This window comes from Chanodichthys erythropterus, chromosome 11 (genome assembly GCF_024489055.1).
Source record: "Chanodichthys erythropterus isolate Z2021 chromosome 11, ASM2448905v1, whole genome shotgun sequence".
NCBI lineage: Eukaryota > Metazoa > Chordata > Actinopteri > Cypriniformes > Xenocyprididae > Chanodichthys > Chanodichthys erythropterus.
The window spans coordinates 51,082,869-51,207,888 of record NC_090231.1 but is presented as its reverse complement, the minus strand read 5'-3'; the positions used below and the strand labels follow the sequence as shown (position 1 = coordinate 51,207,888).

At 37.7% G+C, this 125,020-nt stretch overlaps 7 protein-coding genes across 7 annotated transcripts; 6 read left to right on the top strand and 1 right to left on the bottom strand.

Annotated features, from left to right (window-relative positions):
* Positions 1 to 18,168: 18,168 nt before the first annotated feature.
* On the bottom strand, positions 18,169 to 58,878 carry dhx15 (DEAH (Asp-Glu-Ala-His) box helicase 15). Its single transcript, XM_067399997.1, has 14 exons — positions 58,715 to 58,878; positions 53,542 to 53,884; positions 51,351 to 51,544; positions 51,080 to 51,239; positions 49,745 to 49,963; positions 42,071 to 42,238; positions 28,899 to 28,985; positions 28,474 to 28,623; positions 28,118 to 28,226; positions 24,769 to 24,960; positions 22,135 to 22,257; positions 20,532 to 20,722; positions 19,480 to 19,649; positions 18,169 to 19,362 (listed from the first exon to the last, which is right to left on the bottom strand). Exons 1-14 carry the CDS (start codon positions 58,780 to 58,782, stop codon positions 19,245 to 19,247), a joined length of 2,292 nt encoding a protein of 763 aa, XP_067256098.1. The 5' UTR covers positions 58,783 to 58,878; the 3' UTR covers positions 18,169 to 19,244.
* A 2,223-nt stretch (positions 58,879 to 61,101) lies between these two features.
* Positions 61,102 to 66,648, top strand: LOC137030870 (extracellular superoxide dismutase [Cu-Zn]-like). Its single transcript, XM_067401368.1, has 2 exons — positions 61,102 to 61,216; positions 65,829 to 66,648. The coding sequence occupies exon 2, from the start codon at positions 65,838 to 65,840 to the stop codon at positions 66,504 to 66,506; it is 669 nt and encodes a 222-aa protein (XP_067257469.1). The 5' UTR covers positions 61,102 to 61,216; positions 65,829 to 65,837; the 3' UTR covers positions 66,507 to 66,648.
* Positions 66,649 to 74,518: 7,870 nt separating this feature from the next.
* On the top strand, positions 74,519 to 77,523 carry LOC137030868 (extracellular superoxide dismutase [Cu-Zn]-like). The gene is made up of 2 exons (XM_067401367.1): positions 74,519 to 74,600; positions 76,845 to 77,523. Exons 1-2 carry the CDS (start codon positions 74,598 to 74,600, stop codon positions 77,520 to 77,522), a joined length of 681 nt encoding a protein of 226 aa, XP_067257468.1. The 5' UTR covers positions 74,519 to 74,597; the 3' UTR covers position 77,523.
* Positions 77,524 to 85,047: 7,524 nt separating this feature from the next.
* On the top strand, positions 85,048 to 87,411 carry LOC137030867 (extracellular superoxide dismutase [Cu-Zn]-like). The gene is made up of 2 exons (XM_067401366.1): positions 85,048 to 85,139; positions 86,648 to 87,411. The coding sequence occupies exon 2, from the start codon at positions 86,663 to 86,665 to the stop codon at positions 87,323 to 87,325; it is 663 nt and encodes a 220-aa protein (XP_067257467.1). The 5' UTR covers positions 85,048 to 85,139; positions 86,648 to 86,662; the 3' UTR covers positions 87,326 to 87,411.
* Positions 87,412 to 94,273: 6,862 nt separating this feature from the next.
* On the top strand, positions 94,274 to 96,634 carry LOC137030866 (extracellular superoxide dismutase [Cu-Zn]-like). Its single transcript, XM_067401365.1, has 2 exons — positions 94,274 to 94,365; positions 95,871 to 96,634. Exon 2 carries the CDS (start codon positions 95,886 to 95,888, stop codon positions 96,546 to 96,548), a length of 663 nt encoding a protein of 220 aa, XP_067257466.1. The 5' UTR covers positions 94,274 to 94,365; positions 95,871 to 95,885; the 3' UTR covers positions 96,549 to 96,634.
* A 6,724-nt stretch (positions 96,635 to 103,358) lies between these two features.
* Positions 103,359 to 105,646, top strand: LOC137030865 (extracellular superoxide dismutase [Cu-Zn]-like). Its single transcript, XM_067401364.1, has 2 exons — positions 103,359 to 103,445; positions 104,953 to 105,646. The coding sequence occupies exon 2, from the start codon at positions 104,968 to 104,970 to the stop codon at positions 105,628 to 105,630; it is 663 nt and encodes a 220-aa protein (XP_067257465.1). The 5' UTR covers positions 103,359 to 103,445; positions 104,953 to 104,967; the 3' UTR covers positions 105,631 to 105,646.
* A 3,817-nt stretch (positions 105,647 to 109,463) lies between these two features.
* LOC137030864 (extracellular superoxide dismutase [Cu-Zn]-like) lies at positions 109,464 to 113,781 on the top strand. The gene is made up of 2 exons (XM_067401363.1): positions 109,464 to 109,542; positions 113,043 to 113,781. The coding sequence occupies exon 2, from the start codon at positions 113,058 to 113,060 to the stop codon at positions 113,694 to 113,696; it is 639 nt and encodes a 212-aa protein (XP_067257464.1). The 5' UTR covers positions 109,464 to 109,542; positions 113,043 to 113,057; the 3' UTR covers positions 113,697 to 113,781.
* The last annotated feature ends 11,239 nt before the right edge of the window (positions 113,782 to 125,020 follow it).

Sequence of the window (125,020 nt, the reverse complement as noted above, 5' to 3'; positions counted from 1 at the left end):
CACATAAGACTTTTTAAGAAAGACATAAGCTAATTGAATACTCACACAAGATGAGATCTAAACAAATATTCAGAAGGTTTGGCATTGTTTCCACTTCATGAAAGACATTGTCAAGCCATGTGAAGAACACTTGTTTGATCAGTGGAGACAAACCGCATGTAGTTTTTAAGAGCACAGAAAGCCTGACAGCTGTTTGCGTCTGGAATTTTTCTAAGGCATACGTGAAACGTACGATTAAAATTTCAGCACCTTGGACAGCTGCCTCAAGAGGCGCTCCAGCAGCAGCGCTAGCCTTGAAAACGCTTCCCCATGCTTTACTCACTAACAAAACTTGAGCTACCCCAGAGAATACAGCACACTTCATAAATGAACCTGTCATCCCTCCTATGGACTGTGAGGTGGATGTGTACGCTGCAAGCAAAGGAAGCTTAAAAGTCCAACTTAAAACTAGTGAATCTCTCTCTGAGAGAAATTCCCAGCATTTCTCTCTCTCTCTCTCTCTCTCCCAGCTCAGGCCCTGCATGCCACGCACAGCTGACTGAATAATGTAGAGGCTTTACCCACCGCTCAGGCATGAGTGGATAATCTGGCCACAAGGACAGAGTGTGTCAACACTGCACTTATTTTTATTTATTTATTTCTCTAGTCCATCCGAGACAAGAGGAAAAAGGCAGCAGAAGGCAAAAGTACACTCTCTCAAGTTTTTCTTTCTTTGGCTCATCCACCTCTTTTCAGGAAAAAGCATTTTTTGGGAAGCTTTCAGGATCCCAGTGGTGGACAGACTTGCACACGGACAGTGAAGGAGCTCAGTGCATTAGCCGCATAATCGGCTCTGGAAGTTCTGGAAATGAGGAGCATCTCTGGCTTTTAATTACCTTGCTAAATTTAGGGCTGAACACCAATTAAACGAGGAATCCTTTGGGGGTTATTGATGGTACAATCATATGGCACGTTAAAATTCTAAGTTTTTATTATTTGCACACTGGTAATGTGATTCAGAGCACTGCCTATTAGTAGTTCAAGATACATTTGCATAAACGCAATATTTTGTCTACAAGAGAGAAAATTAAGAGTGTTGTTGAGCAAAATACACAATTATTATCCACATATTTACAACTTTTTTTCCATTTCACAGTACAGAAAGGACAAAATAGGGTGGTTAATTCTCATATTACGTCACACCTGTATTGGAACACTAACCTTTTCCATTGCCCACCAGTTATTTTTAACAGGTTTGTACTAATTACTTATGTAGCATACACCTTATTGATGAGCCATACTATATAGGCCTACAGGTAAGCAGACTATGAACAAAATTACTTAACGAGGCCTAATGTATTAAGACATAGATATTATATGTGACCTGTGCTGTCAAAATGAGTCAGAATGCGCATGGGCTAATTTCAAGCTACAGGCAAAACAAGTGAAAACCTTAAAACCAAAAAAAAAAAATTCACAAAAATGAGCTCATTAAGCCCTCGTCTAATGATCCAAATTTAATCATTTTAAAGCGTAGCATTCCAACTTGTGAACATTCAAAGCGAATTTTTGATGGTAAGAGTCCGAACCAATGAAATGTGATTTTCAAACTCATGCTGATGTAAACAAATCGATCTTACGCTAACTGACAGATCTGAAGCATGCGCACAAAGACGCCTCAGACAGCGCGCAATCCATATATACACATAAACAGAATTACAGTACTTCAAAATATTGAAGTAAAATATTGAAAAAAACATGATTTTTCCTATAGATATTTGGTTTTGACGAGGTGTGTGCACCAAATTAGGTGTTATTAACAGGGATCTTAAGGTATAGTTGTGATTTTGTTTGGAACCTTCAGAAAACTTTCACTCGATATTTCTCAAAATTGACTTTGCTGACATTTAATAGAGATTGTGCAAATAACAATAACTTATTTTTGAAAATGTGCTCATTGCAACTAATTTTGCCAGCATGGGTCACATATTATATCACATACATCTTACCGATGACTTATATTTGCAGGCATACAGAAGAGACCAAAATATAAATGCACAGTGCTAAATTTTCCCATGGAAAACCATTATAAAGAAAATGCTTAATGCAATGATGCATTCAGACAGTGGAGTATTGGAGGACTAAATTCAGCATACACCTTATAAATAAAGCATACTATGTACAGGCAAGTGGATGAACCCAGCGTTCTGGGCTCATCTGCCCACTTGTATTTAGTATTCATCATAAGTAAGGTACAGTACTGTGAAAAAAAAAAAGTCTTAGGCACGTCGGTATTTTCACCCCCCCAAAAAAAGGTTTTAAGCCAGTTATTTATATCTTTTGCTGTAGTGTGTCAATAGGAAATATCCGTTCACATTCATTTTGCCATTAATTATTAATTAATTCATATTAAATAATAAACATTAATAATCCAGTGAGATTTTTGAATACACAATAAGACTGATAACAGCCGGTGCTCCACATGAAGATCAGAGCTCACCATCATCAAATCCGTCTGTGATTACATGAAGAAATGAAACTGAGAAACTAAATCCAGAAGAACTGTGGCCGTGTCTCCAAGAGATTAAGAAATCTGCCTCCAAAGCTACCTGAAAAATGATGCCCAAGTGTACCTGGACAAGAGCTGTTTTAAATGCAAAGGGTGGTCACACAAAATATTGTTTTGATTTAGTTAATATAAGTTAACTGATAAATAAAATCTATTTATAACAGTATTTTAAAAAAAAAAAAATAACAGTATTTTTTTTTTTTAAAAACCTGCCTTTGCAGGCAGGTTTCTTCAAGCATCTTAGAGACACAGCAACAGTTCTCCTGGATTTAGTTTGTCTCAGTTTCATCTGTTTCTTCATGTAATCACAGACGGATTCGATGATGGTGAGATCAGATCACTGTGTGGAGCACTGGCTATTGTCAGACTCCTTGTGTATTCAACACAAGGATTATTACCAATCTCACTGGATTATTACAATTAATGGCAAAATGAATGTTTGGAAATGTGAACGGATATTTCCTATTGACACACAACAGCAAAAGATATAAATAACTGGCTTAAAACCTTTTTTGGGGGGTGAAAATACTGACGTGCCTAAGACTTTTTTACAGTACTGTATATAGCAAATTTAATCTTTTAATATCACTGTCTGTTAAAGGTGCTCTAAGCGATCCTGGGTGGAGTAACTTCCTGTTGACGTTTGAAGTGTTGTCAAACAAAACAGAGGCTAGCTAGACCCTCCCTCCTCCCCCTCCCCTCCATGTTTCCTGAAGCAGTCATGAATGCGCATTTAAAATGGAAGTAGCTTGCGTATTGGCTGGAGCATGTGTATTATGTTTTGTGGTCCAGGCTGCACCCGTTTGTTTTTGTTGCCATTTTTGGAGCTTGTGGCGACTACAGAGACTGTGTTTTTTTACAGTGTGTTCAGGGGACAGGCAGCTAGCGGATAGTGAGGAGATGTTTGCTGTATGTGACAAAAAATGTTTTGGCCTAAAAACGCGTGACATCGCTTAGTGCACCTTTAAAGTACATTAATTTAAAAAGCCCCTATTATGCCATTTTAAATGTTCCTAATTTTGTTTTGGAGGTCTCCTATAATACGTTTACATGCATCCAAGGTAAAAAAAAAAATAAAATAAAAAAATTTCATAATATACATTGCACATCACCTCTTGATAATGGATTCAGTCAAAACCCCTCCTTCCGAGAGCCTACTCTGCTCTAATTAGTCAGACAACCCAGTCTGATGTGACTAGTCGACCACTTAGAGCGCATGTTGGAAATAAAACAGCCATTACCATATCTGAATTTCAGGGTAGTACTGAGTAGACATTGTTCGCGGGCAGCCAATGAAGATCATAGACTGGCAATGTGCAAATTTGTTACAAATCTAGGTATGTTACGGAAGTGAGACTGGAATTGCTGAAAATTCATTTCAGCAGTTCAGAATCGATCCTTTCTCTTAGGAGAAAATAGTTTTATTTGTCGCGCACTTTGATCTATAAAACTTACCTTTGACATTCAAAAACAGCTATACTACACACTGCATGAAAGGCTATAATTGAAAAAGCATAATAAGGGCATTTTAAAGGGTTAGTTCACACAAAAATGAAAATTCTGTCATTTATTACTCACCCTCATGCCGTTCTACACCCATAAGACCTTCGTTAATCTTCGGAACACAAATTAAGATATTTTAGTTGAAATCCAATGACTCCGTGAGGCCTGCATAGGGAGCAATGACATTTCCTCTCTCAAGATCCATTAATGTACTAAAAACATATCTAAATCAGTTCATGTGAGTACAGCGGTTCAATATTAATTAATATTATAAAGCGACAAGAATATTTTTGGTGCGTAAAAAAAACAAAATAATGACTTGTATAGTGATGGCCGATTTCAAAACACTGCTTCAGGAAGCTTCGGAAGAGTTATGAATCAGCGTGTCGAATCATGATTTGGATTACGTTTCAAACCTCCAAACTGCTGAAATCACGTGACTTTAGTGCTCCGAAACGCTGATTCGACACACTGATTCATTATGCTCCGAAGCTTCATGAAACAGTGTTTTGAAATCGGCCATCACTATATAAGTCATTATTTTGGTTTTTGGCACACCAAAAATATTCTCGTCGCTTTATAATATTAATATTGAGCCATTGTACTCACATGAACTGATTTAGATATGTTTTTTGTGAGTAATAAATGACAGAATTTTCATTTTTGGGTGAATTAACCCTTTAAGTGTTTTTATGTTAAGCATTTTAGAATGTACTGCAACAGTCACATGACTGAAAACTATGAATAAGCACAAAAAAAAGAAGCTTTTGAGAAAAAAATAAATAAACTAGCTCTTAACTTCATGATATTCAGGTGAGCAGCTTATTTCCCTAGTGCTTAAATACACAAACTTCAAATGAATGCCTTCACCCATCCACTACATTCCAGTATAAGTTGTCTTAAGTAAGGCCCGTGTGCTATGAAATTGCACAATCCAATACTCCTGTATGTCAGGTGCCTTTTCCAACCAACAGACTCATACATCATTTAAACTTTGTCCAGCACATGTCTCAACTGATATGTGTCAAATACAATTTCATTTCAAATATCTCTAGAGCACTGATGTCAAAGTGAATCTGACACACAGATCCATAGCTTACATCTCTGTAGATTTGTACCAAAATCACATTTCGGTTTGATTTGCTTCAAAACAGGACGGTGAAGCTCTTTGCTGCTATGGATTTTCCTATTCTGTCAATTGTGTTCATTATTAATATCAAGGACATGGGGGGATGGGGGGGTGATCTCCAAGTAACCTCATTGAGGCATCCGTGTTGTGAATTGACGTTTACTTGAAAGTGAACTGAATCAGTCTGATTCATAAAACAAGAGGTGGTCTTGTACACAGCTGTGGCCACACTTTGCTCATAGCTGCTGCTTATGATGAGAACTATATTAAAAAGTTGGGTTCAAACCCAAAAATTGAAATTATTGTCATTAATTACTCACCCTCATGTTGTTCCAAACCCATAAGACTTTTGTTCATCTTCGAAACACGAATGAAAATATATTTATTTGAAATCAGAGAGATTTCTGTGCCTCCATTGAAAGTCATTTGCACGAAAACTTTGACACACGTACAGAGAGCACATCAAATATGGTAAATCAAAGATGAAATATGCTTGCTTGACATGCAACAACACACCTGATTGGTTCTTGTGTCAAACAAGAACGTTTGAGCGTCTGTTTACCATATATTATGTTCTCTTTATTTGTGTTTGATCAGTGAACAAATGTCTGTTGGAACAACATGCAGGTGAGTAACTGATGTCAAAATGATAATTTTTGGGTAAGCTAAACTTAAAAGGACTAACGTAATTCATATCGACAGCACTGGTAGCATAATGTTGATTACCACAAAAATAAAAATAATAATTTCGACTAGTCCATTCTTTTCTATAAAAACCAAAAAACAAATATTCTGGGTTACAGTGAGACCTTTACAATGGATGCGAATTGGGATAATCCAGTAACCTTAAAATACTGTTTTCACAATAAAGCCATAAGATTTACACACTAGGCTAATGTGTATATAGCTTAATAACTTTTTGTCTGAAGTTATATCCAATTTACAACTTCACAACAACAACAAGTTTTTGGAAGGTCTAACGTGTGCAATTAAAGAAAAAGTACATTAAATGTACCAAGAATATCATTTTACTTATTACATAAAGAACGTTTCAATAGTATTTTCAAACAACTTTAAGTAAAAGTATCGCATCTTCACCTGCCACCAAAAAATATTTGTTATCAGATTATGAAGGCCTGGGAGGTAACCATAACAACAACAGTACGCCGCTCGAGCGCTTTGCTTTAGGACTTATCTCTTATTATAAATTATGTTTACGGTCAGCATAAGCGTTACAGCACCAAAAAATAAAAGTATTGTCATTATTAACCACCTTATTATAGATATACATAACTGAAAAAAAAAAAAAAAACTTTAAAAAAAAAAGTATTGAAAAGGAGCAACACGAACCATACTGAGCCCCAAGAATTACCTTAAGATAGGCTACTAACTGCCTACACAACTCCACTGAAAGTCACCGTACAATTCGCACACAGAATGCGATAAAAGGCTTATAAATAGAATCGCAGGGCAGACGAGAGGAGGTATCCCGAGGTGTGACGCTCTTACCTGCTCAAATGAATTCTCCCAGGTGAAGTTGAGCAGACAGGAGGAGACGAGCTCGTCGTCCGAAAGCCCATAAGCGTCCATCGTCCCGTGCTCCCGCTCAAATATTTCTTCGCCGAAAACGTTTATTTCTTCCCCACGGTGAGTCTCAGCCGGTTCGGTTCTCCGTCGTCCTTGGGTTTAACGAACGGCAGCTGTGGAGGCAGCTCAGCTCCGTCACGTGCACACTGTCGCTTCCAAAAACCAGGATCTCTCCACTATCACAGGGATGTTTCATTCCTGTTTGCAAATCCTTTTATTAGTATCTTAATTGTGAAACATATGACTAACGGAGTTGCCTGACTCAGATGAGGTTATATAAAATGAAACTGCATAGAATAGTATGTCTCATTACAGTTAATTAACCTTAATCACCTAATGAGGCCTGAGCTGTTCCAAGCATCAGGATGGATAGCAAACTCTCTTGGAAATATTTGTAGATTTCTCTAAATGAGAAATTAATTGCCACTCTGCACCACTTATAATGGTGGACAGTCAAACCAGCTTCATTCTGCAGGGGATATACACACCAACAGTCCACATTTCAATGATTATTTTTTTTTAATATAGACTGTTGGTCCACTACAAGTCAGTTTAAAACCTAAGAAAATGAAACTCACCCTCATGTCGCTCCAAACCTGTATAACCTTCTTTTTATATGCATTACCTCCATTTATATCAAAGTTTAAGTAGAATCCAGCTAAAGAATATCCTGATACTATCCAAATAGGTAACATGTTAATGCCAGGTATTAAAGCTACACCAAAAAGGGCAAAAAAGGCATGGGATGGGCAGTTTTTATGATACATGATTTTCAAATACGTATTTAAAATACAAAATAGTATTTTGTAATTTGTATTTGATATGGTTGATGAAAATGGCTTTGCATTTTTGTAATTTTAAAATACTTTGTAAGAAATCTACATGATGACATCATAACAATGCGACCTCTGATTGGTGCCTACTCAGTAGTTTGCCCAGATTTGTTGAGTTCAGGACAGATGTTAAGTTTTGGTGTTCGTTTTAGTAGCTTAGGCTAAATAGTTTGCCAATTTACATAATGTTCTTGAAAATATTATACCGAGCAGCAACCCCCTATATTTATGATTAACAATCAAATGATTAATTAGTTTGAAACTAGTTGCTATGAATACAGGTGCCATCAGTTGTCTTCATATGAATGACTTGTTTGTCATTGACTCATTGTTGCTGATGCAAAGTAGGCCCTTTGTTACCAAACACCAAGCAACTAAATTAGGATACAATTATGAGTCATTCGCAAACTGTTAAACGTTAAACTGTTGGTTACTTTAAAAGTAACCATCATCTGGGAGATCACAGAGGTATGTGAATATTTGATCTGTTAAAGCCACAATATGTAAATTTTCATCACAAGAGGTCACTTATTCAGTCGCTTATCCTTGACTTTGGGATGACATCATGGGATGTGTTGTCTTTACGTCTACAGCCAGTGGAAAAGAATCGGGATGGGACTCGGTCAGAAATCATGTTTATGGATGAGAGTATAAAAGGATTAGTTCACTTTCAAATAAAAATTTCCTGATAATTTCCTCACCCCCATGTCATCCAAGATGTCCATGTCCTTCTTTCTTCAGTCGAAAAGAAATAAAGGTTTTTGATGAAAACATTACAGGATTATTCTCCTTATAGTGGACGTCAACAGACTCCAAATGGTTGAAGGTCAAAATTACAGTTTCAGTGCAGCTTCAATGGGCTTTAAACGATACCAGACAAGGAATAAGGGTCTTATCTAGTGAAACGATCGGCCATTTTCTTAAAAAAATGCAAATGTATATGATTTGCAAGTGCTTCGCTATTCCGCCTTCCGTATTCTTCAAAAAGCGCTGTATGTCCTACGCCTTCCCTATTCAACTTACGGAACTACTATGTTTTTTTCCGTAAGTTGAATAGGGAAGCCGTAGGACAAACAGTGTAAGCTTTTTGAAGAATACGGATGACGGGGGTGAGTAAATTATCAGGAAAATGTTATTTGAAAGTGGACTAATCCTTTAATGTAGTATGAAGCAGAGCAGGGCCGAGTGATGTTGGAGTTGAACGAGACCGCTGGAGTGATTGCTAATGAGAGACATGTCTCAACACATGTCTCGAGAGCAGCGGAACTTTTATTATTCCACAGTTGTCGCTTCCGTTTTTTTCCGGTCTTGCGTATGTGAGGTAACGTAGCGCTGATTATCATATTAGATACATTCGAGTAGACAGTTGTTATAATGCTACTCTGCGTTTGCTCGGCGGCTTCTATAAGACACTTGTTGCACAGTACAGTAAGCTAGATTGATATTAGTCATGGTAAAACATGTTACTCGCAGTAAATCAAGAAAACGAGGTTTAAACAAGAAGCTTTATAACATGCTTAGTTTTCTGTCGATGAATGAATCCAAACAGTTCCTCATCTGTCTGATAAAACATATATTACATATAATATATTTTATTAGACCGATGAGGAATATAATGCATCTTTGGTGTTTGTGTGGTTTCTACAAAATAAAACCAGAAACCGAGGGTAACTCTGGTATAATGTCATTGATAGGTGACGCACGGGCACAGCCCGTGTCCTGGTTAAAATGGCTTATTTCTCTGGATTTAAACATTCTTGGAAACATTTGGGATAATGTAAGTACACAAGTCAACAAAATATATTGTTCTAGTGGTTTTTGGATATTTTAATCCAAAAATCCTGCTGTACATATTGTGCCTTTAACTGGTTTGCATATGTCAGATTTATTGCATGACTCGGGCAGAGAAAAACTATCAAACATTGTTTACTTGCTCAACTGAGTCAGTGTAATGGTGAAGGAATAGATGAAATAGGTCAATTGATGGAAGGTTTGTGAAGAAATGTCATGCTCCCTTGTAAAAGTATTTTTTTAGTATTTTTAAAATACAAAAATAAAGTAGTATTTGGTATTTTATTTTAAAATACATTTTGATGTATTTTTGCCCAACCCTGAAAAAGGCCATAATTTATGCATTATAATCCAAGTCTTCTGAAGCCAAATAATAGCTTTAAATGAGAAACAGGCTAAGTGTAAGTCATTAGTCTTTAAAAAACTTGTGCCTGTAGATGTGTTTCGTAGGGTTTGACATCAATGACGACTTTGAATTAACAGGATAATAAAATTGACATTGTTTTCTTAATTATTTACACTCATATATTAAAATCCTCTGCGGGAATGTTTCCTTTTTGAATTTCCTGATAACAACTCTAGCCTGCTCTACATATCAAAGAGCATAGATACATTGATCAAATGTTGTAACAGATGTATTTTTTATCTTACAGGCACAGTGCATGGTAAGTGCTTTTGAAAGTTTAGATGGCTATCTATTGACTTTAATTTTAGTGATTATTAGAGAGCCCTTTCATGCAATATTTCCTTTTGCTTTGTGAACAAATGTAGATATACTGAGACGGAATAAATCTACAGCCAACAGATATTATTCAGTTATCAAAAAGCCTCTTTTAAATCTGTAACTCTGGTATCAGAAGTGATGCAAGCCAAAACACAGTAGACTGGTCATCATCCTTACTGTGCTGTCACAATGTCTGATAATTTTCCTTTAGTGTAGATAGTGTTAAAGACTGCGTTTTCATAATATATATACACTCATCGACGTCTTATTAGGTACACCTTGCTAGTACCGGGTTGGACCCATTTTTGCCTTCATAACTGCCGTAATTATTCATGGCATAGATTCAGCAAGGTCCTGAAATCATTCCTCATCGATTTTGGTCCATATTTATGTGATAGTATCACACAGTTGCTGCAGATTTGTCGGCTGCACATCCATGATGTGAATCTCCTATTCCCACACATCTCTAAAGTACTCTATTGGATTGAGATCTGGTGACGGTGGAGGCCATTTGAGTGTAATGAACTCATTGTCATGTTCAAGAAACCAGTTTGAGCTTTGTGACATAGCACGTTATATTGCTGGAAGTAGCCATTAGAAGATGGTACACTGTGGTCATAAAGGGATGGACATGGTCCATAACAATACTCAGGTAGGCTTTGTCATTTAAACAATGATCAATTGGTACTAAGGGGCCCAAAGTGTGCCATTAAAATATGCTCCACACCATTACAGCACATACTGAACACTGAATGTAGCAACAGGAATTGAGACTCATCAGACCAAGCAATGTTTGTCCAATTTTGGTGAGCCCGTGCGAATTGTAGCCTGTTTCCAGTTCTTATCTGACAGGAGTGGCACTCGGTGTGTCTTCTGCTGTTGTAGTCCATCTGCTTCAAGGTTCGACGTGTTGTGCATTCAGAGATGCTCTTCTGCAGACAACGATTGTAACAAGTGGTTATTTGAGTTACTGTTGCCTTTCTATCAGCTCAATATGTTCTCTTTTTTAGACCATTCTCTGTAATTCCCATAGAGATGGTGGTGCATGAAAATCCCAGTAGATCAGCAGTTTCTGAAATTCTCAGACCAGTAGTGCTGTTCAATTCTTGAACGAAGCCAGTTCTCAGGAAGTAACCTGTTGAGCCGGTTCACTAATCGAACTGAATCGAACTTTAGTTCTGGGTTAAAGACGCACAAGCCGAAGCAGTATGTCAAACCCAAAAAGAACCGAATGAACGAACTGTCTAAGTTTACAGAGGATTACCGAGGAGACTGATGAGTGAGTTGATGATACTATGCAAGCTTGAGGCACGTACTGGAAATATGCATATTATGACTACTGTTAATAAATAACATTTTATTAAAACCTGCAAAAACCTTTCTGTCTAGAGATGTTTACATAAATTTTACTATAGCTTATTGTGCATGCAGATCATATTTTAAGTTGTTAAGCTAAATCAAGGAGTTTATAAGACAGGTTTTTTCTTTCTATCTACTTTAGACATATAGAACATATACGCATTTGTGCATCAATGTCTGTAATATGTGCTATAGGTGTGAATTTTTCCAAGATGTAGGCTACTCAATATTGGTCAGTTATATCCGAGATGTCAAAGGATCCGCGAATGAATCTGTGACCACAAACAAGATTAACTTAAGTGAATGAAAGGCAATAATATGCGTTCACACAAACTTTTTATTTGAATGTTTCATTGATATAACATGGCACTGAGTTGTAGTGACAAAAGAAATCCGTAGTGACAGCACTGCTTGATGACGTAATAAACCGATGAATCGGATTTTGAACCGGTTCATTGAAACGAAAGAACTAGTTTTAGGAAATGAATCAGACTTTACATAACTACAGACCAACAACTGTGTCATGTTGAACTTTAGCAGATCGTCGTGAGCATGCCTAAATGCATTGAGTTGCTCCCATGTGAGTGGTTGATTAGATATTTGATGGATAGTCTGAGACAGAGATGATGAACATTAATGGAATAATGAGTCCTTGAACTCAATATCAAAAGTAGCAGTTGGTATCTGGTGTGGCCAGTAGCTGCTTTAAGTTCTACAGTGAATCTCATCCTCATGGACTGCAGCAGATTTACCAGTTCTTGCTGTGAGATGTTACCCCACCACTCTTCCACTAAGCCACTTCCAAGTTCTCAAACACGTCTGGGGGACGTATGGTTACATGGCTTGGCACTGCAAGGACAATCAACTATCCTTCCTGTAGCACTTCCTTGCAGCAGGACTATGCTTACACAGGGGATCAGGGACCCTGGCCTTCTTTCTCCTGGTGTTTCTCGTTCAGTAGAAAGGTCTCTTTAGTGTCTTAAGTTATTGTAAATGTGACCTTAATTGACTACTGCCTGTAAATTGTTAGTGTCTTAAGGACTTTTCCACAAGTGCATGTGTAAATATTTGTTTCATTGAACAAGTATAAACCCTTTCCAATAAAGATCTGTAAAGCTTATTTGGATTTTACAAAATTATCTTTAAAATATAGTATCCTGAAAAAGGGATGTTTCTTTTTTGCTGTGTTGATATATAGTTTGAGGCCCAACACACCTTTGTTTGTCACTGAGAAAGTTTATAAAGCAAACAGAAATCATTGCATATGCTCCAGAATCTTAAGCTCTTATTTCTCACATTTTCAGCAATGCAGATGGTAGCAAATCTCCCTGAACTGTCTTTTAACTGAGGTGAGATTAATTTCTCAAAGATTCACCATTTGCAGTTTATTTCAAACAAGCAGGTTACTCTTCCTCTGCCTGTAGGACTAATATATCAACGGCAACCTTGCGTACGTCGCGCAGGAACCTATCACAGGTAGGCTGCTGAGCTCCTGTCAGAGATGGCATGATTGAATTGTTCCATCGCTCTGTCACCAGAGGGGCCATTACTTCAAATTAGCATACAAATTCAAACCAGGACAGATGGATTTGTCACATTCCAGTCGACATCTTCCTCCGAGATTGGCTTCGCTAACACTGTGCGATGAAGATAAGACACCTGTCTCTGCTTCATTCAGGACAACAGGTGGAGGACAACATGAAAAGGGAGGTAGGGAAATGCTGAGTTGCCCACAAAAACACAATTCCAGCTGAAGGAAACATCGTCAGAGTGCTGCAGGTGGTCATGTAGGCCTGTGCATCAGCTTGATATTTGGTCATAGCAATGTTGGGTACACTTGCAAGACAATGCAGCAGCACAATGTCTACATACTGATGTTGTTACTCCCAAATTTTGATTCCAAGCAACATTTAATACTCTCAGGCCTGAATAACACACAATTTTAAGGTAGGCAATGTTGGTCCTGGAGAGGTGCTGTCCTGCAGAGTATAACTCCTGTAGCTTTAGTAATCCTGAAGACATTGATTAGCTTGTTCAGGTGTGTTTGATTAGGGTTGGAGCTAATATTTGCAGGACAACAGCTCTCCAGGACCGACATTGCCTACTACTGTTCTAGGCTCAGTAAACCATATCTTTACAGACCTCGAAAGTTACCACAAAACTGACCCTTCTTTGAAAACCTCCAGACTGTCTTGGATTTTCTTTCAACATGTACAGTCATGTAAAACCATGATTTTATCTTGTCTATAGGACCATGATATTGCCAAGCAAGGCATGTTCCTGGGTCAACATATTTTGTTGATCCTGGAACAACATTCCTGTCTGAAAACAGTCCTAACCCAATGCCTACCCCAAAACCTAACCCTACCATAACTTATCCCTAAAATCAGAGGGAAATTATAGGTGGATAACACAAACTGTAACCTCAAATCTGATTGGTTGTTTGGAAAGTTGTTCCAGGATCAACAAAGATGTTGATCCAGCATGTTGAACTAAGTGAAATCACATTCACTGTAAAACCAGATGTGTCATTCCACATCATGAATTAGTCATTGGTGGAAGGATCTTAGTAATCATAGATCTCTTTTCTTTTTTTTTTTTAAATTTGCAAATACAACCTTAAAGGGTTTTCATACTGTCAATATGATATGTGTGAACAGACAGCAAATAAAACAATTCAACCAAAACAATAGATTCTATAGAGCGTTGCAGTGATGTATTTCCGTAGGCCAACCCAGAAGTTAGCATCACCCTGGTTCCCTTGAAAAACACAATAGGATTTTTTCCATTGGCTTTTGGATTATTGCAGAAAATAAGCTCTGTGACCAATTAAAGTAAAATATCCTCAGCTTGTTAAAGGGATGGCTCACCCAAAAAAAAATTTAAATTCTGTCATCATTTACTAACCCTTAAGTTGTTCCAAACCTGTATGAATTTCTTTCTTCTGCTAAACACAAAAGAAGATATTTTGAAGAATGTTGGAAACCATACAGTTGATGGACCCCAATGATATTCTTCAAAATATCCTCTTCAGCAGAAGAAATAAATTCAGTCTGGAACAACTTAAGGCTGAAGTAAATGATGAAAGAATTTTCATTTTTGGGTGAACTTTAACTACAGACCTTATTTCAAGCATTTCACCAAAAAAAAAAAAAAAAAAAAAAAATACTGGAAAGGAACTGGAAGTGCTAAAATGTTAACTAGTTTCAAGGTTTTTTGACTGCAATATATCTGTAAGAAATTGTAGAAATGAATCCGTATTAGAATTAGTTAATTCACATCAAAAGGCTTATCAATTGATCCTGGCGAGAATAATTATGACATTGATATATTAAAATATGCTGCCATCAAGAAAGGGTTAAATGAAACCTTGTACGACAAAACAGTTGTATTGTAACAAGATGAGAAAGCCAAAATTGTTGGTTTTGCTTCCAGCTCATGCAAGTGACCAGTCTAATAAGAGACTACTTAGAAAAATAATGATTTTCTTGGGTAATTATGCTGGGAAGGATCAATTGGAAACACTCAGTATGACAAAACCCCTTTCCCCTCTAGATCAATGGCACATAATTTCTAGATCAGCTCAAACTAATGTGTTTTCTATTGGCTTCAGCGAACCACAGTAATCTCTGGCACAATTTCACGGTTACATGTGTGCTCGTGAGTAGAAAGCCATCTATTTAAAAACTTGGGGCTGAACAATTTTTTTTTCCCAACAGTCAGAAAAGATCAAAATAAACATGCTAATCTCTACCATTTGCATATTACACACGTGGTAGCCTTGATGTGAAATTCCTTTCCCCCTCTCTTCCCATCTACACAACACAAGTACCCCTCCTCTCTGGTGATATTCCTTTGAAACTTCAATTGAGGGCAAATGCTAACTTAAGGTTGCTTTTGAAGTTTTCGCATCTCCCTCACGTGTCACCTTGCAAATGACTCATCCCCTATCCTCGCACATAACCGCGGTGTATAATGCCATAGGTGAAAAATGGATTTGGTCTTCATCTACGACTAATGGATTAATATGGAAATAGAACAAAAAGACCCCCTGGGTGCCGTGTTCTCTCTTATCGAAAGTGCAGCAAAACACAACAATGAAACTTTAAAGTCTCAAGGCCAAGGGGAAAGGCATTGCCATGGATTAATAAGACACTGCCTACTCGGGGAAAAAAAGGTGAAACAAATACCTTTGCTCTTCCAAAAGACAGTGAAAATGAGATATTAAGCTATTTCCCCCATTATCAGGATCATTCTTTCCTCTTTCAGGAGTGTTTGAGCTTCAAGTGATGCTTTAATTTTATGATAGCACTAATAAAATACAACGAAAATGTAGTGACAAAGGAACAACAATGAGACTTTTACCACAGGCAAGTTCAGTGGACCTTAGCTGACCTGGGCCTAAAGGAAGCCACTGTTTTCAAGGACCCGCTCTTCTAAGATGCCCAGCTCAGCTGTACAATTTCTGTTGGTTTCACGCTTCAGCAAGCTCAGCAGGCTGACAGTTGAAGAACTAGCCTACAGAGTTGGAGAAGTTATTTACAATCCCTGTAAAAAATATTTAGGTATTTGAAGTTGTGGTGTTTTATTGTTTTACAACACCGAACCACAGAACATTTAGTTTTTTTGACATTGACCAACTAAAAATCTGACATTTAGTATCGTTACGGCCAGTGTTACCAAGTCCGCAGTTTTGGGCTACTTTTTCCACTGTTGCCGCTTGTTGTTTTTCATGTCCGTGGGTTGAAACAAACCCAAATAACATGATATTTAGCCCCTGGAATGCTAATTTTACCAGGGGAACCCCACCAAAATTACAGATTTTACACCCTGGAAAGCGGTTTTTACCGGGAGACCCCCTGAAATGCCATTGGGCTAGTTTTGAGTGGCAATTGGGCGGGTTTTGTTGTGAAAACCTGGCAACCTTGGTTACCGCATGCTTGGAACCTCAACTTAGATGGTACTATTTAAGCAAGCCGTACCGAACTGTACCATGCAGTGGAAAAGCACCATAAGCAGTTTATGCAATGAGCTACTGGTTTCCATTCAATTCATCAAGTGCAAATTTGAATTAGCCTCACCTCAAATGATGTTGAATTGTAAGTTAAGAATGTTCTGAACTGACTTGACAAACATTGCTTTTTATTTTTTAAATTAGTCACATGATTTTCTTAGCAATCTTAATTCTACTCAAATTTGAGTAGAACTTTGAATTACATTCTGCATCCTTTTTACTACCTAATTTCCAATTCCAACTGATTTGGAATTTAAAAGGCATTCTCAATTCTGTTTTGAATGGAGCAACTCCACTTAGTTGATGCACCTTTTGAAGTGCTTCACAGGCCTTTAGTCTGTCTGGAAGGGTCTCAATCAGCCACTGCAATGCTTGTGGACAGAGTGGACAGCCTTTTTTGAGTCCACCCATAAATTCTCAATTCGATTGAGATCTCGGCTTGGCCACTTCAGGACTTCTGGTATAGCTTCAGCTTCATGCTTGGGTCATTGTCCTGGAAAATAAATAATCTCTTGAGTCGCAGGTGTCTCAGACTGCATCAGGTTTTCCTCCAGGATTTCTTTACCAGTGTTTGGCTGCACTGATTTCAGAGAACTTCCCCACAGCATCACCATGCTTCATGGTCGGGATGGTGTGCTTCTGACGATGCACAGCAATTGGCTAACACCAAACATGGCATTTAGTTTGATAGCCAAAAGCTCAATTTCGCTCTCATCAGACCAGAGTCGACTCTTCCATCTGGCTTCAGAGTCTTCCTCATGCCTTCTGGCAAACTGCAGCCGAGATGTCATATGACATTTTCAACAGTGGCTTCTCTCTGTCACTCTTCCATAAAGCTGTGACTGGTGAAGAACACAGATGACAGTTGTTGTTTCCAGTCTCTCCAATTTCATCCACTGAAGCTTGTAACTCCTTCATTGGTCATCAGTCTCTTAGAGGCATCTCTCTACAGTGTCCTTCTTGCATGGCCACTTGAGGACATCCTTCTCTAGGTACATTGACAATCATACTCTTTCCATTTATTAATTATTGATTTTACTGAACTCCAAGGGCAAGGGCTAATCAATGACTTGTATCCATCACCTTGTAGCCTTGTGCTCTTCAATATTCTTTTTTCTTTCAGGTTCTGCAACAAAACTGATAACCAGAAGTTGGACTTTCCATATTGAAATCTATTTATTTTAGAATCAGTTGAAAACCTTTGATGCACAAATTACATGCATTTTACATGAACTAAAATTAATTAGTACCACCAGTGATTTAGATATTAAATGGACTATTTAGATAATTATAACCATTTAGATCACTTTGTAGACATTTTAGATCTATATACTATTACAGTATATAATATTTAAAAGTAGCTTTGATTTTTATATTTTCGTTTTAGTTTAAATCCAAGTAATTGTATGTGCTTTTGTCATTTTTTAGTTTTCTTAAATACTTCTATTTATAATTATTTTATTTAATATTTTAATTTGATCTATTTCAGTTATTGAAAAATGGTTAATAGTTTAATAACTCTGGTATCCACTTTTTCCAGTAACAATACACAAGTGTGATGCTTTCCAAACTGAATTAAATTAAGTGACCAGAGAAATTGAATAAATGATTGAATAAATGATATTGAACTCAAATAAGCCACACAATATTCAAAGTTTTTCAAAAGATATATTTTGTGCTCCAAACAGTATTCCAGGTCTATAATTTTATTTATATTTTAGAAATTACAATGCATCATATGCCTAATTGCTGAGAAAATGTAAGAAAAGAAAAGGCTTAACTCAAAAGACAATAATTCAGATATTTTAGACATGCTGTACATTTATGTTTCTTCAATAGCTATCAAATGACTTCACTAGTCCCACTGGAATCCAGTTTTTCTCCATTAACAGAGAAACAAGCGCCCAGATACTGGATTGTTGTGCGCGCATTGGACAGTGCAACTAAACAGAAGAAAACTCCTGGAAACCCAAATTGGATGAATATGGTTAAAAAATTAATGCAGTAAAACATGCAATTAGTCCTCACAGATGAGCACATTAACATGACTGCTCTAATCTCAGCCCTAACAAAAATGACCACTGATGTACTTCATTATTTATTAAAACAATTTATAGAAATAATAGCTGAAGAGAACTCGCATTCAATAAATCTCTACCGAAACCATTAAGAAACATTATGGTCTATACTGCTTTATTTTGATCCTAAATGCAAAGCTGTGAATGCATTTGTGCAATTTAGGTCCTCCTCATAAGCTAGCGCAGTGACTATTTGTATTGAGTCTTTTATTTGAAGTCAACAAAAAGAATAGTACACATGAACTTGATTGAGCATGACTGATATCAAGGTTTTTTATTATTGAAGTAAAAGCTCCTTTACAGAATAAACAGGGACTTTTCTACTCAATAACATAGCAGGAAGTTCTCAATGTCAATAAGGAATGTCAACATCCACATGAATGCTCATGCAAAAAAAGTTGATGGTGGTATCCCTGTTAAGCGTTTGCTCCCAATCAATCCTTAGTGCCTATATTGACCAATTTAACAATATGTTTTTATCAGGTGCCAAAATGCACGGTGGAGCTGGGAGCAAAGAGTTATAAAAAATAATTATATCTTGACAACAAATCAAAAACAGAAAACAAAACAGACAGAAATCTAATGTTGAATGACAATGTGTGACGATGTACAATCTCAGAAGCATTGCACAGCGCATACTGAATTCAAAATGTATAGTCCTTATACCGTTGGGTAGGTTCAGTATTGAGAGTACTCCTTGGTTTGAAGTTTAGCAACAATGCGCTCCAGTTGCCTCTTAGCCTCGCACTGAGGGAAGTTGCCCATTTCGTAGTACTGTGGAGCGATTTTCACCAGCCTACAGGATGAGATGGTACAAAGAATGTTTACTCACTTTTTCCTTTCTTTGTTGCAAAACATTTACTCTTTGCCAACAATGCACAAACAAATTCTACATTTGCATGTTTTAGCTTACCATTCAGGTTTTATATCAGTGCAGGTGCGGATGTAGTTCTTGGTGGTCAGCACAAACTCATTGTAGAGAACCCACTCGGGCTTGTGGTCCAGTACGGTGGAAGGGTGCAACTGGACCACCTGGTTGTCCTTCACCGTGAGATAGTGGCCGGTGCGCTCCAGGTGAGCAACCTGATAACACCAGAGACGCAAATTAACAAATAAATCAACCACTAGCAAACCAAACACGCACACACCGACGTTTCTTCAGGCACCTACACGGGCAGCGTGAGGATGTCGAGATTAACCTGAGCAATCAGTCTCAATAAACGGCCGACTCAAACAGAGACGTCGCCAATAGAGCGCCCGGTAATTCGTACACCAAGACGGAAATTTGTCTCACCAGTAAAGGTTAATGTTGACAAATATTTCAATATTAATGGAGTAATTCAACTAGTCAGGTCACTTGTTTCAGGTACCCCCTCCTGGAGAGCGACTCGATAAAAACGTCATTTATTTGCGCTACGTGGGACGAAAATTGCCTTGATTTCTTGTAAGTGTTTGAATGGTCACACTTTGATAGAAAGCCTTGCATTACATTAGCAAGCCTCAGTGATTCTGCATTCCCAACAGACACTGTATCTTCTAATTCAGACAGATTAAAAGGAGAAATCAAGCTCTACTTTAAAAGTAGCTGTACTTTAGTTTAAGATAAAAAAAAAATAAAGTGGACTAATAATTAACTAAAGCCTTAAGCTATAAGGTCATTCAAGGCTGCTCTATTATAAATAATCATGGCCAAAGGGCATTATTGTCTTGACGCCTCTTAAGCTGTGACTATATTCAGAATAGCGATTTGTTGATTTGGCTGTCCGTCATTTTGACACTGAGGGTGATCTATTGTAACTTTTTAACTAATTCCTCCACCCCAGTTGGTGGCGAGGGTGCTCCAGTGTTGCAACAGAGCGTGGGTTCAGACTCCAGAAAGACTTCTCTTGGCAGTTTTAAGTTATATATTGCAATGCTATTTTTTTATATATATATATATATATATTAATTTATAGACAAACACACCTGCATGAAGAACCCGGTGACTAGAGCGCGGCGGATGTTGATGTAGTAGTCACGGCTGGTGAACTCTGTGCTGCGTCGTGGCAGGTTGAAGCGGTCCATGATGCGTGAGAGCTGCTGCCGCACATTATCAGCCGACATCAGCGAGCGGTAGTTCACGAAGTTATCATAGCACCACTGCACTGACTCGTGGTCTTGGAATAGAATGGTTACACATGAAAACCAGGTTAAGAGCAACATACAAGCAGATCTGAACTTAGACCACCACTGCAAAGTCATATAGAAACTTCTAAATAGCTAATTATGCAGCTTTAATAACAATAGTCACAGATTTCAAAGATTTCAAGATTTAAGGTGAAGTGTGTAACTTCTGCAGCACTCACATCACCAAATGGACCATTTTAAACAATTTTTTTCCTAAACATTTCTCCACATCTGCTACTAGCAGGCCAAAAAATGTCCCACCCCAAACTCAAGCCACTGCTTCAGCCAATGTTGTCAAGAGGTTCAAATAAACAGTGCCTCAGAACCACATGCTTTATGCTTTAGAGAGAAAAAATAAAATAAAAATACAAATACAAATGGCTTTGACATCAAAAATTTACACACTTCACCTCTATGTAAAAAAAACACAAAAAGTAAATTAACTGAAAAATGAATATTTACATATATATTATTTTAAATATATTTTTATATTTAAATATTTCATTTATACGTCAAGTTATGGTATAAAGCTTACAAAAACCATTAATTTTTTTTCAGCTTTTCATCAGTTTTATTGATGTAACACACACACACACACTCACACACACACACACATATATATATTAATTTTTATATTATATATCTCATGACTTTATCCTTACCTTTAACTTTCAGTGTACTGAAAAACAGTGGTGATTTTGCAAACCTAAATGACCAGCATTGCAATTTTGCAACATTTTTCCAAGTTATACTACAATGCAAATTCTGCCAAAATAACCACCAGTAATAATAACCAATGGCTTCCTAAAGACATGTTAAGGGGTGAAAAAAGTGCATCAAGAATATTAATGGTTTGGTCTCTGATGGTCGTTTCTGCCAATTTCAGAATTCATGTAATCTGGTGCTAATTTAAAGGGTTTATGCAATTTATACAATAAAAACTTGTCAGCTTCATATGTACACAAACATACTCTCATGATTGTCAAGTTTCAAATAAGTGCTGAGCACTAGATAACACATGAGATGCAAGAAACCCCATGAGAGTTGAGAAAATATGAAAGCTGAAGTGAGAATAAACTGCACATAATTTGCTGTCTTTCAGAACAGTGTTAGTGCCGCGTTGCCTCGCAGGCACCGATTTTGATGAAACAAATTACGATTTTCGGCCACCTACAAAAACAACCTGAAATTAGTTGTAATAGATTTAGGCAATTAGGCTAATTAAAAATGGGGGGAGGGAATTATCTCACATGAGCACAAGATGCAACTGTGTGTGTGTGTGTGTGTGTGTGTGTGTGTGTGTGTGTGTGTGTGTGTGTGTGTGTGTGTGTGTGTGTGTGTGTGTGTGTGTGTGTGTGTGTGTGTGTGTGTGTGTGTGTGTGTGTGTGTGATGTATACGTACTTTGTTTAAAGGCATGGTAGACGTTGAGCAAAGTCAGGTGGTCCCCGTCGATGTGGGCAAACCTCATTTTGGACTCGTCAGCTGCCTTCTTGGCTTCGGTGGGACGCACAAAGCACTGTGGGACTAAACAAGGTTGGTATGGGCCCCAACATAGCCGCCCATAGGGATGAGTCAAGCGTTCACCCAGACAGGACACAAGGCCTAGTTCTGAGGCTAGAGCACGGCACAGGGTACGCTACACCAAATAGCAGGACGGGGTAGGGGGAGAGCTGCTGCTTTCGGCTTTTCATTTGCCTTTCTGGAATAGAGAAATTGTGGCGGTGGAAATTAAGCTAAACCTGTGATCTGATATTCCTCTGGGGGGACGAGGTTACTCGACACAGTCGATCTTGACTGATGTTACTTGTGTTCATTTAAAATACATGCTGCTAACCCAAAAAAATAAATAAATAAATAAGGATTTATTTGAATTGCATATAACATTTCAATTCAAATGGATTACACAGTTTTGATCGAAAAAGCTTAATGGTTTAATTTATCTATACACTGTTACAAATTATTATGCAAGTGACATCAGTAGGATTTCAGAACAATAATCATTCAGATTTTAGTTTTTCTAAAAGTGTTTGTTTATTTATCCATGTCTTTTTAGGTAACTGGTATCAATCTCAGACAAAACAGTTTCCCAGGTCTACTTAGGTAAATGGAAACCATACTTAGGAGTTCTTCCACATTATTAAGCAAGTTACAGTTCTCACGCAATATGGGGAGGAAGAAAGATCTTTCTGAAGATCAAAAGCATGAAATGGTGCAATGCTGTGCAAAAGGCATGAAAACAACTAGTACACTATGATGTGTCACTTGCATAATAATTTGTTACAAATTATTATGCAAGTGACATCAGTAGGATTTCAGAACAATAATCATTCAGATTTTAGTTTTTCTAAAAGTGTTTGTTTATTTATCCATGTCTTTTTAGGTAACTGGTATCAATCTCAGACAAAACAGTTTCCCAGGTCTACTTAGGTAAATGGAAACCATACTTAGGAGTTGTTCCACATTATTAAGCAAGTTACAGTTCTCACGCAATATGGGGAGGAAGAAAGATCTTTCTGAAGATCAAAAGCATGAAATGGTGCAATGCTGTGCAAAAGGCATGAAAACAACTAGTACACTATGATGTGTCACTTGCATAATAATTTGGAACACAGTGTATATGTGAATATGCGTCACATTTAAACCCATAACGATAATCAGTATATTGATTTATTGCACATATATGGACATGACTTCGATAATTTTGTCATCTTATCTGCCCTCCATGCCGGAAGCGAAAAAAGAGCTTGTCCAGCTCAGTCATATACAGCAGACATTGACGGGTGAAAACAAGGCATTACTTGAGAATGTCTTTTGCAACATCTCGATCATGATGCGGCATTATAAAACACACGACGCTCAAGGTAAAATAAGTTTAAAAAACACACCCCTAGAAAAATAGATTTAACAGCAGATATGGCCTCTGGGCATCTGTACCTTTATTTATAATGTGCACCCTTACTTTACAGATTTTACCCTGACCTTCTTTTCACTGTAGATTTAAGGGACTCGTGCATTTGCAAGTGTTTTTTTCTTCTCTACTTGTTAATTTGCACTTTATCAAAGGTTTATTTACTCAATTTAAGAAATGTAAATTTTTGACACTTCAATTCCAGTATCTAGATATTCCTAAGAGTTAAATACATTATCATTTGAAAGTGCGCAGGCCTACTTGCATTATTATGCTGTTAAATAATATCATTTATCGCAATTATTTCTGGGACAATATATATCGTCCAACAAAAAGTAGTTATAACAGGCCAAGTCACATTAAATGTACGTTTATTTTAATTTAATTCAAATTAAATTATGATCAATATTTAATTTTCATTTTATTAAATTTGTTAGAACTAATCCAAATGAATGGAAATTTGATATGCAATTCAAATACATAAATATAAATTTCAGGTGACTTTTTTGGTGTTAATTATTTTAATTATTTTTTAAATATTTTAAAATATTTCAATATATTTTTATATTTTTAATCAGGAAACTGTGAGGTTCAATTTTCTATGATCTCAGGTTATATTGGACCTGATCTGAAGCCCAGCATTGTTTGAAGGGTTACTCAGGTCAGTTCACATTTGACAAACAAAGCCTGAACCTAGTAAGCGAGCTCTTAAGCGGCTGTATCATATGTCCTACTCTCCCCCACCCCTCTGCATCACAGACATTTAATAGCTCAAGCGCCATTCTGATTTGGCAGTCTTACAGTGTGACACATTAAGAGACTGGACAGTTTGGGAGTCCTTCCTTTGAGAGTCGTTCTATATAATGGCTTCAGCCAAGCAGCTAAACGCATAAGCAGACTGTTTATTCAACCATTACGATTAACTTGGTTGGCAACTTGAAATTGTGGATATGTAGACAATAAAACAGAAGACTAACATCTTGTTTGTTGTTTTGTCCTGAGCATATTCAGACAGACATCTAACTGAAATTGAGTGAGCTACAAAGAATTAATCTTTCATAGCCATTCTTCTCTAATAATTTTTAGATCATATGCAGGGGTCATGTGTGTACATGAGCATATACTACCTGATAACATTGCGGTGATGGAGAGGATCTCATTGGAGCAGTTGAATTCACAGCTGGCGATGACCATCTTGGCCAGCTGGGGGTCGAGAGGGAACTCAGCCATCATGGAGCCCAGCTCCGTCAGGTCACCGTCGTCATTTAGTGCTGCGAGATAGTTCAACAGCTCCAGGGCTCGCATCAGGGTCTCCGGAGCTGGCAGAAAAATATTATATTACAATACAATAACAAATTGTGAGATTGTTGTGAATAAAACTGTCTAAGGAAATTTGTCATGGGTAGTTGCCAGATTGTTGGAGGTGTTCTGAGTTGGTGTGTGATAAAAAAAAAAAAAAACAAAAAAAAATAATTAGACAATATTTTGTAAACTGAACCTTAGTCAGGGTAGCGTCATATTTAATTTTTGACATGATGAAAACAAGGCTGTAAGGGATTGAAATTAGGGTTTGGCGACATCTACCAAAACATTGCTATGGCCGATGACATTATTGGGATGTTACTTGTGCATCTTGTTGTTGGTGCGCTTTAATTAAATGACTACTAAAAGCCATGGCGCTGTCTAGAGCCACGTTATGACGAATACTGCAAGTTCAATGTCCATTGGAATGAATTAAAAACGCTCACTCTGCTCCAAGCCAGTGGACACGCACCGTTAATATGGCTAGCGTCTGGAGAAAGGGAGAACACGCACGGAGCTGAAAGGGCTTGAATGAAGCATGTTTGGCTTTAAATAAAACTACTAAAGCAGATTCAAAAAGCAGATTTATTCAGCTCCGAGACACATAATGGTTCTTGCAGTGAAAGCCTGGATCCTCAAGGTATGCTTTTGTTTGGATTTTGCAAAGTGAGTGACAATGTCAGGTTGCACATTGTTAAAACAATTGCAATATTATCATTGACTATACATTTCAAACATTTTAAACCAAAGCATTAGCAAAAGTAATAAGGGATACTTGCATTAGCTACCTTGGTTACTTATTATAAAAAAAATAATAAAATAAAATAAAAACCCCAAAACAACAACAACAACAACTACTGAAAACATTGCGTCTATGGTCCTCTGGACAACAACTAACTTTTAATTCAAGACAAAGGGGGCTAATTTTTCATCTGACATGCAAGCAGTTCCAAACAGCAGCGCCACTAATTCAATTATAGGGAGGAACCTCTACTTAATGCATCAACACTGGTCACACACCAACAAATTCAATTACTGACCTTTGGCTCTAGAGAGTTTGGCTCTAATGACCAGTTGCATGTTAACTGAAAATTAGCATTGCCTAAGGTTTGGAGGAGTTTGCTGAATAGGATGAAAGACTATGGCTGTCTTTATCAATGAGTCAGGAAAACTTCATTTAAAAAAAAAAAAAAAAAAAACCCACGGTCAGTTTGTTACGGGTGTGCCTCATACGTCCTGAAAAGTGAAGCTGCAGGCTCTTTGATTGCCCCCTGGTGGCTGGATGCAGTACAGGTCATAAACCCCACACTCTCTATGTGAACAAATGGCGCTTGAGTCAAAATAAAAAAACGTTAGCCATGATGGGAAAAAGCAGGTGATCGTTATCTGGCAGTTACTAATTATATTTATGGGAGCCTACTCTAATTATAGAGCACTGTCTACAGCAATCAATCACCTGTAACGTTAGTTCAACTTTAAAATGGCAGGACCATTTCTGACATTTTAGAGTTGTTTCTAGTGGCATATTGAGTTTATCTACTGAATTTGCCGTTTCAAAAATATTATTGCTCTAGTAATAGTATTTTATTATTTTACAGGTAGAATTTTAAATTGTGTCTAATTTATATATTTAAAATACATCAGTTACGATATGTTGTTTTGACCTATCCCAATGTATTGTAGTTATCACTTGTAATTTACTTGAAAACGAACAATGTACATTAATAAATATTCAAATAAATATAAGTTCCTCTTTGCCAGATGTAATTAAACCATCGTTTAAGCCAAATGAAAAAAGGAAGGAAAAAAAATATAACAACAGATGATGCAGACGTCTGGGTGGAAGTTTGATACCACGACTCCGCCTCCGGGGTCCACTGACGATTCCTTCAGCACATGCCCAGGCTCCAAACTGTCAGCGTTAACATGTCAACGGCCATTGTCGTACAGCATACGTTTTACACTCAGTTCATTACAATTGAAGGAAGCGGCATCGCGGTGTCCATCTTTTTTTTTACAGTCTATGGTTTGTTATTATGAACAAGTATTGATCTTGTATATCAGACATACTTGTTTCTATTTCTTTAGAAAGGATGTAGCATTACTCATGCTTAGGAAAGTAATCCGTTTTGGGCAATAATTAAGTACAAATGCCATGCAGTGAGCCCACCTGGAAAAAGTAATTTACACACTGCAGACACCACATCATAAATGAACTATAGCAGGGAATGTGCCAATGTGTTAACTGAAGGCAAATCAATGAGAGAGAAAGCTAAATGTACATTAAAATAAGGAAAGTATAAGCGAGCATTTGGCAAATGTCACTAGGCAAATGGCTTCCATCGGCTTTGTCCGATGCTACAAATTCCTAATGTTTTCATTTGGCTTCTTGTGTGCATCTAATCCCATGCTTACTGAATACAGGTAAACAAATACATAAGCTATGGTACCCTGGGAACTTTAACTAAAAGACCTATATTAGTTTCAGCATATTTGTTAGCATCAACAACATTTTTTAAACAGTTTTCAACATTTTAATAAAAATAATAAATAAATAATAATAATAATATATATATAAAATAGTGTGCGTGCATGTGAGAGAGAGAGAGTTTTATTATTACCTTGTATTGTTATATTGGTTTATATAAATTAACAGTCACTAACTACATTTTCATTTATATTTTAATTAATTTTTAATCTATTCTGCTGCTAGGTTTATAGTGGTGGGGGAAGGGGGAAACAAAGAAAAAAAAATTGCACTTTTAAGATATTTCAGAACAAATGCATAAATAACGATACTGAATATTGTCTTTTATATTACCCAGCTATACATTTAGTAATGCAGTATGTTAAGTAGAAAGCTTCAATAAGAGAGAGCATTTTTAGATTGACTTCAGAGATCTTTAAGGTCATGAACCTTTCAGAAAAGATGATGAGCCAATCACAAGGAAATGTTCCAGTCTATACTATTCAGCAATTACAAACCTGACCATCATGCAGTTTTAATGAATGTTCACATCAGTCTTCATATAGTATAAAAGCAATTACACGATCAAAGCAAAGCCTGACACAGAAATATCAGTCCATGTGTGGAAAAGTGTGCTGCCCCATTACACAGAACCATTTTATAGTATCAGACTTTTATATGAACAAACACAAAACTTTATTCTATACCTGGTGGGTCCATGAAGTCAAAGTGCACTAGGTCATCAATACCAAGCTTTTTGAGCTGTAGCACAACAGAGCCCAAATTCGACCTGAGAATCTCAGGGTACGTGTTATCCTGAGGAGAAATGAAAATAAAGAAAAAAAATATTAGCTGATGTTCTCTATTAAGACCCTCAAGTTGCTGCTCCTGCGGAAATATTCAAACTCATTTAGTTGATATGGACATTTTCCATGTTGTGTGTACAAAAAGGAGGCTAGAAGTCCATCTGCTGTTTGATAAACAAATGACCCAACCAACATTACTGACATATAATCAAATCGCTTCCCAGATGCCTACAGCAGTAATGATCCATTTCACAAACCTGCATCTCAGTCTTGTAGGCCTTCTCGGTGTAGAGCCGGAAGCACTTTCCCGGGCGCGTACGTCCAGCACGGCCGGCTCTCTGCTGGGCTGAAGCCTTGCTAATAGCCGTTACGAGCAGCGACTCGACTCGAATACGAGGGTTATACACCTGTGCGACGAGAAGGAAAGAGCTGTGTGAATAATAAATGCACACCATTGCACCACAGCAATATGCCAAAGCGAAGCCATCCTTCATCTCTGACTGGACTACATGTATGACAGCAGCAGCTGGGCTAGGGAAATGTCAGCAGAATAAATAACTAGCTATTCCATCTCGAGTCGCTGTCAGAGCCCCGCCACTGGGTTTATCTGGGGATTTCAGAGGCAAGAGAAACAGATGATGGGGTGAGATTAGACAAGTGAGGCAAAGAAGAGAAGACTAACCTTTTGCTTGGCAAAGCCAGGATCAATTACAAACACCACGCCATCGATGGTCAGGGATGTCTCAGCGATGTTTGTAGAAACCACAACCTATGAGAGCCGAAACAATACGGTTAAGATTGAGATCAAACTCTCGACAAAGAAATAAAACACCACACAAAAGCGAAAATCCAAGTCCAGCTGCTTTTTGACTTGAGTTGTACCAGACACTCTAAAATGACTTGAATGACTATACATAACATTTAAAATCAGCAAGTAGATTTTGAATGAGTGGTGCTTGCTTGAGCTGTACTCTCAGCCATAACTGAACTTGGGTGGTTGCCAAGGAGTGTTGCTATGCAGATACAATGGTGTTTTGAGTGGTTTAAGTAGGTTTCAATAAAAATGCAAAGATGTTCTAAATGGGTTTTAGAACATTGTTCTGTGGTTGCTACTGTGTTCTGTGTATTTAAGTACATCGCTATAAAAATGAAGAACGTTGCTATGGTGTTGCTACGGTGTACTGAGTGGTTCTTCAAACATCTTTCCGATTTTATTGAAATGCATTTAAAGGGATAGTACACCCAAAAAATGAAAATTGTCATCATTTATTCACCAAACCTGTATGAATGTCTTTCTTCTGCTGAACACAAAGATATTTTGATGAATAGACAACTTGAGGGTGAATAAATTACAGAATTTTCATTTTTGGGTGAATTATCCTTTTAAGGGATTTTTTAGAACATTGCTATGGTGTTCTGGGTGTATTTTTAAATACCCAAAGTCTGTACAATATTTCTGCTCTCTATACATGGTTTAGGTCCATTTTTTCCCCATAACACTTTAAAATGTCTTAAGAGTAATATGCCTTTACTCGAGTAACACAATGAGAAATTATTCATGTCAGTTGCACAAGCGGTGCGGGACAAGTTATGTGGCCAAGTTGAATACTTGGGGTATCAGGTTTATTTAAATCTCTAACCACTCTCTACATCAGCAGGGTAGCTTTTTTTTTTTTAGCACATTCCATTGGTGATTAGACTGTTCTGCACTGCTCTGGGCAAACAAACAAAAAATCGAATTAAAGAAAAAAAGTTCTGTGGTAACTGGAGAGGGGTGGAAAAAAGGCAAAAAAAAAAAAAAAAAAAAAAAAAAAAATCAGTGGGAATTAAATCCTTAAAGACACTTCAGTGAGCTGTCGCAAGCTGGAAGACTAATACAACCCAACAGGGGAGTAAGGCAACAGTTGCTGCAATCAAGTCAAATCGGGAGTGTGCTGGCTGAGCCGGACTGCTTTCCGCCGAGCAGCCCGTCCAGACACATTACTACTGCTCTTTTTGGCGGCAAGATACATGTCTGTGCGCAGCACGCAGCCATCTTCCCCTCCCTGGAGAAGCCCACCTCTAAGAAACTGTATTATTAATGCCACGTCTCACTCCTTCGCTCTCTCTGTCCCTTTACAGTACAGGTGGCCTTCATCATGTGTGGTATAGTGACATATTAAATCATCTTTGAGCTAGAGACTGCAGACAGTCTTTGATATGCTGAGATGACAATGTCCAAGACGACAGCTAAAGCTTCAGAAGAGCTTCATAACATTGCATACGTAAGGGTGGCTTACTGGCACAAGTCAAAAAAAACAAATGGGAGTGTCATGCATCACAGAACGAGAAACACCAATCTGAGTCAAGTGACCGGTAGGGCGAAGTCTCTATCATTTTATAAGGTTTTGCTTTGTGTTCAATTCAAATCTATGTAAGTGGCCCAGAAAAATCTGAGCAGGCCCCCAGAGCTGTAGATGGATGTTGTTGGTGGATGACAAAGAGGCGTACATTCATAGAAAACAACAGTTTTGAAAGTTGCTCACATGCAAGTCATGTATTAAATGACTGGAGAAGTTTGGTGTACATCACCAGAGAGAAGTCTATCGTTTCACCTGAAGATCAACCATTTTATTAAATTACAAGATCAAAAATAAATTTAAGAAAATGAAACCTGCATAGATGAATCATACATAATAATAGAGATCGACCCATGTATCGATTTCCCGATATTTAAGCATTTTACCATAATCGGATATTGGTTTTGTAATATGGGATTTACGGATAAACGCCACCATCTTGTGGCCGTTTTGAGAATTGCGCGCAGGATCAACATTTCAGCGCATCTGAGGGGAGACAAGACAACGGCGTGCACAAGTAAAGTATAATTACCTGCTTTGCTTTAATTAGTAAACTTTATTTAACATAACCGCCATTAATGCACAAATTAGATGTGTTGCATAAATGCCTGAAATGTAGCTAGTTTATGCAGCTTGTCTCTAAGACATAGAGACAAGCTCACGGAGTCATGTAAGATAATCCGTCATGTCCTGTCCAAATAAAGATGTAACTTTGCATGAATAAAATACATGAATGAGCACATGTTGGAAATAAAAGCGCTGAATTTAATTCTCTCTGTTGTCTATGCTCAGCTCAGTCTCGTGAAGTCATCTGCATTTTGCTGTTCACTCAGCGGGTTGATGCTCAGGAAATGCTCCACGGCCACCGCATGTAACTTTTAACAAGATTCACTTGTTTAAAACACCATAATTATATAAACATTTACAATATATCCATTAATTCGCTAACAAACATCCAAGTAAACAACTTATTTAATTATCTCTGCGAGCAATCGCGGTTTGAGTAGCATATAGTTCTGTGTAAATGCATAGATAAACAGGGCTTTGTCAGCAGATATTTCATAATCTAGAATGACAAAAACATTAATAATTCTGTTATAACATACCAGTTGAGAAATGCAATAAAACACAATGTTTTGTTTATATTCCAATATTCCAGAATATATTATTCAGTTATTTAACATTATCCAGCAAATTATTCTTCACTCTCTAGCCTATTAAACAGCTTATAAATCTATTAAAACTGTAGTTTAAAATTAAGTATTACATTTCTGCAAAGTCGATATAACTCCTGTCTTTATTTTCTCCATTTGAAAACAGACATTCTACATTTATTTTGCCTATTGTTTACAGTAGTGTTGCTGCTGATGCTTTTTATAAATAAAATTATTTTTATAATATGAAGATTAAAATTAAAATTTATTGGTGTATAAATAAGATTTGTTTTGTTTTCTATGCAAGGAGGGAGTGATTGATATAAATAAAATGGTTTGGTTCAGTGGTGCTGTAATCGTGTCAAAAACATAAGTATAACAGTAAATAAATATAGGTTCTGCATATCGGTTATTGGGCACACACACAAATTGGTACTAAAAAAAAAAATCATTATCGGCCGATCACTATATAATAAAAATAAATAAATGAATAGGGTGAATTTACATTTCATGTCAGCTAAGTCTTATATTGACTAAGTCTGATATTCTGGTCCCTAAATATGGCTCAGGTACCCACTTTCAAATAAAATCTAGGGAATTTTTTGCACCTTTTTATCAAAAAGAATTCAGATGTCTTGCAGCAATACACTCATAGTTCTGCCTACAGCAGAAACAAGTTTAATTCATTATGTTAGGGATTTATTTAAAAATCATTACCCTAAGTGGGAGAGTTCTTGCTTTTGCACTCTACTAAAAAAAATGTTTTGCTATGTAAATTTGCTAAATATAAATTGAGTTTCATAAAACTTTTATTCTGGCCTCCATTATTAACAGAAAACAAATAATGGAGACAAACCTTATATTTCATGTAATTCAGCCTCCTCAAATGCCTTTCAGGGACTTAAATCCTACATTTATAAATGGATTTCTCTCTAGCCACAAAATGCTTGGCTTGATTGCAGCAGAGGGTTTTTTTCTTTTCTTTTTTTAAACTCTATTCATGGAGCCTTTGACCTGATGTAATTCAGCTGCTGAAAAGAATCGTCTACCTATATATTCTATATATTCATAGAAAGGCTAGGAGAATTTGCTGAAAAAAAGGCCATCTGGAGTCTGAAGACTGGGGGCTACGACCCAATGCCCACAGAGCGTGCTCCTAACAGACCACTGAATGACAGCGGGGTCCGGAGCACTCCAGACATATGATAAAAAGAAATGAGGGCTCCTAACCAGTCTGCATCCTTTCAGAAAATAGGGCCACCTGGGAAAGACCTTTGAGATGAAATATATTCCAGTGGTAGCCATGAAAATTATCGAAAGGTGAGCACCACTGGAATGAATTTCACAGCAAAAACACTAAATGCATTACAAGTACTTAGTCATACTCATTGAACCATGAGGTGTTGAGAAATTGCATCTTTTAGGAGGCAATGATCCATGCGCAAGTGGTCTGGAAAAAAGTTGGCGGGCTGACCGAACAAGGCTAATACCATCAACATTTCACTTGAATAAGAGCAATTTCAATTCTCTCGAATGAGCCTCTCATTCAATGTTCATTTTTGGTAAAATACCTTATGGTAGACACTTGCACTACATACCCTACTGGTCAAAAGATTGAATTATTATTTTTTGTATTTTTTTTTACATTTTGGAAGAATTCTCTTTTGCACACCAAGGCTACATTTATGTGATCAAAATTACAGTAAAATAGTATTTAATATTGTGAAATATTAAAAATTTAAAACAACTGTATTTTAAAAATGATGTATTTTAAAAATGATGCATTTTAAAATGTAATTTATTCCTGTAATGGCAAAATCATTAGTCCACTCTGCTCAAGAAATATTATAAATGCTATAAAATTTTGCTGATGCTTTTTTCAGGAATCTGATGAATAGAAAAATTTAACAGCCTTTATTTGAATTAGTAAAGACATTTTATAATGTTACAAAAGTTTTCTGTCACTTTGAATCAGTTTATTGCACACTTTCTAAATAAAAGGTATTTTTTTTAATACCTTATCGCAAACTTTTAAATGGTTGTGTATCTCAGTTTCCACAAAAATATTAAGCCGTTTTGATCTTTGATGATAAATGTTTCTTGATCATGTGACACTGAAGACTGGAGTAATACACATTTTCACATGAGTAAATTACTTTTAGTATTTTTTTTTTTTTTTTATTAAAACAAAATTGTCATATTAGACAATATTACTGCATTTCTGATTAACTAAATACAGCCCAGGTGAACATTTATTTCAGAAGCATTAAAGAAATCGAAACTTTTGACTGGTAGTGTAACTTCATGGTAGTGCTGCAAACAAAACCTTTTTACAAGTGCATTTTTTGCATTACTGGTGGGCGATAATCTTATATTCAAACGTTTGTGCCATTAAATCGGATGTGCTACTATTCAGGCAATCAGCTATAAGCATGTCGACAGTTTTACTTTGAGAAATTCTCTTTTAACTGTTGCTCCGCCATGACAGAAGCTGACCAGACAGAGTTGCTCGCATTTCATATTGAAAAATAAGGGAGACCCTGCCTTCAATCACTCTGAATTAAAAGTGACTATGGAAACCATGGCGATTGCAAACAGACCGAGACGGCTCCTGTCTGTCTGCTGCTATATTGAACTAAACAGACATTTCGTCAGCAATAGCACAATTCCATTGTGCCTCAGGGTTTTTAAGCAGCATGAGGGGAAGAAGCTCCAAACATCATCATCATCATTATTATTACTGGGCTGTATCGACAACCTTTAAAACCAATGGACATAGAACAGACATGCTTATGACTTTGCTTATAGAGAAGAGTGACATCAAATGTTTTGGCTACAAGCTAAGGTATGCATGAACATGGTCTCTATCAGGTTAGAAGTGTCTAAATACTTCACATTCTGCAGCATCTGGAGGAAGACCACTTTCTATCCAGTTACAGTTATTAATAGGGATGCACTGATGTATCGGCCGATTTTTGCTCAATTTACAACCATCGGCATATCAGCTGTAGCAGGAAAAAAGGCAGATGTAACAAACCAATGGTTTCTTAATTAACTGCGTGAAGGAACTGAGCTTTATAATGACTGCTGTGAAGTGCTGCCGTCTGTGCTTTTGTTAATCAAATAACAAAAGATCGCACACTATTCTTGACTAAACTTCTGAAACTTTCATAAGTGTAGCGGACCCCATCGGAATGAAGACTAAAACTTTACTGATGTTTTATTAAGTTTATTGTGTCCATTTTCACTCCAAAAAATTCACTACAAAAGCTAAACAATACAAAGCCCAAGTGCACATTATTATCTCTCTCTCTCTCTCTCTCTCTCATTATCATTAACATACAGGGAGTTACTCAAAACACTTATTACAACTAACAGTAAACGAATACATACCGATCTTATGCCTTTTCAGGAGTGCTTAATAAACTGACAAACTTTAAAGCTGCAAAATATCTCTGAAGAACTGTTTGCTCTCCATTACCCTTATAGCTCTGTAGATGAGAAAACCCATCAAAATAAAAGTCCAGCCTTAGTAAAGGAGAAAGTGCAGATGTCATACATATCTAACCTTACAAAAAGTATTAAAATGTATACAAAAACAAATTAGAAGATTAACCACAATAAAGTCTGTTACAATAAAGGATTAATATGCATATAATTTATACAGTGAAGAATTTTCAGTGTTATTTTACATTTCTTTATTTCTGTACCTGGGTTACTGTAGCAACTGCCTAGCAACCATCCAGAACACCCTAGCAACCGCCTAGCAACACCGTAGTGACCACCCCAGGTACCTTAGCAACACCCTAGCAACCACCCAGGTTACCATAGCAACCGCCTAGCAACCACCCAGAACACCGTTTATTTCATATGTATCTTTGTTTTGTCTTTATATAGGCCTGCTAAATGTTAAATGGATCCAATCCATGTTCATTAAAAATTATTTGATGATACAGCAATAAATCTGTTATTTTAATGCAGGCCGTTTTGAACTTTGCTTATTTAAGAAACATGATCAAAATACTATCTATTTTGATGACAAAATTTCAAATAAGAGAGGAAGTAACAAATATCAGTATCGGCCAATAATTGTTTGTTAAAATCTGTATCAGCCTCAAAAATAATCATATCGTTGCATCCCTAGTTATTAACAAGCAAAACTTGCCACCAAAAGCAGGTATTCATTAAGGATAGTTTTAAGTGGTTAACACATACACGGCAGCCTCACCATCTCTTTAATTCTTCCATAACCCTCCATTCCTGTAGTCAGCACAAGGGAGATCTTGCCACATCCCAATTAACTCGAGGATCAAGAATGTTGCTGCCAAAATTTGCCATAGTCCTCAATTTCCATACATGTGACTGCTGAGAGTCACATGAAGTTAAATCCCATCTAATAAATTCATGAATCAGCAGTGCAATAGGGCTGTTGGAATTGTCCTGAAGGAAGAGGTGACTGCAAGGTGCAGATCTAAATATCCACACTCGCGCCCCGTATCTGCCAAAGGTTGCTTATATGCATTGTATTTAATATATGCCAGAGGGTGTGAAGAGTTGACATTTTTACAAGGTAATCTGAGCCTATCCGTATGTACTGCTGCCACCGAAGGACAGAAAAGCAAGATGCCAGAAAAATAAATAAATCGAAGACACTGTACAGATACTGCACACTCAAAAAAAAAAACAAAAAAAGATTTTTGCTGCTTGTTCAAATTACTTTGTTAAAATGACCTAATGCAACTAACCTTGAACATTCTGTTACAACTTAAATTTGCACTTGTGCTTAGGCTCTAAAGGGCTACATGATAACCATGATGTTGTATGTTGCTTCACTCAAGGAGCCATAACTGTGCTAATGCCAGTATTGAGACCATAATAAGCTATAAATAATAATAAACATGGTTCTCTTTAGCATGTTAGTTATTAACCAACACAGGAACTTTATTTTATTTTTAATTTAAGTTCCAGGTAATAGCTAAACAACATCTTATTTTAATTTAGTTTAACTTGATGTACTAATGACAAAAGGAAATTGTGATATTAATGATTAATTGACAATCGATTGATTGTCGTTTATTTAATCAATAAAACATTTCAGTGGGCGATTAAGCAAGGTCATCATTAGAGTGCATATTTTTGAGGTGCATATGGCTCATGGACAAAACACACATGCAGCAGACATGACGAAAACTGTAGTTAGGTATTCTAAATGTATTAATACCTTCAATAATGGATTAGGTAGACTAGCCTTTTATCTTGAAACAAACCAAGGGTCCAAAAACCCTCCAAACAAGTGATTTTACTCAAGAACTACTTATGTAAATGCCACAATAACAGTACATAGAATAAACAACAAGTAATACGATCCTGGTGGATGAGTGATTTTCCAGCGCCGTTTCAGCTGTGCGCTCCAATCTATGGCGTGTAGTAAATCAAGATTCGTCATCTTAGCAACCAAACCAATCCAAGCATGCTCCAGTGGTAAAACGGTGTCTGACTGGTCTCTACACAATGACCCTTATTTACTAAATGAACGTACGACAGAAAATTGTGTGTATGCTCATTTCCATGCCAAACTTGGCATTTATCAACATGGACGCGAGCGGTGGCTACAATCAAATCTCACGTCAGGTTTCAGTTCATGTACGCAAGTTTGAGTTAACGTGAACTTACGAGCAGCAAAGCAAATCTGGTGGAGAGTTATGAGAGCATTCTGTTCATTTAGAATATTTTTCTGAACCACCGACGCTTTTGAACCGATCATTATCCGTTAAACGACAAAATTAGAACGTCAAATTAAAATTTAATTAGAATAGATGGGTGTCTGTGACCCATCGGAAATCCCACAAATGTTTTTTTTTTTTTTTTTCTTCCCTGGGGTTTAGGTTTACATGCGCAAATAGCAATACAACACCCCACAAACAAGTTCACAGAAACTGAGAGGGCAGAAAGCACAACACATTTGTTCTATTTCTTTATTTTATTAAATCCAACCAATCATGCAGGTGCCTCGCACATACATACACACACAACATCAGGGGCTGTATTCATAAAACATTTTATCTTACCACTAAGAGTTCTCCTAAATAGCAGTAAAAGTTCTTAGCTAAGACTTTTCTCTTAAAACCTATTCACGAAGCTGCTGAGACAAACTTTTACTAAGGAATAGACTGAAGTCTTAAGCTAAGAGTAAGGGCGGGGTTGACCTCATTGCTATGGAGTAAACACACAGTGATTGGCTGATGGGGAGGAGTCAGTGATTTAATCACAGAAATATTGTAGAATGAGGTGTCATTTTTCCATATTAAAATAAAGGTTTTAAAATACAAATGTTGCCCTATTCAAATAAATGTTTTTTTAATAAAAATTTTCCCACAGTCAAAATAAAATGTTGACATTTTTGCCATAAAGGTTTTAAAATGTAGGCTAAGTGTCACTAATTAAACTATACAGTTAATTGTCCAACTCTTGGTTGTCTGCATCTCAAGAGAATGCAGAATTCAACCGACAAATTATGTTTTATAAACAAAGTTTGGGAGAAACACATTCAAACGGTCTTTCTAATCATCATGAGGAGGAGGAATACACACAGACGATATATACTCTATTAAATTATTTGTAAGTGTGAACCCATGAAAACCACTGCCACAGGTAATCAGACAATATTTATTTATTTGTTAAAGATTAATTTTTGGCATCTCATCATAGATTCAAATCTATAAATCATTTTTTATTGCATTGCATTTTATTGCATTTATGAAGCAAAGGTTCAGCACCTAAGGCTCTGTCGCTATTGTCTCAATAGTGTTCAGTGTCTTTGGGTGGATTAGGACTGTTTGTGATTTGGTCTTAGTGACTTAGGAGTCCTCTTGACTACTCCTAACGTTTCACAGATTTAGGAGCTAGTTTTAGCGCTAAAATGCTTTGTGAAATACTCTTAGAGCAAAAATTTAGGAGTCCTAAAATTAGGACTGACACGCCCATTATTTTTAAGAGTTTCTCCTAAATCTGCAATTTAGGAGCTACTTTTAGCTTTAAGATGTTTTGTGAATACGGCCCCAGTTCTACATTGCTAATTTTACATTTCAGCAAGGTCAAACTAAAATGAAGTCAAAACAAAAGTTACAAATACGGAAACATACATTTATAATGTTTGTAAACGATTCATTTTATTTGCCGGTATTTCATATTCATATAAATTAATTGTTTGAAATTAAGGTTAATGGGTCTTTTGGAATAAGATCAATTTCTCTTTCATGAGATTACTTCTTCATGAACATCCTATAGAGACGGAGCGATACGCGTCAATCTGAAAACCACGCCCACCGGGGGGGGAAACAATCCAACAGTCCCCCCTGACTTTATATAGTGTGAGGCGTAAAACTATAGCGTAAAAAAATAGAACAATGTCTAAAAGCTGCTATGTGACATGGTGTACAGCAAACAAGCTAAAAAACCCAGAACTACGTTTTTATAAGCTGTCGACACCAAAAAACAAATGTTTAAGGACACAAACGTAGATACAGGCAGTGAAACAGAGCGCAACGGGTCATATTACTATAAGAACTAGACATTGTTCTGTTTTTTTGTTATAAGCCAGAATGACAAGGAGGCAGCCTCACGCTATACAAAATCAATGAAGACTGCTGGATTGTTTTCCCCTCCGGTGTGGGCGTGGCCTAAATGCGCTCTGTCTCTATAGCTTGGAGGCCAAGCAGCATGTGATGATTTACGCATTGTCTCGTGTGTTTGGGCTAAATCGAGAGCACCTACTATAGTTTACTAACATTTCGAAGTTAGTACAAAAACATGCCGCAAAAGCATCATATGTATACTGTTTATATGCGCGTTGGCGGCATTTTTTCATACCAATACCTGGTATAGTTAGGTCTCTAACTGAAACAAATATGCTGCCTGTATTCTGCTACGAGAGACCTTTTCAATGATATATGACAAGTCTATGGTTATGTACGAAGATTTTACGGATCACAATTTCATTTAAAAGCAGTTATTTTTCATGCTATGAAAATAGAGCACTTCTAATGTCAGCAAATTCAAAAGCACTTGGTGATGTCATAATACCTATATTCAACATGAAGCCAAGCTTCTAACCTTTAAAATGACATTTTTTTGCTTGGTAAAGCAAATGCTTGCAAAAAAGTTGTTTTTGCGGCTGACCTTATTGCATATGCATTTGAAGGAGTTTCCCTTTCAGGCGCAATTTATGGGAGGAGAGTATTTAAATTAATCGCGCAATGTGGTTTAGTAATGTTTGCTCCATTATTTAACACCCAAAAAAAGCACGTCTTAACCCATTTTGCGACACGGCTGCAATTGTTGCTGCTAGGAGGAGACACCGCAGAGAACAGAGAGTGCGTGGTAGAAGGGAGAAAATATTTTCCACTCGTATTCACTTCTTTGGAATGCTAGAGGAAGATGTTATCCGTATATTACATGTCACAAGTTGTCTCAACCGCACCTGATGAGCATCAGCTCTGCTTATTTGCGACAACGTTAATTTGCACTGCTCTTGGTAGATTGCATTGGTCATTACGTAAATTATTTGATCACGTCTGTGTTCTTTAATTTCTGCGTCAGCAGATCACGCACAAAACTTGCCAGTCCCATCGGCGCATTTGTGGAGTTGCGCTCATGCTAATTTGCCCCGTTTAGTAAATCTTGCCCTATGTCATTAAAATAAAAGATAAAATAACATAGCAACAAAATCAAAATGTCATGAAAATCATTGGGGGTTTTTTTGTTGTTTTTTTATATAACCTTTTCTGAACAAGCATTTCTCTGTTCGCATAACAGGGGTTGCAGCATATTCACATCAGCCCCAACGAATCCATGTTCACTTTCATTTTTCTTCTGAACAGTGCAAGCAAACAGCGGCGGATGTTTGAACTTCTGAAGCAGCTTATGCCCTGGCTTACGAGTAATCAAACCTCGGAGAAACCCAGAGCCTCTTTAAACATGGAAGTGGTCAGGGGAGAGATGAAATGACAATGCCCTAGCGGAGAGGAATGGACGAGGCAGATACTTGATATCTGAAGCAGGCGGATGCTGATGCTCTTTGGTACATCAAAACACAAACCAGGCATGTAGCCAAGACTTCGTTATTGCAACTAATACAGCCATCAAGTTGAAGGAACAAGAACGAGGAATTTTGCGGATCATTGAACGTTTGCATTCGTTCATTAGGACATCAGTAATCTTTGCCGGCAATAATGACAAGCGGAGCGGTTTCTGTATGGGAAGCTGGGGCGATGACTCATTTATCAACTCCTCATCAGATGTTCAGCTAAATGTTTGCAAACTCATTGCTGATGATCAGCTGTGATATTCTGTCAGATCTTTGGCCAGTCACGCAGGCGTCCAGGTGCGTCAGGGTTGTTTGAGAGAAGTAGTGAAATGAGAACAGAGAAAACAAAAGTACGATTGCGTCTGCACAACCTCCTGCTAAGTGTAAAGGATGACAGACGATGAAACATTTTACAGTGGATGAGCTCTGATAAAACATCTACAGTGAATCTCATTCTTTCAAAACCAACATGCCAAAAAATGGCAAATGACCATATTCAAGTCAGGAGACAGATGGGAAGCAGAACAGGATGGAGTGAAAGCAAACGGTCCAAAACAGACTCAAGGAGAGGGAAGAAAAAAAAAAAAAAAAAAGATTACTGCTCTAACACTTTTCAAACGATAGAAGGATGAGTAAATTTCCTTTCCAAAATTAGAGAAAAGAATCATATGCTGACAAAAGTAGCATATGTTATGAGTCATTGCTATACCAAAGCTAAAGATGGAAGAGGAGAAAAAAGAAAACTCATTTCCACCATTCCCTGCTCCTCATTCTTCCCTCTACAGACAAACTTGAGTCTTTCTCTCATCCTCTTCTTTCTTTAAATGGATTTAAGAGGCTACTATGGCTGTGCCAATACGAATATCAATGTTTTGATTGTTTGATATAATATTCCACTGACAAAGGTGAAAGGGATAGTTGACCCAAAAATAAAAACCATTTACCCTCATGTTGTTCCAAATCCATTAGACTTTCATTCACTACTATTATAATTAATATTTAATGCACGGAAGATTTGATTAAATGGACATTCAATGCATGGACAAAAATTTAGAGAATCAAAGACGAATGAAAGTCTTATGTTTGTTGGGTCATTTTTCATTTTTGGATAAACAATCCCCTTCACTTTTGTCTGTGGAATATTCATTTCAAAATCACTCTCTCACTCGCTCTTAAAAAAAACAATACATTAGAGGGACTAAAAGCGATACCTTTCATGAAAATGCTATGTTGCAATCTTGTTACATGTATCGTGATGTGTGGCGGTGATGTTTACCTTCCTGCCAATGGCACCGCTGGGTTTGCGGGGTGGAGGTGGCTCAAAGATCCTCTGCTGTTGCTGTGGTGGCAGCGTGGAGTAGAGCGGGATGATTTTGATGTCGCCAACCTCAGGGCCGAGATCATCAATCTCACGTTTGATCCGTTTGCAGGCTTCGTCGATTTCCTAGAATGTAAACAGACTGATGTTAGAGGCCACAGACTGAGAATCAGGTCCAAAATGACCACTTTCTAAGTGCCAAAAGACATTTTTGGTGTTTAAATTCAATCAAAGTGCTCAACATATTAAGAACTGCAACATAACTGCAAATGTCAGCCATTTCAAATTTGTTTAATTACTAACTAGGCTCACGGGAAAAATGTGCCTCTACATCAAAAAAAACAATTGGTGTAGGATTTCCTTTCCACAATTGTTAGTAATTTGCTAGCAAATAGTAACAAATAATTACAATGAAGCAGCAAGTAACTAGGGATGTTCCAATCCAAGCTTTTTGTGCCCCGGATCCTATTGGAGTCATTGAATATTGAGTATGTATTCCAGAAAATGGCTAGTTTATAACGGCTAGTTTTTTTCCTTCAATCTGACCTAAGAAACCAAACTAGAACGCTGTAACAAAACCACAATGTTCCCATAGGATTTTGTGACTGGAGTCCAATGTCATTTTGGACTCCACTGACTTCCAATGTATGGAAAATATCTTATTTTATGTTACACATAAGAAAGTCATACAGGTTTGGAAAGAATATGAATGACTATGATTGAGTAAATGACGACAACTGACACTTTTGGTGAACTATCCTTTCAAAAACAGGGAGAATAGGGTGTTTTGACAAACAGTAATATTATTTTCATATGCTTTTACAACATTATGCATTCCAGATCAGTGAGTTGTGTAATCTACCCTCTATTTGTCCAACTTCAAATCATATCAACTGATTTTGGATCAGCTACCCAATAATCTCCACCTTAGCCACTTTTACAAACATCATTAACTGCTAGATCAATTCCTCGATGCTGGAAACACCAGCATCACTGAGGCTTGGGTGGTTTAGTTGCGGTACACTTGACATGCCAGTTGTGTCAACGGAGTGAGAAAAAAAAAAAGCTGGAGTGCATGGCGTGCATGGTGCTTGGGTAAGATCCCTATGGCTGCACTTATCAACAGCGGCAGACACAAGGGCATGCGCACTCTCACACGCAAGCTTTATTATTCCAGATGGCAATGTAGTAGGGCTAATGTGAGATGAGAAAGCAGCAATGATGCATAACCAGGAGCAAATCACAACAGATCAGTTAAGTAATGCTGAACGTCACAAACATTGTGGGCTTGAGATCTAGAAATACATGACAGTCGCCATAGCAAATTAGATAGCACTGATCCAACCAGCTCAAATGTACATATTGAAGCACAAACCATTAACAAGCTACACATTTTACAAGAATGTGTTAAAATAAAGTTAATCCAGACCACTGTTACCATTACTAAATGCGTTCTTTCGCAAGTCAGAGAAAATATTCACTATATTCACAAATGAAGAATGCTCTGTATTTACTACAAAGCTTTGTCTTTATGCATGAGCACATTACGCTCATCACAAGTGGAATGGTCCTACTGATACGAAGTCACAGCTTATGCAGTACTGCCATCCTCAGGTAAAGGTAAGTATTGCGACTTAAACAGGAAAGAGATCAATGATAAACAGTCAAGCAATGATCTCTACAAAAACTTCAGGCTGTTATAATAAAGCATTTATCGATGCATTGCGACATCTAAAGGCCCTAAACATCTCAGAGACATTTTACTTTAAACTCTTTCATTGCGTATCCAAGCAGCCATAGCTGATCATTTATCCATAAAAGCATTAAAGCTCGTAAGCGTGCTGATATCCCAGACACGGTAGTCCGTGCATGCTCTACACTGCTCCCTGGGGTACAATATGCGCAGAAAATGGCGCCGGTGGCCATGTGCATCTTAATCAAAGCTCTGCCACAACGGAGCAGGACAAGGCAAATCTGAATGGATTGATCAAATTAGCCAAAGTATTAATAGTCCATCAGCCCTTGGGAAGCGGCAGCTGTCAGGAGGACTGCTATATGTGCTGCCAAGGCACCAGGGAGAGAGGGACACGCGGCTGTGCCAATGCAGAAGAGCCTGCACCTGGAGCAGGGCGCCAAATCCAGATCCCTCGCTTCTCGCAGCGGGCACGATACAATGCTGGAGGAAAATATTTTAAATGGCCCCTTTAATCTACATGCTGCAGATGCAAATTAGCTGGCACAGATCTAAAGGAAAACACTAATCTTAATCAGTGGTAATTTAGACCTGATTTGAACGAGCAAAGTTGAACAAATAACTGCACCGTATCTGCGAGGGTTTTTTCGTTTTGAAAGATTGTGTGGTTTAAAACTAATTGCTGTTTGCAAGTTTGCAAAAAAGCCTGAAGAGTTAAGTCATTCATTTCTTCAGCAGAGTTTCGTTGCATTAACAGGACCAAGGAAAAGATAAATAACCTTTTTATCCCCTAAAACGGAGTGGGCAAACTAGTGTAAATTGCTCAACTAAAATGAGGCGCCTTAACTGATGAAAGCAGCACTTCTCAAAGTCCGGACTCCGGTCTGGATCCGGACCCGGAGGGAATTCAATCTGGACCCACCTCCATTTCGTATTTCAACAGCAGTAATTGTGTGTAAGGGATTAAAAGTCTGGATTTCCTACTTTGATAAAAGCATGTCAACATCATTTGTTTAGTGTTTTATGTCTTTTTGGAGATGGTCCGAAGGTGAGATATTTAAAGTTTTCCTCCATAATTCAGTTGCCATGACATCCAGTGAGTGTATACTTTTTACGTAACTGGGTGAGAGTCGTGCGACACTTCACCACAGTAAGCGTTTGAATGGGTGTGGAGCAGTGGTTCTCAACATGCGGCCCGTCACGAATGTAAATGCAGCCCGCGATATACCGACCACAATAATAATAAAAAATTATAACATACAATTTATTTGTTTAAAAATTTAAATTAAAGTGAATTAAATAAATATAAATTAGCTATAATGCTTTATTTGTCATATAAAATAATTTTGGTGAGCATTTATTATTTTCAGACATCAGGCAATGTAGGCTAATGATGCAATCACTCAGTTAACGAAACAAACAAGTGCGCGCTTAGGAAGAATTCAAACAGTAGCCATTAATTTTGTAAATTTAAACCTCAAAATGGTCAAATTTGTTATTAAAGAAGAAAAACTAAATGTGGAACATAAAATGAAGGAACACATGCAAACAAGAAGAGTCGCGGCATCAGCAGTAAATGCAAGAATAATGGAAGAATCAGTTTGCTGTTAATGAGCGATGGGCAGCCTTCCTGTTTGCTCTGTAGTAAAGTACTTGACAAGCAAAACCTACAATTTCAAAAGACTGAACTATGAATTCGATGTGTTTGTTTGAGGTAATTTAAATCAGTAAAAATAACCGCATTCAGCGCACCCGCGGCTGGAATGAGTCCAACTCTGCGCGCGCTCGCGGATCCGAAGCTGCGCAAGGGATTGCGACATGACAGAATGCTTGATATTGTCAGAGATTGTAATTAGCCTACAGTGCGCTCAGTGTTGTTTGTAAAAAGAGCTGAGTAACATTTGCTTAAAGCGTTTATGTGATTGTTTGGTGACTATTGCGATGCTGTTGAAGAGAGTCATAAAGTCATACACAATTAAATAGCAACTTAAAGTGATTGTATATACAGTTTGTGTGTTCATTGAGCATTACTGATAATTATTGTAAAGCCAATGTCAGTAAGTTATTTTTTATTTGTTATTTATTGTGTGCAACATCTAGGTATAATAGTATTATCTGCTAATACCATAACATTAAATCTGATTGGTTTGCATTGGTGATGTCATATGTAAATGATATGCGGCCCGTGAGACTTGCACTTGAACCATTGTGCGGCCCATTGGGAAAAAGGTTGAGAACCACTGATCCAAAAAGTAACAAACTGAGCTACTATGTGACTAGCATAAACATTCTTGGCCTAGATTTTAGCATATTCAATCATTCTTTAAATGGGTGAAATATAATAGCCAACTCCACTACTGTGATCATTAGTCTCGTCATATGCTAAAGATGGGAAATGCTTAAGCACAGCACCCTTTCAACTGCCCTAGTCCATTTGCAGTCAGTTAACCTAATTAAAAACACATTAACAAGCCACCAAAGTGAATGCCTGCAACGCTAGATCTGAAATTCTTTTTTGTTCTTCTCTTAGGGGTAAAAAGAAGTTTGAAATACCTTTGCAGCTATATGCTGCTAGCGAACATCCTGACACCACCAACATGCTGGGAGTGGCATTTAGATGTATGTATGAATACAAGTTGTGTGCTTTACTCTCAGTAACAAAAACATAAAAATGGTGGTGAGAAAACAGCAGTTAATAATAAGAAAGCATCTGATTATGGGTCATTGACAAATAAAGCTTCAAAAAAAGGTGTTTTTTAAAAATCTTTTCAAAAATGGTGTAATGCACATTTGAGTCATGGACAATGTTTACATAAGTTTTAGTTGTTAAATAACATTTCAAAGTGTTTAATTTCTTGACCATGTCAGGTGGTACAACCAAATAGTTGTATGTATATATACACACTGTAGTTCTTTGTCAAGCTGTTTTGAACCCTAAAAATTTTGTTTCGGCCCAATTTTGTTCGAAATTAAGTCACACTAGTTTGCTCTTTGACTTCATTTGAAGCATATCGGGTCTTTAGTGCGAGTTAAAGTGACAAGTTGTGTCATTTCTTTTATGTAAACCCTAATTAGGAATGCCTTATGTAGGTTGACTTCCTGTATTAAAATGTTGGCCATTTCAACATTGCTCTGTTGGTTTGAGTATCCTGACACAGCAACTGCTTGCTGAACCAATGGAGTGAGTTTGGGGCAGGACTGCACAATATTGGAAAAAATATGATATTTTGCTTTTCTGCGATATGAAAATTTCACCAGATGATCTGAAAAGCTATATTTGTAAAGAATGAATCATTTGCACAAAGTAACAAGACAAATTACAAGCAAAGATAAACTCGACAGAACAAAGATACAAATGAATAAGCAGTGCTTTATGTTTTTCAGGTAAATCAAACGTAAAATAACACTGCATAGTCTTCACTGTACAAATTAAAATATAACAATACAATTCATCTTTGTTAAAGCTACAAAAGTGATTTTTTTTTTCTTTCACTTTTGTTGTTTGATTAACATTGGTGACAAAGCGGCAGGTATATTAGACTGTTATCACTTTAAGACGAATGTAAGGATCCAATATAATGATACATATCAGTTTCTCTCAATTTAGAGTTTACAACACATAACTGATTGGGTTTACAAAGATACTCGCTAAGATGGACATTTTTACTTAATTTTGCGTGCACGTGTCCGTTCAAGTTCAAAAATAACTTTGTTAAACTTTACAATTCACCCACGAATCATATGCGTTCCAAATTGGGGGACAGCTGGCAAATACGGATCACGATCAACTACGATCCCTATTCTGGACACCGCACATCCTGCGACGTGACTATCGCAGAGGCGTATATGGTGATAACGATGCTAAACAATATATCGTGCAGCCCTAGTAGATTTGTAAGTGTTTAGAACAATATTTTAATATGTAACATTTGAAACCACAAGCTATGCAGAAAATGCACCCTTAAACATCACAAGTGGAAACACAGAATTGGTCTGTTCATGATGAAGATCGGTCGCTTGTATTCGCTGACATTCTGGACTTGATAATGATTAGTTCACTGCAAAGAGAACAATCCTGCGCATCAATAAATCTCCACTCAATTAACATCCAATGGTGGTGGAGACACTCCAACTGCAACTTACTTCATTCATTCTGCAACGAGCCAGCGATCAATCTCACACCTCCAAATGAAAACGGATGTACACGACCAGACCCACTGGAGAAACTAATGACGGGAGTCGGCCGTTAATAAATAGGGTGTCAAATTATCTGATTAGGTGGATGGTGCGGAGATGTGACTTTTCTTTGAAAAAGGAAGTGAGAGACAAATGAAGGAAGTACAATGTTCAGTTATTTGACAAGTCAGACTCAACATGGCATAAAAGATCATTTGCCTGGCATGTTTTGCAAATGCAGTTTTGAATCTTCTGAATTACTTTAATTGCATAATTTCTGTCTTCTCATTATCTTTATGTAAAGCATCTAAAGAATTTAAGTTATTTTGTCTTTAATCTTTGCAAAAAGAGAGAAAAGGAAGAGAATAAATAAGCAAGGAACACTGGTGAGTCTCCATCTGTGACCGTATTTATCATTTGGGTGGGTCCCTGACCCTCCACTGCGCTCAGGTGAGCACTGGTTGGTGGAGACGTAAAATAATAAATGGCTTAATTTCAGGGCTGAATCTAGGTCATTCTCTGCCATCTCTCACAGGCTTTTGCCTTTGCGCCAAGGCCAGCTGTGTTCATGGCCATTATCAATCTAAGCATTGATCTCTTCTGCACTATTTAACTTTTCTGTGCGAGGCAGCTTGAAAAATGTCAAAAATGACAAATGTGGCTCATAATGAGCTTCTTGAATGTGAAGTCAAAGCTACACACACAACCAAAACAACAGGAAGCACCCACAGTAGGGTTTTATTGTTTTCTTTTACAATATTTGTATTTTAATACTTCATAAATGCAATGTGACTAAATCACTCTAGAGCCACAGATAGTCACGTCATGACAACGCCGATTATCTGATAGCACTACAAACTCAAACTTTACTAGTGCCTATCCAGAGCTGTGATATCAAATGCAGCAGACAATCAAATATAATTAAATGTTTTTGTTTTGCAAGCAATAGAATTAATTTAGGCAAAATAAATGACTATCACTATCTGAGAGTTATATGGTTGATCGTTGTTCAAAATTAGTTACTAGTAGCAGTATTGTAGCATTCATTAATATTTTTAATAAACCTTAATTTCTATACTGGGGGGGGGGGGGGGGGTCAGGGGTATGGGAAGGTCTATACATGTTCAATACTGACTGCTGTGTGTGTGCACTTGGATGGGTGAAATACTTGGCTACACATCATGTCACTTCCACTTTCACTTTAATTTTAGTGTTTGAGGGTTTTTTTAATAATTTTTATTAGTTTTATTACATATTTTTTTATTTAGTAATTTTAGCACTTGAACAAACATTCAGTTAGTTCCCAAGGCAGCCTTTCTAATGTTCTTAAAGTTTTTTCTCTTATTACATTTTTCATCTATTTTATTTAATTTTATTTAATTTTATTAAATTTCAGCTTTATATTAATTGATTAAATATTTTTATATTTTGTATAAAAATATTTTTAATATTTTTTACTTAGTAACACTTAACAGCAGCTAGGCTGACTATATATTATAATATCTAATATAATATAATAAATATATAAGTAACATACTTGGACTTTAGACAGAGTTCAAAAGTAAAATTAAAGAACTTTTTCCAGCATTTTCCAAGTACAGTCAGTGCTTGGAGTACAGGGAAGCAGTTTATAAATAAACTAAGGAAAAAATATCAAGCATTTTTGAGGACGATACTCAATTCAAGCACATTTCAAACCTTGAAAACATAACGGTTAAATTCAAGCATTTTCCACAAATCCTCCAGGACATCACAAACATTACCTCCTGTCCAGTGAGGAAGAGGAGTACATCTCCCTCATCTTCCTCACACATATGGATCTGGATGACTGTGCGAATGGCCGCTTCCAAGTAGTCTCTCTCCGGCTCGGGCGTGTAGAAGATCTCCACGGGATGCGTCCGGCCGGGAATGGTAAGCAAGGGGCAGTTGTCGAAATAAACCTGGAACTTTCCAGCGTCCAGAGTGGCACTCATTACAATGACCTGGGGAATAATAAACAGACTGAATTGGCTTTTGAACAGACAACTATTTCACACAGCACTTGGTAAAATCTGCTACTCTATGCCTGTGTCTACAGCAAGCACATCTCGTTCTCTCTGGGGACATTGTGCTTTTTTTTCTTTTTTTTCCTCCATTAGAATCATAGAGCCATTGTGAGGTCCACCCGGCACCTTTCCACATCATGACACGTTATAATTGCTCTTAAAGCATATTAAACTTTAAAGCCGGATGGGGACGCAGGGCCGAGGGATCACTTGGAGTCACCTAGACCTTATTTAACAGTCTCTGAACACATGTATAACCTTTGATTTGTTCCTGACAACAAGTAGTCATTACCCATCTGCTTTATGAGAATCGGTCCAGCACATTTCAGCCATAAAACTCGCTGTGCTTCTGCTATCCTTGGGCTGATGGCTTTCAAATGGGCTGACCCAGCAGCAGTCGCTTTACCTCCACTAAAGCGACTGGCTGTGCATTTCTGAGTGGAATGACCACGTTTGTCTTCAAACAAACGGCCACACAGCTGTCAGGTGTGAGAGAAGCTTCATCAGGCAACAGTCCGATGAAGAATATACGGAGAGACAGACACGCTCACAAAATGATTTGCATTTGCTATGAGGACAATTTCTCCTGGTTCAGCTTGATTCAGCTTAATAACTGAAGCTTTTCTTTCTCTGACTTTGAATGCATGTTTATGTAACTGATTATTTAAATAGAAACCATCAGGTCTATGGAAGTCTATCAATGACAAATGTATGAATATAGGTTTAGGTTCAAAGTACATACCTAGTTATTGTAATTACTATAACGACTACATTGAATGTACATACGGAACAGGACTGTAATAAAAAGTCCAACTAACCCTAAACCAAACCCTAAACCCAATGTTCATTAATATTACTCAGTACCTGTTTCTATAATTACACTAACAAGGGCACCTTAAAATAAAGTATAAACGATCATTAAGATGCATTTAGAAAATTGATGAGGTGAATTTCCATTTTATGTTGACTTTAATATTCTTCCCAACATATCCCCCACCTCATATGAAATAAATAACCACAAGGTGGTGCAAATACATGGTCAGCATGACAAACCTTAAGGTCGGACCTCTGACGGACCACTTCTTTGAGGACACCCATCAGAATATCTGTGGCTAATGTGCGCTCGTGAGCCTCATCGAGAATAATGACACCGTATCGCTCCAGTAAGGGGTCGTTCATAGCCTCACGGAGTAACATACCATCTGTCATATATCTGTAGACAGAAGACACGTTTTAAAATCACTCTTCATCATCTTAGGCATTACCAAAAGACCAAATGTCTTGTCAAAAATTACCCAACTAATCTTTGTTTTCTATAACTTACTTTAGTATGGTCTTTGCAGAGCTACAGTCCTCAAATCTGATTGAGTACCCAACCTCCTGCCCCAGCATGACGTCCATTTCATCCGCCACTCTCTGAGCAACACTCATGGCTGCCACCCTACGTGGCTGCGTACAAGCCACACCGCGCTTCGGGCCAGGGAGGGACCTCACCATGTCCACACACCACTGAGGGATCTGAAAAAGAGGATGCGACCAAATCATTATTACACTCTATTGTGTTTCTCAGGTCTTTCCTTAAACCAAATGAATGAGTACATTTGTTAATGTAGTCCCAGTTTCAGATTCCCTCTCGGCAAGGTTGTGAAAAAGGGTACGGCAGCTTTGGTTACCTGTGCATGCTAGGAGTATCACTAATATGACTTATAAAAAACAACATTAAACAATAATTAATACTACTGTCATTTAAAATATTAAGTTAAATTAAATCAAGAAAGAAATATTACTATTGTACTGTAGGCTACAAATCTGTTAAATAATAAACGAAAATAGTAATGTAATAATTACTAATATAATTATTTTTTTAAATATTGTATCTAAATTGCAGAAACTAACCAAATAAAGAAATTTTGTACTGTAAAATAAATTTCATAAAATAAATTCAAAACATTTATTCAAATAATAAATTAAGTCAATAAAGAAATACTACTAGTGTACGGTAAATTAAAAATCCTAGTTACTACAACTAAAACAATAATACATAAAATAATTATTGTAATATAATATTATAGTAATAAATATTCGATTTTACAGAACAGCAGCAAGATTACAAAACTAATATTTATGGATATCCTAATTTCTTTGCTTTCATACATTAAACTATTGAGTTTCTGCTTTGACAGAAAAGTGAAGGGAGACCTTAGGGATAGTTCACCCAAAGTGAAAATTCTGTCATCACTCAAGTTGTTCCAAACCTCTTTGGTTTTCTTTCTTCTGCTGAACAAAAAATAAACATTTTGAAGAATATTTGTAACCAAACAGTTGATGGACCCCATTGACTTCCATAGTATTTTTTTTCCTACTATGGAAGTCAATGGGGTCCATCACTTGTTTAATTACCAACATTCTTCAAAATTGTGTTCAGCAGAAGAAAATCTCATACAGGTTTGGAACAATTTGAGGGTAGTGCTGGGCAGTATGAGCAAAAATCTGTATCACGTTTTTTTTTTAAGATTCTGGCAGTTTCATGGTATGTCACTTTTTTTTTTTTTTGCGCATATTTTACTGTCAGGAGTACAGGGAATATATTATATAAACATTGTAAGGACAAATAAAAATGTTTTTAAAATGTAATCAAATCAGTTCATAAAGCTAACAATTTCATATAAAATGTAATCAAATTAATTTAATTAAATTAATAATATTAATAAGTAGGCTACATAAGTAGGCTGCAATTTAAATGAAGACCTTTGAGTTTGTGTTTTAATAAACAGTGTTATTATTATTAGGCTATTATCTCTATTAAATCGAAGTACACTTGAGTGTACAATAGTATTTTTGTGTTATTTCAAGTTATACTGAACCTTTATTTTGACAAGATTGTGAAGACGTTTGACTTCCTGTGTATATAATGACAAATGTCAATAGTTTTATCAAATTAAGAGGTGAAATGTTCATAAAATGACTAAGAGCAGCTCTGCAAATGAAATTCATGTATAATGAGTGAGACAGCAGACAATGAAATCATCACGAGTGTCATGCAAGCTTCAGTAGCCTATGTGTAGTAGTAGATGAAAATGCGGTGCTCATTCATACAGACTTCAGATTTCAATAGCAGCCATTTTTAGCTTTAATATCCACAGAGACTAGTCCGTATCGATATCCAATTCATTGTACAGCCCGTTTCAAAATTCATATCGGTCTCGAAATTGAAACCGGTATACCATATGAAACCGATATACCGCCCAGCACTACTTGAGGGTGAGTAAACGATAACAATTTTTGGGTGAACTATACCTTTAACGCTTCTCTCTTTTGTTGACAACAGATTTATGAATGATTACAAATTTGGAAGATTGTCAGTGCACACTGAGTTTTCAAATGAAAGTTATAATTGACAAACACAGCGTTACACAAATCTTACACAAATTACGTGTGTCATTCTTGGAAAATATGGAAATTTCAATAGCTTGTGAAAAGATGTAAGGCATTAGGAAAACTTTGTGCTGTCTAACCTGTGTTGTCTTTCCAGAGCCTGTTTCTCCAACAAGCACAAAGCTCTGATGACGATTGAGGATATCATTAAAACGTTCTTTGTACTCCCAAACGGGCAACTGCAGCCTCTTCTTGAGGATCTCGTAGTAACGCGGTGTGTGAGGCAGGTTAGTGAAGGGGTTGATCTGCTGATTCATGGCTGTCTGCTTCAGAGGAAGCATCCCACCGGCTGGCAAGCTGGAGCTGAGGGGCACGCTGGATCCCTTGCTGTCTCTCTCTCGGTCTCTATCGCGGTCTCGGTCTCTGTCGCGGTCACGATCGCGATCCTTCGACCGGTCGTCCCGATCTCTGTCCCGGTCCTTACTGATGGGAAGACACAAGCAATAGTAACACAAGTAAGCAGGGATTTTGGTTTAATACCGATGTTTTAGTTTCCTGGAAAACCAAAACTTAATGCTCAAACGCATAAGACAATAATGATAATGTGTTTAAGCATACAATAGCATGACTTTGTTAACTAACTCTTACATAATATATCTTTTTAAAAAAGACTTCATTGTTATAGAGCTGTTGGGTTTCAATTGCACTTTTTAGAAAACCTTACCATTGGTAAATATCAATTATTAATCTGTGCAACCAATTCACTCATTTAATAACTTTAAGACAGGCTAGCAACTCATGTCAGCAGTGCATTGTGTTTTATGCCCTTATTTATATTGTTTTATTGGTTTATGACTTGGAAATTGAGGCAGCTTGTCTGTCAGTGGTTGTTCAGCACATAAATCATACTTAGTGGCCAGAAAAAAAAAGTCCAGATATCTACAAGTGAGTGGAAGTCATGTCACTTCTGTTGGCTGTTATCAGTCACTTTGAAATGTGTTAAATGTTGTGAAGTACAGACAAGAATGGTCAACTTTGATGTCATGCTGACTTTAATGTTTGGAGATTTTTAAAGAACATACCACCATATGTATCTGCTAGCGATGAGCAGATGCTTTCTTTATGCTGACACTGCTGTCATTTTTGTTGTGTATTTATTTTGTTACTGTGAAGAAAACATGCAGTACATTTCGTTACTACATATTCTGTCGAACACCAGATTCAATGCGTTTCCCAAGTTTTGGATTTTAACATGGCCTATTTTGCAAACAACTGACTCTTGTTGATCTCCATAGTGGGTTCTTTAAAAATAGGTCAAAATGAGCCAAAATGAGTCCACACTTCAGTTCTGTATGCTGCGGGAGCGGAATAATACTATCGTCTTGTGAGTTGGGTTTGCTAATGCTATTGATGCACCTCGTGCATCAGTTTATGTTCTGAGATAATGCTGACATCTACCAGTTGTTTTTTGTTTTTTTTTTACAGTCCGTGGTTTAAACCGAACACAAAGCCACGAACCTTGGATGTAAATAAAAAAATATCGATACTGTATCAAGTCTCAAAAACACTATTGCCAAACATAATATCGCGATATTCACGTGTATCGATATTTTCTTACACCCCTACTCAATATGGATTCATATAAGAGCCAATCATACAGCAGAAATATACGACAACAGCCAACCAGCGTGCAGCCTTAAACGTTCACGTCAAAGAACAAAGTCAATTTCCTACGGCACTTTGCAAAGAAAACTCGACACAAGGATGACAAAAATGAGTGGAAGCATGAAAAAATGAAGCATGAAATTAACCTCGAGTTATCCAAAAATTATGAAACTGTCGACAAAAAAAGTTAGGTAGCATGAATTCAGTTATATATATTATATTCAGTTATGGAAGCGGTTTGGTTATTTGAAGAGCAACCAGGCAATTTTCGCACCCGCTCGTTTTGTGTGCGTCAGAACTGTTTACTCCCGCTGACATTCCCACGTGCATGTTGCAATGTCACAAGGCAGCGCTGTTGTGCGTTCTACACTTCCACAGTCTCGCGCAACAGAGCTGCTTCAAAGTGATTCTCAAATAATGAAAAGCACAGATTTATGCCAAGCAATTGCTAATGAACTCAGGTTGATGAATTATGACAATGTCTACTTTACGGCCTTTATATAAAATGTTTTAGACAGTTTTAAGAATGTGATAGATCAGCTTGCAATTTTATAGTCCCGGCTTGTTTATAATTAAGTTACACGCTGTTAGTAAGTTGTCTTAATTTAAGGCCAAATGCGTAATCTGTTTTTGTTAATAAACTATACTTTAAAATGAAATTAATAAACCCTCAATTTTTTGTGGCTTTATCGCGATAAAATCGCACGCGATATGTCAAAGGCAGCGATTATTTAATGTGTGGCTTGTCAGAGCTGTACGGCTCTGTGATCAGTAGTAAATGCTTCATCTGAAAGCAAGAGGGAACTCTTGCACAGAAAATCAAAATATGCCCTGCAGCAGAAGAAGATAACAAGCATTATATCTGTAGCTAAAACAGAAGATGTTTAAACATGACTAATTAACACACGACTGCCTTATTCTGTGTAAGAAGCCACATCATCTCACAGAAGGATGCTCAACTGTCTATGAAGTGAGTTTGGAGTAAAAACATGTTATTAAATGTCTTTTGTTAGACAAGATGTTAATAAATGCTTCATGTCTGAAAAGAAGTCTGACGCATGTTGCTTTTTCAAATGTACATTAGTGTTTGCTCGATATACCGGTACTAGAAAGGTATCGCGATACCCTGCTTTTAAAAACGGTACGGTTCTTCATTTTATTAGTACCGGTACTTTGAGTGCCAGCTGTATTTCCTAATGTGCGACAGCAGGGGGCAGTGTGCGTGCAGCGTGCTGCTTCAAAGGCACATTGAGTGCGCGTTTATTCCTGTCAACTGCGCAACGGCTTTAATGGTGACGAAACGAGAGATATGGTTGCAAATACAGGTGCTTTTGCAAATTGTTGAGAAAGCAGATGCAAAGCAATATATGGCATTATTTTGCTTACATTGTCGACAGTCAGGGCAAGCCCACGGACACCACAAAGCCTGTCTGCAAAAGATGTTACAAAATAACGCAAGCGAAGGGAGCATCCAACTTGGCAAAGCATCTTGCCGACAAACATCCCGATTTGTACAAAGAATTTAAAGAGCGACAGGTTAGTTAATGTGATACCAGCGTTGTTTATGCTCTCAAAAATTAAATGAGTGTTATTTATATTACTCATGCAAGCAGACATCTGTAAAGAGGTGTATTATTGAGTCTAATAAGTGATCTGGTAGCTAAAATAAAATTTATTTAAAAAAAACATGTGAAGGGAATATACAGTTATATTAAACCAATGTATGCTTTAATAACATTGCTCTAATTACATTATATTATTGCTCTAATTCCAATCACACAATTCGTTATTTACGTGCAGTTAGTGAAGGAGGGATAGACGGAATTGCGCTGAATGACACACAACAGAAGCGCTCTCTCGTGTTCTCCTCGGGCCTGAATAGTCAAATACACATGCACATGTATGTCTAAATGTCCATCGTGTGGAGTATCTCACGTGAATACAGTCGGTTATGGCTTAAGTGGACGTAAACAGGTGGGTAATAACTGGATATGCGTCAGTTACGTCCATGCATTCAGCAGCCCAATTAATTAGGCCTGTCCATCATTAATGTTAACCAAACAAAGTAATTTAATCATATAAAATAATTTAATGATATAAAATGTAATTTACCAAAATCAAAATTGTGGCCAGTAAAAATGCTGAGTGGCTAGTTACTTTGGTAAAAAACCACTAGCCACAGTGGCTGGTGAGCGAAAAAAGTTAATGTCAAGCCCTGCTTACATGTATAAAAAAAATAATAATAATAAAAAAAAATAATTAAAAAAAAAGCATAATAGCACATAATTTACAATTTTCTTGAGCATGAAAATAATAAACTTTAAAAATTATATTAAATCTAACTCTGTAACTTCATGGCAATGAAGCTCAAATCCAGAATTTTCAGCTGCACACTGGTGAAGAATCGCTGCCTTTGCGATTTCATAATCGCACTAAGAATCGCGTTTAAGCGATAATCACGTTCAAATTCAATGTTTCTTTTCGTATCGTGCGATATATCGTACAGCCCCATTTGGGATACTCTTTTAAAGCTGGCAGCATTAACAGTTTATCGAAATATATATTGTTATGGATCGATATGGGAAAAATTATCGAGATTACATTTTTGTCATATCACCCAGCCCTGACTTGAGGGTGAGTAAATGATAAAAGAATTTTCATTTTTTAAATTCATTGATTCACTACGTTCAATCATCGGTTCAACAAGTTGACGACCAAACCGCTTTGGTTCCGACTCAAAAGAACGATTCGTTTTAAGATTCGGACAACGCTACGCTACTCACATTCAACTACGAGCAATCATATATATATATATATATATATATATATATATATATATATATATATATAATGTATATGTGTGTAAAAAAAATAAATAAATATATATATATATTAATATATAAAAAAGCAATTAAAATACTTATTTAAAAGCAAAATAATTAAAAACACAAAATGCCAGTGAAAACTAACGTTACACATGATCCAAAGTAAAACAGTAGGCCGCGCTTTAACCGTGTGCAACCAAAAATCCGGCTCATTAATATAAGACCTGAAAAATTACACTGTCACATCCCCAACATTTATTTACTTATTACTTTCATTTATAGAAATGTAACGTTACTCGTTCTAGTTAGATTCTTTGCAGACAGTTTCAGAGCCTAGTGAGCCACATTCTGACACCGGCAAAGTCAGGATTACACAACATATTTACACTAGTGTTTATGTAGCGGCCTTCTTTAAAACACATCTATGTTCCACAAAAGATTTCCTGTCTGCTTCTTTACACACAGCGAGCCAGAATTAGAAAGTACCGAATCAAGAAAGCAAGTGAAATGTAAATATTGTGTGCTGTATGTCAAGCCGCTGTTGTGCACGCGAGCAGACCCATGCAGCCTAGTAAGCGCACGTGCTAGCGGCACTAGTCACAAAGACCCGCGCGCTTCTGTGCAAACAACGCTTTTCCTGAGAGTTATAATAACCTCTGCGGATATCAGCTGTGTATTTTATTCATATTATTCAATAGCGACTATGTCAGAGTCCGTGCGCTATTAAAGCCACACCAGCACGAGTGTGTGAACATGCTAGTGCTACCTAGCCTCTCTTTCCCTCCTCAGCGGACAGATAAAGCCCTCCTCAAGCTCAACATACCCGTCAGAAGATCTCTTCTTGCTCGACGAATAATCATCGCCTAAATCCAACCGATGCCGTTTTGACATCTTGTAATAGAAAGATTAATAAGGTAACAGAGGAAAGAGTTTGTCGGTTACTCCAACGCAGCCGCTGCTCTCCCACTCACTCATACACGGCTAAACGACAAGATGGCTACCGGAAGCACTTACCTCATCATTATTATTTCAAGTGTACTGAGGATAAACACACCATCCAACTCTGTTTATGCATATTATTCATCGCTGTTCTCAGCGAATTTTGGAAAAATATTAAAAGAGAAGTATGCTAAATAATGGACTTTGTTTATTATCTACATGCAGAGGATATCATATTATATCTAGCGCCAAATAAAGACGACCGCCTCCTCGCAGAGCTGCAGTTCCTGCTTTCACCGCACGGGGCTCAACAGAGTTTGTGCCCTTGGATTTTTTTTCACTCACCTCCAATACAAAAACATTACAAAAGCTAATTATTTTATTTTCATACAATAATAGGTCTACATGAAACAATTTATGTGTATATACAGAATTCTCTATTGAATATTTTTAGCAAACGTGAAAGAAAACGTTGATAGCTTTAGTGAAAACGAAGTGACTATGCTTTAGAGTAGCAGATTGTACCGAACGTTGATGGACTGAATGTAGGCTGTTTGCAGACACTTTATTGACATAATTCATAATTACTTGTCTTTGAAATATGGTTTGACAAGCAATTATGTGAAACTAAAATGTACTTGTAAAATATAATGTAATTTCTATTTAACATTGTGTCATGTATATTTCAATATTTGTAATACTGCTAACCTATTTTTGTTTTGTTTAGTTTTTTTCTGTGTTTTGCCTGATGAAACCTACTATGTGTTAAGTTTTATTACTCATCTTTTTAGCATATTTCTAAAATGTTTAGTCAAAAGTTAATTTTCTATCCAATATATAATTCGTAAATCCCCAAAACCTTTGGGTTAGTTCACCCAAAAATGAAAATAATGTCATTAATTACTTCATTCATCTTCGGAACACAAATCATGATATTTTAGTTGAAATCCGATTGCTCCATGAGGCCTGCATAGGGAGCAAAGACATTTCCTTTCTCAAGATCCATTAATGGACTAAAAACATATTTAAATCAGTTCATGTGAGTACAGTGGTTCAATATTAATATTATAAAGCGACGAGAATATTTTTGGTGCTCCAACAAAAAAAAATAACAACTTATATAGTGATGGCCGATTTCAAAACACTGCTTCAGGAAGCTCCGGAGAATTATGAATCAGCGTGTCGAATCAGCGGTTCGGAGCTCCAAAGTCACGTGATTTCAGTAGTTTGGAGGTTTGACACGCGATTCGAATCATGATTCGATACGTTGATTCATAACGCTCTGAAGCTTCCTGAAGCAGTGTTTAGAAATTGGCCATCTCTATATAAGTCGTTATTTTGTTTTTTTGGTGCACCAAAAATATTCTCATCGCTTTATAATATCAATATTGAACCACTGTACTCACATGAACTGATTTAAATATGTTTTAGTATATTAATGGATCTTGAGAGAGGAAATGTCATTGCTGGCTATGGAGGCCTCACTGATCCATCAGATTTCAACAAAAATATCTTAATTTATGTTCCGAAGATTAATGAAGGTCTTACGGGTGTGGAACGCCATGAGGGTGAGTAATTAATGACATTATTTTCATTTTGGGGTGAACTAACCCTTTAAATCAAGTCTTTGAATGTACTGAGCTCTTGTACATCTCAGACAGCTCCTTTACAGACTATGATAATTTACCGCAGTGAATCAGCTAGTGCAGAAGACAATCATTGCCACCGACACAGGTAATTACACAGCCTAGGCATGGCTAACAAGCTACATAATAGCAACTGGATCATTGGTCGTGGTTGGGAATTGATGGTGATGGGAAAAACAAAGTTAACGTTAACAAGACTTTGCACTGCTCTCTGTATAAATCTGAAATACAGGGCATTTTCAAAGACAATTAAATAACAGTACACTGCATGTGAAATAGGCTTGTCAGGCTTGGGACAGAGTCTGTAGAAATGGTTTCTTGAAACAGAAGAACTGTCAGATATTCACTTATGAGTGTTACCACATGTGAGATGAATATTTTCTAAGAAGTGGTGTCAAGCATGAACTTCAAGTGGAATTGGATTTGCAGAGCATATAAAATCAGTTTCATGTGCGCTATAACCAACAACAAATTTAATATGTCTCATTTATAGTAAATCATTTAGACTCCACCCTATTTTTATCTACTCTTTAAAATTGCAGCACTGTAACTAACCAAACATAACAAGGAGAGTTAACATGGTTAGAAGAGCAGCCAATCAATAATACAAAGTTTGATTGCAAGAGAACATTCTCTCAGCCCCAGTTCACACGGACTGCACACGGATTAAGCTTTGCAGTAATCTTGTGACTGCAATATTCAGTCTGCACACAGTCTAAGGACAACATTTCAGTTAAACGGTAATGTACCTTTGCTGTTTTTGGCTTGTTTTGAATTTGTTTTTGTTTTTTCATTGGTGCAAATATCAACTTGATGTTGACTAATCAACAATGGCTTTTTTTTGGAATGGTATGAAGTCCACAAACAGCATTTTGCTGTCAAGATTTAGTACAACTATTAAAAAAGTTAGAGTTTAACATAAATATTTTGTGAGTACCCATTTACTTTCCCAAGAATTAGGCCTACACAGCATGCTTTTAAAATGAGCAAATATTATGAAAATAATACTTTAAAAGAATATGCTTATGTGCAAGAATATAGTGTTTCCTCACTTAATTGCATGTTTATTGCAATTAAATAAAAATTCATTATAGTTTAAATGTATATTACATGCAGTTAGCTGAAACTATCCTTTGTTTGACCAATTTAAGTACATCTTTATATGTAATTTTATAATTACTTGTATTGTTTTTGTAATATGGTTAAAGTATACTGCTAAATTTACTGTGCATTTATGATAAACTAAAATTTACTTAAAAATCATTTCTATTGAAACTTGTATGTCATGTATTTCAAAATATACATGTAAAATGTATTAACTGTATTTAATATTGAATAACATACGACATATCAAATTATAATGAAGTACTAGCTAAAAAAGTTTAAAAAAAAATTACATTATTATAAAGTGCACTTTTTAAAAGTGACTTCACTTGTGTGTTAATAAACATATGAAAGCATACTGTACATACACTTAAGTGACTTTTTATTTCATCATTGTTATAATATCTGCAAGTAGACCTACAGTTTTTTTTTATTGTCCTTTCAAGATTAGAAGTACAGTCATGCTCAAAAGTTTACATACCCCTTGCAGAATCTGCAAAATGTTATTTATTTTAACAAAATAAGAGGGCTCATGCAAAATGTGTTATTTTTTTATTTAGCACTGTGCTGAATAAGATATTTTGCATAAAAAATGTTTACGTATAGTCAAAAATTGCTGAATTTATAAAAATGACCTGTTCAAAAATGTACATACCCTTGATTCTTAATAGTGTGGTTATGATCCACGACTGTTTTTATGTTTTGTGATGGTTGGTCATGAGTCTCTTGTTTGTCCTGAACAGTTAAACTGCCCAGGAGGTTGGGCAGTTTAACTGTTCAGGACAAACAAGAGACTCATGAACAACCATCACAAATCATAAAAACAGTTGTGGATCATCTAGGTAACCACACACAGTATTAAGAATCAAGGGTATGTACATTTTTGAACAGGTCATTTTTTATAAATTCAGCAATTTTTTTACTATATGTAAACATCTTTTATTCAATTCAAATTCAATTCAAATTTATTTGTATAGCGCTTTTCACGATACATATCATTTCAAAGCAGCTTTACAGAAAATGGATGTCAACATTACAATTTAAAGAATGTAGTTAGCAAATAATATACTTTAGGTAATTACAATCACTGTTAGCAGTTTAACTGAAGGTAGAAGTAATGTGCTCCTGGAAAATGAATTACATTAACAATAAATTAGGATATAGAGATTGTGCAATGTGAATGTTGATCTAGATGATTGCGTCTCCTGAAGTCCTCGCAGGAGCTGGCGCCGTCTCTTCACGGGTGATGGTCATCTGAGGTCTTCTTAAGAGGCTGGATACAAACTGAAGCTGATGTACTCTCTAGTCACCTCAGGGCGGGTGTCCCGCGCTAAAACAGAAAAGCAAAAGGAGAACAATTAGCGTAGCTGCTGTTCATAACTTTAAGCAAAGATAGTCATGTGCAGTTGATCTGGTATGAGATGCGTTATGTGAACGCTTGGCTAAAGAGATGCGTCTTTAATCTAGATTTAAACTGGGTGAGCGAGTCTGAGCCCCGAACATTATCAGGAAGGCTATTCCAGATTTTAGGAGCCAAATGTGAAAACGCTCTCCCTCCTTTAGTGGACTTAGATATCCTAGGTACAACCAGAAGTCCAGAGTTTTGTGATCTTAAAGAGCGTGAAGGATTGTAGGGCGATAGAAGATTGGTTAAGTATACAGGAGCTAAACCATTTAGAGCCTTATAGGTCATTAGCAATACTTTATAATCGATACGGAACTTAATGGGTAACCAGTGTAGAGATGATAAGATTGGTGTTATATGATCATATTTTCTTGACCTGGTAAGAACTCTAGCAGCTGCATTTTGTACTAATTGTAGCTTGTTTATTGAGGAAGCAGGACAACCAGCTAATAATGCATTACAGTAATCTAGTCGAGACGTCATGAAAGCCTGAACTAACTTTTCTGCATCAGATATAGATAACATATTCAGTTTTTTTGCAATGTTTCTGAGGTGAAAGAAGGCTGTTTAAGTAAAATATATCTTGATGTTCAAATTCAAACGTTGCTGTCTAATATCACACCCAGGTCTTTAACTGTCGAGGATGGAGTAACAGTACATCCTTCTAAATGCAGATTGTAGTCTGAGAGATTCTGTGTACAGGTTTTTGGCCCAATAAGTAATACTTCAGTCTTATCTGAATTTAATAGAAGAAAATTACTAGTCATCCAATGTTTTACTTCTTTAACACACTCTGTCAGTTTGGACAATTTAGAGATTTCATCTGGTTTTGTTGAAATATATAACTGAGTATCATCGGCATAGCAGTGGAAACTAATCCCATGTTTTCTTATAATATTGCCGAGTGGCAGCATGTAGATTGAAAATAGCAGAGGTCCTAACACAGATCCTTGCGGCACTCCATAGTTTACTATCGTTATCTTAGATTTTTCCTCGTTTATATAAACAAAATTGTGACGGTCTGATAGGTATATGACTTAAACCACCGCAATGCCTGTCCCTGAATACCAGTGTAATTTTGTAGTCGATCTAGGAGTATTTTATGATCTATAGTGTCAAACGCAGCACTGAGATCAAGTAACACTAGTATTGAGACACAGCCTTGGTCAGAAGCTAGAAGCAAGTCGTATGTACATTTTTGAACGAGGTCATTTTCTGTTATGATGAGAAATCCTGACTGAAATTTTTTACTAGATGTAAACATCTTTTATGCAAAATATCTTATTCAGGACAGTGCTAAATAAAAAATAACACATTTTACATGATCTTATTTTGTTAAAATAATTAACATTTTGCAGATTCTGCAAGGGGTATGTAAACTTTTGAGCATGACTGTACATTCAATACAATTAACCACCCTTTTTTAAAAGGGTACATGACAATTCAAAAATAAATACAATTTCTTGCATGCAGTTACACGGTTTTCCCTTGCAAACTATGCTGCATTCACACAGTGTCGACGGTTGACGGACGGTGTGTCTGAAGCTTGGTCCTGATGCAACCGTCATAGTGACAACAGCCAATTACATTACTTTCCAGTGTTGCATGAATGCAGTTGGCTAGCATCTGCTATCCGCTTGTTGTCGGATAAGTTGTGACGTAAGGAACGCCGTTTCCGGGTCCAAGCCTCGACTCATTTCACTTGAGAATGCCATCGACAGCCGTTTATGAGCGCTATTTATTCATATTAAACATCAATCATTTTGAAAAGTTAAACATTTTAAATACTTACAGTCTACACAACAGTCTCCGTGCTCACAGCGTTACAAACATTAATATTTTAACGATTTACAAAAGATGAATCATTGTCTTGCCATCTGGAATTTTGATATGGAGATAAAGGTTATGATTATAATTTTTTGTAGTATTACACCACATCGTGTGTGTATATTAGCACCATTTGTTGTTTTCGTGTGGTATGAGATAGAGCGTTAGGACCCGGAAGGTCTGCCGCGTGACGTCAGACTTAACAACCGTATAGGGTATGCTTAAGGTGATCTGATTGGCTAACGCCTGTGTTGGTGCTTGAAAACTTGAAGATAGCATCGGAGCTGCGCAGACCGATCGGCCTATGACATTAAAGTACCGTGAGAGTGATTCAAAAGCATAACGCTGCATTCACAAGGGGTGTTGGCGTTAATGCTTCTCATTTACTTTTAATGGGTGACATCATGCGTGAATTATGGGTTCCGTCGCATCGCTTCACTCGCGTTGAAGATTTCTCAATTTTTCAAATGCCAACGCAGGCATCAACCAATCAGATCGCCTTCTGCAAATTCCCTAGCGCAGACGCTAGCCAATTGCGTTCATGCAACACCGGAAAGTAATGTGATTGGCTGTTATCACTATAACGGCCGCGTCAGCTCAAGCTTCAGACATGACCTCCGTCAAGTGTTGATGCTGACGCCCTGTGTGAATGCAGCGTAAGGAGCCGTATGCTCTCTGAACACTCTGACTGTACTTTGATGTTCGTCGATCGGTCTGCACAGCGCTGATGCATCTCGAACAAGCCTAATTTTTAACTTCTGCCACAAGCAATGCCAGTGACGTGATGCAATGGAACCCACAATTCAGCAACGCATAACGTCAACCATTCAAAGCAAATGAGAAGTGTTAAGGCCGATGCCTTCTGTGAATGAATCGTAATCTAGTTGTGCTAGTTTACCCAATGCAACTTCCACTCTAAAAGCTCCATGGAACAAAGCTTTGAACTTTATTTTGTCAAAAATACTACATTCTTAAACAAAATAACATGATTTCACTAAATCCATTCTTGATTGTAGGCTTTAAAGATGAACATGGAGAAAATCATCCTACAATTCCCTCTAATATTGCTGGTGCTGTATATACAAGGAGGACAGTTCTCTGACAATCCAGTTCTTTTGATTGCTGAAGCTCCACAGCCGGAAGTCGTGGAGTTCGACAACACAATCTATGCCACTTGTGAAGTAACTCCCAGCCCCAATTTGCCACGTAACCAGCCAAAGATCTTTGGGCAAATCCTCTTCAAGCAGGTCTTCCCCAATGGAGATTTAGAAGTGAAAATCAACCTCCGTGGTTTGCCTGCCAACAATAGTCAAGAGCGTGCCATGCACATCCATCAGTATGGAGACCTCAGTCAAGGCTGCATCACTGTTGGTCCTCATTATAATCCAAACGGCGTTGACCACCCTGGTCATCCTGGAGACCTGGGCAACTTTGCTTCCAAACAAGGAGTTATAAGGCAGTTCCTGACGCTTCCAGACGCCAAGCTCTTTGGGCCTTATTCCATTCTGGGACGTGCGGTGGTGGTTCATGAGAAGGAGGATGATCTGGGAATGGGGTCAGATGAGGAGAGTAAACGCAGTGGGAATGCTGGAAAGAGAATTGCTGGCTGTGTGATTGGCATTACTACTCCAAGTCTGTGGCAGATGACTGAACCCGGGCAAGATGTGGAGAAGGGAACTGAAAGTCAAAGATGAGAGAGTTGGATGTGGTAGAAGGGCAGATACACTATGCTGCAGAAGAAAGGATTTGTTGTGTCTTAGAATGATACTTGACACTTACATTTAGGAACTAGATTAGAGATGATTTACCTTGTATATTCTTTTTCTGTGTCCTACAATATAAAGTAATATTTAAAAATACCCTGAAATTGCCTACATTTGTTGCCATTACAAACACTATGCTTTAACACTAGAAGTCCCAGAGATTTGTAACCCTCCTTTAGCCAAGTGGATGCTAACTGGCTAGTCTTTTGGCTATCATTAGCATCAATTCATGTGTAAATATGGTCATTACCTGAGCAATCTGCAGGGGGGTTGGGGGTGTGTGTGTGTGAATGGTTGCTGGTGGCTTGTTTGTATGTGTGGGGGAGGGAGGGCTGCTAAAAGCGGAGAACTTGATTGACCATGGGCCGGTTTCAGAAAGGAGGTTAAGTGAAAACTCTGAGTATGTTAACCCTGAAATGAGGGAGTGCAAGTGATGTTTAAAAAGTTAACTCACTCATTCACACTGCAAAAATGCTTTTCATACTAAGTATTTTTTTATCCTATTTCAAGTAAATAATAAAAAAAAAATCTTAAATCAAGATGGATTTTCTATATGAGAAAATTAGATATGATATTTAGTCTTGTCTCCTGGGGGGATCTAAATTAAGTACATTTTACTTAAGTAAAATGATCAATATCTGCCAGCGTGGTAATAGAAATAATCTTAATGCAAACGGAAAGTGTTGGAGTGTCTACCCAGGTGAAAAAAAGTGCAGTAAAATACACTTTATTTTAGTACACTTTTACACTAATGTACAGTGCTCTATTTCCATGCACTTATTTTGTACTTAATATACTAAAAGCTCTTCTTTAGTACTTCTTAAGATAATCTTAAGAACATCTAAGTGTACTCAACTGTGCTATTTTGAGACACCATGAATTTGAACTAAAATGTGCTTTTAACATACTATCTCTGTATAGAAAAATGTATTTAGTTACCACTTGTAGTACACTTGAACCCATCTTTCAAACACTTTTAAAAATGGACTTATGATGTATTTCAAATATAAGATTAATATATAATGAATATATACAAAATGTATTTATAATATATTGCCAGGCAGTGCCAGGATTGTGAGTGATTGCTGGAATGTACTCACTCACTTTTTAATATTATTTGTAAATATGTGTATAAATGGTTGGTTTCTTTATTTTATTTTGTACTATTTTTATCAATAGATCTCAGCAACAAAGGAAAACATGTGTGTTGATTTCTCCCTAAGATGGCAAAGTGAAACACAAGTTTCCTTGAAGTGGCTCAGCATGGCCCCACATTGTTTACATAACAAAAGCAACTGTTCACAGCTGATTAGGGATATTAGCCTAAAGACTTCCAGCCCATCGGCTGTCCTGCGGGTTTTATAGGTAGAAAAGCCAAATGGCTGCTCTCTGGGACTTCTAGTGTTAAATGTCTCTCTCAATGCTTTTGAATGGCTTCCTGGCATCCAATAATTCAAGTTTTATTTATTTTTTTTGACACCACATATGCCAGCAGGGCCTTAGCTGGGGTATCCGGGACCCCGGTGCAGGTCGTTGCTGTGGGTCCCCTTGAAATTGAGGGGGGGCCCTAAGGCTGGAATCATCACCAATTTTTGTCTTCATTTGTCTTCACTTTTTTTCTGTCATCATGAAATGACGTATGACTGTTGTTACCAATCAAAATGCGTATTCATTTAATTGCAATGTATGGACTTTTTACATCATTTCTCCTATTTCCATTTAGCAAAACTAATTTTTTTATTAACGGCTACACTGACCCCATCCCTAAACCTACCCTTAGTGATTTATAGTGTATATACACTTTATGAGCACATGCATTCCCTGGGATCCCACGATCGCATTATCACATGATTGCATATTGTTATTGCAATGCTCTGCCAATTGAGCTACGCGAAACCCGAAATATGACGCAGATAAAATGGAACAATGCATTAAAATTAAAGTGTCCTGTTGTCGAGAGGGGCGCCACTCTAGTAAACGCTCCTATGGGTTGTATTTCAGGGAAGTGACAAACGACCTATATGGTCGTATTGGTTGGAGAACATGTTGTACCAGTTGTTTTTCTGTGTATATTACATGATGAATCGGCTACATTTCACAACCAAACACACGTGAGAATTTATACAGGAAATAATGTAAGATCACGTGTGAGAAAATGGTTTTAACAGGACTGAAAGCCATGCTTGCTGATGTTCTGCTGCAGATGTATGACTCCTCCCCCTAAACTTTCCATTGCCCTGTATATTGTATCTGCGCTCTTACTGGCTGTAGGTCACCGCCAATGTCATTTCCAGTCAAAACACACTTCACACTGTCTCTGAGGCCCTGAGGTCCCAAATGGCACACCTGGGGCCTGTACCATGAAGCCGGATTAGCTGGCTAGCCAGGTAAGTTTCAGATTAGTTTGCGCCAATCCTGGGTTTTAGGTACCATGAAAGTGACTTGACTTTTAGTGATGTTCATCGACATGGTAACTTATGCTCCACAGCTCACCTGCTCCAGGGCAGGTTATGTTCTGGGTTAGAGATCTCAAACTGAAATTGAACCAATCAGATGTAAGATAAGTGATACTGACACAACCAACACAATAAAGTCACTCCCCCAGTTTCTCTTCCTCCAAATTAAAGGTCATTATATAGTAAAAAAAAATATTTAACGATGAAATTGTGTGATTTTAATGATAATTACTTTTTTCTTTATGATAATTTTATGATTTATATATGATTTGTATAATTATATGATCTATATTTTTATTAAAGGTGCCCTAGATTATGTTTTTAAAAGATGTAATATAAGTCTAAGGTGTCCCCTGAATGTGTCTGTGAAGTTTCAGCTCAAAATACCCCATAGATTTTTTTTTTTATAAATTTTTTTAACTGCCTATTTTGGGGCATCATTATAAACACACCGATTTATGCTGTGGCCCCTTTAAATCTTGTGCTCCCCCCGCCCCGGAGCTTGCGCTTGCCTTAAACAGTGCCTTAACAAAGTTTACACAGCTAATATAACCCTCAAAATGGATCTTTACAAAGTGTTCGTCATGCATGCGGCATGCATGCATCGGATTATGTGAGTATAGTATACTGTTATATTGTTTACATTGATTCTGAATGAGTTTGAGGCTATGCAGCATGGCTAAAGCTAACATTACACACTGTTGGAGAGATTTATAAAGAATGAAGTTGTGTTTATGCATTATACAGACTGCAAATGTTTAAAAATGAAAATAGCGACGTGAATACAGTAATAAATGATGGTAACTTTAACCACATTTAACAGTACATTAGCAACATGCTAACGAAACATTTAGAAAGACAATTTACAAATATCACTAAAAATATCATGATATCATGGATCATGTCAGTTATTATTGCTCCATCTGCCATTTTTCGCTGTTGTTGTTCTTGCTTGCTTACCTAGTTTGTTGATTCAGCTGTGCACATCCAGACGTTCTGCCCTTGTCTAATGCCTTTCATAATGATAATGTTGGGAACTTGGGCTGGCATATGCAAATATTGGGGGCGTACACCCTGACTGTTACGTAACAGTCAGTATTATGTTGAGATTCGTTTTCCGGAGGTCTTTTAAACAAATGAGATTTATATAAGAAGGAGGAAACAATGGAGTTTGAGACTCACTGTATGTCATTTCCATGTACTGAACTCTTGTTATTTAACTATGCCAAGATAAATTCAATTTTTCATTCAAGGGCACCTTTACTCCATTACGCAAGTTTAGTTTAACAGGTGTTATTAAGCATTTAGTTTCAGTGAATATAATATAGATCATATGTAATATAAATAAGGTGTAAATATACTCTTTAAATATGACTACATGTGACTGTATGTTTGAGTCTCTATCGTTATATATTATCAACTATATAAACTAACTTCACAACTTTAATTTGCACTGATAGAGAAAGATAATTTCTTTTATTTGTCCTCTTTCACAGACAAGTATTTTCCATTAGTGTAAATGTTTTTAAATTCTTCATGTTCAGCAAAAGAGTTTTAAATCGCGCTGGCTCTCTCGCGAGAAGTGAATCATAAGGCTTGTTTGAGATGAGCAAATTCTGCGCAGAACCGATCACCGGTGATCACCGCGAGATGCATGCCGGTTAGAAATGTGTCCGAGGGTGGTCCGCCTTGCTCTGATGTCATGCTGACGTGTGTCAAAAACCTCTCGCGAGGGCGAGGCGGACGTGTCAGTAGGCTTGTTTGAGATGCGCCTAGCCTCGCCTGAAGTTCAGCCGAGAGTAGGCGGCTGCAGTGAGGGGAGGAGTGAAAAAAGTGCAGGCAAGACGGACAATTCTCCGTTCTCGTAGTGCATCAGACACCTGCGAGATCAAAGGCGGATATAGCGGGATTCACACTCGTGCGCTGTGTTGCTGATAAACTGGATGTAATTTACGTTCTGTTGCTTTTATATGAAAATAAACATAATGAACAATACACCCAAAGTACTTGTTATTTATTTCCATTCGAAGGATGTGTGTATCAATCATTTTTATTTTAATTACAGACATGTTTTTATATATTTTTATAAATATGATAACAATCACATAACCCATAGAGAGATCGCACTGTCAGAGACTTTCGGAATATTCACACATAATTTATACGCGTAAAATCATGGTGTTAGTGTTTCAAAATCAAACATTTTAAAAGAGATCAATACATCACGGTTGTTTAAACCAATAAGCTTTAAGCTGTGTCGTCAGCAAGTCGTTTCCCATCGTGCTTTTGGTCAGCGCAGTCGGTGGAGAGGAACTGCGCTCGACTGCAGAATCCGACACGTCCGCCTCGCCCTCGCGAGAGGTTTTTGACACACGTCAGCATGACATCAGAGCAAGGCGGACCACCCTCGGACACATTTCTAACCGGCATGCATCTCGCGGTGATCACCGGTGATCGGTTCTGCGCAGAATTTGCTCATCTCAAACAAGCCTGGATTCTGCAGTCGAGCGCAGTTGCTCTCCACCGACTGCGCTGACCAAAAGCACGATGGGAAACGACTTGCTGACGACACAGCTTAAAGCTTATTGGTTTAAACAACCGTGATGTATTGATCTCTTTTAAAATGTTTGATTTTGAAACACTAATACCATGATTTTATGCGTATAACTTATGTGTGAATATTCCAAAAGTCTCTGACAGTGCGATCTCTCTGGGGGTTATGTGATTGTTATCATATTTATAAAAATATATAAAAACATGTCTATTAAAATAAAAATGATTGATACACACATCCTTCGAATGGAAATAAATATCAAGTACTTTGGGTGTCTTGTTCATTATGTTTATTTTCATATAAAAGCAACAGAATGTAAATTACATCCAGTTTATCAGCAACACAGCGCACAAGTGTGAATCCCGCGATATCCGCCTTAATCTCACAGGTGTCTGATGCACTACGAGAAAGGAGAATTGTCCGTCTTGCCTGCACTTTTTTCACTCCTCCCCTCACTGCAGCCGCCTACTCTCGGCTGAACTTCAGGCGAGGCCAGGCGCATCTCAAACAAGCCTATTGTTTATCTCTGTTGCAAGGCATGTGATTGCCTGTTTGTCACTGATGTCACGGATTCACGCGCACGCGCTCCACAAACTCAGGATCAAAGCCTGAGTTGACAGAGAAAGTTGATGATCGGTACAGGCCCCTGGAGTGCTTCTCAATTCTTATTTGTGCATCCTCGTTTCCTTTCCTTGTTTCCTTTCTTTGTGTCTTAGCTCCACCCCTTCAGGATGCGAGGGAAGGACTGAAGGAAAAGACGCGAGGAAGGAGGAATTTAATCAAGTGAAATTATATATTATCGCTCCCTTTAGCGTCACTTCAAAGCGTCATCGGCTGGGCTCAAGGGATCTACCTATATGTTGTTAAAGTTTGGTTATTTAAAAAATATAATTAATAAAGCATGATGCCCCGTTGAAATGTGTGAGATGCAAAGTTTATTTAAACTGCATACATTAAAGCATACATTTAAATTCTTGTGACAGATATGAAGGGGGAGGAGAATTTATGCGTGCGTCATGTTTCTCAACGAGAAAGACTTCCGCAAAGGATGCACATCTGTATCCTCACTCATGACTCCTCGGAAGCTTCCTCACTCCTCGCCTCCTCATGGTGCAACAGAGTACCTCAGGGATGACGCATTTTTGTAGGCAAAACCCGGAAGCGAGTTAGCATTTTAGGACTTCTGGTTCCATCACCGTAAAGTCTATGGGTTTTTGTTAAATCGCCTGAAATAAGGTCTGTGATTAACAAAGCCTCTAAATATTTTCACGTTTTGAAAATAAAACACACCAGTTATAACCCGCTTATGATTTTTTAAACTTTTACTGCGTCTTAAAAACGTCGGTTGCTAACAAATTGCTAAAAGGGATTACGTCCTTTGACGGGGACATTAGACGTCAACATGACAAATAGGACATTTGGACATCATTTCTCATGAAAAAGTGGATAAGTTTTCATACACAGTGCAGATCATAATCATGTTTTTAAATAAAGTTGTTTTCTAAATACAGTTTGAGGACGCTTGGTGGAGGTGACGTTGATCCGCGACCATGGTGTGCTATAGTCCATTTATAGCCTACTGTTAGCTTTTTATATCTGGCGACTTTATTTAGGCTTCAAAATGTATAAATGTTGTGTTAACTTGTAAAGATTATCTTGATAGACAAAATGTGTAAGTGTCATAACCCTTTGTTAAACACAGAGCTTATTTTCTGCGATTTTCCAAAAGTTTATGGGAAAAATGCATAGGCTTTCAATCGAGGAAACCCGTGCGCCACTAACTTCCGGGTTGGCCTAACCTAACACATCATCCCTGAGGTACTCTATAAGAGAATTGAGATGTCCTTCAAGATGGCTTAGCTCGATTGATTTCCAAGTCATAGGATGGAGGACGGAGGAGCGAGGAAACGAGGGGGGATGTTGAGAAGCACCAATCACGTGCACTTGTGGTCTTGTGGACTTAAAATGGCTGCCACATGCACATCCGTTAAGTCCACAAGACCATAGGGTGTCCCATTTGTCATTTTGGGTTTCAGAAGGGTGCTCGCGAGCCCTTGCAAAGTCTGCAAGCTCCACAGAAGACTTCTACCTGACAGTCAAAGCAGCATTATGTCACAAAAGTGTAGACTCTGATGAAAATGGCAAGGAGTTAAGGTTCCATTTGGGGATAAAATTGTGCAGTATGTACCAAGCATAAATGAGAAAAAATATAATTCTTGTGCTGGAAACAAAACAAAAAAAAAATCTTTTTCAACACTTTGTGTGTGTGTGTGTGTCCTCCTGGGGAGTCCCAGGAGGCTACACAGATTATACTTTTATGTAGACATGTAATACCAAAGCTTAAAATAAACAGATTATTGAGGGCTTGAGTCTCTAGTTTAGTCAAATCATGGGCCATAATAAATCATAAATGTGCCATTAAAATTAAAGTGTTAAGGTGCAGTCTAGACTGTTACAAAAGCGGTCTCTGTTTCCATTCTGCAAAAGTATTTTGAGAAGATAATATGAAACAGGGCTAAATATCAGATTGCATAACTGTTACCACCTGATCAACATTATTCCTGCAAATATACTACAATGCTTTCTTGCTTAAGCATGTCAAACTGCATAGAAGCAATAAAAAAGAGATTCTAACACATGCTTTAAATGGAATTGCATTTACAGAGCATCAGATGTATACACTAACTATGAATTAATTTGTCACATTGAGTCACCAAATGAAGAGGAGAGGGATCTGAGTCTAGATTACACAGGAAAACAAATGGAACTAAATGAAATGCAGGTGAACTTAATTAGTGACTAATAGGCACACACTAGGAAACAAGGAAAGTTAACGTGGTTAATTAGTTCCACATGAGTTCCCAGAAGAGCAGCCAATCAATTATAAAACGTTTAATTGCAAGGGAACATTCTTTTAAACCCAGTTCAGGACTGCACACAGATTCAGCTTTGCAGTAATCTTGTGATTGCAATTGTCACACGGACACGGTTTAAAGAAAACATTTCAGTTATATGGTAATGTATTTTTGTTTGTTTTGGCATGTTTTTATTTTTTATTTTTATTATTATTGATGCAAAAATTGATTTGATGTTCATTAATCAGCAATGGCTTTTGGAATAGTCCTTTTTGAGTAGCAAACAATAGTAGATAAGAAGTCCAAGAACAACATTTTGCTGTCATGATTTACTACTAAAGTTAAATATTAAACTAAAGTTAAAGTTATATATAATATACCTACAGTGGGTACGGGAAGTATTCAGACCCCCTTAAATTTTTCACAGAAAAAACACAGAATTGTTGACATCTTTGCAGATTTATTAAAAAGGAAAAACTGAAATATCACATGGTCCTAAGCATTCAGACCCTTTGCTGTGACACCCATATATTTAACTTCGGTGCTGTCCATTTCTTCTTGATCATCCTTGAGATGGTTCTACACCTTCATTTGAGTCCAGCTGTGTTTGCTTCTACTGATTGGACTTGATAAGGAAAGCCACACACCTGTCTATATAAGACTTTACAGCTTACAGTGCATGTCAGAGCAAATGAGAAACAAGAGGTCAAAGGAACTGCCTGAAGAGCTCAGAGACAGAATTGTGGCAAGGCACAGATCTGGCCAAGGTTACAAAAAAAATTCCTGCTGCACTTAAGGTTCCTAAGAGCACAGTGGCTTCCATAATCCTTAAATGGAAGATGTTTGGGATGACCAGAACCCTTCCTAGAGCTGACTGTCTGGCCAAACTGAGCTATCGAGGGAGAAGAGCCTTGGTGAGAGAGGTAAAGAAGAACCCAAAGATCACTGTGGCTGAGCTCCAGAGATGCAGTCGGGAGATGGGAGAAAGTTTATAGAAAGTCAACCATCACTGCAGCCCTCCACCAGTCGGGGCTTTATGGCAGAGTGGCCCGACGGAAGCCTCTCCTCAGTGCAAGACATATGAAAGCCCGCATGGAGTTTGCCAAGATGGTGAGAAATAAGATTCTCTGGTCTAATGAGACCAAGATAGAACTTTTTGGCCTTAATTCTAAGCGGTATGTGTGGAGAAAACCAGGCACTGCTCATCACCTGTCAAATACAGTGAAGCATGGTGGTGGCAGCATCATGCTGTGGGGGTGTTTTTCAGCTGCAGGGACCGAACGACTGGTTGCAATCGAGGGAAAGATGAATGCGGCCAAGTACAGGGATATCCTGGATGAAAACCTTCTCCAGAGTGCTCAGGACCTCAGACTGGGCCAAAGGTTTACGTTCCAACAAGACAATGACCCTAAGCACACAGCTAAAATAACGGAGTGTCCTCACAACTCTGTGACTGTTCTTGAATGGCCCAGCCAGAGCCCTGACTTAAACCCAATTGAGCATCTCTGGAGAGACCTAAAAATGGCTGTCCACCAGCGTTTACCATCCAACCTGACAGAACTGGAGAGGATCTGCAAGGAGGAATGGCAGAGGATCCCCAAATCCAGGTGTGAAAAACTTGTTGCATCTTTCCCAAAAAGACTCATGGCTGTATTAGATCAAAAGGGTTCTTCTACTAAATACTGAGCAAAGGGTCTGAATACTTAGGACCATGTGATATTTCATTTTTAATAAATCTGCAAAAATGTCAACAATTCTGTCAATATGGGGTGCTGTGTGTACATTGAGGGGGGGGGGGGATTAAATGATTTTAGCAAATGGCTGCAATATAACAAAGAGTGAGAAATTTAAGGGGGTCTTAATGTTATAATATCTGCAGCCTACTACATCGCAGTCTTTCAAGATTTGAAATACATTAGGTAACGCTTTAGAATGGGGGAACAAATTCACTATTGACTTGCCTCAAGCTCCTAATTTACTGCTTAATAATAGTTTGTAAGGTAGTTGTATTGTTATTGGAAAGGATTAAGGGATGTAGAATAGTCATGCAGAAGTTCCTTTAGAAACATTAATGTGCTTTAAAAGTACGAATAAGCAGCCAATATGCAAGCTAATAAGCAACTACATAAAAGTGAGAATTGATCCCCATACTCATACCCATATTGATCCCCAAGTGTTACTGTACACAAGTGCGCATTCAATACTACTTTTTCACAAGGGTACATGGCAAATTTTAAAATAGCTTCCTTTTTCTTTTTCTTTGCAAACTAATCTGGTTGTACTATTTTTATCTAATGCAATTTCCACTCCCAAAGCTCCCTGAAACAAAGCCTTGAACTTTTATTCTATCAAATACTACAATCTTAAAATAACATGATTTCTCTGAATCCATTGTTGATTGTAGGCTTTAAAGATGAACATGGAGAAAATCATCCTACAACTCCCTCTAATATTGCTGGTGCTGCATATACAAGGAGGACAGTTCTCTGACAATCCAGTTCTTTTGATTGCTGAAGCTCCACAGCCGGAAGTCGTGGACTTCAACAACACAATCTATGCCACTTGTGAAGTAACTCCCGTGCACAACTTGCCACCTAGCCAGCCAGAGATCTTTGGGCAAGTCCTCTTCAAGCAGCTCTTCCCCAATGGAACTTTAGAAGTGAAAATCAACCTCCGCGGTTTGCCTGCCAACGATAGTCAAGTGCGTGCCATGCACATCCATGAGTATGGAGACCTCAGTCAAGGCTGCGTCACTGTTGGATCTCATTATAATCCGCATCATGTTGACCACCCTGGTCATCCTGGAGATCTGGGCAACTTTGCTTCCAAACAAGGAGTTATAAGGCAGTTCCTGAAGCTCCCAGAGGCCAAGCTCTTTGGGGCTCACTCCATACTGGGACGTTCGGTGGTGGTTCATGAGAAGGAGGATGATCTGGGAATGGGGTCAGATGAGGAGAGTAAACGCAGTGGGAATGCTGGAAAGAGAATTGCTGTCTGTGTGATAGGCATTACTACTCCAAGTCTGTGGCAGAAAACCAAACCCGGGCAAGATGTGGAGGAGGGAACCGGGAGTCAAAGATGAGAATCGGATGTGGTGGAAGGGCAAATACAAATTGGATAATTTACCTTGTGTATATTCTCTGGTGTCCTACAATAAAGTAATATTTGAAATGACCCTGAAATTGCCTAGATTTATTGCCACTACAAACACTGATTCAAATGTCTTTCAATGCTTTTCAATGATTTCCTGGCATCCAGGAATTCATATCTTTGTTTTGGTCATTTCAGAGACATTTTGGCCATGCCAGCAGGGCCTCAGATTGGTTATTTGGGGCCCCAGTGGAGGTTGCCTTGGGCCCCCTTAATCACATTCTGGGGTGGGGGTTATGGGTCCCCCTAGGTTCAAATCATGGGGTGCCCCTAAAATTGTCACCACCTTTCAACCCTGCATGCCAGCATCTAATAGTAAATACACTTAAATAAAGGTACTAAAAGGGGATATTAACCGCAGTGACAGAACAATTTGCTTCCCTAAAGAACCACTTAAGTATGAACAATTTTAATCTAAAGAACCTTTTTCCACTTAATCCGAGTTCAGACTGCACTATTTTCAAAATAATCAGGTCACTGTTCTTTTCAGACTGCATGACTATCTTGGCCAGCATTCAGTCGCTGCTGTGTTCACCCTGCACAATGGATCGGCGTCAGAAGGTTTCACACTGCATGACTTTACAATGGGAAGAATCGCCGACAACTCTGTCTGGCACGCAAACAATGTTTCACAACCAAACACACACAAGATGTGACAAGGAAACAACGCAATATCATGCATGCAAGACCGGAGTTCTCACATGAGACTGGGATTATTAAAAATGGTAGCCCTCAAGAAACTTGCAATACAAATTGCCTGTGCGCTGATTTGCAGCGAGAAAAAGAAAAAAAAAAAGAATATGGAGGAGGAAATGGTTGGGGAAACATGAGGAACGAGAGTGGTCTATAACTCCTCCCCGATTCTCTCAGATCGCGTCTTTGCTCATTCATACTGCGTTATTGTCACTCGTGTGAACGAGCACCAAATTGTTCCGTTTATTCAAAGTGAATCACATTTGAGGGCCTAAACGTGCTCAAACTCATGAAACTTTGCACATGTGGCAGAAGTGGTGAAAATGTATCTGTTACGGGTTGCAGAATTAGGCGTGGCAAAATGGCTCAATAGCGCCACCTAAGGAAGTGACCCTTGCGCTACATTTCATAGATTTTGAAATTTGGTACACACATTAACAGCAACAATACCTACAAAAAATCTCTTGGAGCAAAATCTGAAACTGAACAGGAAGTCATATTTTGAATTAACTTGCCATTTTTTGCCATTTCCAGACATACTATAACAAAGTCCTCCTAGAGCTTTAATTAGATCAACATATTTGGTCCTTCTAATCTAAAGGCCTTTGCGACGTTACATTGCAAAAATTTAGATTTTGCAATGTGTCTGTGACGGCTTGACAAAGTTCAATGTTTCACCATGAAACAGGAAGTTGTTGTAACTCAGGCAAACAATGTCCGATTTGCCCCAAACTTCACATGTTTTATTAGAGTCCTGACCTGAAGACATCTTCATGACAATATTCAGTTACAGTCATAGCACCACCTGCGGGCAACAGGAAATTACATGTTTTATACTGTGATTAACTCCTCATAGAGATTTAACCAGATCAACATCAAATGTTATCAGTCTAATCTTAAGACCTTAGCGATGATAAATATCAAAGATCTTGAGTTTTTGTTGAAGGGCGTGTCTGTGGCGGCCTGACAAACCATGCGTTCCAATGTCCATACTATCCAGCCTAAATAGTATGTGAGATTAAAATAAGTGTGTCCCAAAGCATAGTATGTTGAAAAGAGTATGCCAAAAGTCCCCGGATGGTCTACTATTTCCGGTAGATTTTCGAAGTGTGGATCCGTGCACACTATAGAGGCTAATATTGCCCACAACCCATTGCGCATTGGACGAGGACTCAGTTCAGAACTGCAAACAGTACAAAACACGAGTAAAAAGTGTTAAAAAACTACAAAACATGGTAGATATATGCAATCGATGCTGAGAGATTTGAGTGACTAATAATCAGTTTAACCTGATAGAAAATATATATTTAATGTTACCCGTGTTATTTTTCATCTGCAAATACCAATGTGGACTTTTATAAAGATCCGAATGGCCATTAACTTTTAAATGCATCATTATGCATTAATATGAGGACAGTTCTCCACACGAAAGACCCGCGACTGCAGATCAACGTGCTGCATTTCACTCCGATACGGTAGGAAATTAGCTAAATGAAATGTGGAGGATGTAAGATGATTGACAGGCCAGTTTACGGTGACAGGATGCGACAGAGAGAAAAGACGCGATTGTATGATGTGTTAGTATGTCCCAAAGCTTGTCTACTCTTTTACTACACACTCAGAAGTAAGTACATTTTGTTCACAGAAAGAGTACATACTTTTAGGGCGTAGTATAAGTAGGCGAATTGGAACGCAGCAATAGTTTGATGTTTCGACATAAAAGAGGAAGCTGTTGTAACTCAGGCATACAATGTCTGATCTGCCCCAAACTTCACATGTGTGATAAGAGTCCTGGCCTAAAGACATCTATATGACAATATTCAGTTAGTCATAGCGACACCTGCTGGCAACAGGAAATGGCATGCTTTACACTGTAATTCACCAACAGAAACACATTTTCAATATGCCATGAGGTACCAAACATGTTAGAAACACGTTAAATCATGCAACACTTGGCTAAGTGCTAATGTATGAGATTAATGCCACGAAACAGGAAGTTGTTTTAACTCAGGCATACAATGTCCGATCTGCTCCAAACCTCACACGTTTGATAATATTTCTGGCCTGAACATATCTATATCGCAATATTCAGTTACGGTCAAAGCGCCACCTGTTGGCAGCAGGAAGTGTGGCACTTTGAAATGACTTTGGCCATATTTCTCCTGTATTTACTCGCTTACATGCATGTCGCCCACTATTCACTGTTGCTTTAATTGGTTGCTGCGTTTCTCCCCTTTGCTATTGTTTTCTTCCTGTTTTCCCGCTCTCCGTTATCTGTTTGCCGGTTCTGCGATTGGTCAGTTAACATGTCCATCATGAAGAATGTCATCGAGAAACAACCAATCATCAACTGTGCAAGATATAAGAAAACTTGGGGAACGGAGGAGCTTGGAGTGTATTTTGTGGCTGTGCCATTAGTTGTTTGATGCTGCTGATTTGGTGGTGGTTCACTTAATTGTTCCAGAGAACATCTTACCTGATCTGTACTTCACCAGCCAGGAGAGTAGAGAAAATGAAAGTATGTCACGTGACTTAAATCTTACACACATGTAGAACCGCAGAACTTCCTCTGTTAGACACACTAGGGAAGAAGCATGTGCCACTCTGTGTAAGTTTGTTTTAGTCATTGATGCTTTAGTAATGGCGTGTAAAACGCTGTTTTTTTTTTTTTTTTTTTTGTCAGTTTAGGGGGTGGGAATTAGGATGTTTTTGTTTTATTTTTTGTTTAGCACTGCTCAGTTTCTTTCTGTCTGTGGCTTATTTCAATTATCTTTTTCTTTTTGCTTAGTTGTAAATAAGTTTGTCTTTGTGTTTTCATTTGTGTAAATTATATTTCGGTCTTGTAAATAAAGCAAACCACCTGCTTGCAGTTATCTCTGTTGTCCTTGTGTCATTCCCCCACAGTACTCCCCAGAGACCAATTGTGGGAGTGTGCTTAAATTCTATTATGTGCACCTTCCTCATACCTCTATGCCATCAGGGGATGTAACATAATTTGGGGGCTCATCTGGGATATTTTCTCAGTAGGCTACTGGGGAAGTTCCAGTAGTTAGCATAACTCTTTGTTTTGCTCTGGGGTCTCTGTTTCCATTCTGCAAAAGTATTTTGAGAAGATGATTTGAAACAGGGCCAAATATCACATTGCATAACTGTTACCACCTGATCAACATTATTCCTGCAAATAAACTACAATGCTTTCTTGTTTAAGCATGTCAAACTGCATAAAAAAAGAGATTCTAACACATGCTTTAAGTGGAATTGCATTTACAGAGCATCTAAAATCAGATTCATGTATAGGCAAGGCAAGGCAAGGCAATTTTATTTGTATAACACATTTCATACTCAATGGTAATTCAAAGTGCTTTACATAAAGAAGAAGAAGAAGAAGAATAAAAATAGAACATAAGGAATAGAAATAACAGTAAAAACAGATAATTTTGCTATTTGGATTTAAAATGCATTAAAAGTCAGAATCATGATGATACATAAAAGATATAAAAATACATTCAAAATGAAATAAGAACAGGAAAAGAATTTAAAGAATAAAAAGATAATACGTATAAAATAAAGTGCAAACAGTTCGGACATAGCACAGTGCTCAATCAGCAAATGCATAGGTAAAAAGATGTGTTTTGAGTCTGGATTTGAATGTGGCTACTGTTGGAGCACACCTGATCTCTTCTGGAAGCTGGTTCCAGCTGCGGCTGGCGTAACAGCTAAAAGCAGACTCTCCCTGCTTTGAGTGAGCCCTTGGTATTTTTAAGTGAGTTGATCCTGATGATCTGAGTGATCTGTTAGGTTTATATTCTATGAGCATATCTGCAATGTATTGAGGTCCTAGGCCATTGAGTGATTTATAAACAAGCAACAGTACTTTAAAATCAATTCTAAATGCAACTGGAAGCCAGTGCAAGGACCTGAGGACTGGTGTGATGTGTTCATGTTTTCGGTTTCTGCTCAGAATCCTGGCAGCAGCATTCTGTACGAGCTGCAGCTGTCTTATGGTCTTTTTGGGAAGACCAGTGAGGAGCCCATTACAATAATCCACCCTGCTGGTGATGAAAGCATGAACAAGTTTCTCTAAGTCTTGACTGGAGACAAAGCATCTAATTCTTGCAATATTTTTGAGATTATAATATGCTGATTTAGTTATTGCCTTTTCATGGCTACTGAAACTCAGGTCTGACTCCAAAATCACACCAAGATTCCTGACTTGATTTTTAGTTGTTTGACCCCTAGAGTGAAGGTACATGTTCACTTTGAGAACTTCATCTTTGTTTCCAAACACAATGACTTCAGTTTTGTCTTTGTTTAACTGAAGGAAGTTTAGGCACATCCAATTTTTAATTTCATCAATGCATTGACACAGGGAGTCAATGGGGCAGTAGTCGTTGGGTGATAGGGCTAAGTAAATCTGGGTGTCATCTGCATAGCTGTGATATGCAATTTGGTTCTTTCTCATTATTTGGCTCAGTGGAAGCATATATAGGTTGAACAGGAGGGGTGCAAGTATTGAACCTTGAGGGACTCCGCATGTCATGGATGTCCACTCAGACTTATGGTCACCGATACTCACATAATAACCTCTCCCTTCTAAGTATGACCTGAACCATTTAATGACCATCCCAGGAAGCCCAACCCAGTTTTCGAGCCTGTCAAGAAGAATGTTGTGATCGACAGTGTCAAACGCAGCACTGAGGTCAAGTAGAACCAGCACTGATAATTTACCTGTATCTGTGTTTAGGCGAATATCATTTATTATCTTTATGAGTGCTGTTTCTGTGCTGTGATGTGGTCGGAAACCAGATTGAAAGTTATCAAAGCATCCATTCAAGCTTAAGAACTTGTTCAGCTGATTGAAAACAACTTTTTCAATGATCTTGCCTATGAAAGGAAGATTTGAGATTGGCCTGTAGTTGCTCAATATGGTGTTATCCAGATTGCTCTTTTTCAGGAGGGGCTTAACAACTGCAGTTTTCAGGGATTTTGGAAAATTCCCAGAGAGAAGTGAGGCATTTACCACTTCTAGGAGATCTGCTTCTAAACAGTTTAACACTCTTTTGAAAAAAGATGTGGGAAGTGTGTCAAGGGCGCAGGTTGATGTTTTAAGGTGCTGTACTGTTTCTTCCAAAATTTTACCATCAATTGCTTCGAAATCAGACATAACAGCTACTTTCTGAGGTTGTGATCTGATCTGTTTTAACCCAGTGCAGCTCAAGGATGTGCTGATCGCCTTTCTGATATTATTAATTTTCTCAGAGAAGAAGGAAGCAAACTCACTACATTTGCTGTCTGAGAGCATTTCACTGGGAATCTGACTTGGGGGGTTTGTTAGTCTCTCTACTGTAGCAAAAAGAGTGCAGGTGTTGTTTAAGTTTCTTTTTATAATATTTGAGAAGAAGGTCTGTCTAGCTTTGCCTAATTCCACATTGAAAGCATGAAGAATATCTTTATAGATGTTATAATGGATTTCAAGTTTTGTCTTTCGCCACATGCACTCAGCTTTTCTGCATTGTATTTTCATATTTTGCACTGCTGTTGAGTTTCTCCATGGTGCTTTTTGTCTGCCACTTTTCTTCCTGACTTTTACAGGAGCAATGTTATCAATAACATTCTGTACTTTTGAGTTAAAAGAATCAAGGAGAAAATCAACAGAGTCTGCAGATATGCTTGCTGTTAAAGATATAGCCTTCATAAACAGTGCACTAGTGTTCTCATTTAAGCATCGCTTTTTGACCGAGACAGATCTAGCTTCAACAGTCGGACAGATCAATATTTCAAAGAAAATACAGAAATGATCAGATAGCGCTACATCCTTAATGACAATGGATGAAATGTTTAGACCCTTACTGATAATTAAATCTAGAGTGTGTCCACGATTGTGTGTAGGTCCATGTGCATGCTGAGTCAGATCAAAAGTATTCAAAACAGTTATGATTTCTTTTGCTATATTGGATTCTGCATTTTCTATGTGGATGTTAAAGTCCCCAGTAATAGCAAAACAGTCAAACTCTGAGGAAATTGCTGATAACAGTTCTGTAAAGTCCTCCACAAAGGCTGGAGAGTATTTTGGAGGCCTGTAGATAACTATAAGTAGAATGCGAGGAGCACCTTTTAATACAATACCCAAGTATTCGAAAGACAAGTAATCACCAAATGACACTTGCTTGCATTGATAGACATCTTAAAATAGAGCAGCTACACCTCCAACTCTCCTAACAGCTCTGCAGACACTCATAAAAGTAAAGTTAGGAGGGGCTGTTTCATTCAGCATTGTTTTTACCATAAACTGTTGGGGATAAACAGTTTAGGACCCTTGAAACCAGATATGTTGAATAAAGACCCGGAGTCAAAGTTTAAAAAAATTATAAATTGAAGAAAAATGTAATGAAGAATAGTTTGCAGTTTCATCAGTATACACTAACTGTGTCACATTGAGTCACCAAATGAAGAGGAGAGGGATCTACAGCACTACTTTTAATAAACACAAACCAATGAAGATAATCCACACAAGAGAAAATAATATACACTGAACACGTAACAGAGATGCAATACAAGACAATGAACTGAACGGACTGAGTCTAGATTACACAGGCAAACAAATAGAACTAAATGAAATGCAGGTGAACTTAATTAGTGACTAATAGGCACACACTAGGAAACAAGGAAAGTTAACATGGTTAATTAGTTCCACATGAGTTACCAGAAGAGCAGCCAATCAATTATAAAACGTTTAATTGCAAGGGAACATTCTTTTAAACCCAGTTCAGGACTGCACACAGAGTCAGCTTTGCAGTAATCTTGTGATTGCAATTGTCACATGGACACAGTTTAAAGAAAACATTTCAGTTATACGGTAATGTATTTTTGTTTGTTTTGGCATGTTTTTGTTTTTTTTATTGGTGTAAAAATTGGTTTGATGTTCATTATTCAGCAATGGCTTTTGGAATGATGTTTTTTTTTTTTTTTTTCTCCTTCGTTTTGGGTAGCAAACAATACCAGACAAGAAATCAAAGAACAACAATCTGCTGTTATGATTTAGTACAACTAGTCATTTTAAACCCATTTTATTTTCTTTACTCTTGTGAAAGAGGTACACTATGCTATTAAATAAAGTGTACATACAGTATTAAGGAAATACTTTAAAAGAATATACTTGAGTGCAAGAATTTAGTGTTTTCAGAAAAATGCATATTTATTGCAATTGAGTGAGACCGTATTATAGTTTAACCGTATATTAAATGCAGTTAGCTGAAATTGTCATTTGACTCCCTTAAGTTCTTTACCCAATTAAGCATCTTTATGTAACTTCATAATTACTTGTATTGTCTTTGAAAAATGGCTAAAGTGTACTGCTGAATGTATTGACATTTACTGTGCATTTATGGTAACCTAAATTGTACTTTAATTTAATTTCTGTTGCAACTTTTAATGTAATTTTAAAAATGTAATGATAAAGTTGCAATTTAGTACATTTAAATGTTAACTTTTATTGTTTCAATTAGGGTATTTAAATAGCTTTTATCAATGTACCCTAGAAAACCCAACAATGGCACTGACATGTCAGTATGAGTTGCTTTCAGTTTAAATGGCTCAAACATGCATTTTAGTCTAGGACTAGCTTAAGCCTTGTCTGTGAAAGCAGGGGTTAGTTTGACTCCTACAAAGTGTACTTGACTCGTATGTTAAGAAACATGCTTATGAAATGTACTGTATGTATACTAAGTGCTTTTTCCCCTGGTTTCGCAGACAAGGCTTAAGCTAGTCCTACACTAAAATGCATGTTTGAGCTGTTTTTAACAAAGCAACTTGCACTGACATGCCATTAAAATAAGTCGATGCCATTGTTTTGTCTCAAGATGCACACCAGTTATGTTTGATTTCTGGTGTACTTTTATAAAAGCTACTTGGATATCCTAATTTAGGTTTAGGCTAAGCCCTGTCTGTGAAACCGGGCCTTTATTTTGTTAATGTTATAATATCTGCAATGTACTGGAAAAGGATTAAGGGACGTAGAATAGTCATGCAGAATTTCCTTTAGAAGCCTTAATGTGCTTTAGAAGTACTAATAAACTGCCAATATGCAAGCTAATAAGCAACTATGTAAAGTGAGAATTGATCCCCATACTAAAGTGTTACTGTACACTACAAGTGCACATTCAATACAATTGAGCACTACTCTTTCACGAGGGTACATGGCAAATTAAATTATTATTTTTTTCCTTTGCAAACTAATCTGGTTGTACTATTTTTATCTAATGCAATTTCCACGCTCAAAGCGCCCTGAAACAAAGCTTTGAACTTTATTCAATCAAATACTATCTTAAAATAACCTGATTTCTCTAAATCCATTCTTGATTGTAGGATTTAAAGATCAACATGGAGAAAATCATCCTACAATTCCCTCTAATATTGCTGGTGCTGCATATACAAGGAGGACAGTTCTCTGACAATCCAGTTCTTTTGATTGCCGAAGCCCCACAGCCGGAAGTCGTGGACTTCAACAACACAATCTATGCCACTTGTGAAGTAACTCCCGTGCACAACTTGCCACCTAGCCAGCCAGAGATCTTTGGGCAAGTCCTCTTCAAGCAGCTCTTCCCCAATGGAACTTTAGAAGTGAAAATCAACCTCCGCGGTTTGCCTGCCAACGATAGTCAAGTGCGTGCCATGCACATCCATGAGTATGGAGACCTCAGTCAAGGCTACGTCACTGTTGGTTCTCATTATAATCCACATGATGTTGACCACCCTGGTCATCCTGGAGATCTGGGCAACTTTGCTTCCAAACAAGGAGTTATAAGGCAGTTCCTGAAGCTCCCAGAGGCCAAGCTCTTTGGGGCTCACTCCATACTGGGACGTTCGGTGGTGGTTCATGAGAAGGAGGATGATCTGGGAATGGGGTCAGATGAGGAGAGTAAACACTGTGGGAATGCTGGAAAGGGAATTGCTGTCTGTGTGATTGGCATTACTACTCCAAGTCTGTGGCAGAAAACTGAACCTGGGCAAGATGTGGAGGAGGGAACCGGGAGTCAAAGATGAGTCTGATGTGGTGGAAGGGCAGATGCAAATTGGGTAATGATGTACCTTGTGTATATTATTTGTTGGTGTCCTACAATAAAGTAATATTTGACGTTACCCTGAAATTGCCTAGATTTATTGCCATTATAAACACTGATTCAATTGTCTTTCAATGCTTTTCAATGATTTCCTGGCATCCAGGAATTCATATCTTTGTTTTGGTCATTTCAGAGACATTTTGGCCATGCCAGCAGGGCCTCAGATTGGTTATTTGGGGCCCCAGTGGAGGTTGCCTTGGGCCCCCTTAATCACATTCAGGGGTGGGGGTTATGGGTCCCCCTAGGTTCAAATCATGGGGTGCCCCTAAAATTGTCACCACCTTTCAACCATGCATGCCAGCATCTAATAGTAAATGCACTTAAATAAAGGTACTAAAAAGGGGATATTAACCGCAGTGACAGAACAATTTGCTTCCCTAAAGAACCACTTAAGTATGAACAATTTTAATCTAAAGAACCTTTTTCCACTTAATCCGAGTTCAGACTGCACGATTTTCAAAATAATCAGGTCACTGTTCTCTTCAGACTGCATGACTATCTTGGCCAGCATTCAGTCGCTGCGGTGTTCACACTGCACGATGGATCGGCGTCAGAAGGTTTCACACTGCATGACTTTACAATAGGAAGAATCGCCGACAACTCTGTCTGGCACGCAAACAATGTTGTCACATATTGCGTGTGTTTGGTTGTGAAAGGAAACCATACGCAATATCACACATGCAAGACCGGAGTTCTCATGTGAGACTGGGATTATTAAAAATGGTAGCCCTCAAGAAGCTTGCAATACAAATTGCCTGTGCGCTGATTTGCAGCGAGAAAAAGAAAAATATGGAGGAAATGGTTGGGAAACCGCGAAGAACAAGGATTGTGTGTTCTGCAACAAGAGTGGTCTATAACCCCTCCCCGAACTCCCCGCTGCTCTGTATCTTGCTCTCTCATTGGCTGTCAGTCATCGCCGATGTGGTTTTCAGTCGGAAAACTTTTCACGCAGGATTTTGAATCACCGACCGGTCCAGATAGCATGCCACATATCTCACAGGCATCTGCGACTCGATTCTCTCAGATCGCGTCTTTGCTCATTCATACTGCGTTATTGTCACTCGTGTGAACGAGCACCGAATTGTTCCGTTTATTCAAAGTGAATCACATTTGAGGGCCTAAACGTGCTCAAACTCATGAAACTTTGCACATGTGGCATAAGTGGTGAAAATTTATCTGTTATGGGTTGCAGAATTAGGCGTGGCAAAATGGCTCAATAGCGCCACCTAATGAAGTGACCCTTGCGCTACATTTCATAGATTTTGAAATTCGGTACACACATTAACAGCAACAATACCTACAAAAAATCTCTTGGAGCAAAATCTGAAACTGATCAGGAAGTCATATTTTGAATTAACTTTTTGCCATTTCCAGACATACTTTAACAAAGTACTCCTAGAGCTTTAATTAGATCAACATATTTGGTCCTTCTAATCTAAAGGCCTTTGCGACGTTACATTGCAAAAATTTAGATTTTGCAATGTGTCTGTGACGGCTTGACAAAGTTCAATGTTTCACCATGAAACAGGAAGTTGTTGTAACTCAGGCAAACAATGTCTGATCTGCCCCAAACTTCACATGTTTTATTAGAGTCCTGACCTGAAGACATCTTCATGACAATATTCAGTTACAGTCATAGCACCACCTGCGGGCAACAGGAAATTACATGTTTTATACTGTGATTAACTCCTCATAGAGATTTAACCAGATCAACATCAAATGTTATCAGTCTAATCTTAAGACCTTAGCGATGATAAATATCAAAGATCTTGAGTTTTTGTTGAAGGGCGTGTCCGTGGCGGCCTGACAAAGTCTGATGTTTCGACATAAAAGAGGAAGCTGTTGTAACTCAGGCATACAATGTCTGATCTGCCCCAAACTTCACATGTGTGATAAGAGTCCTGGCCTAAAGACATCTATATGACAATATTCAGTTAGTCATAGCGCCACCTGCTGGCAACAGGAAATGGCATGCTTTACACTGTAATTCACCAACAGAAACACATTTTCAATATGCCATGAAGTACCAAACATGTTAGAAACACGTTAAATCATGCAACACTTGGATAATTGCTAATGTATGAGATTAATGCCACGAAACAGGAAGTTGTTGTAACTCAGGCATACAATGTCCGATCTGCTCCAAACCTCACACGTTTGATAATATTTCTGGCCTGAACATATCTATATCGCAATATTCAGTTACGGTCAAAGCGCCACCTGTTGGCAGCAGGAAGTGTGGCACTTTGAAATGACTTTGGCCATATTTCTCCTGTATTTACTCGCTTACATGCATGTCGCCCACTATTCACTGTTGCTTTAATTGGTTGCTGCGTTTCTCCCCTTTGCTATTGTTTTCTTCCTGTTTTCCCGCTCTCCGTTATCTGTTTGCCGGTTCTGCGATTGGTCAGTTAACATGTCCATCATGAAGAATGTCATCGAGAAACAACCAATCATCAACTGTGCAAGATATAAGAAAACTTGGGGAACGGAGGAGCTTGGAGTGTATTTTGTGGCTGTGCCATTAGTTGTTTGATGCTGCTGATTTGGTGGTGGTTCACTTAATTGTTCCAGAGAACATCTTACCTGATCTGTACTTCACCAGCCAGGAGAGTAGAGAAAAGGAAAGTATGTCACGTGACTTAAATCTTACACACATGTAGAACCGCAGAACTTCCTCTGTTAGACACACTAGGGAAGAAGCATGTGCCACTCTGTGTAAGTTTGTTTTAGTCATTGATGCTTTAGTAATGGCGTGTAAAACGCTGATTTTTTTTTTTTTTTTTTTTTGTCAGTTTAGGGGTGGGAATTAGGATGTTTTGGTTTTATTTTTTGTTTAGCACTGCTCAGTTTCTTTCTGTCTGTGGCTTATTTCAATTATCTTTTTCTTTTTGCTTAGTTGTAAATAAGTTTGTCTTTGTGTTTTCATTTGTGTAAATTATATTTCGGTCTTGTAAATAAAGCAAACCACCTGCTTGCAGTTATCTCTGTTGTCCTTGTGTCATTCCCCCACAGTACTCCCCAAAGACCAATTGTGGGAGTGTGCTTAAATTCTATTATGTGCATCTTCCTCATACTTCTATGCCATCAGGGGATGTAACATAATTTGGGGGCTCATCTGGGATATTTTCTCAGTAGGCTACTGGGGAAGTTCCAGTAGTTAGCATAACTCTTTGTTTTGCTCTGGGGTCTCTGTTTCCATTCTGCAAAAGTATTTTGAGAAGATGATCTGAAACAGGGCCAAATATCACATTGCATAACTGTTACCACCTGATCAACATTATTCCTGCAAATATACTACAATGCTTTCTTGTTTAAGCATGTCAAACTGCATAAAAAAAAGAGATTCTAACACATGCTTTAAGTGGAATTGCATTTACAGAGCATCTAAAATCAGATTCATGTATAGGCAAGGCAAGGCAATTTTATTTGTATAACACATTTCATACACAATGGTAATTCAAAGTGCTTTACATAAAGAAGAAGAAGAAGAACAATAAAAATAGAACATAAGGAATAGAAATAACAGTAAAAACAGATAATTTTGCTATTTGGATTTAAAATGCATTAAAAGTCAGAATCATGATGATACATAAAAGATATAAAAATACATTAAAAATGAAATAAAAACAGGAAAAGAATTTAAAGAATAAAAAGATAATACGTATAAAATAAAGTGCAAACAGTTCGGACATAGCACAGTGCTCAATCAGCAAATGCATAGGTAAAAAGATGTGTTTTGAGTCTGGATTTGAATGTGGCTACTGTTGGAGCACACCTGATCTCTTCTGGAAGCTGGTTCCAGCTGCGGCTGGCGTAACAGCTAAAAGCAGACTCTCCCTGCTTTGAGTGAGCCCTTGGTATTTTTAAGTGAGTTGATCCTGATGATCTGAGTGATCTGTTAGGTTTATATTCTATGAGCATATCTGCAATGTATTGAGGTCCTAGGCCATTGAGTGATTTATAAACAAGCAACAGTACTTTAAAATCAATTCTAAATGCAACTGGAAGCCAGTGCAAGGACCTGAGGACTGGTGTGATGTGTTCATGTTTTCGGTTTCTGCTCAGAATCCTGGCAGCAGCATTCTGTACGAGCTGCAGCTGTCTTATGGTCTTTTTGGGAAGACCAGTGAGGAGCCCATTACAATAATCCACCCTGCTGGTGATGAAAGCATGAACAAGTTTCTCTAAGTCTTGACTGGAGGCAAAGCATCTAATTCTTGCAATATTTTTGAGATGATAATATGCTGATTTAGTTATTGTCTTTACATGGCTACTGAAACTCAGGTCTGACTCCAAAATCACACCAAGATTCCTGACTTGATTTTTAGTTGTTTGACCCCTAGAGTGAAGGTACATGTTCACTTTGAGAACTTCATCTTTGTTTCCAAACACAATGACTTCAGTTTTGTCTTTGTTTAACTGAAGGAAGTTTAGGCACATCCAATTTTTAATTTCATCAATGCATTGACACAGGGAGTCAATGGGGCAGTAGTCGTTGGGTGATAGGGCTAAGTAAATCTGGGTGTCATCTGCATAGCTGTGATATGCAATTTGGTTCTTTCTCATTATTTGGCTCAGTGGAAGCATATATAGGTTGAACAGGAGGGGTGCAAGTATTGAACCTTGAGGGACTCCGCATGTCATGGATGTCCACTCAGACTTATGGTCACCGATACTCACATAATAACCTCTCCCTTCTAAGTATGACCTGAACCATTTAATGACCATCCCAGGAAGCCCAACCCAGTTTTCGAGCCTGTCAAGAAGAATGTTGTGATCGACAGTGTCAAACGCAGCACTGAGGTCAAGTAGAACCAGCACTGATAATTTACCTGTATCTGTGTTTAGGCGAATATCATTTATTATCTTTATGAGTGCTGTTTCTGTGCTGTGATGTGGTCGGAAACCAGATTGAAAGTTATCAAAGCATCCATTCAAGCTTAAGAACTTGTTCAGCTGATTGAAAACAACTTTTTCAATGATCTTGCCTATGAAAGGAAGATTTGAGATTGGCCTGTAGTTGCTCAATATGGTGTTATCCAGATTGCTCTTTTTCAGGAGGGGCTTAACAACTGCAGTTTTCAGGGATTTTGGAAAATTCCCAGAGAGAAGTGAGGCATTTACCACTTCTAGGAGATCTGCTTCTAAACAGTTTAACACTCTTTTGAAAAAAGATGTGGGAAGTGTGTCAAGGGCGCAGGTTGATGTTTTAAGGTGCTGTACTGTTTCTTCCAAAATTTTACCATCAATTGCTTCGAAATCAGACATAACAGCTACTTTCTGAGGTTGTGATCTGATCTGTTTTAACCCAGTGCAGCTCAAGGATGTGCTGATCGCCTTTCTGATATTATTAATTTTCTCAGAGAAGAAGGAAGCAAACTCACTACATTTGCTGTCTGAGAGCATTTCACTGGGAATCTGACTTGGGGGGTTTGTTAGTCTCTCTACTGTAGCAAAAAGAGTGCAGGTGTTGTTTAAGTTTCTTTTTATAATATTTGAGAAGAAGGTCTGTCTAGCTTTGCCTAATTCCACATTGAAAGCATGAAGAATATCTTTATAGATGTTATAATGGATTTCAAGTTTTGTCTTTCGCCACATGCACTCAGCTTTTCTGCATTGTATTTTCATATTTTGCACTGCTGTTGAGTTTCTCCATGGTGCTTTTTGTCTGCCACTTTTCTTCCTGACTTTTACAGGAGCAATGTTATCAATAACATTCTGTACTTTTGAGTTAAAAGAATCAAGGAGAAAATCAACAGAGTCTGCAGATATGCTTGCTGTTAAAGATATAGCCTTCATAAACAGTGCACTAGTGTTCTCATTTAAGCATCGCTTTTTGACCGAGACAGATCTAGCTTCAACAGTCGGACAGATCAATATTTCAAAGAAAATACAGAAATGATCAGATAGCGCTACATCCTTAATGACAATGGATGAAATGTTTAGACCCTTACTGATAATTAAATCTAGAGTGTGTCCACGATTGTGTGTAGGTCCATGTGCATGCTGAGTCAGATCAAAAGTATTCAAAACAGTTATGATTTCTTTTGCTATATTGGATTCTGCATTTTCTATGTGGATGTTAAAGTCCCCAGTAATAGCAAAACAGTCAAACTCTGAGGAAATTGCTGATAACAGTTCTGTAAAGTCCTCCACAAAGGCTGGAGAGTATTTTGGAGGCCTGTAGATAACTATAAGTAGAATGCGAGGAGCACCTTTTAATACAATACCCAAGTATTCGAAAGACAAGTAATCACCAAATGACACTTGCTTGCATTGATAGACATCTTAAAATAGAGCAGCTACACCTCCAACTCTCCTAACAGCTCTGCAGACACTCATAAAAGTAAAGTTAGGAGGGGCTGTTTCATTCAGCATTGTTTTTACCATAAACTGTTGGGGATAAACAGTTTAGGACCCTTGAAACCAGATATGTTGAATAAAGACCCGGAGTCAAAGTTTAAAAAAATTATAAATTGAAGAAAAATGTAATGAAGAATAGTTTGCAGTTTCATCAGTATACACTAACTGTGTCACATTGAGTCACCAAATGAAGAGGAGAGGGATCTACAGCACTACTTTTAATAAACACAAACCAATGAAGATAATCCACACAAGAGAAAATAATATACACTGAACACGTAACAGAGATGCAATACAAGACAATGAACTGAACGGACTGAGTCTAGATTACACAGGCAAACAAATAGAACTAAATGAAATGCAGGTGAACTTAATTAGTGACTAATAGGCACACACTAGGAAACAAGGAAAGTTAACATGGTTAATTAGTTCCACATGAGTTACCAGAAGAGCAGCCAATCAATTATAAAACGTTTAATTGCAAGGGAACATTCTTTTAAACCCAGTTCAGGACTGCACACAGAGTCAGCTTTGCAGTAATCTTGTGATTGCAATTGTCACATGGACACAGTTTAAAGAAAACATTTCAGTTATACGGTAATGTATTTTTGTTTGTTTTGGCATGTTTTTGTTTTTTTTATTGGTGTAAAAATTGGTTTGATGTTCATTATTCAGCAATGGCTTTTGGAATGATGATTTTTTTTTTTTTCTCCTTCGTTTTGGGTAGCAAACAATACCAGACAAGAAATCAAAGAACAACAATCTGCTGTTATGATTTAGTACAACTAGTCATTTTAAACCCATTTTATTTTCTTTACTCTTGTGAAAGAGGTACACTATGCTATTAAATAAAGTGTACATACAGTATTAAGGAAATACTTTAAAAGAATATACTTGAGTGCAAGAATTTAGTGTTTTCAGAAAAATGCATATTTATTGCAATTGAGTGAGACCGTATTATAGTTTAACCGTATATTAAATGCAGTTAGCTGAAATTGTCATTTGACTCCCTTAAGTTCTTTACCCAATTAAGCATCTTTATGTAACTTCATAATTACTTGTATTGTCTTTGAAAAATGGCTAAAGTGTACTGCTGAATGTATTGACATTTACTGTGCATTTATGGTAACCTAAATTGTACTTTAATTTAATTTCTGTTGCAACTTTTAATGTAATTTTAAAAATGTAATGATAAAGTTGCAATTTAGTACATTTAAATGTTAACTTTTATTGTTTCAATTAGGGTATTTAAATAGCTTTTATCAATGTACCCTAGAAAACCCAACAATGGCACTGACATGTCAGTATGAGTTGCTTTCAGTTTAAATGGCTCAAACATGCATTTTAGTCTAGGACTAGCTTAAGCCTTGTCTGTGAAAGCAGGGGTTAGTTTGACTCCTACAAAGTGTACTTGACTCGTATGTTAAGAAACATGCTTATGAAATGTACTGTATGTATACTAAGTGCTTTTTCCCCTGGTTTCGCAGACAAGGCTTAAGCTAGTCCTACACTAAAATGCATGTTTGAGCTGTTTTTAACAAAGCAACTTGCACTGACATGCCATTAAAATAAGTCGATGCCATTGTTTTGTCTCAAGATGCACACCAGTTATGTTTGATTTCTGGTGTACTTTTATAAAAGCTACTTGGATATCCTAATTTAGGTTTAGGCTAAGCCCTGTCTGTGAAACCGGGCCTTTATTTTGTTAATGTTATAATATCTGCAATGTACTGGAAAAGGATTAAGGGACGTAGAATAGTCATGCAGAATTTCCTTTAGAAGCCTTAATGTGCTTTAGAAGTACTAATAAACTGCCAATATGCAAGCTAATAAGCAACTATGTAAAGTGAGAATTGATCCCCATACTAAAGTGTTACTGTACACTACAAGTGCACATTCAATACAATTGAGCACTACTCTTTCACGAGGGTACATGGCAAATTAAATTATTTTTTTTTTCCTTTGCAAACTAATCTGGTTGTACTATTTTTATCTAATGCAATTTCCACGCTCAAAGCGCCCTGAAACAAAGCTTTGAACTTTATTCAATCAAATACTATCTTAAAATAACCTGATTTCTCTAAATCCATTCTTGATTGTAGGATTTAAAGATCAACATGGAGAAAATCATCCTACAATTCCCTCTAATATTGCTGGTGCTGCATATACAAGGAGGACAGTTCTCTGACAATCCAGTTCTTTTGATTGCCGAAGCCCCACAGCCGGAAGTCGTGGACTTCAACAACACAATCTATGCCACTTGTGAAGTAACTCCCGTGCACAACTTGCCACCTAGCCAGCCAGAGATCTTTGGGCAAGTCCTCTTCAAGCAGCTCTTCCCCAATGGAACTTTAGAAGTGAAAATCAACCTCCGCGGTTTGCCTGCCAACGATAGTCAAGTGCGTGCCATGCACATCCATGAGTATGGAGACCTCAGTCAAGGCTACGTCACTGTTGGTTCTCATTATAATCCACATGATGTTGACCACCCTGGTCATCCTGGAGATCTGGGCAACTTTGCTTCCAAACAAGGAGTTATAAGGCAGTTCCTGAAGCTCCCAGAGGCCAAGCTCTTTGGGGCTCACTCCATACTGGGACGTTCGGTGGTGGTTCATGAGAAGGAGGATGATCTGGGAATGGGGTCAGATGAGGAGAGTAAACACTGTGGGAATGCTGGAAAGGGAATTGCTGTCTGTGTGATTGGCATTACTACTCCAAGTCTGTGGCAGAAAACTGAACCTGGGCAAGATGTGGAGGAGGGAACCGGGAGTCAAAGATGAGTCTGATGTGGTGGAAGGGCAGATGCAAATTGGGTAATGATGTACCTTGTGTATATTATTTGTTGGTGTCCTACAATAAAGTAATATTTGACGTTACCCTGAAATTGCCTAGATTTATTGCCATTATAAACACTGATTCAATTGTCTTTCAATGCTTTTCAATGATTTCCTGGCATCCAGGAATTCATATCTTTGTTTTGGTCATTTCAGAGACATTTTGGCCATGCCAGCAGGGCCTCAGATTGGTTATTTGGGGCCCCAGTGGAGGTTGCCTTGGGCCCCCTTAATCACATTCAGGGGTGGGGGTTATGGGTCCCCCTAGGTTCAAATCATGGGGTGCCCCTAAAATTGTCACCACCTTTCAACCATGCATGCCAGCATCTAATAGTAAATGCACTTAAATAAAGGTACTAAAAAGGGGATATTAACCGCAGTGACAGAACAATTTGCTTCCCTAAAGAACCACTTAAGTATGAACAATTTTAATCTAAAGAACCTTTTTCCACTTAATCCGAGTTCAGACTGCACGATTTTCAAAATAATCAGGTCACTGTTCTCTTCAGACTGCATGACTATCTTGGCCAGCATTCAGTCGCTGCGGTGTTCACACTGCACGATGGATCGGCGTCAGAAGGTTTCACACTGCATGACTTTACAATAGGAAGAATCGCCGACAACTCTGTCTGGCACGCAAACAATGTTGTCACATATTGCGTGTGTTTGGTTGTGAAAGGAAACCATACGCAATATCACACATGCAAGACCGGAGTTCTCATGTGAGACTGGGATTATTATTAAAAATGGTAGCCCTCAAGAAGCTTGCAATACAAATTGCCTGTGCGCTGATTTGCAGCGAGAAAAAGAAAAATATGGAGGAAATGGTTGGGAAACCGCGAAGAACAAGGATTGTGTGTTCTGCAACGAGTGGTCTATAACCCCTCCCCGAACTCCCCGCTGCTCTGTATCTTGCTCTCTCATTGGCTGTCAGTCATCGCTGATGTGGTTTTCAGTCGGAAAACTTTTCACACAGGATTTTGAATCACCGACCGGTCCAGATAGCATGCCACATATCTCACAGGCATCTGCGACTCGATTCTCTCAGATCGCGTCTTTGCTCATTCACACTGCGTTATTGTCACTCGTGTGAACGAGCACCGAATTGTTCCGTTTATTCAAAGTGAATCACATTTGAGGGCCTAAACGTGCTCAAACTCATGAAACTTTGCACATGTGGCATAAGTGGTGAAAATTTATCTGTTACGGGTTGCAGAATTAGGCGTGGCAAAATGGCTCAATAGCGCCACCTAATGAAGTGACCCTTGCGCTACATTTCATAGATTTTGAAATTCGGTACACACATTAACAGCAACAATACCTACAAAAAATCTCTTGGAGCAAAATCTGAAACTGATCAGGAAGTCATATTTTGAATTAACTTTTTGCCATTTCCAGACATACTTTAACAAAGTACTCCTAGAGCTTTAATTAGATCAACATATTTGGTCCTTCTAATCTAAAGGCCTTTGCGACGTTACATTGCAAAAATTTAGATTTTGCAATGTGTCTGTGACGGCTTGACAAAGTTCAATGTTTCACCATGAAACAGGAAGTTGTTGTAACTCAGGCAAACAATGTCTGATCTGCCCCAAACTTCACATGTTTTATTAGAGTCCTGACCTGAAGACATCTTCATGACAATATTCAGTTACAGTCATCGCACCACCTGCGGGCAACAGGAAATTACATGTTTTATACTGTGATTAACTCCTCATAGAGATTTAACCAGATCAACATCAAATGTTATCAGTCTAATCTTAAGACCTTAGCGATGATAAATATCAAAGATCTTGAGTTTTTGTTGAAGGGCGTGTCCGTGGCGGCCTGACAAAGTCTGATGTTTCGACATAAAAGAGGAAGCTGTTGTAACTCAGGCATACAATGTCTGATCTGCCCCAAACTTCACATGTGTGATAAGAGTCCTGGCCTAAAGACATCTATATGACAATATTCAGTTAGTCATAGCGCCACCTGCTGGCAACAGGAAATGGCATGCTTTACACTGTAATTCACCAACAGAAACACATTTTCAATATGCCATGAAGTACCAAACATGTTAGAAACACGTTAAATCATGCAACACTTGGATAATTGCTAATGTATGAGATTAATGCCACGAAACAGGAAGTTGTTGTAACTCAGGCATACAATGTCCGATCTGCTCCAAACCTCACACGTTTGATAATATTTCTGGCCTGAACATATCTATATCGCAATATTCAGTTACGGTCAAAGCGCCACCTGTTGGCAGCAGGAAGTGTGGCACTTTGAAATGACTTTGGCCATATTTCTCCTGTATTTACTCGCTTACATGCATGTCGCCCACTATTCACTGTTGCTTTAATTGGTTGCTGCGTTTCTCCCCTTTGCTATTGTTTTCTTCCTGTTTTCCCGCTCTCCGTTATCTGTTTGCCGGTTCTGCGATTGGTCAGTTAACATGTCCATCATGAAGAATGTCATCGAGAAACAACCAATCATCAACTGTGCAAGATATAAGAAAACTTGGGGAACGGAGGAGCTTGGAGTGTATTTTGTGGCTGTGCCATTAGTTGTTTGATGCTGCTGATTTGGTGGTGGTTCACTTAATTGTTCCAGAGAACATCTTACCTGATCTGTACTTCACCAGCCAGGAGAGTAGAGAAAAGGAAAGTATGTCACGTGACTTAAATCTTACACACATGTAGAACCGCAGAACTTCCTCTGTTAGACACACTAGGGAAGAAGCATGTGCCACTCTGTGTAAGTTTGTTTTAGTCATTGATGCTTTAGTAATGGCGTGTAAAACGCTGATTTTTTTTTATTTATTTTTTTTGTCAGTTTAGGGGGTGGGAATTAGGATGTTTTGGTTTTATTTTTTGTTTAGCACTGCTCAGTTTCTTTCTCTCTGTGGCTTATTTCAATTATCTTTTTCTTTTTGCTTAGTTGTAAATAAGTTTGTCTTTGTGTTTTCATTTGTGTAAATTATATTTCGGTCTTGTAAATAAAGCAAACCACCTGCTTGCAGTTATCTCTGTTGTCCTTGTGTCATTCCCCCACAGTACTCCCCAAAGACCAATTGTGGGAGTGTGCTTAAATTCTATTATGTGCACCTTCCTCATACCTCTATGCCATCAGGGGATGTAACATAATTTGGGGGCTCATCTGGGATATTTTCTCAGTAGGCTACTGGGGAAGTTCCAGTAGTTAGCATAACTCTTTGTTTTGCTCTGGGGTCTCTGTTTCCATTCTGCAAAAGTATTTTGAGAAGATGATCTGAAACAGGGCCAAATATCACATTGCATAACTGTTACCACCTGATCAACATTATTCCTGCAAATATACTACAATGCTTTCTCGTTTAAGCATGTCAAACTGCATAGAAGCAATAAAAAAAGAGATTCTAACACATGCTTTAAGTGGAATTGCATTTACAGAGCATCTAAAATCAGATTCATGTATAGGCAAGGCAAGGCAAGGCAATTTTATTTGTATAACACATTTCATACACAATGGTAATTCAAAGTGCTTTACATAAAGAAGAAGAAGAAGAACAATAAAAATAGAACATAAGGAATAGAAATAACAGTAAAAACAGATAATTTTGCTATTTGGATTTAAAATGCATTAAAAGTCAGAATCATGATGATACATAAAAGATATAAAAATACATTAAAAATGAAATAAAAACAGGAAAAGAAGAAACAAGCTGGTTCCAGCTGCGGCTGGCGTAACAGCTAAAAGCAGACTCTCCCTGCTTTGAGTGAGCCCTTGGTATTTTTAAGTGAGTTGATCCTGATGATCTGAGTGATCTGTTAGGTTTATATTCTATGAGCATATCTGCAATGTATTGAGGTCCTAGGCCATTGAGTGATTTATAAACAAGCAACAGTACTTTAAAATCAATTCTAAATGCAACTGGAAGCCAGTGCAAGGACCTGAGGACTGGTGTGATGTGTTCATGTTTTCGGGTTCTGCTCAGAATCCTGGCAGCAGCATTCTGTACGAGCTGCAGCTGTCTTATGGTCTTTTTGGGAAGACCAGTGAGGAGCCCATTACAATAATCCACCCTGCTGGTGATGAAAGCATGAACAAGTTTCTCTAAGTCTTGACTGGAGGCAAAGCATCTAATTCTTGCAATATTTTTGAGATGATAATATGCTGATTTAGTTATTGTCTTTACATGGCTACTGAAACTCAGGTCTGACTCCAAAATCACACCAAGATTCCTGACTTGATTTTTAGTTGTTTGACCCCTAGAGTGAAGGTACATGTTCACTTTGAGAACTTCATCTTTGTTTCCAAACACAATGACTTCAGTTTTGTCTTTGTTTAACTGAAGGAAGTTTAGGCACATCCAATTTTTAATTTCATCAATGCATTGACACAGGGAGTCAATGGGGCAGTAGTCGTTGGGTGATAGGGCTAAGTAAATCTGGGTGTCATCTGCATAGCTGTGATATGCAATTTGGTTCTTTCTCATTATTTGGCTCAGTGGAAGCATATATAGGTTGAACAGGAGGGGTGCAAGTATTGAACCTTGAGGGACTCCGCATGTCATGGATGTCCACTCAGACTTATGGTCACCGATACTCACATAATAACCTCTCCCTTCTAAGTATGACCTGAACCATTTAATGACCATCCCAGGAAGCCCAACCCAGTTTTCGAGCCTGTCAAGAAGAATGTTGTGATCGACAGTGTCAAACGCAGCACTGAGGTCAAGTAGAACCAGCACTGATAATTTACCTGTATCTGTGTTTAGGCGAATATCATTTATTATCTTTATGAGTGCTGTTTCTGTGCTGTGATGTGGTCGGAAACCAGATTGAAAGTTATCAAAGCATCCATTCAAGCTTAAGAACTTGTTCAGCTGATTGAAAACAACTTTTTCAATGATCTTGCCTATGAAAGGAAGATTTGAGATTGGCCTGTAGTTGCTCAATATGGTGTTATCCAGATTGCTCTTTTTCAGGAGGGGCTTAACAACTGCAGTTTTCAGGGATTTTGGAAAATTCCCAGAGAGAAGTGAGGCATTTACCACTTCTAGGAGATCTGCTTCTAAACAGTTTAACACTCTTTTGAAAAAAGATGTGGGAAGTGTGTCAAGGGCGCAGGTTGATGTTTTAAGGTGCTGTACTGTTTCTTCCAAAATTTTACCATCAATTGCTTCGAAATCAGACATAACAGCTACTTTCTGAGGTTGTGATCTGATCTGTTTTAACCCAGTGCAGCTCAAGGATGTGCTGATCGCCTTTCTGATATTATTAATTTTCTCAGAGAAGAAGGAAGCAAACTCACTACATTTGCTGTCTGAGAGCATTTCACTGGGAATCTGACTTGGGGGGTTTGTTAGTCTCTCTACTGTAGCAAAAAGAGTGCAGGTGTTGTTTAAGTTTCTTTTTATAATATTTGAGAAGAAGGTCTGTCTAGCTTTGCCTAATTCCACATTGAAAGCATGAAGAATATCTTTATAGATGTTATAATGGATTTCAAGTTTTGTCTTTCGCCACATGCACTCAGCTTTTCTGCATTGTATTTTCATATTTTGCACTGCTGTTGAGTTTCTCCATGGTGCTTTTTGTCTGCCACTTTTCTTCCTGACTTTTACAGGAGCAATGTTATCAATAACATTCTGTACTTTTGAGTTAAAAGAATCAAGGAGAAAATCAACAGAGTCTGCAGATATGCTTGCTGTTAAAGATATAGCCTTCATAAACAGTGCACTAGTGTTCTCATTTAAGCATCGCTTTTTGACCGAGACAGATCTAGCTTCAACAGTCGGACAGATCAATATTTCAAAGAAAATACAGAAATGATCAGATAGCGCTACATCCTTAATGACAATGGATGAAATGTTTAGACCCTTACTGATAATTAAATCTAGAGTGTGTCCACGATTGTGTGTAGGTCCATGTGCATGCTGAGTCAGATCAAAAGTATTCAAAACAGTTATGATTTCTTTTGCTATATTGGATTCTGCATTTTCTATGTGGATGTTAAAGTCCCCAGTAATAGCAAAACAGTCAAACTCTGAGGAAATTGCTGATAACAGTTCTGTAAAGTCCTCCACAAAGGCTGGAGAGTATTTTGGAGGCCTGTAGATAACTATAAGTAGAATGCGAGGAGCACCTTTTAATACAATACCCAAGTATTCGAAAGACAAGTAATCACCAAATGACACTTGCTTGCATTGATAGACATCTTAAAATAGAGCAGCTACACCTCCAACTCTCCTAACAGCTCTGCAGACACTCATAAAAGTAAAGTTAGGAGGGGCTGTTTCATTCAGCATTGTTTTTACCATAAACTGTTGGGGATAAACAGTTTAGGACCCTTGAAACCAGATATGTTGAATAAAGACCCGGAGTCAAAGTTTAAAAAAATAATAAATTGAAGAAAAATGTAATGAAGAATAGTTTGCAGTTTCATCAGTATACACTAACTGTGTCACATTGAGTCACCAAATGAAGAGGAGAGGGATCTACAGCACTACTTTTAATAAACACAAACCAATGAAGATAATCCACACAAGAGAAAATAATATACACTGAACACGTAACAGAGATGCAATACAAGACAATGAACTGAACGGACTGAGTCTAGATTACACAGGCAAACAAATAGAACTAAATGAAATGCAGGTGAACTTAATTAGTGACTAATAGGCACACACTAGGAAACAAGGAAAGTAAACATGGTTAATTAGTTCCACATGAGTGCCAATCAATTATAAAACGTTTAATTGCAAGGGAACATTCTTTTAAACCCAGTTCAGGACTGCACACAGAGTCAGCTTTGCAGTAATCTTGTGATTGCAATTGTCACACGGACACAGTTTAAAGAAAACATTTCAGTTATACGGTGATGTATTTTTGTTTGTTTTGGCATGTTTTTGTTTTTTTATTGGTGTAAAAATTGATTTGATGTTCATTATTCAGCAATGGCTTTTGGAATGATGATTTTTTTTTTTTTCTCCGTTTTGGGTAGCAAACAATACCAGACAAGAAATCAAAGAACAACAATCTGCTGTTATGATTTAGTACAACTAGTCATTTTAAACCCATTTTATTTTCTTTACTCTTGTGAAAGGGGTACGCTATGCTATTAAAGTGTACATACAGTATTAAGGAAATACTTTAAAAGAATATACTTAAGTGCAAGAATTTAGTGTTTTCAGAAAAATGTATATTTATTGCAATTGAGTGAGACCGTATTATAGTTTAACCGTATATTAAATGCAGTTAGCTGAAATTGTCATTTGACTCCCTTAAGTTCTTTACCCAATTAAGCATCTTTATGTAACTTCATAATTACTTGTATTGTCTTTGAAAAATGGCTAAAGTGTACTGCTGAATGTATTGACATTTACTGTGCATTTATGGTAACCTAAATTGTACTTTAATTTAATTTCTGTTGCAACTTTTAATGTAATTTTAAAAATGTAATGATAAAGTTGCAATTTAGTACATTTAAATGTTAACTTTTATTGTTTCAATTAGGGTATTTAAATAGCTTTTATCAATGTACCCTAGAAAACCCAACAATGGCACTGACATATGTCAGTATGAGTTGCTTTCAGTTTAAATGGCTCAAACATGCATTTTAGTCTAGGACTAGCTTAAGCCTTGTGAAACCAGGGGTTAGTTTGACTCCTACAAAGTGCACTTTAAAAGTGTACTTGACTCGTATGTTAAGAAACATGCTTATGAAATGTACTGTATGTATACTAAGTGCTTTTTCCCCTGGTTTCGCAGACAAGGCTTAAGCTAGTCCTACACTAAAATGCATGTTTGAGCTGTTTTAACAAAGCAACTTGCACTGACATGCCATTAAAATAAGTCGATGCCATTGTTTTGTCTCAAGATGCACACCAGTTATGTTTGATTTCTGGTGTACTTTTATAAAAGCTACTTGGATATCCTAATTTAGGTTTAGGCTAAGCCCTGTCTGTGAAACCGGGCCTTTATTTTGTTAATGTTATAATATCTGCAATGTACTGGAAAAGGATTAAGGGACGTAGAATAGTCATGCAGAATTTCCTTTAGAAGCCTTAATGTGCTTTAGAAGTACTAATAAACTGCCAATATGCAAGCTAATAAGCAACTATGTAAAGTGAGAATTGATCCCCATACTAAAGTGTTACTGTACACTACAAGTGCACATTCAATACAATTGAGCACTACTCTTTCACGAGGGTACATGGCAAATTAAATTATTATTTTTTTCCTTTGCAAACTAATCTGGTTGTACTATTTTTATCTAATGCAATTTCCACGCTCAAAGCGCCCTGAAACAAAGCTTTGAACTTTATTCAATCAAATACTATCTTAAAATAACCTGATTTCTCTAAATCCATTCTTGATTGTAGGATTTAAAGATCAACATGGAGAAAATCATCCTACAATTCCCTCTAATATTGCTGGTGCTGCATATACAAGGAGGACAGTTCTCTGACAATCCAGTTCTTTTGATTGCCGAAGCCCCACAGCCGGAAGTCGTGGACTTCAACAACACAATCTATGCCACTTGTGAAGTAACTCCCGTGCACAACTTGCCACCTAGCCAGCCAGAGATCTTTGGGCAAGTCCTCTTCAAGCAGCTCTTCCCCAATGGAACTTTAGAAGTGAAAATCAACCTCCGCGGTTTGCCTGCCAACGATAGTCAAGTGCGTGCCATGCACATCCATGAGTATGGAGACCTCAGTCAAGGCTACGTCACTGTTGGTTCTCATTATAATCCACATGATGTTGACCACCCTGGTCATCCTGGAGATCTGGGCAACTTTGCTTCCAAACAAGGAGTTATAAGGCAGTTCCTGAAGCTCCCAGAGGCCAAGCTCTTTGGGGCTCACTCCATACTGGGACGTTCGGTGGTGGTTCATGAGAAGGAGGATGATCTGGGAATGGGGTCAGATGAGGAGAGTAAACACTGTGGGAATGCTGGAAAGGGAATTGCTGTCTGTGTGATTGGCATTACTACTCCAAGTCTGTGGCAGAAAACTGAACCTGGGCAAGATGTGGAGGAGGGAACCGGGAGTCAAAGATGAGTCTGATGTGGTGGAAGGGCAGATGCAAATTGGGTAATGATGTACCTTGTGTATATTTGTTGGTGTCCTACAATAAAGTAATATTTGAAGTTACCCTGAAATTGCCTAGATTTATTGCCATTATAAACACTGATTCAATTGTCTTTCAATGCTTTTCAATGATTTCCTGGCATCCAAGAATTCATATCTTTGTTTTGGTCATTTCAGAGACATTTTGGCCATGCCAGCAGGGCCTCAGATTGGTTATTTGGGGCCCCAGTGAAGGTTGCCTTGGGCCCCCTTAATCACATTCTGGGGTGGGGGTTATGGGTCCCCCTAGGTTCAAATCATGGGGTGCCCCTAAAATTGTCACCACCTTTCAACCCTGCATGCCAGCATCTAATAGTAAATGCACTTAAATAAAGGTACTAAAAAGGGGATATTAACCGCAGTGACAGAACAATTTGCTTCCCTAAAGAACCACTTAAGTATGAACAATTTTAATCTAAAGAACCTTTTTCCACTTAATCCGAGTTCAGACTGCACGATTTTCAAAATAATCAGGTCACTGTTCTCTTCAGACTGCATGACTATCTTGGCCAGCATTCAGTCGCTGCGGTGTTCACACTGCACGATGGATCGGCGTCAGAAGGTTTCACACTGCATGACTTTACAATAGGAAGAATCGCCGACAACTCTGTCTGGCACGCAAACAATGTTGTCACATCTTGCGTGTGTTTGGTTGTGAAAGGAAACCATACGCAATATCACACATGCAAGACCGGAGTTCTCATGTGAGACTGGGATTATTATTAAAAATGGTAGCCCTCAAGAAGCTTGCAATACAAATTGCCTGTGCGCTGATTTGCAGCGAGAAAAAGAAAAATATGGAGGAAATGGTTGGGAAACCGCGAAGAACAAGGATTGTGTGTTCTGCAACGAGTGGTCTATAACCACTCCCCGCTGCTCTGTATCTTGCTCTCTCATTGGCTGTCAGTCATCGCCGATGTGGTTTTCAGTCGGAAAACTTTTCACGCAGGATTTTGAATCACCGACCGGTCCAGATAGCATGCCACATATCTCACAGGCATCTGCGACTCGATTCTCTCAGATCGCGTCTTTGCTCATTCATACTGCGTTATTGTCACTCGTGTGAACGAGCACCGAATTGTTCCGTTTATTCAAAGTGAATCACATTTGAGGGCCTAAACGTGCTCAAACTCATGAAACTTTGCACATGTGGCATAAGTGGTGAAAATTTATCTGTTACGGGTTGCAGAATTAGGCGTGGCAAAATGGCTCAATAGCGCCACCTAATGAAGTGACCCTTGCGCTACATTTCATAGATTTTGAAATTCGGTACACACATGAACAGCAACAATACCTACAAAAAATCTCTTGGAGCAAAATCTGAAACTGATCAGGAAGTCATATTTTGAATTAACTTTTTGCCATTTCCAGACATACTTTAACAAAGTACTCCTAGAGCTTTAATTAGATCAACATATTTGGTCCTTCTAATCTAAAGGCCTTTGCGACGTTACATTGCAAAAATTTAGATTTTGCAATGTGTCTGTGACGGCTTGACAAAGTTCAATGTTTCACCATGAAACAGGAAGTTGTTGTAACTCAGGCAAACAATGTCTGATCTGCCCCAAACTTCACATGTTTTATTAGAGTCCTGACCTGAAGACATCTTCATGACAATATTCAGTTACAGTCATAGCACCACCTGCGGGCAACAGGAAATTACATGTTTTATACTGTGATTAACTCCTCATAGAGATTTAACCAGATCAACATCAAATGTTATCAGTCTAATCTTAAGACCTTAGCGATGATAAATATCAAAGATCTTGAGTTTTTGTTGAAGGGCGTGTCCGTGGCGGCCTGACAAAGTCTGATGTTTCGACATAAAAGAGGAAGCTGTTGTAACTCAGGCATACAATGTCTGATCTGCCCCAAACTTCACATGTGTGATAAGAGTCCTGGCCTAAAGACATCTATATGACAATATTCAGTTAGTCATAGCGCCACCTGCTGGCAACAGGAAATGGCATGCTTTACACTGTAATTCACCAACAGAAACACATTTTCAATATGCCATGAAGTACCAAACATGTTAGAAACACGTTAAATCATGCAACACTTGGATAATTGCTAATGTATGAGATTAATGCCACGAAACAGGAAGTTGTTGTAACTCAGGCATACAATGTCCGATCTGCTCCAAACCTCACACGTTTGATAATATTTCTGGCCTGAACATATCTATATCGCAATATTCAGTTACGGTCAAAGCGCCACCTGTTGGCAGCAGGAAGTGTGGCACTTTGAAATGACTTTGGCCATATTTCTCCTGTATTTACTCGCTTACATGCATGTCGCCCACTATTCACTGTTGCTTTAATTGGTTGCTGCGTTTCTCCCCTTTGCTATTGTTTTCTTCCTGTTTTCCCGCTCTCCGTTATCTGTTTGCCGGTTCTGCGATTGGTCAGTTAACATGTCCATCATGAAGAATGTCATCGAGAAACAACCAATCATCAACTGTGCAAGATATAAGAAAACTTGGGGAACGGAGGAGCTTGGAGTGTATTTTGTGGCTGTGCCATTAGTTGTTTGATGCTGCTGATTTGGTGGTGGTTCACTTAATTGTTCCAGAGAACATCTTACCTGATCTGTACTTCACCAGCCAGGAGAGTAGAGAAAAGGAAAGTATGTCACGTGACTTAAATCTTACACACATGTAGAACCGCAGAACTTCCTCTGTTAGACACACTAGGGAAGAAGCATGTGCCACTCTGTGTAAGTTTGTTTTAGTCATTGATGCTTTAGTAATGGCGTGTAAAACGCTGAATTTGTTTTTCTTTTTTTTTTCAGTTCATGGGGTGGGAATTAGGAAGTTTTGGTTTTATTTTTTGTTTAGCACTGCTCGGTTTCTTTCTCTCTGTGGCTTATTTCAATTATCTTTTTCTTTTTGCTTAGTTGTAAATAAGTTTGTCTTTGTGTTTTCATTTGTGTAAATTATATTTCGGTCTTGTAAATAAAGCAAACCACCTGCTTGCAGTTATCTCTGTTGTCCTTGTGTCATTCCCCCACAGTACTCCCCAGAGACCAATTGTGGGAGTGTGCTTAAATTCTATTATGTGCACCTTCCTCATACCTCTATGCCATCAGGGGATGTAACATAATTTGGGGGCTCATCTGGGATATTTTCTCAGTAGGCTACTGGGGAAGTTCCAGTAGTTAGCATAACTCTTTGTTTTGCTCTGGGGTCTCTGTTTCCATTCTGCAAAAGTATTTTGAGAAGATGATCTGAAACAGGGCCAAATATCACATTGCATAACTGTTACCACCTGATCAACATTATTCCTGCAAATATACTACAATGCTTTCTCGTTTAAACATTTCAAACTGCATAGAAGCAATAAAAAAAGAGATTCTAACACATGCTTTAAATGGAATTGCATTTACAGAGCATCTAAAATCAGATTCATGTATACACTAATTAATTAATGTGTCACATTGAGTCACCAAATGAAGAGGAGAGGGATCTACAACAGTACTTTTAATAAACACAAAACAATGAAGATAATCCACACAAGAGAAATAATATACACTGAACACGTAACAGAGATGCAATACAAGACAATGAACTGAACGGACTGAGTCTAGATTACACAGGCAAACAAATGGAACTAAATGAAATGCAGGTGAACTTAATTAGTGACTAATAGGCACACACTAGGAAACAAGGAAAGTTAACATGGTTAATTAGTTCCACATGAGTGCCAATCAATTATAAAACGTTTAATTACAAGGGAACATTCTTTTAAACCCAGTTCAGGACTGCATACGGATTCAGCTTTGCAGTAATCTTCTGATTGCAATTGTCACACGGACACGCTTTAAAGAAAACATTTCAGTTATACGGTAATGTATTTTTGTTTGTTTTGGCATGTTTTTATTTGTGTAAAAATTGATTTGATGTTCATTATTCAGCAATGGCTTTTGGAATGATCTTTTTTGGGTAGGAAACAATACCAGACAAGAAATCAAAGAACAACATTTTGTTATGATTTAGTACAACTAGTAATTTTAAACCTATTTTATTTAATTTACTCTTGTGAAAGAGGTACACTATGCTATTAAAGTGTACATACAGTATTCAGGAAATACTTAAGTATATTCTTTTAACACTAGAAGTCCCAGAGATTTGTAACCCTCCTTTAGCCAAGTGGATGCTAACTGGCTAGTCTTTTGGCTATCATTAGCATCAATTCATGTGTAAATATGGTCATTACCTGAGCAATCTGCAGGGGGGTTGGGGGTGTGTGTGTGAATGGTTGCTGGTGGCTTGTTTGTATGTGTGGGGGAGGGAGGGCTGCTAAAAGCAGAGAACTTGATTGACCATGGGCCGGTTTCAGAAAGGAGGCACTGCAAAAAATGCTGTTCTTACTTAGAATTTTTGTCTTGTTTTTAGTCAAAATATTCTTAAATCAAGAAGCATTTTCTTGACAAGTACAAATTATTTTCTTGTTCTCAGGAAAAATAAATCAAAATTGAGTACTTTTTCCTTAAAACAAGCAAAATAATCTGCCAATGGGGTAAGCAAAATAATCTTAGTCCAAACTGAAAACAAGATTATTTAGCTTATTCTTGGTTTGAAATAAGATTATTTTGCTTACCCCATTGGCAGATTATTTTGCTTGTTTTAAGGAAAGACTTACTTAATTTTGACTTATTTTTCCTGAAAACAAGAAAATTATTTTTACTTGTCAAGAAAATGCGTCTTGATTTAAGAACTTTAAGATATTTTGACTAGAAACAAGACAAAAATTCTAAGTAAGTACAGCATTTTTTGCAGTGGGTTAAGTGAAAACTCTGAGTATGTTAACCCTGAAATGAGGGAGTGCAAGTGATGTTTAAAAAGTTAACTCACTCATTCACACTGCAAAAATGCTTTTCATACTAAGTATTTTTTTATCCTATTTCAAGTAAATTAAAAAAAAAATCTTAAATCAAGATGGATTTTCTATATGAGAAAATTATATATGATATTTAGTCTTGTTTCCTGGGGGGATCTAAATTAAGTGCATTTTACTTAAGTAAAATGATCAATATCTGCCAGTGTGGTAATAAAAATAATCTTAATCCAAACGGAAAGTGTTGGAGTGTCTACCCAGGTGAAAAAAAAAGTGCAGTAAAATACACTTTATTTTAGTACACTTTTACACTTCCATAATGTACAGTGCTCTATTTCCGTGCACTTATTTTGTACTTAATATACTTAAAGCTCTTCTTTAGTACTTCTTAAGATAGTCTTAAGAAAATCTAAGTGTACTCAACTGTGCTATTTTGAGACACCATGAATTTGAACTAAAATGTGCTTTTAACATACTATCTCTGTATAGAAAAATTTATTTAGTTACCACTTGTAGTACACTTGAAGCCATCTTTCAAACACTTTTAAAAATGGACTTATGATGTATTTCAAATATAAGATTAATATACAATGAATATATACAAAATGTATTTATAATATATTGCCAGGCAGTGCCAGGATTGTGAGTGATTGCTGGAATGTACTCACTCACTTTTTAATATTATTTGTAAATATGTGTACAAATGGTTGGTTTCTTTATTTTATTTTGTATATTTTTTATCAATAGATCTCAGCAACAAAGGAAAAAAAAAACAACCTGTGTGTTGATTTCTCCCTAAGATGGCAAAGTGAAACAAGTTTCCTTGAAGTGGCTCAGCATGGCCCCACATTGTTTACATAACAAAAGCAACTGTTCACAGCTGATTAAGGATATTAGCCTAAAGCCTTCCAGCCCATCGGCTGTCCTGCGGGTTTTATAGGTAGAAAAGCCAAATGGCTGCTCTCTGGGACTTCTAGTGTTAAAGTGCAAGAATGTAATGTTGTTCAGAAAAATGCATATTTATTGCAATTTAAGTGAAACCGTATTATAGTTTAACCGTATATTTAATGCAGTTAGCTGAAACTGTCATTTGTTTGACTCCCTTAAGTTCTTTACCCAATTAAGCATCTTTGTTACGTCATAATGACTTGTATTGTCTTTGAAAAATGGCTAAAGTGTACTACTGAATGTACTGACATTTACTGTGCATTTATGGTAACCTAAATTGTACTTTACAAGTTTCAACAAATTAGATTTTTAAAATTACATTAATTTAATGATAAAGTTGCAATTTAGCACACTTAAATGTTAACTTTTATTTAACTTTGAATAACGTACTACATTATTTGATCTGTTGTAACATCAAAATAAGTGTTCTTTAAAGCGCACAAAAAAAAAAAAATCATCATATTATGTACTTTAAGTTTCCCAGTTTCACAGACCAGGCTTAGACTAAGCCAGGATTAAGCCTTGTTTCAATTGGGGTATTTAAATAGCTTTTATCAATGTACCCTAGAAAACACAACAATGGCACTGACATATGTCAGTATGAGTTGCTTTCAGTTTAAATGGCTCAAACATGCATTTTAGTCTAGGACTAGCTTAAGCCTTGTCTGTGAAACCAGGGGTTAGTTTGACTCCTACAAAGTGCACTTTAAAAGTGTACTTGACTCGTATGTTAAGAAACATGCTTATGAAATGTACTGTATGTATACTAAGTGCTTTTTCCCCTGATTTCGCAGACAAGGCTTAAGCTAGTCCTACACTAAAATGCATGTTTGAGCTGTTTTAACAAAGCAACTTGCACTGACATGCCATTAAAATAAGTCGATGCCATTGTTTTGTCTCAAGATGCACACCAGTTATGTTTGATTTCTGGTGTACTTTTATAAAAGCTACTTTGATATCCTAATTTAGGTTTAGGCTAAGCCCTGTCTGTGAAACCGGGCCTTTATTTCGTTAATGTTATAATATCTGCAATGTACTCTATTGCATTCTTTTAAGGTTTGAAGTACATTAGGTAACACTTTAGAATGGGGAACACATTCACTATTGACTTTTACCTCCATAAGCTCCTAATTTACTGCTTATTAATAGTTTGTAAGGTAGTATATTGTTATTGGAAAGGATTAAGGGACGTAGAATAGTCATGCATAATTTCCTTTAGAAGCCTTAATGTGCTTTATAAGTACTAATAAACTGCCAATATGCAAGCTAATAAGCAACTACGTAAAGTGAGACTTGATCCCCATACTAAAGTGTTACTGTACACTACAAGTGCACATTCAATACAATTGAGCACTACTCTTTCACAAGGGTACATGGCAAATTTATTTTTTTTATTTTTTTATTTTTTTTTTTTTTTTTGCAAACTAATCTGGTTGTACTATTTTTATCTAATGCAATTTCCACGCTCAAAGCTCCCTGAAACAAAGCTTTGAACTTTATTCAATTAAATACTACAATCTTAAAATAACATGATTTCTCTAAATCCATTCTTGATTGTAGGATTTAAAGATCAACATGGAGAAAATCATCCTACAATTCCCTCTAATATTGCTGGTGCTGCATATACAAGGAGGACAGTTCTCTGACAATCCAGTTCTTTTGATTGCTGAAGCTCCACAGCCGGAAGTCGTGGACTTCAACAACACAATCTATGCCACTTGTGAAGTAACTCCCGTGCACAACTTGCCACCTAGCCAGCCAGAGATCTTTGGGCAAGTCCTCTTCAAGCAGCTCTTCCCCAATGGAACTTTAGAAGTGAAAATCAACCTCCGCGGTTTGCCTGCCAACGATAGTCAAGTGCGTGCCATGCACATCCATGAGTATGGAGACCTCAGTCAAGGCTACGTCACTGTTGGTTCTCATTATAATCCACATGATGTTGACCACCCTGGTCATCCTGGAGATCTGGGCAACTTTGCTTCCAAACAAGGCGTTATAAGGCAGTTCCTGAAGCTCCCAGGGGCCCAGCTCTTTGGGGCTCACTCCATACTGGGACGTTCGGTGGTGGTTCATGAGAAGGAGGATGATCTGGGAATGGGGTCAGATGAGGAGAGTAAACGCAGTGGGAATGCTGGAAAGGGAATTGCTGTCTGTGTGATTGGTATTACTACTCCAAGTCTGTGGCAGAAAACCGAACCCGGGCAAGATGTGTAGGAGGGAACCGGGAGTCAAAGATGAGAATCGGATGTGGTGGAAGGGCAAATACAAATTGGATAATTTACCTTGTGTATATTCTCTGGTGTCCTACAATAAAGTAATATTTGAAATGACCCTGAAATTGCCTAGATTTATTGCCACTACAAACACTGATTCAAATGTCTTTCAATGGTTCTGGTGTCTATCCAGGGCCCAGGTGCAGGTTGTTGCTGCAGGCCCCCATTGAAGTCACCCAGGGTGGGGGTTATGGGTCCCCCTAAGTTGAAATCACAATGTGCCCCTTAAAGTCACCACCTTTTTACCCCACTAGCGATAACCCTGCATGCCAGCTTCTAATAATTCTCTCTTAAAGGATTAGTCCACTTTTAAATAAACCTTTCCTGATAATTTGCTCACCCCCATGTCATCCAAGATGTTCATGTCTGTCTTCAGTCAAAGAAACAAGTTTATGAAAACATTCCAGGATTTTTCTCCTAGTAGACTTCAATGGGCACCAAACAGTTGAAAGTCAAAATTGATCAACACTATCCCAGATGAGAAATGAGGGTCTTATCAAGTAAAACCATTGGTCATTTTCTGAAAAAAAGTAAAAATTATGTTTTAACCAGAAATGCTCCTCTTGAACTAGTGCTCTTCTCTATTATGCTGCGTTCACACCAAACGCGAATAGGGCATCAAACCGCGTCTAGTTTGCCGCTTGAACATTTTGAATGCATTCGCGCGTCTAGAGCAAAATAGACGCGTGTAAACAAGTGTTTGAAGTGACATTGACGTGTGTCCGAGGCGAAATCCGCTTCTTGTGGGAGGGGCAAGTGCTAGGCGGTTGTCTGTTTGCAAGATGGCTGTTGATCGTGCGTTCGAGAGAGCTACTGCTTTGTATTTACTCTGGAGAGCAGAACAGCGGCGTAGGGGTCAGTGTCGCGGGAAGGCCGCGGGTCGATAAACGTGTACGTGACTCAAAAGTGAAATGTGTATTTACAACTTACGTAGCCCAATCTCCTCACCGACACTCTTCCAAGCAAGGTCCTTTTTATTCCTGTCTGAAGTATGAACTTGTCATAAATCTCTGGGTGACTGCTCACTGATAATATCAGTCGTTCCTCCATTTTGAATGAGTGACTCCGGGCGGGCCTGCCGCCACAGCAGCAAGCAGGCTCCTGATTGGTTAACGTGGCGCGAATTTACGCCAAAGTTCAAATTTTTCAACTCTGGCGTCAGACGCGAATTCGCGTCAAACGCTAAATGCACAAAAAGCACCATTCGCGCGTAATGAACTAGACGCACAAATGAGGCGAATTCGCGTCTTCCTCCAGACGCGCGTAAACGCGTCTTTACATTGACTTAACATTGAAATCATTCGCGCCAGACGCTCTATTCGCGTTTGGTGTGAACACAGCATTAGAATTCCAGTAGTGTAGATGCTAAGCATATTAGTGCCCTCCACAGGTTAAAGTTTGAAAGTTTTATGCAATATGCTTGTTAACTAGTATATAACTAGTTCAAACTTTGGCCTGTGGAGGGCAGTATTACACTTGGAAGTGTCTACACTGCTGGAATTCTAATAGAGAAGCTAGTTCAAGAAGAGCATTTAAGGTTAAAACTTATATAATTTAAAAAATTTCAGAAAATGAAGGATGGTTTCACTAGATAAGACCCTTATTTCTCATCTGGGATCATGTTGAACAATTTGAAGCTGCAGTGAAACTAATTATGACCTTCAGCTGTTTGGTGCCCATTGAAGTCTACTATAAGAACAATCCTGGAATGTTTTCATCAAAAACTTTAATTTTTTCTCAACTGAAGAAAGAAAGCCATGGACATCTTGGATGACATGGAGGTGAGTAAATTATTAGGAAAAGTTCATTTAAAAGTGGACTAATCCTTTAAATGTACTAAAAGGGGATTTTTAACAGCAGCGACATGGAACCATTTTTGTTTCCCAAAAGAGCCTTTCAGGTTTTTTTTTTTTTTTTTTTTTTTTTGGTGTGAGGAACATCTTAATCTAAAGAACATATTTTTCACCATAAAGAACATTTGAGTCAATGGATGTTAAAGGAACAAATGCCAATAAAGAACCTTTATTTTTGAGCTTTAAGCAAACTTTGAGCCGTGCGTACGCACATTCTGGAGACAAAAGTGATATGAATTGAGATAGTAGATGTGCTACTTTCGATCACTTTTCCAGTGACACGCTGTTTTAATGACAGCGAGGAGCACGGGAAGCACAATAATTCCTCTTTAAACTAAACTGCAGATGTTGTGACAAAATATTTTTTCGAGAATGACGATCAGTGATGCACTTAACTTAGATATTGGACACTGCTGTGGTCGAACGGTCCGTTGTCCAGTTTGAATAGGTCCAATAATATCTTACTGTACAGCCACAGCTGCAGGAGGTGTTGATGTCGTGTGAAGGATCTTCAAACAGTCACCACTGAGGAAAACGGTAAGATTTGCATGTTTTCTTTTTAAACTTTGTCAGTGATGCGCCGAGTCAGACAATTGTATTTACACTGCAAAGTAGGCCGATCTGTTTCCACTAAAAATAGTCTATAAACTTCCTAAAAGATATGTTCACCTCATCAGCAAAACTGCATAAATTTGAATTGTTTAAAACTATTAAAATACTATCTGGCCAGTGGAAATGAATGAATCAACTCTATCCTAAAACCTTTATCTGAAGTATTTTATACAATTTTGTTTTTATGGATATTTTGATATATTTATTCTAAAACATAAAGAGGATATTGGATGATCTTTATCAATACAATGTGTGGCACAAATGGCATTTATAGTCCATATCTAATATTTTCCAATGTCTTGTACCTTTGACGGTGTTAACCGTGGTGTCACGTGGATGCAGGGGCGGAGCCAGGGGGTGGCCAGGGGTGGCCGTGGCCACCCTTGGCCTAAGCTTGGCCACCCCGCTCACAGCCGCTGTTTCATAATAAATTTTTTTGTTGACAAGAATTGCGTTTATTTAAATGCAGAACCGTCTCTTTAAGACCACAAAAAACGGGAGACTTTTCAGACGCGCACTCCAACTTCGCCTCAGCGCCAGGCTCAAGTCAAACGCGCGCAGAAATGATACAGGTGCCGAATGAGCTTCATCAGAATTAACAACAGTGAACGGCGAACATTATATAGCTTACGTAAATGTTTCTCAACTGGTGGGTTGCAAGACACGCAGTTTTCAATTACGCGCAAATACGGCGCGCGGTATATTAGCTTACTCACAATAAATAAAGCGTAAAAGAAACTACGAGCATGCAAAGTCGTAGTTCTGTCGTCTGTTAAGTTATGAAATTACAAAAAAAGCGATTAAAGCTGCATTAAAACTGTGCATGCATGTATGTAGGCCTATTTTAGATTTATGCGTCACATGCTCTGGACTAAAATATTCTGCTATGTCAGATCACAATATAGGCCTAAGGCACAAACTGATATGTACTTTTTTTAAATGCATAAATGAATGTAAGAACTGTGCATTTGTATTAGAAGATGCTAATTTTGCAATCATTTATAAAGTACAAACAAAAGTTATAACATTTAAATGCTTAAAATAATTAATTTTACATTCTGGCATTTATGTGCTGTTGACTTCTGCATCAGTAAATGGGAATTCAAAAGAGAACACTTTTTTTTCTTTGTACTGAGTTTAATTTAGGTATGATAGAACTGTTGCAATTATTTATTTTGACTATATAGAAAGTTTAAAATTTAGTGTTTACTTTTTTGGTTAATTTTTGAAACTACAGTATATAGTTATCTGCATGTCTCATCCATAGATATGCAACAATGGAGAACAAGTTATTGGGGGTTTTGAGAACTAGAACAAGCTGACTGAAATTTAGCTATAGTGTGAGCCACTTTACTAATATGCCTGCAAGTGAGGAACGCAAAAATAAATAAATAAATAAATAAATAAAAAGGACACATTCACTCATCTCAATTAATTAAGTACAAATGAACTGTAGTAGTTGTGTTGTAGGCACAGTTCAGTACTTTATAGTCAGACTAATTTTTATGTTGAAAAATTTCTGTGAGATTTCTGTGCCACCCCAGACTGGTTGCTGGCCCCCGCCTGGCCACCCCTATGAAAAAATCCTGGCTCCGCCACTGCGTGGATGGGAATTTGTATGGAAATGATATGCAGATGAGGTTATGCATAGTAAAACTAGGCGTCATAAGCTCCATATATGGTTATTTTGGGGAGGAGACAGGGTGGAGATGGACGTACGCACAATCTTCCGCTGACTGGGATTTATAAAGGGATTTGTGCGCAGGATCTGGCGTACGCATGGTTTTATAAATCTGATTTTTTTTTTTTTTGTGCGTACGCAGAATCTAGCTTTTGCGCGTACGTACACTTTTAGTAGGGATCCTACGCACAGTTTTATAAATGAGACCCCAGATCTGTCTGTGTTGTACTATTTAGTTGCTTTTGTGTGCATGCAGGTGGTCACATATTAGTTTCAACAGGAAAAATCACAGGCAACACTGGTCTACAAACTGCATTTCACAACCAAACATGCAAGAATATATACAGGAAATGAGACTGGAAGCCATACTTGCTGATGTTCTGTTGCAGGTGTATGACTCCTCCCCCTGAACGTTCCCTTACCCTGTATCTTGCATTGTCATTGGCTGTAGGTCATCGATGATGTCATTTTCATTTTTAAGAATAGGGAAGTCCACATCACCGCTACATTAAAGGGATAGTTCACCCAAAAATGAAAATTTGATGTTTATCTGCTTACCCCCAGGGCATCCAAGATGTAGGTGACTTTGTTTCTTCAGTAGAACACAAATGATGATTTTTAACTGCAACCGTTGCCATCTGTCAGTCATATAATGCATTGAAACGGTAACACCATCTATGAGAATAAAAAAAAAAATATGTACAGACAAATCCAAATTAAACCCTGCGGCTCGTGACAGCACATTGATGTCCTAAGAAAAGAAACGATCGGTTTGTGCGAGAAACTGAACAGTATTTATATCATTTTTACCTCTAAAACACCACTATGTCCAACTGGCTTGAGCATCCGGTTGGTGAGGTCTGAAAATGCGCTCTGATGCCGGAAGTGATCTCTCGCATGTATATGTCAATGAGTACGAGAGATCACCGGCATCAAAGTGCATTCAGACCTCACAGACCGAATGCTCAAGGCAGTTGGACATATTGATGTTTTAAGACATGAAATGATCAGTTTGTGCGAGAAACCAAACAGTTATATATTTTTTTACCTCTAAAACACCACTGTGTCATCACGAGCCGCAGGGTTTAATTTGGATTTGTCTGTGCATGTTTTTTGACTCTTATAGATGGAGTTCCCATTGACACGCATTATACGACTGACAGACCACAACGGTTGAAGTTAAAAATCATCATTTGTGTTCTACTGAAGAAACAAAGTCACCTACATCTTGGATGCCCTGGGGGTAAGCAGATAAACATCAAATTTTCATTTTTGGGTGAACTATCCCTTTAAAGTTGGCATGAAATCAAATTTTTTTACTGGTACAAGGGCAGGACAACCTGTCTCTCACATAAGACACATAAGATCGACCAATAGCAAACCACAAACATCCAACCATCCAATCAATTCCCCATGGACAAAATCAAGTCCCGTCCTACTTAATTTTTCTTCCAGAAGCTGTTTCACTGGGATATATGTCGCAATAGGGAAGAAAAAACTATTGCAGCTTCTGTTTTATGATGGGTTTAACACACACATTTCAAAGTGACAGATACCAGCCAACAGAAGTGACATGACTTCCACTAACTAGTAAATATCTGAAATTCAGAAGTTTTCCTGGCTCGGTTTCACGATTTATGTACTGAACAACCACCGACAAGACAAGCTGCCTCAATTCCCAAGGCATAAACAAATCAAACAGAATATAAATAAGGGCATAAAACGCAATGTGCCGTGCACTTCCTCTTAAGGTCTGTTTGGGACACTGCTCTTGAAGGGAGAACTGCTGAAATAATTGGATGCAATGAATTTCTTTCAGAAGGGAGATGCGATGTCTGCTGCGAGAGGCCGCCATGGGCTAAGTGAACAGATTTGAATTTAGGATTAGTGCTATGCTTGAACTAATAATGTTTATGCATAAAGTCTGAATCGGGATCACTCTAGTGTTTGCCTGATATCGTGAACTGAAAAGAATTATAATATTTTTACTGTGCGTTGATTTATTCAAAGCTGTGAGCTGTAGGCCTAAGCCTATACACTTTCTGCTTCATGTACGTTCCTCATGCCTGATGAGAGAGTCACTCCTGCGGCTGCTTGCTGGGAACATTTTGCTTCTTAAAAATATTGGGAGATACAAAAACTTATAAGCAAAACTGTATTTACTGTTTCCATTACTCAGATCACAGCTCAGGGCAAAACTCTAAAGCCCTTTGAGTTGTTAATGTATGTGGTACATTTCTGAAGGAAACTAACTAGAGGGTGTGCAGTTATCCATTTTAAACTTAATAAATTAACATAATAAATTTGGTTTTGTAAGGAGTAGCTTGCAAAAACAATTTATGTTAGTCTAGCACTTGAGCCTTTAGATGAAAACGTATCTATCATGGACAGTGTTGGGGGTAACGCATTACAAGTAACTTGAGTTACTTAATCGGATTACTTTTTTCAAGTAACTAGTAAAGTAATGCATTGCTTTTTCAATTTACAACAAAATATCTGAGTTACGCTTTCAAATGAGTAACGCAAGTTACTTTTTCACATTCATTGACTGACAGCTCTCCTGTCCCCATGTTGAGAGAAATAAAGTGCAGAGGTGTTGTGTGCGCTGTGTGAACATGATGGTTATTGTAGTTCTAGACTAAATGTGAACATGCATTTACTCATCTCACTTGCACGAAAACATTCAGTTTTCCTCAAAATGAATAAAAACAGTAAAATACAATCTGAATTTTATTCAAAACTGTAATAATAAAATTACACAAATGTCCTTTATGTATTTAATCTCACTTTATTAACAAATGTCTTTGCTGCTGACCTTCAATGTTCCAATTCAACAATACTAATAAGCAAAAATGTCTTTGTATTAAATTTAGAAATAAGAGTGTAGAACTTCCTTGTTGAACTTCCTGTATCCTATTCTTCTTTAATCCAGAATGGCAGCACAGCTGAAAGGTTTGTTTGAGCTGCGCCCTCTACTGTACAAGCGTGAATATGCATTTCCTTCAGCCTGAGGCTTATTCAGTTCACTTTTGGTGTGAAAGGGCCTTAACATTTGCCAAAAAAATAGTACTTTTTTGTTGTTATTGAAAAACAAACAAGCAAGCCCAGCCCAGATGAGAAAAAGTAACACATAAGTAACGTAATGTAATGCATTACTTATCATATAAAGTAACTAAGTAATGCAATTAATTACTTTTTAGGGAGTAACGCAATATTGTAATGCATTACTTTTAAAAGTAACTTTCCCAAACACTGATCATGGAAAAAAACATCAATTCAGTCCAAGTGTGTCCAAATGTTTAAATAAATAAATAAATGTAAAATGAAATCCAATGTCAATATCCTGGAAAGCTTATCTCACTGAGGTTATTAACCCCATGTAAGCGTCAGTTTTTAGGTCAGTTTTAGTTATTTTAGAATGTTTGTTTTATTTAAATGAAAATGTTCATGGTTTTAAGTTTTAGTTAACTATTGTAATGCATGTAGCTTATGGCAAATTTGAATAAATAAATTCAGAACAGTAATCCCAGTTATTCTGAACTAAATATAAATATAAAAAGTATAACATATTATATTTCACCAAAAAGAGAATTATTTTCCTTTATCTTTTTTTTTTCTTCAGCAAATAAAAAATAAAAAAAATTGGCAAAACTTCCATTGAAAGCCATTATTTTCATTATTTATGAGCAAGAACTGAACTACTCACAGGCTATTCAAAATGAATGCGCTCCAGTAAAATGAATCCCATAAGATTTCATACAACCACCCTATCACCTGCTTCTGAATAATCTTTGTGTTTCATAATGAATAATTCAACAATGTATGTGCACATCCTCCAGTACAAATGCAGCGTTTCTTGTCTAATAGGACCAAAGAGCGAGAAAAAGCAGCTGGAGAATATGTGTAGCAGTGGGAAGACAGTGACTGACGACCTGCCATGAGGCAGCAGGGAGATTGCAGGCAATATGAGAGGCAGTGCACCATGGAGTCAATCGGTGTGTCACGTCAAACTTCTGATTTTAGTCCTAGTTAAGCAGTTTTACAGTACTAGAGTGAAAGGTAGTCAGTGGCAGCAGGGGACTATGACAGGTGATGGTGGAGATGACAGTAGGCGAACTCAAAAGTTTTGCCTCCTACTTGTGGCGAGATCCAACAACGCAGGCCCACCCATCATGCAGCACTGTAACACAAGAACGATTTGATTCTTTCTCTTGCTTTTACATTTTATATTCACCTTATTTTGCAACATGGAATTAAGCTACTTTCTGTGAAAGTGAAAGACTTCTCATTCATTTATTAGCTATAGGTAAACTAGACTAACAAAGTGCAGTAAACAGAAAAACTATTTGCGTTACAAACCAGTGTGTTTATATGACAATACATTTAAATAATATGGTAAGAAATACCAGTTTGCAATATCAAGCAGCATAACAAGCTGTTTTGTACAGCTAAAATAACTGGAAATGAATGACACTGGAAGCCTCATGCATTTAATTTACAAAGAATCAATTAATTCTTCAGTAAGCCTACCAAACAATATTTCAATTTCTAAAAGGGATAGTTCACCCAAAAATGAAAATTTAATGTTTATCTGCTTACCGCAAGGGCATCCAAGATGTAGGTGACTTTGTTTCTTCAGTAGAACACAAATTATGATTTTTAACTCCAACCGTTGCGGTCTGTCAGTCGTATAATGCATGTCAATGGGAACTCCATCTATAAGTGTCAAAAAAACATGCAAGTCTAAATTAAACCCTGCAGAAACCGATCGTTTCATGTCTTAGGACATCAATGTGTTGTCACGAGCCGCAGGGTTTAAATTAGATTTGTCTGTGCATGTTTTTTTTACTTTTATAGATGGAGTTCCCATTGACACGCATTATACGACTGACAGACCACAACGGTTGCAGTTAAAAATCATCATTTGTGTTCTACAGAACCACCAAAGCTCGCTCTATTTTGCTGTAGATCATTAAACTGTTATGCTGCCACAGAAGTTTGTCTGAAATCAGTTTCGTGAGGTACCTTCATGCGCAAACGCTGCCTACAAAGTCATTGCCTATAAGGCAGCGAGGCAACAAATCAGCTGCCTTAGTTTTCAGATGCAGCCCTAGTGTGTTCCATTTGTCCTCGGAAGTGGGAAAGTCCTTTAACTGGAACACCCAAGCAAGTGAGTTGCAACTGGGATACTCGGGGGAACCACAACAACTCTGATTTCTTGGGTTACCCCTAATAGTCGACTAACTGTTAGTCGACGAGAAGAGGCTTATACGGCCAAGTAGTCTGATGGACAGATCGAACAGAACAGCTGGGCCCAGTTGCATAAACTTAGTCACTATATTAAGACTGTGTCTTAAGAACTAGTTTGACCAACTTGCAGTTAACCAAGGGGTAATCAATGTTATTTTTCCAATTCAAATTACACCAATCTACCTTTTTATGTAACAGACTTTAAAAAATTAGGACCACTCTTCAAGAAAAACATTAGTGTCTTAAATTTTAAGACTAGTCTAAGTGGTTTATGCAACTGGCCCCTGGTCTATGTGGTAATTTCAGTACATCCAAATGCTGACCTATCATTCATTGACTGCAAATATGGCACATCATCTCATTTTAAAGTTAACCAAGAAAAATATGGGCAGTGTGAAAGCTGAATAGTAGCACACTTACTGCATGACAACTAACATGGAGGTGCCGGCGCGAACACTTGCACCGAAAATACTCCTTAATTTTTGGTCATACAGATAAGAGTAATACATCTTTTGAATCTGTCAAGAGTCTACTTTTATTTGTGTGCACTCACAATAACAACAAAACATTGTGCTTTTTTAAAATAATGAAAGCATGCAGGATGCGCTTTTTCCGTAGTCTCTCTCTGTGAACTTGAGCATGCCAAAAAAAAAAAAGAACTGAAACTCCATCTAAACTTGCCTCACAGACATGAAAAATATATCTAAAGAAAGTGTAATGTCTACTTTCAAACGAACAAATTCAAATGGAAAATGAACATTCTCAGGTTATGTCACTACTGCAGAGATGATGAGTCAGCATCGTCAACTTCATCACTGTGGCTGAATATACAGAAAACATTAGTTTTATCAATTATTAAGATGTTAAAGCAATCTCCTTGCTGTTTTTCCCGACAAATTCATAACTTCTGCCGGTGCGCTGTGGCAAGCTGTATGCGCTTGAACACTGATTAGGCTATGTAGGCATTAAAGGCTCTTTATTATGATTTATATGGTTTGATAATAAACATGCGAAGTCGACTAATTGCTTAAAATGAATGACTTCTAGTCAACCAGAAAAATATTTAGTCATGAGCAGCCCCACCGATTTCAGAATTCAATATGGCTGCACAACAAATCAACCATATTGAAACAGTAGTAGGCAAAATATTGTTTATTAGCACTTTTTATCCATCTCAAAATCTCAGTGTTGCTCATGGTAGTCTACTAGCTAAAAAATCCAATTATTAAAAAAAAACATCCACAACAATGCTTTGCCTTTGCATAGTTTTCTAACCTGTGTACTGGAAAGTGGTCAACTCAAGTATGACGTCATTCCCAGCTACCACATCCCTCCTCCGAGGTAAATGGAACGCAGCATAATGTGGATAGCAAGCACATGAAAATGTGTTGTCAGAACTAATGACCATGGATCATTCAAAACAAACAGCAAACCTTTGGAGAATCACGTTGTAAAAACAACAGCAAAAAAACGTATTTGTTCACCCGCTGATGTCATAAATCCACGTGTTCATCGGTGCCTTGAACCACATTCATCCGCTCAGTGGAGCAGAGCAGCAGCAGCACAACCAAAACAGTGTTCTTCTGCAACATGCAATTCTATTTTTAACCATTAGAGGGCCACAATTAACAGTGTTGCTTTCATTTTTTAATGAATTTTCTCCCACTTATTTATTCTTGAACTAGTGAATGGGTAACCTGACTAACCTCACCCTGCAGAGACTGTAAGCCTCATAACTCCATTAGCTCTGACTCCCATCTGTTTCCCAAAAGTCCTACCTAATGCCACATCAGCTGGCATCATGCCGCCCAATGTGCCTGTATGTGTAATACTGAGAGAGATTAAAAGAGAAAAGGCTTGGCTTTGCAG

Excerpts from the sequence above, each read along its gene's own strand:
- dhx15 (XM_067399997.1), bottom strand. The coding sequence starts at position 58,782 with ATGTCAAAACGGCATCGGTTGGATTTAGGCGATGATTATTCGTCGAGC. Across the intron at positions 28,986-42,070 it reads GCGGTGCCATTGGCAGGAAG|GTTGTGGTTTCTACAAACAT; the intron begins GTAAACATCACC and ends CGGCTCTCATAG. Across the intron at positions 19,650-20,531 it reads TCACCGGGTTCTTCATGCAG|GTTGCTCACCTGGAGCGCAC; the intron begins GTGTGTTTGTCT and ends TGGTGTTATCAG.
- LOC137030870 (XM_067401368.1), top strand. The coding sequence starts at position 65,838 with ATGAACATGGAGAAAATCATCCTACAATTCCCTCTAATATTGCTGGTG.
- LOC137030867 (XM_067401366.1), top strand. The coding sequence starts at position 86,663 with ATGGAGAAAATCATCCTACAATTCCCTCTAATATTGCTGGTGCTGCAT.
- LOC137030866 (XM_067401365.1), top strand. The coding sequence starts at position 95,886 with ATGGAGAAAATCATCCTACAATTCCCTCTAATATTGCTGGTGCTGCAT.
- LOC137030865 (XM_067401364.1), top strand. The coding sequence starts at position 104,968 with ATGGAGAAAATCATCCTACAATTCCCTCTAATATTGCTGGTGCTGCAT.
- LOC137030864 (XM_067401363.1), top strand. The coding sequence starts at position 113,058 with ATGGAGAAAATCATCCTACAATTCCCTCTAATATTGCTGGTGCTGCAT.